This window comes from Spermophilus citellus (genome assembly GCF_964194105.1).
Source record: "Spermophilus citellus genome assembly, chromosome: 3".
In the NCBI taxonomy this organism is placed as follows: domain Eukaryota; kingdom Metazoa; phylum Chordata; class Mammalia; order Rodentia; family Sciuridae; genus Spermophilus; species Spermophilus citellus.
This window is the reverse complement of record NC_138184.1, coordinates 153,766,649-153,910,827: the sequence shown is the minus strand read 5'-3', so window position 1 is coordinate 153,910,827 and position 144,179 is coordinate 153,766,649. Positions and strand designations below refer to the sequence as shown.

The window sequence follows — 144,179 nt, the reverse complement described above, 5'->3', positions numbered from 1 at the left end:
AAACATCCTAAATGTCTACCCACTGATGTATAAATAAAGTAAGGGTGATATATGAATACAATGAAATATTATCTAGTCATAAAAAAGGAAAGAGTACTGATATGTGCTATGACATGAATGAGCCTTGACAATCGTATGTGAGGTGAAAGACGGCAGTTACAAAAGGCTACATGTTATCTCATATGTGTGATGGAACTGGGCTATGAAAAATCGGATTTTCTGACTTCTCTTATGCTCTTCCCATTACATCAGAGGTCAACAAATGTTAAATTACTATACCAAGAAAGAATCTGAATATCTTTGAAGCCAAATAACTTTAGAGCAATTGATTTCCTATGATTTTGAGAATCTGCAACTGGAATGAACCTTCTCTTAAGGTTATTAAAATGTCTTATTATGCTTCTGACACATCTCAAAGTATGATTTTGCCAAGATAGTACTTATATTTTGGCCCTGAGGATCATTTTTCATTCCTCTGAATTCTTTTGTTTGACATTCAGTTTATTACATGTGCTAATCTGATATGATGATTCATGACATCTACGTGTCTTAGGTAATAGAATCTAAAAAGAACTTCAGAAAGCATGTAGGTTTCAATATTTATCCAGTTTATCCCCTCAGAAAAAAAATAATGGTTTCGGATCTTAGAGTTTTGATAACCGTCTGCATGGAATGAATTAGCTTCTTTCATACATCTGTGTTTGAGGGTGCATAATTAATTTGATTATTGACTTCTGCAAATGTCATCATAGTAACATTTTTATTAGCAGCCAAAGAATTTTTTTCTATAAAGATACCACATGGAATTAGGTAGATGATATTACAAAGTATGAAAATATTTATAAGGAACACTCAAGTATACACTTATGTACTGAATATGAGAGTATTCATTGATAGAACCAAAAAAAAAAAAAAACGGAATTTTGGCAAAAAGTTTCAAAAAGCTTTCAAACTTTGACCCAGCATTTGCCCTGCCAGTAATGTGACAAACAAAAATCATGATAGCTATGCTCAAATATTTGCTTATTAAAAATTAACCAGAAGATTATTTATAATGTGACATTTTGAAAATGACTTAAATATTCAATAATGATGACTTAGACAAGTAAAATTAATTGTATCCAAGGTTTGTATTTGAAACTATTACTCATGATTTCTTCCATGAAAATAATAGGTTTCATAATAGTATAAATGACAGGATTGCAATATTATAAAATTTGTTCTGTATAAATGTATGCATACACTTATATAGGCAAATACATATATAAATTATATGTACTATATATATAATATACAAATTAAATCAAAGTGATAAGGCCAAAAGAATATATAACATTATTAAATCTAAAATATATATATATATATATATATATATATATATATTTAAAGCATATATTTGTGTGTGTGTGTGTGTGTGTGTGTGTGTGTGTGTGTGTAGGCTTTATCACTTGGACTTAATTTGCAAACATCATTTCTAGGCCTACTTTCCCCTATAATCCATCAAACTAATGAGCTCTGCAAATCTATGAACTTATCAGCCAAATGTCCTTCTTCAGAAACCACTGCTATCAGAATATGAGCTGCAAAGACGAATTGTAATGCTTTAGTGCAGTTATTTTATGGCCTATTAGCATTACTACTGAACTGTATAAAAATTCCCCCTCCATGTTTGGACTCTGAAAATGTGGATGCCATGACAGTGTTTATGCAAGGCTTTTTATGAGTGTTTCTTATGAACTATTATTTTGTTCATTAAATATATGAGTCCTTAGTTTAATCCTTATAAACTATAATTATTTTAAAACAAATTAGACAATGGGGAAAGTTTTATCTTCCTGATGTCCTCCTGATGTGGTGTTTTTGAAAGAGAGTCGGATGTTATCAAGGCTATTTTCCTAGTAACTCTGCTAACTTATTTGCTGCTAGGTTTTCAGGTTTTACAATCTTTTTACATCTGATAGAATTAGAGGACACAGCCAAACATTACTGGACATGACAGAAAATGGTCACTCTGAAAGTCTTACATCTCCTGTTTTGGTTTTGAGGAGTCTCCTATGCCACTGGGGATGCCTATTTCATATTGGTAGAGAGACAAAGGGAATTTGCCTTCTTGATATCTGCCATTTTAGCCCTCTGTATTCTTTCTTCTTTATAAACAACCTTTTTTTCAGGTATGATTGACATATATGTATAATATATGTAAAAAGTTATACATATTTAAGGCGATAATTTAGTCAGTTTTGATATAAGTGTATACCCATGAAGTCATCAACAAAATCTATGCCATAAATGTGTCTATTACCTCCCAAAGTACCCTCTGAACCCCTTTGTGATTTTGGGGAGGGATAGGTCAACACAAGATCCAACATCTTAGCACATTTGTAAGTATACAGTACATTATTGTTGACTATAGTTGCTATGCTTTGGTACAGCAATCCTAGGGTAGGATTTATCCATCTTGCCTAAATAAAACTTTGTAGCCTTTGACTAATACCTCCCTGTTTCCTCTCTCTCCAGACTCTGGTAACCACCATTCTATTCTCTGCTTCTATAAGCAGGACTGCTTTAGATTCCTTGTATAAGTGGCACCATATTTGTCCTTCTGTGTTTGCTTAGCTTATGTTCCATGCTCTTACACCATCGAAACAGCAACAGCAGTCAATGATTCACACATATATTGACTTGATGGCATTCATTCCACTACCAAGTAGCTATTCCTCTGCATTTTACCCTAAACTCACCTACCACTTCCCCTTCCCTGCCCTCCTGGCACTCCCAGGTCAATTCCTAGTAGGCAGTTTCACAGAAAGCTGTTTCAACATGTGTTTAAAATAATGTGCTGCATTGTGCATATAATAGGGACCCTGCCAGCAAATTATTAAACACAACTTTTTATTTAAAAAATATTGTCCTTTTTCAGGAAGAGAGGTGTATTGAGCAGGAAAAGGATTATGTTCTTTTTGAAGAATTTTGAGGTAGTGTTTGAAACAACTTTAAAATTCACATTAAGTATCCTGAGAGTCAGTGGCTATTTTATTCTAACAGAAAGATTCATGTTCCATCCAATGTCAGACATGACGTCTCACTCCAAACTTTTCATAGCAACCTTCACAGAGGATTAGCAGGATCTCTTCTAAGGATTGGCATAGGCTCTGGGGAATTACCCTGAGACTTTCCACTGTTGTCAAGGCAGCTAAACTACAGAGGATACGGGCTTCCTCTCCAACCTCAACAGTACAGACACTGCCTAAGAGTGAGAGCCGGAAGATTGGGCCCTTTGAACTGACATGAAAACTTGTAAGAAAAGCTTTGAGGAGGGAGAGCAGGGCGTCGCTTGTGTAAAGGTGACAGGCAGCGTAAAGGGTTGCAGGGACTCGGGTGCCACTGTGACAAAGTGGCTGGCAAAACAGCTTGGGATTCTTTCATGTCCCTTTTTGTGAGACAGACTAGTCAATTCTCCAAAGCCACCTGTTATCCAAGGAATGTCATCAGTACTGTGCCCAGCAAGAGGAAGGAGCTTGTGGAAATAAGGATGGCAGGAAAAGGAACATTCAATTTTTTTTTTGCTTTGCCGTGTTTCCTCTTGGAGATTGCTCCGGATCTAGTGGGTTATCATCACTACTTCCCAACATTTTCTTTTTTAATTTGCCAATGAATACAATAGGAATTCCTGAGGCACATTATTCTCATGGTAGCACAAGGTATCAAGCATGAGACATTCATAAAAACTATGCAATAAGCTTCAAATAAAGCTATGATATACTCTAAGAAGTACAATATCCTGTTGTCTAAATTTTCTGACTACACTGCCATAAAATTAGAAACCAATAACATGAAGGAGCCAGAAAAATAATTTCTGGTCTTAAAACAAATAAGCTTTCCTCTGTCTGACATGTTTATTTTTCACTATGATTTGTTCATATCCATCCATTAATTTTCGTGTCTCTGATATTTGAATAGTTTAGGTGAGAATATGTAAATATGTGTGAGAATAAAGTGTTTCAAAAATAGCTTCAACAAGTAGCTTTGAAAGTGAAGGTCTTTATTAATTATAATAATAGCTACAATTTATTTAATAAATTATGGTTTTACTTTATATGTGCTGTTTCTAATTCTATAAAAACAGTTTAGATGCAGAAAGACTGAGTAACTTGTTGGATGTCACACAGCTAGTAGAAGCAGAGCCAGGATTAGTTCTGTAAGACCATAAAGGTCACTCTCTTTCCATTTAGATGGTCCTGGTCATATGAGCTGAAGATTAATGTTATTTAGAAGTAGATTTGTATGTATGTATGATTTTAAATCATTTTAAGAACTTTTGTTTTCTTATATCTTTAGGATTAAACAATTCGTCCATTAAATTATTTTTATTGAATAAGGCTTATCCTATGTAACGGACCACAGAGAAAATAATGATAAAAATTAAAATCGATAACATTTGAGATTTCAAATTTTACAAGCAGATGTCTTCAAATATCAGAAATGAATCTCCTTAGCAGTCATTTTGAAAGTATGCTAAAATGCAAGTTTTCTTTAAAATTGGAAAATCTAAATGAAACAGCATTCGGCTACTGGTTATTCTTTAGCCGCCTACGGTACACTGCATGGTGGGTACTGAAGATAGTAAAAACATGAAAGGATAAAAGGGAAAAAGTCTTTTAAATGAAACCATCAAAGTAAATTGCTATTTTACCTTTTATTGATGATGTGCGATGTATGAGGTAGAGTACACTTTGTGCTCTTCAAGTCATCTCTAAATGAAAACCCGAGAGACTTTATCTGTCCTAATCAACACTTAGGATTATAGGCCAGAATAAGAGCCAAAATTATTTATCAAATAGCCATCTTTTTACGGAGAAGGAACAAATAACAAATTTCTTCATGTTGAACTTTATCAAACAAGGTAGCTTAAATGTAGAGTTCCAATGAAATAAAAGCCTACAGAGTTCTATTAGGAACATGAATTCAAATACACTTTCTGGTTATTTTAAGCATTCACTGTTTCAAAGAAAAAAGAAACTTCTTACTCAAAACTGTTATGTGTAAAGTAAAACAAATATTTTCTTCTTCAGTTCGAACATTGGCTTTTGGACATGATGAATTCTGTCTTAATTCATCCCTTCACCTCTGGCTTCCTTTGCTATTTGGGAGAAGGGGGTTGTGCTCCTACGGAATAGTACCCCTTTATGACTTTTGCCAAGGTGAAATTTATGACAAGCTCCATCACCATGACAATTGTAACTAATGTACTACCTCATGTAATCCTCATAACAACCAGGGAGGCAGGTCCTAGTACTCATTGGCCTTGCTTACTTGCAACTATCTTAGCATGGCTGAAACTGGCTTATCCCAAGGATCTTTCTGGGCAAATTGTCTTTGCCAGATCTTGCACACATTCTGGGTGTCTACCTGTCAGTTTTGATTGCTTATTAACTAACAGTTGCAAATTTAAAATGTTCTAAGAATAAAATTCACTTTACCTACTGCAAGCTAAATTAGGGGCTTAGGGTGGGTCCATTAAAGATAGTGTTTCAATCTTGATCATAAGCTGTCACTTCTGTTTCCATTCACAGGTCAAAGGTGACATCTATAAAACATCTGTCTTGAAAATAGGTATAGGCTTGAGGACAGGGAAGCCAGGAGCTTTTTACCAAAGAATGGCCTATTCCTCCTCAGTGTTACAGGTGCTGATATTGACAGTAACAAGTCAAGTTGGGATGGATGATCCAAGAAGGGGGCAGGAATAGTGTTGTTGTTTTTTTTTTTTTTCAAGGTCTTAGAGTACTATCATCATCTGTCCAGAGACTGGTGAACCTGATATCCTGAGAGCTCCATTTACCAAGACAAATGGGTAGAACAAGGGAGAGGGGTGAAATACTGATTATTACTAAGGAAATTTAGGAACCACTATGTCCTTCTTTGTCCCAGGGGCTATAATTATAATACCATATCTCATAATTATGATGAATTGAAATATAACCCATTGTGGAAGTTGATCTGAAAATGGTACCATACAAGCTAGCTTAGGTCTTTCTCAAAAATTCTATTTCTGTGCTAAGATTATCTGCTTTTTGTTTATTTCAACAGGATTTACATTTGTTTTTTGACACAATTTCATGACAGCTGCTTTAAAGTTCTTGTCAAAAATCCCAAAATCTAATATATATGGTTAGTGACACTAGTTGATTGTCTTTTCTCATTCAGATTGTGATTTTCCTGATTCTTGTTATGATAGATAATTTTTTGTTTATTAATAATACATATATATTTATTTATATATAAATAATATATTTTTTAAAATCACCTGTCATAAGAAGATATGTACATATAAATATATACATATATAAATATATATATATATATATATATATATATATATATAGAGAGAGAGAGAGAGAGAGAGAGAGAGAGAGAGAGTTATTATGTTATTATGAGAAGAAGCTGCTGAGGGACAAGGAAAAGTGGGCATATGCCATCTTGTTTCGGAACTGGAAGCCAGCCCAGATATTTAACCATCTCTTTGAGAGTTCTTGAGAACTCTGCCAAATGCACAAGGATATTCTCCAGAAAAGACCCAGATAAAGGAACATCCAGTGCCATCTTACAACAGAGGGAAAGACAAGTGGGAAGCAGGAGTCATTTATCAATGTTTGGAAGACAAGGGGAGCCCTGTATCAATGGAGATTTTAAAGTACTCAAATTTCCTGAAATATGGCTTCTGTGTCTCATTTTTCTTGGACTTTCTGTAAAGTTCTAACTTTATAAGAATCTGGGATTCTTGGATTTGGTCCAGGAGTCCTACTGTCGGGGAAGCAGGCAGAAACTCCACTGAGACCTCAGAAATCCTGGCAACGAGAAGCTCTGTGCTCCTTCTTTTTGAGGAATATTTTCACCTCTACAGGTTTTCTCCATTATTTACAAACACTTTACACTCAGATTACCTGTCTACCCACCACTCAAAAACTGGTTGATATTTCAGAATGGTCCAGTGATCTTTCCACTCATCCTGGTTTTTCTTCATTTTCTGACCCTACTCTTGAACTTGGCTCCATTGTGCTATTTTCATCTTAGCTTTCTCAGTATGTCCTGGCATCTCTCGTTGTAGTGAATGTGACTCCTGTTTTAGGTCCAACCTCAACCCTCTGTCAATACAGCCTTGGCCAGGCAAGAACCAAATTGATGATGCAAAGTCATAGCCCCCTGTACTATTTCTGGTTTCCTTTATAGCAAGTATATACTGCTGATATCTAGGATCTTATAGAAGGAGTGCACTGTGATCAATTGTTTTAAAAATGACACCCCTTCTACTTTTGTCCTTACCAATTCAGCCTTACCTTTCACTCCTAGAGAAGGGAGCTTCTCAAAGGCATGGATTCATAGTCTGATTCCACAGAGGGTAGAATGAATTCCTCTCTCATAATTCTTAGCTGCCAGACCTGTTGCAAAGCTTCTGCAGTAATTGCCTTAGAAGAAGACATTTACGTTGCTGCCATTCAGAAAAATCTCATGTTAATTTTTACATCTGTTAGTACTTGCATCAGAAATTGAAAAGACAATTTGCTGTTCTTTGTTGAACAAATAGCCTTTTCATTTACATTTACTAGATATAGGATACTTTGACCCTTTGATTGTTTATTCAATGAAGAATGTTGTCCATTATTATCTTCTATAAGTCATTATAAAGCACAGAAATGCAATGTTCAGTTACTATATTGCTAACATTTTCTAGTGGTGCATTTTTTTAGGTAGATTTTCTTCCAGTAATTATCATAAGGTTTGAAAACAGAAGATTTCAACAAAAAGTTATGGTCAACTTACTATACATCAGGCACTGGGCAAAGTACTACAAATACAAAGATTAAAAATATAGATAGACCTAGCTCTTAAAATCATTCTGTGTAATAAAAGAAACATTACATGTTCAGATGAACAAATAAAGTATAGCTTAAGTGAAGCATTATAAATATGAATAAGACCAGGTATCCTACGTAAGAATTGATTTTGAAAGGCAGTTGAATCAAGGAAGGTTCAGCTAAGCAGGTTACATTTGAATTTTGAACTGAAGATACATTGGAATCAATCACAGGAAAACAAAGAAGGCATTACAGGCCTGGAAAGGTCCATATGCCAAGTCACAGAGGTGCAGAACAATAATGAGTTGGGAATTAAAAGTAACTCTGGGTTGTTCAAGTACAAAGAATGGGTATGGTATGAGGTCATAGAGGGTTTTGCATCCCATAATTTTTATCCTCTAAGAAATAGGCAATATACAATAATTCAATAATTTTTTTTTTTTAAAAATTTAGTTGTAGATGGACAGCATGCCTTTATTTTATTTATTTATTTTTATGTGGTGCTGAGGATCTAACCCAGTGCCTCACACATGCTAGGCAATCACTCTACCACTAAGCTCCAGCCCAAGCCCTACATACAATAAATTTTAAGGTGGAAAGAAACATGTGCTCAGATTTACATTTTAGAAAAACCATTGTTTATTCCAAGCAATACTTAACATACTGATTTATTAAATAATAAATTTAAGTTTATAAACTCATATTTGATTGTATTACCCCTTCAAAGAGCAGAAGGGCTCTAATGTTATATAAATTTAAGCATAAAAATTAGGCATCTCATATCTTTCAGATGAGGCCTTATGTAAGAATAGCTGAGAGCTTCCCCCTGGCTCTTATGGAAAAAACTGTAAGGAGAGAAGATGTCATCTTAGTACAGGAAACTTTATTTACAACTTCTTTAGTAAGAAATACAGACAAATAAAAAAAATGACATCAATGATTATAGCGGCACAATTCACAATAGCTAGACTGTGGAACCAACCTAGATGCCCTTCAATAGATGAATGGATAAAAAAAATGTGGCACCTATACACAATGGAGTATTATGCAGCACTAAGAAATGACAAAATCATAGAATTTGCAGGGAAATGGATGGCATTAGAGCAGATTATGCTAAGTGAAGCTAGCCAAGCCCTAAAAAACAAATGCCAAATGTCTGCTTTGATATAAAGAGAACAACTAAGAACAGAACAGGAAGGAAGAGCATGTGGAAAAGACTACAGTAAACAAAGACGAATGGGGGGAGAGAAACGGAGAGAGAAGGGAAAGCATATGGAAATGGTAGGAGACCTTCAAGGATACATAAAATTATAAGAGGCTATGAGGGGCAAGGGGGAGGGAAAAAAAAGGGAGAGAATTGAACAACAGCAGGGGAGGTAGAGAGGGAAGATGGGAGGGGAGGGGAGGGGAGGGGGGATAGTAGGGGATAGGAAAGGTAGCAGAATACAACAGACACTAATATGGCATTATGTAAAAATGTGAATATGTAACAGATGTGATTCTGCAATCTATATTTGGGGTGAAAATGGGAGTTCAAAACACAATTTGAGTCTAATGTATGAAAGATGATATATCATGAGCTATGTAATGCTTTAAATAATCAATAAAAAAATTAAAAAAAAAACCCTTATATACCCTGAAAAAAAAAAAATGATTCCCAGAATGCTTTCAATCCCCCCCTCACCTCCAAGCCTTCTTGTAGAGTCACTGCCCTGTGAGCACAGAGCACACATGTCTTTACTGCTGACTTGTAGCTGTATATGCCTTCCTGACAACTCTCCAGGAGGACAGCTTCCACTCTTCACTTTCATATGAAAATTGATCTCAAAGCAATACTGAAAGGAAAAAAAAAAAAAAACCATGGAGACTATCCACTCACAACTGGTTTCTCCTCATGGATAATTGAAGTAATATGTTCAAGTTGCTTCATGAAGATGATTGTCATAAAAAGATCCACAGATGGTGGCTACAAGAGTAAAGGTGCACAGGACTCATGTTAGTCAACTTCTCTCTCTTCCCCACCTCACATCCTTCCCCACCTCACATCCTTCCCCTGCTGCAAAGGTCCAGAGAAGCAGGCAGGCTGCAAACAGGACTGGGGTTCGTTCTCTAGCTTGAAGTTACTGCTGATTTCACAGGCCATTACTATCACTGCAAAAACAGATGTATGCAGAAAAATAGAATTACTGTTGGCCTTTTAGGTACTTTATATAAAATGCCCTGAAGTAGGAGGGCCACAGAGTTTAGAGCATTTGAAAGAATAATTTGGCTTTTCAGTCTTTTACAATTCTGGTGGATATGATTTTCACAGATAAAATCTAAATCTTAACTGACATTTAGTCTTTTGGACATTTTTAATAAAAAAAAGTAGAGAAGTTACTCTACTGTGGCTTTTGCTGGTACTTTTTATAGTTGTGGTGTGGAAGGAAGTAGGCCCCAAGTTCCCTTGGCAACAAGTAGAGTAGAAGTGATACACAAAAATCTGAATCATCGGTGAATCATCTGAGGATCTCTGTTTTCAATCCTTGGAAATAATTTATCGATTTTTTTTTTTTTTTACTTGTGCAATGTTTGCTAACTTCGAGTGAGGATGTCAGAAAGTATAAGGTCTTTGGTCCCTTTGGTCAATCATTTAAGAAAACTTCCAAATGCTCCACTGGACCATAAAATTGGTATTTTAAAAATGTCTATGCTTTATGTATTAAGACACCACTCACATATAAGGAGGAACAAATTGGTGCACCAAGGTATCAGCAATGGGGAAGTCCCCTTTCTACAAAGAAATCTAATGTTTCCAGAAAGATGTTTCAGGAAGGACATTGCCGTGTTTGAACTAAAATTTTCTAAGTGTCAAAGTAAAGTATCTCTATAAATCTCAATGTTGGTCACAGCAAATTTTTGGACATCTAAAAAAACAACTGATAGGACTTCATACTATGAAGCATGCTTATACACACACACACACACACATACACACAAATATGCAGGTCAACCCTGTCTGAGGCTTATGGACAGAAGTTACTCAGTTTCTTTTAGTATTTTTCCACAGATTTGTCTCTCATAAAAACACTTTATCTCTGCAAATGTGGCTACCACCTTATTTTAAGGTTTACTGCTTTGTGTTTCTAACTCAGATTGTTCTTTGCCTCTGTATACACAGAGAGAAACAACTTCCCCTAAAAATACTTGCTTTCATGCATTCTGATCAAAACTCTTTAATGATTTTAAGGACTTCTCAAGGATCACAGCTTATTTTTAACTTATTTTATCTGGAGCATCACTTACAGTGCTTGGCCACAAACTATGTTCAGTACATGTTTGCTGAAAGTGGAAGTTTTATTTATGTGCTTCCCCCACCACTAGGTCTTTTACCTCTTTGACTACTTGGAGCAGAAGGCTTACTGAACAGGTCTTTGCCTCCCTGGCTTCTAGCATGGTATCTGATATGTTGTGCACATCCAATCAACATTCATTGAAATGGTGAATGAAACTTAAATCCTGGACTCCTGCATGCATGTTCAACCTCCCTGGTCCATGTGAAGTCACTTCCCACCATGACCTTCCTTTCTGTGAAGTGAGCCTGTATACCATTCAAGCTCCATGCAATCATTTATACCATTTCATTGCTATGAATTACCCACTACATAAGTTCTACCTCCTTCAAAGCCTAGCATAAGTTTCATTCTGTCCACAAATGGGCAGACTTCTTGACTTCTCCAGCCCTCACAGATTTCGATGTCCTTCATGTTCCTTGGGTCTATGGCCCTTTCTCAAATATCTCTCATGACTCATTCTTCTATTGTTTGCCTTCTTTTAAATTCCTGGTTAATTTTATATATTTACTTAGTGACATCTCCTGTATGTTCAGGCCACCAAACTCCTGCATCTCTAGCTCAGTTTCACAAGTCCTCAGGCTCCAAAATGTTAAAAAATTAGATCATATTCTCAAATTTTTAAGGCATTTTAATTGTATTATTTTTTGTTATGAGGAGTCTTTTATAGATATATGTCAACCTATTTGTGGATTAAATGATTTGTTGTCTCAGATTTACTTCAAAATAATGTGGAAGATGATGAAAGGAAGGGGAGATGTTCTTCTACCTGGTAGTGCACAAGTTTGAAGTTTTTCATAATACATGTTTTAAAATACCTTCATGGTTTTCCTCTATCATCACCTTCTTCCACTCACACCTGTCCCTCCTTTGCTTAAATGCATCATTGTTCCCACAGACCCAACTTTCTGGGACACTGTCTAGGAGGAAAGAGATTGACATGTGAAGATGAGTCAGTCCATCTGCTCAGGAGATAGTAACCAAGATGATCCTGGTGCCAGGCCAAGTAATTTTTTAAAAATTTTATTTGAAAGCAAAAAAAGAGATCACTTGTATTTTTAAAGGAAAACTAGAGAGCTGAGAGTTGCACCTTTACCCTACAACATTCCTAATTTCATGATTCTCTAAAAACAAGACAAGAGAAACCTGAAATCCCTGCTCATGTTCTGTTCTTTGTTTGAACCATTTTTCCCTCCTCTCTACTTCAGTTTCACTAGAGACTCTACTAGCCTTCCTCTTTTTATAGCATTCTAGTCTCTCTTAGGCAGAATGAAATGCTGCTTCATCAGTGTTCATTTAAGACTTTATGCCCACTTCCTTTTTTTTATCAGTGTGGAACATAGTTATTACTTTATGTGTGTCACAGCATAGAGCTACTATGCTTAGAGGATTCATTTAGATCATATTCCCACAAACCCTAAGCTCTGCTTTCAGGGACCATCTTCCTCTCCTTGATTCCCAAATTAGCATACTATGTTGAAGAAAAGTAGATGCTCCATGAAATTCTGAAAACTGAATCAGATAGAATGTAATTTCTTTTTACATATTGTTCCTTGTGTCTGCCACTGCCAATACTGTACTTTGGAAATCTTCTTTCCTGATCTCCTCCATCCAAAAGTGCTTCGTCTGCCTCTGAATGCAGAGGTCTTTGTCCTTCCAGAGCACACACCATGGTCTGCTTTGATTTTGGTGATGTGCATCCTATCTCCTTTGCTGTCCCAGACTTGTAAAGACAATGACCATATGGTTTTCCCTCTACACTCCACAGTTTCTGAGCACACTTGATAAATGCATTGAATTGAATACTCGAGTGTAAAAGACTTAAGAAGTCTTTTACAAAATTTAAAAAATTATGCATGACCAGCAATACTGAATATTTAATGTCCATGATTTGCATAAATAGATTTGTAAGCTCCATTATTTTTAGAGGGAATAAAGAGGCCTGAACAGGCCACCTTCATTCATATTGCAGGTGTTCATGTGTACTTTAAGGTTTCCAGAATTATACTTCAATCATTTAGTCAGCTAATCGCATAAAGCCACAATAATTGAAGATTTGAACCTCCAGTTTAGAGTTGAAGAAACAAGCTACATTTAAGGAACAATTTAAGAGACAGAGCTGAGAATATCCCAAGCCTTCTGAATCAAATACCATTGTCTTACCTTCTTGTAATACAGCTGCCCATGTGTAAATAGATAATGGACTTATCTAAGATTTACCCAATGCAGGTATTTTAGAGGGGTGTGATAACACCAGGGATTAGACCTCTCCTGAAGTCAGTGTTCAAATCCTGGCTCTTCCTAGCCACATGACCCTGGAAGTCTTAGTCTGTTTAGTGCTGTGATGACAGAGTACCACAGGCTAAGAAATTTATAATGAACAGTTCTGGAGGCTGAGAAGTCCAAAATCCAGGGTCCACTCTGGTAAAGGCCTTCTTGCTGCATCATTACATGTCAGAAGGCATCACATGGGTGAGAGAAAAACAAGAGAGAAGGCGGAGGTCACCCTCTCAACAAATTCATTCCCTCAGTAGTGACGTTAATCCATTCGTGAAGGAGCCCTCATGACTAATTGCAGAAAGCCCCCCACCCCTGACCTGGCAACATTGTTGAGATGTGGATTAAATTTCCAGCACATCTACTTTGGAGGACATATTCAAACCACATCAACAACCTTTCTGGAGAAGGAAAAAAATCATTTTGTGAACTGAAGCAGTGAAATTAATGAAGGAAGCATAGGTGGCCACTGTGTTCACTCTATGCCTAAGGTTCCTTAATTGTAAAATTAAGGAGAAAGTAATAACCTCTGTCTACAGGCTATACAAGGGTTAGATGAGCTGATGTACATAAAGCATTTAGAACAGTGCCTTGCACTCAGCGCTTTATGTAGTGGTTTGCTTTTATTACTTTTTATTTATCATTGTTTTAAAATAAAGCAAATGCAACACATTTTGTATATTCAGAAAGGAAGGACTATTCAGCAGTTTTTAGGGATCATTTTTTGAGACTAGTTCTAAGATCTTCATGGCATTAGTATCTAAAATATCTTTCCTATTCTCTACTATCTTTCCAAACATTCTTAGTTTGCAAAATCAGATTGGACATTATACAGAAATAGCTTTTCTCATAATATTTCTGTACTTCCAGTTCCATTCCAGTTGGAATTTAAATTACCTTGTATGCAGAAGTTTGTAATTATGTGAAAATGACAAAATCCAACCTTAATTTATTTTCAGGAAAATTAGTGTTGGTTGACATGTGGAAAGAAAACAAAGATTGACATTTACTTGATATCATTAGAATATGAACCAACCACCTCAATAACAGGGAAATATATTGGGAGCTACACTGATGTCTGGTAATAAGAGATAAAGCAACAAAGATGTAAAAGTGATATATAACTTAACGATTCAGTCTATAAAAATCTGCTGAGTACTTTGTGTACTTTATGTGCTAGAAAAGGCACACAATCCCTGGCCTCTAAACATGGGACACACAGATTAATATAAGGAGACAGAAAATAAACAAGTAAACAAATAATAATAGTGTGGACGAAATGTCCAGAGCAACATGACCTGCTAAATTGTGAGGGTAGAAAGGTGATTTACCCTCTACTTCTTCACTAGGGTATGGTTTGAGCAAAAACTTGCAAGACCACAAGAACCCAGCCACCCTAGAGAAGAGTATTTCCAGAAGAGTGGGTACAAAGGCCATGTGATCTAAGCAATTGTGGCCAAAGTGCTGATGAGAAAGAAGGTACCAGCAAAGGATTTAGCAAGCAGAGGGAGCAGAAAAGCTGAGGCTGGGGGCAAAATTAGAAGTCTCATTTATGCAAATCCTTGTAAGCCATGGCACAGAATTTGGCGAAACTGTATTATGAAAAACAGAGGAAAGAAACACCAACTGTAAAGAGGTAAATTATCAACAACTCACTTTTTGGTTTTGCTCACTTTTTGTTTCTCTCAGTAAAATTCCTGATTTGGTTCACATGAAGTTAAAATAGCTTAAATCAATGATCCAAGATATGTGTGGTTTTATGTGACATTCTTTCCTTTTAGGATAAAATTAACACTACTCATTATATTTTAAAAAATGGTTGGAAAATAAAAATAAAAGATTTAAAATAAAACATAATTCACCCACAACCAAAAACTTAACTGCAAATGTTACTAATTAATATGTTAATCTATTCCTGAAGCCAACTCTTTTTTTTTTTTAAGTTCTGTTTGTGGTTATCTAACCTTTGTGAACTGAAGTTAAATAAAAGAGGCAACAGATTCAGTTTACAAAAACAGAAGTAGCAAGGTCATACCAGTAGTCAAGTTAGATGAGTTCAGATGGAATTGAGCATGTTTTGGTTTAAAAGGTACAATTGATCAAAAGAAAAAAAAAGATAGTGGGCAGAACAATATGATCAGAGAAATGTTTTAGTTTCAAATATTGCTTAATCTTATCTCCATGGACAGCTGTATCAATAAGACATAAAGTCCTGTTTCACTTTGGAAGCAACAGCCTTGAGAGAGAGGTATCCTTGAAAAATTTACCTTGTTTTGTTGTGACAGTAGGTGACAGTGGTGGCGATAGAATTGGTGGTCATGTTTCAGGGCCTGACTGGGTCCCAGCTAAGCCCCAGTAGAGGACAAAACCATGGTACTCATACACATCAGTTAGATCCAGTGTTCCATAACTATCAACATTATATTTTCCTCCTCTCTGGTTCTCCCTCTCCAACTCTCAGACGCAGGAGCCTGCAGGTTTCATTATGCTTTGTGAGATAGTACAGAACCTGCAGACCTGAGAGCCACTTTCTGTTAGGCAGCATCAGACTCAAGCTCCAGGAACTAAGAAAATAACATCCTTCTTCACTGATACTAGGAATGAGCAAAGACGTTGACCATAAAGGCCCAGCCTCAGCCAAGTCTTTGAATAAGAGGACTCTATCCACATTCACTCAAATGAGAACATGCTAATTCAAAGAAACCTATTGGCAACCAGGGATGGGAAATTCAATATGGGGAAAATTAGGTCACCTTGACTGCTCTCTTGTTTTTCACTTTATTCAGTAATGTGACTTTTCCCTTTTTCAGTGCCTCGTGTCCAAGAACCAATTGTTATTTAATTAAAACTATCCTATTGCCTTTAATCCCAGAAGCTTGGGAGGTTAAGACAGGAGGATCATGAGTTCAAAGCCAGCCTCTGCAAAAGTGAGGGACTACACAATTCAGTGAGACCCTGTCTCTAAATTAAATACAAAATAGGGCTGGGGATGTGGCTCAGTGGCTGAGTGCCCCAGATTTCAATCCCTGGCATCCCCTCTTCCCCCATCTTACCCTATTGCTGGACTTGCACTGGGCCTCCAATATTAAACATGATGCTATAATGAACATGTTAGGTAGGGTGTTAATGTTTTTTCCAGTTGCTATTTTTATTTAAGATAATTCCCTAGGCATAGACCTAGTAAGATCAATCTTCTGGATATTTGTTAGGGTTCATGATTCACATTATCCAACTGTTCTCCCATTCACAGTGTTTAAGAATACCCTTCACTAAATTCAGCGTATTAACTATCTTTTAAAAATACTTGCTGGCATTAATTTTTATAAAGTTTAGGATATATGTCAGAGCTACTTTTTATTTTTCTTTCTATTTTTTATTATTTCTAAAGAAAAAAAATCAAAAATAGGATTCCTGGTAGAGTTATAAAGTACCCAAAATAAACAATCACAGTTTAAAAAATAAGAACATGTAGTTCTAAAAAAGAAAACAGATTGGTCCATGTGTTTATTTTCAGGTGCTGCTTCCTTAGGTCTTTCCAGTGACCATGGACTAATGCTGCTTTTGAATCCCACATGGTCAACTCTTAACTATTTTTGAGCAGGGAAATTCTTAGAGCTTATTTAGGCACCTAATATATTTAAAATAACATGAACTGTGGATTAACATTATGCATTTAAGCTATGAAGAAGAATATTTGGGTAAAGAGTTTGCTTTAGGCATGGCTTAAACACTTCAACTTGCAATATAAACTATGTTTCTTTCAATTAACTATTTTTAAATGAAATGATTTACTCTTTGGAATATTTTGGAAAGATTTCATGATACTGAAATATGGAATTAAAACTGCCTCCATTCTGTGAAATTTCAGCTGAATTGATAAAACAAATAAATAAATATACTTTTTTTAATAAACTAGCAAATAGATAAATTATCTATTTACTTTATTTTTTTAATTGATTATTTAAAGCATTACATAGCTCATGATATATCATCTTTCATACATTTGACTCAGATTGTGTTTTGAACTCCCATTTTCACCCCAAATACAGATTGCAGAATCACATCTGTTACATATTCACATTTTTACATAATGCCATATTAGTGACTGTTGTATTCTGCTACCTTTCCTATCCCCTACTATCCCCCCTCCCCTCCCCTCCCATCTTCCTTCTCTACCTCCCCTGCTGTTGTTCAATTCTCTCCCTTCCCCCCCCCCGCCCCTCATGACCTCTTATAATTTTATGTATCATTGAAGGTCTCCTACCATTTCCGTATGCTTTCCCTTCTCTCTCCGTTTCTCTCCCCCAATTCGTCTTTGTTTACTGTAGTCTTTTCCTCATGCTCTTCCTTCCTGTTCTGTTCTTAGTTGCTCTCTTTATATCAAAGCAGACATTTGGCATTTGTTTTTTAGGGCTTGGCTAGCTTCGCTTAGCATAATCTGCTCTAATGCCATCCATTTCCCATGCGGCATCTGTACACAATGGAGTATTATGCAGCACTAAGAAATGACAAAATAAATATACTTTTATCCCTCATAGCTGACAAATCAGTTGTTTTACTTCTAATACTATGTTATCCTTTTCATGTTGGTCATTTCCTTTGTAGAAATCACAAGACAGATTGAACCGCCTTTCCTCACAATGCTTATTTTCCTTATTACCCGTCTGCCTACCTGTAATTTATTGTATACATGCTCTTCATTTAAAATTCAAATATTACAAACAAGGTTAATGTAGTTTTAATAACAATCCTTCATTCCACTACCCCTTCATAGAGGCAATCATTGCCATCAAGTTACTGTGGATACTTCTAGACTATGCTATGCATTTGTAAAAATCCATAGTTAGAAAGAAAATGTTTAATGCTCTTTGTTCCTCCTCCTTTATAAGACTGGTATAGTATGCCTACCATGAAAACTGATTTCTGTTTTCCTTTCAAGGCCTCTTTCCTTTTAACTACTGCATATCTTATACCACAGGTCATGTATCTTCCCTCTCTACATGGATATTTTGTTAAAAACAAGGTGGTACCACAAACAAACTTGCACAGCCTTTTTTTTTTTTTTTTTTTTTTTTTTGGTCACATAGTTAATGACCTAGAAAGCTATTTATGATACATGAAGTGAAAAGACAGGTTATAACACAGGAAGCCTTAAAACATTTAACAAATAAAAATACAGATATGCTCAGAAGACTAGATACTGGTTACCAAAAATATACTGAAATATTAACAGAGATTCAGACAACATTATTTCTGAATGGTGGAATGAAAGGAAGTATTCATTTTCTTTGTGCTTTTCTGTAACTTCAAAATTTATCCATGTTGAATGAGCATTACTTCTGCATTATCCTAAAGACATATGTTTCAGTTCTAAATGAAAAATCAGACTAGAGTCACTTTCAGTTAAGTGTCCCAAGGGTCGGCGTCCAAGGTGCTCTGCTGGATTGTTCTACCTTCTGGATAGGAGGGTCTGGTGCGGACCCATCACAGGAGGTGAAGCCTCTTGAACAGGGTGACCCTGTGGAAGTCGAATTCCTGGGAAACACGGATGGCCCTTAATCAGAAATTCTGTCTTGGAGTTGAAGACAGAAGGCTTGGGTGGAGTCTTCCCATCTTAGAGCACTTCCAGCTCTCAGGAAGCACTTCCAGCTCTCTAGGACAAGATCCTAGTGTCAGAAAGTCGTGGCCTTCTCAGAGGAGAGTTTCGAATTCATTCAAGCCATGTTTATGGGAATCCCTATTTTGATGGGAAAATTTCAGTAGAAGCCGTCTTCATGGGAGCAGTCACCAAACATGTCCCCTGTGCAGGATGTGTCCTGAGGAGGGCATTCCCAGGGGCTGCACTGCTCTGCCATTGGCACAGCCAATGGAGTAACTTCCTTGACTCTATAAAAGGATCTACTAAAAACCATAATAAATACTACTAGTCTTAATGTACAATTAGAAGAAGGCCCATTTTTTTTTTTATTATTAGTTGTTCAAAAACATTACAACATAAGACACTAGTTTGGCAGTATGTAAAAAAGTGGATGTGTAACCGATGTGATTCTGCAATCTGTATACGGGGTAAAAATGAGAGTTCGTAATCCACTTGAATCAAACGTATGAAATATGATATGTCAAGAGAGCTTTTTTAATGAAAACAAGATAGCACTGTTACTATAAAAATAGCATTCTTATTATTATAAACATATTGAATTCATATAGAATACTTTTTCAAAAATAAATGAGATTATCAAATAGTTATTCCTTCTTTTATATAATAATACAGTGAAAGATCTTTCTTTTCCGCTGAAAGAATTCTGATGTTGCGCCATCTTTGCATTCACAAGATAAATTCCTACTTGGGAATGCTGTATTATTTTTATAGTGAATTTCTAGTTTTAGTGTGTTGTTTAATTTAAACATTTTATATTCATAGTCTGCCTACTTAAGACAGAAATTTCCTATTCAAGAAGGTTTGTTAATACTTGCTCATAAAATAATCTGAGTCTGGAAACTTTGATAGGGGCTAGTGGGAGGCAAGTCACTATTTCATTAGGGTATCAATATCTGTACTCTTAGTGGGGGGCAGTTTACTTAGGTTTCCTGTTCTTCTTTCAACAATGTTAGTAGGTTTTAAATTTTATGTAGCTATAGTCCTTTTTGCATCTATTTTTAAAAGTCTGTTTTTTCTTAATAATAATTTTCAAAGGTTGACTACTGTATATGACCTTTCAATGAATTAGCTCTCATTTTTCACATCATGAGTTATTTTGTTTTATTCATTATATTTATATATTTACCTTTCTTAATTTTTTTCTTAAATATATTTTTGGTTTCTTTTGGATTGTTGGATTAATAGTTTAGTTCTTTTATTTTGAATCTTTCTAATGAATGCATTTAAGATGATAATTTTTCCTCTGGGCACAGCTTTGGCTGCCTATCACAGGTTTTGATATTTAATGCTCTTATTTCAAATCAACTCTTAACATACTTTTTTCAGTCTTTGCTAATAATAATGTTCATTTTCTTCAGTAACCTAATAGGCTACAGCTTTATTATTCTTTTCATTCCCTGGATACTCAGGAGAGCTGGAATATTTATTCCCTGAAAATAAAAAAGCCAGGCAGCCTAGTGTGATCATACAATGTGACTAGTATTTCTTTCCTATGAACACTGATGCTTATGCTGGTACCTGGAGCAAATGTTATACATTTCACTGCCTCTGTTCTTCCAAAAAGATGTGACACTTGAGAAAAAAGAACAAGGGTTACTTGAAACAAATTGAATTCAAAGGGGTGGCACCAAGCAGGCTGCCATTATTAATACCTTATTTCTAGGCTCCAGAAAAAAATGCTGCTTTTAATTATTCTCAAGGTCCAGTAAAATCCATTTCACTTATTTTTTTTTTAAGATGAATGGGTTTCCTCCTGTAGACCTTGTCAAATATGAAGCCCTAACTTGGTAAGGAAGTCTATTGGACTGGAAATATAGGAAATATTTCTCAGTGTCTGGGAAAGGAAGAGTTGGTCAGATGGTGTGAAGTTCAATTGTGGGATTCATAATCATTGGCAGGTTATGCTGCTTCTAACAAAAACATTTGTGCATACTCATATCCTCTCTTTCACCACCTTAACTCAAAATTCTGCTATTGTTACTGTTTCACACAAAACCCAATCTAGAAGACATTTTACTTTTTTGATGATCATCTTTCAGCTCAAAGGTTATCAGAGCTAGAAATTTCATTTTCACAGTGCACAGACTTTCTGTTTCTCCTTTCCATACACCGTTCTAGAGATGATTGGCTATGAATCAAGTCATGTTAACACCATGACTTTTTCACCACTGAATTTTAAGAACTACCTGTCAGACTACTGCATAATATCACAAGCAAGTAAAATATATGAAATATATAAACTCATAGGCAGAACAGTATTCTTTCCCTATTGATATGTATATAACAAAACATTGCATAGAATACTTTCTACCTGCTTTGAAGTAGTTGGATTAATTCTTCCTTTCATTCTAAGATAAGTGGTATTTACATTTCAATGAAGATTTAACTAAATTTTGCAAGCTGCAGGAAGTTCAAAAGTTTGTGAAGGTTCAGAAACCTTTTACTTTATTTGGATTGGACACTCACTTTTTAACCTTAGCTGCTGCGAAGCTACACTGGTCTGGCTATTTCCTACTTAGAACTTACCAATCATTGTACCCTACATAAGAACTGGTAAAGTAAATGTGACACATGAGTTATTGATGTGACATTGTCTTTAATGAAAGAGAACATTTTTCAAATAATTCACCATGCCTCTAAAGAATTTTTTTTGCGTTCTGAGTAGTGGAGGTAGATTGTGACTCTGTTTATTGATTTTAATTAGATAACTGCTGGATTCTCTACTTAACCCTTGACCCTATGGTTTTGTGCTAGCTTATATAAATTAAGCATAAGTATCAGGCTTAATTTGTAACTATTAATGGTTGTTCTAAACAAAGGACTTTCATTTTAAGAGTAAATCCTAGATTAGAAGCAGTAGCCATCAGCTGGCAAATAATAAATCCCTGTCAATAAATATTAAAAGCTCTAAGTAAACAACTCTATGTGAGTTTTTATTTAAACAGAAACCCCTGTCTTTTATTTTTAATTAATGTTATGTGTTTGTTTGTTTTTTACCAAGTTTAAAGTGTTTTTTAAAAAATTTCCACTTCTGTAAAATATTTTGCTGCCTTAAGTTTTAGTCAAGACAATGACTGAATACCAAAATGAAAATATAATTTCTTCCACCAAAGTCAAAGAACATGATCTTTATCTTCAGGTGAATTTTTAGTGTGAAAGAAAATTATCTTAAGCACAGTCATATCCTCTATGGTTTAATAACCTTGTTTTGAAGAAAAAGGTCGCAGTGGCGTTGAAGGAAACTTGTAGGTGTGGATTAAAATTGCTGCCTTAATGTAAACACTTCCTCCTACTTTTCTGCTATCCATTTACTAATAGAGGTAGATTTTTTTTCTCTTTCAAAAAACCTTTGTACTAGTAAAGTAGATGAGGGGGGACCCAAGGGAGTGAATGAGGAATTATTAGAGAATAAAATTGACCAAATTATGTTGTTATATAAAGTGCATGTAATTACAAACCCCACTATTATGTATAATTATAATGCACCAATAAAAATTATTTTAAAACAGCAACAAAACCCCTTTATAATTAAACTAAAACTTCAGCCTATCTTCCCTTCTCCCACCTTGGTAGCTTTACAATAAATATATCAAAAACCCTACCATAGAAAATAACATGGGAAAAGTATTGTTTCTTTCTCTGTCATGATTGACATCAGATTTACATGAGGCCAAGTAAACCTAAAATTAATAGAATCAAGCAAAGTTATGTCCCTATATTTTTCTTTCTTTCTTTCTTTTTATTTTAATGTTTGGACATGAAATAAATAATGACTGAATTACCTGTACATGTTTTACAATCTAAATTTCCTCCATATTTCTGGAAATTTATCACCATCAGTCGTTAAATAGTAGCTAAAGTAATAGCATGTGTAATCGTACACACACTATTTCAAAACAAGTCTATAATCTAGGAAGATGGCGGCGGGAAGTGAGTAAGCCGCTCCGTGCTCCGCGCCGCCGCGTCTGAAAAGATGAGGTAAAGATCATTAAAGGACATCTGTTGACAAAGACCCAGCACCGTGTCAAGAAAGGGGCCTAGGTGGAGTGAATCCGCCACGACTCCAGCCAAGGTGGAGTGAGTCCATCATGACTTCAGCGCGAGCAGTAAGGCTGCAGCCCGAGCTGCCCGGCTCCCTCGGCCCCTTCTCCTTCTCCTCTCCGCCTTTCCGCTTTGCTTCTCCCCAGCTGTCTCTCCTCCCACGCTCAGTCCCTAAATCTAGATCTCAATTTCTTTCCCCCACCCCGCGTGTCCGGTACCCGGCTCGCGCGGCCCAAGGCGCTGCCTACCCTCCCCCAGCCCGCACCCCCTCCCCGGGGGTCCCGAAGGCCACAGCTGAGCCGCCACCGCGCCGCCGCCGCCGCCTCCCGTGAAGCACCATAGAGCAGACTCTTCACCACGCGAGTGAGCTGCCGAGTTAAATGAAACAGCTGATAAGACGCATGACAATTTAAAATCTAAGTGATCCAACATGGCGGCGGACGCGGAGAGATCAAGTCTCTAACCCCTTCAGCTGCGCGAGCATAGGGAGAAGTAAACTGTCAAAATACTGTTCGCTCAGGACCACTAGGCACTGTTGAGCTGAAGGGGATCCCGGGTGAACAGTCTGCATTCTAGTTCTGGTTCGCCTGCTTCTAGTGACTCAGCACTAATGATCCCACTGAAATAACTAGTCGGCCCACCTGAACTCACAGAGGTAAAAGACAACTGAGCACGATAGTCAGACCCAGGGTATCCCTCTGCTGACAACAGAGGTCCCTTGCACCAGCTACCAGGGGAGTTGCTACCTGAGGGCAAACAAATTTGCTGGGGGTCCTCAGCACCAAGCCCTACAAACTTAGGGTCTGAGGGAGGCAAACAGAAAGGGTGTGCCCAGGCATTCATGGAAACAGGGCTCCCAGGAGCAGCAGACCCGGTGTGTAGCCAGTATTGTGGCGAGCTTCACAGGTGAGTGGGGCCTGGCTTGAGGAACCACAAGAGAAGGCCCTAGGCACTCAGGATTGGAGACCCGCACAGTCTGGGAAGAAGAGCTGAGGAAGAGTGACTCGGTTCCCACCCATCAAGAAGAGAAGCCTGGCCCAGTTCCCACCTACTGGAAGAGAAGTTAATTGAGCTCTATGACTGCATTTAATATTATTATTATTTTTTTTAATGATTATTATTGGTATTTTTTTAAATTTTATTTTCACTTTTTGTTGTTGATGTTGTTGCTCTTCAACTTTCTTATTAATGGTTTCAATTTTTTTTATTTCTTTTTATTCTATTATTATTACTATTATTTTTTAAACTTTAATTTCCATTTGTTTATTATCATTATAATTTTTTTTGTTTTAAATTTTTATTTATTCGTTTTTTCTTTCTTTCTTTTCACTTTTTTCTTTTGTCCTTTCATTTCTTTTCAATCTTCTTATTCCCCCTTTCTTGAATTCTACCTGCCTACACTCACTCTCTTTAGTGACTTCTTCCCTTCCCTTCTAATACCTCTCCTCCCAAGCATCAAATAAATTTATAAGAGTAAACAGTAACTCAGCAGTCAAACAGAACAAGAAGTATCATGAGCATAAAAAAGCAAGGAAGAAAAGGAGTACAAACAATGAAGGACAGCCTAAATATTCAGGAGGACCTAGAGTCATCAGAAAAATGGCCATATAAAGAACTCAAGGAACACCTTAGACAGATGGAAAGGAACCTTAAAGATCACATTGAAAATGAATTACATAAACAGATAAAAGAAGAAGTTAAGCATCTTTATCAGGAGATGGAGATTATACAAAAAAATCAAACAATAATTCTAGAAATGAAGGAAACGATAAACCAAATTAAAAACTCAATTGAGAGTATCACTAACAGAGTGGAGCAAGTAGAAGCCAGAACGTCAGATAATGAAGACAAAATATATCATCTTGAAAAGAGTCTAGCCAATTCAGAAAGGCTGGTAAAAAATCACGAGAAAAACATCCAAGAGTTATGGGATAACATAAAAAAACCAAACTTACGAGTCATTGGGATAGAAGAAGGTACAGAGATTCAAACCAAGGGAATGAGTAACCTGCTGAATGAAATAATTACAGAAAACTTTCCAGAAATAAAAAAGGAAACAGATATACAAATTGAAGATGCATACAGGACACCGAGCACACAAAATCACAGTAGACCAATGCCAAGACACATTGTTATGAAGATATCCAATATACAGAACAAAGAGAAAATATTAAAAGCTACAAGAGAAAGGAGACAGATTACATTCAGGGGTAAACCGATAAGGTTAACAACGGATTTTTTATCACAGACACTGAAAGCAAGAAGGTCATGGAACAATGTATTTCAAACACTGAAAGACAATGGATGCCAACCAAGAATTCTGTATCCAGCAAAATTAAGCTTCAGATATGACAACGAAATAAAAATCTTTCATGATAAACAAAAGCTAAAAGAATTTGTAGCCAGAAAACCAGCATTGCAAAGCGTCTTGAGCAAAACTCTACACGAGGAAGAAATGAAAAACAATAACCAAAACCATCAGCGGGAAGTGCCTCGGTAAAGACAGAGGACAGGGGGAAAGCTAATCATGGAAAAACAAACTAAATTAGAAAAAAAAAAAAGAGATAAATAATCAAACATGGCAGGAAGTACAAACCATATATCAATAGTAACTTGAAACGTTAATGGCTTAAACTCTCCAATAAAGTGACATAGGCTGGTAACATGGATTAAAAAAACAAATCCAACAATATGCTGCCTCCAGGAGACACATCTGATTGGAAAAGACATACACAGGCTCAAGGTAAAAGGTTGGGAAAAAATATACCACGCACACGCTCCTCGTAAGCAAGCAGGGGTGGCCATTCTCATATCGAATAAAATCGACTTCAAGACTAAGTTAATCAAAAGGGATAAGGAAGGACATTATATACTGTTAAAAGGAACCATTGACCAACAAGACATAACAATTATCAATATTTATGCACCAAATAATGGCGCTGCAATGTTCATAAAACAAAGTCTCCTCAAGTTCAAGAATCAAATAGACCACAACACAATAATCATGGGTGACTTCAACACACCTCTCTCACCATTGGACAGATCCTCCAAACAAAAGTTGAATAAAGAAACTATTGTCCTCAATATCACAATCAATAACCTAGACTTAACTGACATATATAGAATATATCAACCATCATCAAGTGGATATGCTTTTTTCTCAGCAGCACATGGAACCTTCTCAAAAATAGATCATATATTATGCCATAGGGCAACCCTCAGTAAATATAAAGGGGTGGAGATAATACCATGCACTTTATCAGATCATAATGGAATGAAACTGGAAATCAATGATAAAAGAAGGAAGGAAAAATCCTGCATCACATGGACAATGAACAATACGTTACTGAATGATCAATGGGTTACAGAAGACATAAAGGAGGAAATCAAAAAATTCTTAGAGATAAATGAAAATACAGACACAACATATCGGAATCTATGGGACACAATGAAAGCAGTTTTAAGAGGGAAATTCATTGCCTGGAGGTCATTCCTCAAAAAAAGGAAAAACCAACAAATAAATGAGCTCACACTTCATCTCAAAGCCCTAGAAAAGGAAGAGCAAAACAACAGCAAATGTAGCAGAAGGCAAGAAATAATTAAAATCAGAGCAGAAATCAATGAAATTGAAAAAAAAGAAACTATTGAAAAAATTAACAAAACAAAAAGTTGGTTCTTTGAAAAAATAAATAAGATCGACAGACCCCTAGCCATGCTAACGAAGAGAAGAAGAGAGAGAACTCAAATTACTAACATACGGGATGAAAAAGGCAATATTACAACAGACGCTTCAGAAATACAGAAGACAATTAGAAATTATTTTGAAAACCTATATTCCAATAAAATAGAAGATAGTGAAGACATCGATAAATTCCTTAAGTCATATGATTTGCCCAGACTGAGTCAGGAGGATACTCACAACTTAAACAGACCAATATCAATAGATGAAATAGAAGAAGCAATCAAAAGACTTCCAACCAAGAAAAGCCCAGGACCGGATGGGTATACAGCGGAGTTTTACAAAACCTTTAAAGAAGAATTAATACCAATACTTTTCAAGTTATTTCAGGAAATAGAAAAAGAGGGAGCTCTGCCAAATTCATTCTATGACCAACATCACCCTGATTCCGAAACCAGACAAAGACACCTCAAAGAAAGAAAACGTTCTTTTAGTTTTATCTCTGATGAACCTAGATGCAAAAATCCTCAATAAAATTCTGGCGAATCGGATACAAAGGCACATCAAAAAAATTGTGCACCATGATCAAGTAGGATTCATCCCTGGGATGCAAGGATGGTTCAATATATGGAAATCAATAAATGTTATTCACCACATCAATAGACTTAAAGATAAGAACCATATGATCATCTCGATAGACGCAGAAAAAGCATTTGACAAAGTACAGCATCCCTTTATGTTCAAAACATTAGAAAAACTAGGGATAACAGGAACTTACCTCGACATTGTAAAAGCTATCTATGATAAGCCTCAGGCTAGCATCATTCTGAATGGAGAAAAATTGAAGGCATTCCCTCTAAAATCTGGAACAAGACAGGGATGCCCCCTATCACCACTTCTATTCAATATAGTTCTCGAAACACTGGCCAGAGCAATTAGACAGACGAAAGAAATTAAAGGCATAAAAATAGGAAAAGAAGAACTTAAATTATCACTATTTGCAGATGACATGATTCTATACTTAGAAGACCCAAAAGGGTCTACAAAAAAACTACTAGAACTAATAAATGAATTCAGCAAAGTGGCAGGATATAAAATCAACACACATAAATCAAAGGCATTTCTGTATATCAGCGACAAAACTTCTGAAACGGAAATGAGGAAAAACACTCCATTCACAATATCCTCAAAAAAAATAAAATACTTGGGAATCAACCTAACAAAAGAGGTGAAAGACCTATACAATGAAAACTACAGAATCCTAAAGAGAGAAATAGAAGAGGATCTTAGAAGATGGAAAAATATACCTTGTTCATGGATAGGCAGAACTAACATCATCAAAATGGCGATATTACCAAAAGTTCTCTATAGGTTTAATGCGATGCCAATTAAAATCCCAATGGCATTTCTTGTAGAAATAGATAAAGCAATCGTGAAATTCATATGGAAAAATAAAAGACCCAGAATAGCAAAAACAATTCTAAGCAGGAAGTGTGAATCAGGTGGTATAGCGATGCCAGATTTCAAACTATATTACAGAGCAATAGTAATAAAAACAGCATGATACTGGTAGCAGAACAGGCGGGTGGACCAATGGTACAGAATAGAGGACACAGAGACTAATCCACAAAGCTACAACTATCTTATATTTGATAAAGGAGCTAAAAACATGCAATGGAGGAAGGATAGCATCTTCAACAAATGGTGTTGGGAAAACTGGAAATCCATATGCAACAAAATGAAACTGAATCCCCTCCTCTGGCCATGCACAAAAGTGAACTCAAAGTGGATCAAGGAGCTAGATATCAAATCAGAGACTCTCCGTCTGATAGAAGAAAAAGTAGGCTCCGATCTACAGATTGTGGGGTCGGGCTCCAAATTCCTTTATAGGACACCCATAGCACAAGAGTTAATAACAAGAATCAACAAATGGGACTTTCTTAAACTGAAAAGTTTTTTCTCAGCAAGAGAAACAATAAGAGAGGTAAATAGGGAGCCTACATCCTGGGAACAAATTTTTACTCCTCACACTTCAGATAGAGCCCTAATATCCAGAGTATACAAAGAACTCAAAAAATTAGACAATAAGAAGACAAACAACCCAATCAACAAATGGGCCAAGGACATGAACAAACACTTCACAGAGGAGGACATACAATCAATCAACAAGTACATGAAAAAATGCTCACCATCTCTAGCAGTCAAGGAAATGCAAATCAAAACCATCCTAAGATACCACCTCACCCCAGTAAGATTGGCAGCCATGATGAAGTCAAACAACAATGAATGCTGGCGAGGATGTGGGGAAAAGGGTACTCTTGTACACTGCTGGTGGGACTGCAAACGGGTGCGGCCAATTTGGAAAGCAGTATGGAGATTCCTGGGAAAGCTGGGAATGGAACCACCATTTGACCCAGCTATTGCCCTTCTCGGACTATTTCCTGAAGACCTTAAAAGAGCACACTACAGGGATACTGCCACATCGATGTTCATAGCAGCACAATTCACAATTGCTAGACTGTGGAATCAACCCAGATGCCCTTCAATAGATGAATGGATAAAAAAAAATGTGGCATTTATACACCATGGAGTATTACGCAGCACTAAAAAATGACAAAATCACGGAATTTGCAGGGAAATGGATGGCACTAGAGCAGATTATGCTTAGTGAAGCTAGCCAATCCCTAAAAAACAAATACCAAATGTCTTCTTTGATATAATGAGAGCAACTAAGAACAGACCAGGGAGGAAGAGCAGGAAGAAAAGATTAACATTAAACAGAGTCATGAGGTGGGAGGGAAAGGGAGAAAAAAAGGGAAATCACATGGAAATGGAGGGAGCCCCTCATTGTTACAGAAAATTACATATAAGAGGTTATGAGGGGAATGGGATAACAAACATGGAGGGAAATGAATTACAGTAGATGGGGTAGAGAGAGAAGATGGGAGGGGAGGGGAGGGGGGATAGTAGAGGATAGGAAAGGTAGCAGAATACAACAGTCACTAATATGGCAGTATGTAAAAATGTGATGTGTAACCGATGTGATTCTGCAATCTGTATTTGGGGTAAAAATGAGAGTTCATAACCCATTTGATTCTAATGTATGAAATATGATTTGTCAAGAGCTTTGTAATGTTGTGAACATCCAATTAAAAAAAACAAGTCTATAAGGAATAGATGCTATAATTATGAGTTCTGTTTTGGAAATAGGCATGGAGAGCTTCAACTACCAAAGTCACACAAATGGTAAGTGGTGAAAACCAAGATTCATCCCAGGTATCTAACTTCAGAGACCACACACTCAAATGTGCTCCCTCTCACTCGTACTGTCTCCCTCTCCATACATGATGTATACCCACACATATATATTATATAGTACTTTATTTGACAATCATAATGATGTTCACAATAAGTACAAATGTGTGTTCTATATGGAGAAGAAAACTGAGACACAGAGAAGTTAATTAGCTTGCTCAAGTTTTGCCTGGTAGAGGAACTGGGAATCCAAGCATTTAGCTACAGACTGCTTTTAATCACTGATTCTCTCTCTGTTGAAAACCACTTGTAGCAAAAACATGCCATTTCTAGTAATAAAAATCTATCTAGTGAAGACATATTGTAGAAATAGAATATAGGGATTTTTTGGTTAATGTTCAAAAGTATCTTTATTTTTTATTTCTATTTCTAATTCTTTTCAATTGGCAATTTCCCAAAGCTGGCAAAACCTGTGAACATTTGTGCTGTGCAAATTCTAAATGGGTTTCAGATCATGATTAATGAGTTTGCTAGTCCTTACGTTTATATTTGGATTATTTATTCTAAAGAGGAATCAAATAAAAAGAGGAGATTATATTTAAGGACTAAGAATGGAATTAAAGTGGATGGCAACTTCAATTTGAGGAAGGAAAAAAACAAACAGAAACATGAATTCAAATACCCAGTCTGTCCACACCCAGGATCACATTCACACTGTGAAGTGCTAATTGATATAAATATGCCATTGATGACAACAAAGTAATTCCAAACATAGTCTCCATGACACTGTGTCTACAGGATCAGTAATGAATGAGTCATTGTCATTATGCAGTTGAGAGGACCAGAGAGTAGTTTTACCCAGTGTGACTACTTGATTTATGTCTGTTATCACCTTGGTTCTGTAAATTCCATGTTATCAGGGACCTGATCTGTTTAAAATCACTAGTGCATACAGGTAAAACAGGTACTAGGCTTATTTTCAATCACGAGTGTATGTTCAATGTTGGACACAGAGAAGGATGTCAATAAATATTAAATGAGTAAATAAAAAATATAGATATAATAATTATTGACATTTAAGTGCATGGAAGTCTAAATTCCACCCTTTGTACACCAGATTTAAAGCCCAAGACACCAAGTGTAAGTCTAGCTCACCAGCAGATGGGCCACTGTGGTACTATTATCCCTGTCTTGTGGAATGGCTGAGTCACGGCTAGAAAGGCAACTGTGACCAGAGCTGGGAGGACCTAGAGTCATTTGTCTGTTTATCCCCTGACTCAAAACAAAATGATCACTCCCTGTCAGCAGTTTTGACAGAGCAGATCACTCCTTCCTTGACACAATTTCTTGACTTGGCTTCCAGCACAGAACATTCTCGTGGGTTTTTTGCTATTGCACTGTTCACTCATGCAGTCTCCTTTGCTAAGAAAAGTCCTTCTTTTCTTCCCAACTGCTCATTTTTTCATGCTTTTAACAATGTTTTTATTTTATTTATTTATTTTTTAGGGGTTGATACCCAAAATTTGTTTTTTTTTTTCACTTTATTTGTACTTTTCTGGATACACATAACAATACAGCACATTTTGACATATTTATACAAACATGGAGTATATCTTATTTCAGCTAGGATCCCAGTCCTGTGGTTGTACATGATGTGGAGATCCACTGTGGTGTACTCATATATGTAATATAGGAAAGCTGTATACAGTTCATTCTATTGTCTTTCCTACTCTTATTTTCTGTCCCTTCCCTCATTCCCCTTTGTCAAATACATTGAACTTCTATTCTTCCCCTCCCCTCCCTTGATGTGTTAGCATCCACATGTCAGATAGAACATTTCACCCTTGAGTTTTTGAAGTTGGCTTATTTCACTTAGCATGATGGTCTCCAGATCTATCCATTTACTTGCAAATGTCATAAAGCCATTCTTTTTTTATGACTGAGTAATATTCTATTTTTTATACACACACACACACACACACACACACACACAAATATCACAATTTCTTTATCCATTAATTTGTCAAAGAGCATCTAGGTTGGTTCCATAGCTTAGCTATTGTGAATTGGGCTGCTATAAATATTGATGTGGCTGTATGCTGATTTTAACTCCCTTGAATATATACCAAGGAGTGGTATAACCGGGAAAAATGGTGGTTCCATTGCTAGTTTTTGGAAGAATCTCCATACTACTTTTCAGAACAGTTTCACCATTTGTAGTCTCACATAGCAATGTATGATTGTACCCTTTTCCCCACATCCTCACCAACATTTTAACAATGTCTTTAGAACAGCACACTATTTACATTTTTATGAAGCTTATCATATTTTTCTTTTACGCTATATGTGTTTGGTATTGCATTTAAGAAATCTTTGCCTAAGTCAGGATCACAAAGATTTTCTCCAATGTTGCCTTCAAGAAGTTTTTCAAATTAGCATTTATATTTATTGCCTACTTTGGGTTAATTTTTGTGTATGGTGAGAGAGATGAAATGAAGTTTCTATTTGTATATGGATATCCAATTATTTCAGCACTATTTTTGAACAAGATTATCTTTTCTCCACTACATTACCTTTGAAATGCCAACAAAAATCAATTGTCTAAAAGAATAAAAAGACAAATTGTCAACAGAGAGAAAATATTTGCTAGTCACATATGTGAAAAGTGACTTCCATACAAAATTTAAAAAGTAACACTCAAACTACAATAGTAAGGAAACAACCTAGTTAAAAAATTTATTTTAAAAACCTTACCAGTCACTTCATTAAAGAGGATATTTGGAAGGCAAAGAAGCACATGAAAAGGTGTTCAGCATCAATAGCCATTGGGAAAATACATATTAAATAAGGTAGTTCACTACTACACATGTAAAAATGCTAAAAAATAATTAATGACATCATCAAATGCTGGTGAGGATGTGGAACAGATCATACATTGCTGGTAGAAAAGCAAAGTGGTGCTTCCTCTCTGGAAAACCATTTGAAGTTTTCTTATCACATTAAGCATGCATTTTAGTAATTCTACTCATAGGTATTTACTCAATACTGAATTCATAGAAAACTGAAATCTTACAATCTCATAAAAACCTGGCATGTGAATATTTATAGCAGTTGTTTTTAATAATTGACCAAACTAGAGTCAGCCAAAACATCATTCATTGGGTGAATAAGATAAGCAATCCATGGTTTATGAATATAATGGAATACTACTTAGCAATACAAAGGAATGAATATGCAACAGCATGGTTCAATCTCAAAGGCATTAACCCTGTCCAAAAGTTATATGATTATATTTTTATGACATTCTCCAAAACACAAAATCATAAAACCCTGGGTTGCTGGGGAACAGGTCTGTGCTTGCCAGAGGAAAGGAAGGGAGAAGAGGGGGCCGGAGTGCATGACCATAAAGCGAAGGCAGGAGGAAGTTTTTGGGGTGGTGAAAATCTGTTATGATATTTATCGGGGTGGAGACCTGCCTGAGTGAGGGATCGGATTGGTCAAGATGTTCCAGACAGAGGAGAGAGTCAGGACAAGATCTGAGGACTCCTGGGGAGTTCACAGAACAGCAGGGAGACAAGGGCAGCCAAAGTAGAGTTCGGAAGGAAAACTGAGTCCAGGTTTGGTGGCTGTGGGCCAGGTCACACCAGCCTTCTAGTCCATTTGAAGAGTGAATGAGAAGTCAAACCAGTGGAAAGTCCTTAGCAGAAGAGAGACATGATCTAAATTTGTATTAAAAACACTTGTTTTGGAAGTCAGAGATCAGACCTTAGGGTGGCAGAGAGATAGGGTGTTATTAAAATTGACTGAATGATAACAGTGGTTTAATTCAGTGTGGAAAGAGAAGAATCAACAAATAATCAGATTATAAAATGCATTAATATAAAGAGTTACATTAAAGAAATATTTTTCATGTAATAAAAATATTAAAATGCTAATTTTTTGTTCCTTGATAGCTTAGTTGCCATTCCAAAAATGACATTCATTTTTTTCCATTTTGATTTTTTTATGAAATTATTGTGTTATTTGCATTATTAGGTTAAAGAGATAATCTATTTTAAATGGAAAGATGCAGCACATATTAAGATCTATGTAGAAAACCACGGCCATATTTTGGAAGTGATGTTTATCAGGAGAGAGATTTAGAAGAAAAGAGATTTGTGATTTTCCCCTTGTGTCTTACTACTGGAATTATTGGAGGATAAATAGTTCTTTAGAACAAGGAAGATAAACAAGATCCTCCTCATTGCCAAATCAGTAACTTCTCAAGTTCAAAAGGACTTTCAGCTATTGCCTAGAGCCATTTCCTCATTTCTGATGACAGCAAATGAGTGGTTCATTTTCTCTTTTACAGTGTTATGCCCTTTAGCTAATTCTGAATAAAACTGGTGCACTTGTTTGGTGAGAATTTTTTCAACATTCCATGCTGAACATATTCACTGTTCATAATCAGAGCAGATAAGTTCAAAGCCTATAGGCAGCTTCCAAAACACAAACGCAAAAATAAAATGAAAATATAATGATGTGAGATATTCATATTAGTCAGTCAAACATCTCTCTTGAATTGCTGCTTACAGCTCTGATTTTACCTTTCTAGTGACAACTCAGGGTAGATAATGAGACTTTCAGAACCAAGATACTGAACACAGAACTCATGCTTCACAGGGCAAAGGGCAACTCGTGGTTTAAGACTTTGACTCAAGGCCTTATCCCAAAATAACCCTGTGAGTTCATGTATTTGGTAATTAACTAGGTTTAACTATACCACAATGTATGCATGCTTCAAAACCCCATATCATATGTTAAAAAATCATCATACCTGGGCTGGGGATATAATTCAGTTGGTAGAGTACTTGCCTCACATGCACAAGGCCCCTGGGTTCAATCCCCAGCACCACAAAAAAAGAAAAAAAAATCATACCTGTTAATTTAAAGGAAAAAAACAAAAGCTTTCCAGGAAAAGAAAAAAAAACTACCTTAGAATTCAGTAGTTTGTTTCACAGATCAGCACATCTTCTACTGTGCTATTCAACTTCTTATAAACATCATCTGACATAGTAGTCACCATTTCTCCTGGTTGCTATTTGGTGCTAATTGTGGTAAGCAAAACAATTCCAAGAATAAAGCTCAGCTATTTAAAATTCAAGCAAAAAAAAAAAAAAAAAAAACAACAACAACAACAAAAAACCTTTTCCTGGGACCAGTTTGTTTCTAAAGGCTACTCATGTCTGGGTGTCAGCATTCTATCATGATTTCCGTTTCAGATAGACAAAACTCATGCGTAGACCATATTTATCAAATGATTTCTTATCATGGTCTCATTGAAATGCAAAATGGTTAGTGCTTGGAAAAACATATAAATCACTTATCCTAATCTGGAGCTTGCAGACAGAATGTCAAATGAAATTTTAAAGTCTTATTTTGTCTGCATGTGAAATTTAGAGTGCAGAAATAGGAGTCAATTAAGAATATTTTGGTTGGGGAATTATAAAAACAATGCATACTTATGGAAAAAAACTTTATATTTTCTCAGGTATGAATAACTTCTATTGAATTTGTCATCTTTATTTATAAGAAAGATAAGATAGAAAAGAAAATATAAGAAAAAAAGCCATTCAGGTTTGAAGAATTTGAGTGTGAGATAAGGTGCATATGGGAAATCTAAAAAGGATCAAGTGTCTGGTTGTGGTAGTTTAGGAGAAAAATCTAGGCTAAAGATGCAGGTTTGTGTTCAAAGCATACAAATGGGGCTTAGGTTGTGGCTCAGCGGAAGAGCTTTTGCCTAACATGTGCGAAGCCCTGGGTTGCATCCTCAGCGTCACATAAAAATAAATAGATAAAATAAAGGTACTGTGTCCAACTACAACTAAAAAATAAATATTTTTTTAAAAGCATATGAATGGTAGAAGAAGCTATTCAAGTGGAAAATTCCTGGGAATGACAACCCTGTGTAAACCAGTACACTTGCATTGGGATTGTATTTATTTATTTATTTATTTTCGGGGAAGGGGAGATTGTATTTTTTTACCACAAATGTCATATCACATGTATTGTTATCCAATGTTGATATAATACAGATAAGAAAGGGTTAATTTAATATTAGTTAATTATTATTCATAAAAACAGAGACAAAGGAAATAACTTCTCTGGAAATGCCTTTGCACATATGATTTTCTCTGCTCAGAATATTTCTCAAAATCTAGCCATCCTGCAAAGCTTAGCTCATTTGCCATTTTCTTAGGGAGACTTCCCTGTCACCAACAATAAAAATTTTCCTTTTTTGTGCCTCTGTTACAGCACGTGGATTCTACCTGGTTGTAAATGTCTATTCTCCCTGCTAACCTGAAGGTTCCTTCAGGTCAGGATCATGCTCTCTCTCATGCTCTTAGTATATGCTCAGTCAATGCAGTTATATAGAAATTCATTGATTTAAATTTATTAAAATTGATTTTTCTTGATTGCTGGCTTTGCTAAACATTGGTTCATTATATTTTTTTTCTTGAATGTTCCATTCATCTGGAAGAAACTAGACACTGAAACTTAAAATTGGACCTGGCAATTTCATGAAGTTATTATAGTTGGATAGATATTTCTTTGTCAGTATCTTTCCTTAAGACTTCTTAATTCTATACTCTGAGGTTAGTGGCTAATCAATTTTTTCTTAATTAAAAACAAAATAGTCAGGTGCAGTGGCACATTCCTATAATCCTAGCAGCTGGGGAGGCTGAGGCAGGAGGATCATGAGTTCAAAGCCAGCCTCAGCAAAAATGAGGCCCTAAGCAACTCAATGAGACCTTGTCTCTAAATAAAACACAAAATAGGGTTAGAGGTGTAGCTTAGTGGTCAAGTGCCCCTTGACTTCTTTTGTCTCCTTAATCTACTCATCATAAGTAAAGCAGTTCAATTTCTTAACACTATATTATATAGAACATTCACTGAGCAATATCCTTTTGATGATAGTCATTGTCCCTGAAAGATATAGATATAATCAATACAGAACAACTATACATACATGAAGTCATTTATGGACAAAGGCAGAATAATTTTCCAATGTTAAAATTATAAAAAAAAATTATTGGATCATTGCCATACTTTCTAAGTTGTCTCCATGCTTCACCTTCCCTAAGAACCATGACTGCAGCCTAACCTTCTCCTCACACAGAAGCAGGACATTTTAAATAGGACAGTTTAAAGCTATGTCCACTGCACAAGTTCTCTAGTAACTTCCCATCCCACAACAAAATCCTAAATCTTAACCATGGCCCGTCAGGGCTCCCCATGAACACCCTCACTGTATATCCCAACACTATCCACTGTCTTCATTTGCATACTCTTTCCACTATAATGGCCTTTTACTCTTCCTGGATTACCCTAATAAAATTCCACAAATTTTCCCTGGTCTGGAAAACTCTTTGGCTGTTCATGTTCCTCCCATTACCTTTCATTCAAAGCTCAGCTCAAATGCTTCCTTACAGAGTTCTTTCCTGATAGCCCTGCAAAAATTGTCATACCCAACTTCCAACATTCCAACATTCATTTTTTTAATCTTTTTAGTATTATGGCCACCAGATTAATTATATATGTGTTTACTGTGAGCATAGAATTTGTTCCTTTACTTTTGTCTCCTTGGCTTCTATAAAAGTCCCAGAGTTAAAACAAAAAGTAGTCAATAAATATTTCTTGAGTAAAAGAATAAATTGATATTAATGATTCTCAGAAATATGTAAGTCATAAGATCTCTCAGGACAATACCCTCTTTCTTTCTTTCTTTCTTCTTTCTTTCTTTTTTTTTTTTTTGCAATGAAATGGCTTATAAATGCAAATGGGAATGTGTTGACATGAATTTAACTCCTAGAAAGAACACATCAGATAATCATCAGTATCTTCATGTTCATGACTCAAGAATACATACTTTCAGTTTTCTTGGCTTCAGGACCATATTTCCAAGCAATTTTATAGTAGGGTGAAATAATGATTTGCTTATAAATAAAAATTTATATTTAAGTTTATTTGGCTCCACTGTTTAAATTCATCTAGGGCTAAAACCTTAACTTTTCTAAAAGTATTGTTCTTTTTTTAAATTTTTTTTTAAATTTACATATGACAGCAGAATGCATTACAATTCCTATTACACGTATAGAGCACAATTGTTCATATCTCTGGTTGTATACAAAGTATATTCATACCAATTCATGTCTTCATACATGTTCTTTGGATAATGATGTCCATATCATTCCACCATCATTTCTAACCCCATGCCCCCTCCCTTCCCTCTGCCCTATTTAGAGTTCATCTATTCTTCCCAGGCTCCCCCTCCCTACCCCACTATGAATCAGCCTCTTTATATTAGAGAGAACATTCGGCATTTGGTTTTTTGCGATTGGCTAACTTCACTTATCAATATCTTCTGGCAAGATCCAGACAGGAGATACAGGTGCCTTGTAGGTCAGTGGCACTGGAAATGGTGAGAAATGGCTGGATTCTGGACACGGTTTAATTGAGAGTCAAGGTCACATTGTTCATTAAGATTTTACTAGGTGAGATTCTGAATGTAGATTAAAGAAGGGTCTCTCTCTCTCTCTTTTTTTTTTTTTTTGGTGGGGATTCCATTGCCTCATATTTGTAGAGTAATTAGCATCACACATATTCTCTAGAGAGCTCATTTGCTATGATCAAACCTGGCTCTCAGAGAGGCCTAAGTGATAGGTTTTGCTTTGCAAGTCAAGATGAATCCCAGAGCTTCTAGCCTGCTATTCCCTTCATTGAAGTTCACATTTTTCCCAGTTTCTATCTGCATGTCATAGAGGAATTTTGACTTAAACTGTATAAAGCATTTTTATCCTTAAGAAAAAAAATCTGAATATTGACTAAACAGGTAGCTTAACAAAAAAATTGCTAACATTATTTTCAAAAGATTAGTGTAGTATTTTCAGCAATATCTTGAATTTTGTAATTCAAAACAAACACGCAATAAGTCATTTCTGTGGCAATGGCTTTTAGCAAGCACACTATATGGGGGAATGCTTACATTTTATTAGTGGTATTTCCTATTGCCTTACTTTTAAATGTGTGTTTAAAATTTAAACATTCTGAAAAGCATGCCTAAAGAGATCATTTAACAAATTATTTATAAGTGGCAAAATGTAAGTGTATTGCTAATCCTGACCAAAAAAAAATATTGGAAATAGATTAAGTTGATTATAACACAATTATCTATAAAATAATTTTCCCATGAATATATTGATCTATTTTCCATATGCCAAACCATCAAATAGAATAAGTCAATGTATGGTACCAAAAATTGAGATTGAGATGTGGATAAAGAGAAGGGAAATGGGACATCCTGCATAGTTAAGGAAAAGACAAAGGAAGGTCAGTGTCGTGGAGATTCTTATTAGGGAAACTGTACAAAGATAATCTTGGTCCCCAGGAAAAGATTAGAAAGCTTTAAAGAAGTGAATAGAAACCAATGGCATGTTATGAAGTTGCAGATTTACTCAACATTCTCCCTCATATTTGGAAACAAAATGGATCATCTTCATATTTTCATAATTGGACCATCTTCATGAAAAAATATAAAAAATGAAAATAAAGAAAAGCCTAAAATTTAAAGTATCCAAAATTTATCCAAAATCTAAAACTATAATTACATTAATTTCTGCTAAAATGAGTAATACCTAAAAGACCCTCCTCTCCATCCTTTTATTAAATGGGTTTTGATAGTTTGGGATTGTGTAGTTTATTTGATATCATATAGAGATATGGGAAGGGGTCACTGGCCTTTGTCATGAAGCAGTTCTCCTGGTCTGCTGCCTGTGCTATGTGGCAGTGGAAGGATACCTGGAGCATCTGCCTAGCATTCAGGTGTCTGCGGAGTAACCACAGGTTGGTAGATCTCGGGGTCTGGATGCTCTGGACTTAGTCAGAGCATAGTCATTGACTGCTGACCCAGCACCTCACAGCCATGCATTTACATAGTCTCTGAGCCATGACTTCTAAATTCATAGACCAATCCACTTATTTCTGCTTGTCCCCTCTGTACACTAAGGCCTTATAAGTTCTAGTTCTCTGACATATAAGAAGCAGATCATAGGAAGAATCCAGGCTTGTGTCTTCTCTCTGCCTGACATATTCTCTACCACCAAATTGATCTGCTACGTCAAGCCCAGATTGATATGAGAGCCTTGGGAACATCCTGTTCCATATCACACAACTTCCATTAGGATTTAGCCTAGAAAGGAGAGATCCAGATTTGTCTATTTCTGGCTTCCTTTCCCTGCCCCTCTTTTTCTTCCCATAACCTTTGCGGCCAAAAGGGCCATATTTTTTATTCTTCCTCTTCTTTTTTGACTTTCACACAAAACTTTGTGATCAAGTTTGCGACTCCAGCTTCTAGAATTTTTAAAGGAAGAAACTGAGGAACTAAGAAAATGTTCTCCAAGAGGTTTGGCTTTAAAGACTGTTCTCTGCATGCCCATTACCTTTGGGAATATCTTCCTTTTTCTTTGCCTTTCTGCTGAAACTCTCCTAATTTCCCCTAAATTCCCAAGTCTGACAATGAAACAATCATTCACAAGGAACGCAAAAAACAGAAGCTCATTACATATGCCTAGCCTACTAAAATTCTATTCTTTTGCTAAAATGCACATATATATTTATTTTATATATATGTATAATACTTCTATGCTCTATAAATTTTTATTAAGAAAAAAATGAAATTCGTTAAATTTCTGAATTTCCAATGCCCTTTCTTTTCATTAACTTTTCTATGTTTACATGTTCTTCCAGGTAACTAATGTAAATATAAATTCCTTAGTTTTCCAATGTTCTAAAAACATGTTTACTTATAATAAGTAGTTCATATTAATTTCTATATCTCAAAGATGAAAAAATAATTGAGTTTGTGAAACTTTTGAATCAAATGTACTAGCATTCACATTGCCTATGAGTTTCATTGTGTTTGTTTATTCTCCTTTTTATCATTTCAGTTCATTATGCTGACTTTAATCAAGATGCTGGAAGGTAAATACAAACCAAACCCTATCTCTTTGTAGAATGTGGCTTGGTGCTATCTGCAAAGATCTAAAGAATCTTATTTTTCTTATGTTATTGAATTATATTTACCTATTGAGTATTTAATTATAAGACAAGGCCTATGAATTATATTTGCATGTTTCAATTTTTTTCTGAACTCCTTTTAATAGACTTGGTTCTACTCTAGTTATTTTTAAACACTTGAAATCTGGATACATTTTTTTTTTTTTTTTGCAAAGGGAAACTCTCTAATTGGAGATACACACCAAAAGCTTCCGAGAAAGTAGACCAAAAATTCACTATGTGATTTCCTCATTTTAAGAAACAGTAGACACAGTTTTGACTAAAAGTACCAGTCATATCAGTGGGAAAGGATATTCGAACAAGAAGGTGTAGACACAAACTCATTTTAATTTTTGTCCATCTGCCTTTACTGATTTACCAGATTACCATGTATAGCAACTTGCCAGTCTGTGGTTACTCATTTCTAAGATTGTAAATGTCGAGAAATGCCCGACTATCACTTTGGACTCCAGAGTGTGATCATTTTGTGTGAATGTGGTTTCATACCTAAATGAGTCACTCTGCTGAAACCCTTCAGACTATCAGTCGAGTCTAGACATTTTAATCTTAGTAACTGATACCCAGCCTTGGCATAAGATTATGCATTAGAAAGATGGTGTAGGTGTAGGATGATTCTGTGCAAATACAAACATTATACACTTAAACCCACAAAATCTTGACTAGTCATTTCCTCTGCTAAACCTTTCCATTCCCCCATTTGTATTATCACTGTTTCAGCAACTGCTCATCTGTAAACCTCATATCTCTAGAATAATCTCTGCCTGTCCTATTGGTATTTCCAGCATGTACTGTGATGCCTGCTTTAATAGTTTCTATAAAAAAATCTGCTGAATGAACACTGACTTCAAGAGCCTCAGGGGAGAGCCATCTTATATGCATGTCCAATGCTTTTATCTAACAATTCTTTTCCTCAGTATTTTCTTCAGCTTCTAGGTATTTGTCATTCACTTGCACAATGTTCCCCGTGTTGGTCATTCAGCAGATATGATGATAGTTAGGAATGATCATATAAATGTTACTGTTGTCAGCTTTTTGTTTTATAGGAGAATCAAACTTAAATTCAAATTACTACTTAAATTTTGGGCAGTATCTTTGGGAACATCAATCAATTTAGAATGAATAAATTTGCTAATGATGGCCATAGCAATTAACATGGAAGTTTGGGAAACTGTATGTCAATTTTACCCCACATTACTCTTTGGGGCCTAAATCTTTAGAAGGTTTTAAGAGTTTGGAATCAACCTTGTAAATACATTGTGAATCCAATATACTACTCAAGAACTATTTTGATGAGCATGATAGAGAAGACATATCTAAATATTTTTCCTCTTTAGATTAAAAAAAAAGTACTAACATTTCATAGGATAAGAACAGAAAAATCATTTTGGAATAATGAAGGGTAGCATTTGGAAGGGTAGAAATAGGATGGAATGCTCCTATTTATCTATGGAGACGAGAAAAAGAATGCCCTCTGAGTTTTGAGTATTGAAAAAAAAAAAAAAACTCCCAGTGCTTTGTTGAGCCCAAATCAGGGCTACTTCTTCAGACATAACTGCCATATGTTTTAGAGCAGAGCCACTTGCATCAAATTCATGAACGTGGAATTGGTCCACCACACCCAAATCCTCATGGTATAAGCACTCCCCTTCAAAGCTACAGGGAGAAGACAGATCTTCATCCTAAAAAGCTGAGGTGACTATTTGGGAAACATTCCACTATGCATAATGCTGGGCAGAGGTCTACAGCCATCCAAGAGTAAATATTGCTGGTAACTTGGCCTACAACTTGCAGGGCCAATCTTACCCATCACAGCCTCCCCTTGATAGGCAGGGCACCATATAGAAACAAGCCAGCCTACTCTCTCAAACACACAAAAGTATCAGTAAACCGTGAACAATTAAGATACCTTATTTCTTCCTGAACTTCACTTAAAACTATTGTCAAACAAATAATCATGCTCTCATTTGTGGGAAAATTTTTTGTTAAATCCTCTATTTAACCTTTGTCAACTTTCATCTTGATCGATAACTTCAGAATCTATAGCTATTTTCCCCCTATGTCCAACTTTTTGTTATAGCATCTTTTTTCCTGACTTTTAGTATCTTATATTTAACCAAATGTATCAGGGAAAAAAACGTCCAAAGAGATCCGTACCCTAAACCCCGGAACCTGTGAATGCATCATGTTGTGTGGCTAAAGATAATGAAAGTTGTGGATAGAATTAAGGATGCTTATCATCTGGATTTAAGATAGGGAGATTATCTTGAATTACATGCATGGGTCCAATCTAATTACATTCCTTAAAAGCAGAGAATCCTCCTGGCTAAGAAAGAGAGATATGATGATAGAAGAAGGTCCAGAAAATGTAACTCAAGAAGGAGTTGACCCCCCTGCTATGGTTTAAATGTTCCTGTCCCTACAAAGTTCAAGTTGAAACTTAATCCCCATTGTGTTGGTATTGAGTAGAACCTTTGGGAAGTGATGAAATGATGAGGGAGGATCCCTTATAAAGAAGCTCCAGAATGAATGCCCTTTTAAAGAGGCTTCAGAAGCTTCATGGTCCTTCAATCTCTTCTGCCATGAGAAGACACAGTATCTGTCCTTTTTTGTCCCCTTTGTTCATGTGAGGATGTAGCAAGAAGATACCATCTTGGAAGCAGGAAGTGCAGGCTGTCACCAGACCATCAGTCTGCTGGCAACTTGATCTTGGACTACCTAATTTAGTGAACTGAGAGAAAAATTTTACCTAGTTTGTTGTATTTTGTTATAGTAACAGCATGGGACTAAGACATTATTGTTGGTGGTTTTAATGATGGGGGAAGGGAATCATGAACTGAAGAATATGAGACAGGAAAGGAAATGCATTTCCATTAGTGTCCCCAGAAGGAATGCATTCTGCTGGCACCTTAAGTTTAGTCCAGCAAAACTTATATTGGACTTCTAACCTGTAGACCTATAATGAATATCTTTTGCTTAAGCCATTAAGTATGTTGCAATTTCATACAGCAGCAATAGAAAACTAGTAAAAGAACTATCAAACTTCCCAAATGCTGAACAAAAAAGTAGGCAGATGTCTCTTTGAGATACAAAGACGAATGGGGGGAGAGAAACGGAGAGAGAAGGGAAAGCACATGGAAACCTTCAATGATACATAAAATTATAAGAGGTTATGAGGGGCAAGGAGGAGGGAAAAAAAGGGAGAGAATTGAACAACAGCAGGGGAGGTAGAGAGGGAAGATGGGAGGGGAGGGGAGGGGAGGGGGGATAGTAGGGGATAGGAAAGGTAGCAGAATACAACAGTCACTAATATGGCATTATGTAAAAATGTGAATATGTAACAGATGTGATTCTGCAATCTGTATTTGGGGTGAAAATGGGAGTTCAAAACACAATTTGAGTCAAATGTATGAAAGATGATATATCATGAGCTATGTAATGCTTTAAATAATCAATAAAAAAAGAGATACTGATTTTATATCCTTTCAATATATATTTAGAATTGGAATTGCTCGATCATATGGTGGATCTATACTTCCTGTTTTGAGGAGCCTCCACATTGTTTTCAAAGATGTTGTATTAGTTGTTTGTATATTTTGGATACTAATATCTTATTGTATACATGGATTGCAAATGTTTTCAGCTATTTCATAGGTTGTCTTTCGTTTGTTGTTGTTGTTTCCTTGGCTGTGCAGTTATTATTCTTACTGTGATATACTCCCAGATGGTTATTTTTGCTTTTGTTGCCTGCACTCTGGATATCATGTCTAGAAAATCATTATCAAGCTCAAGATCAAGGAAGCATTTCCCTATTACTTTTAGGAGTTTTATTATTTTGGTCTTACATTTCATCCTTTAATCCATTTTGAATTGATTTTCATGTAAGATAAGAATCCAATTTTTGCTCTTTTCCATGTGAATATTGTTTTTCTAACTTTATTGCAAATTACTTGACCATATATGTGACAACTTATTTCTTGGCTTTCTATTCTGCTCCATTGGTTTTGGTCTGCTTTTATGCCAGTACCATACTTTGGTTAATATAGCTTTGAAATATAATTTTAAAAAGGAAGAAGGATTCCTTTTGATAGGCTATTACTCAGCGTTGCTTTCGTTATTCAGGGTCTTTTGGGATTCTGCATGAATTTCAGAATTGTCGCTATTCAGGGTCTTTTGGGATTCTGCATGAATTTCAGAATTGTATTTTCTATTTTTGTAAAAAAACATTAGAATTTTGATATGGATTACATTAAGTTTGTAGACAGATTTGGGTAGTGTAAACAATTTTAACAATATTAATTCTTCCAATCCATGAACATGGAATATATTTCTATTTATTTGTGTCTTCTTCAAAATTTTTAGCAGTGTTTTAGTTTCCAATGTACGGATTTTTCACTTCATTGATTAAATTCACTCCTATATATTTTACTTTTTTAATACAACTGTAAATATTTTTCTTCTTTTTTGGATAGTCTATTGGTAGTGTATACAAATGCAATTCATTTCTATATGTTAATTTTGTATTCTGCAGTTCTACTGAATTCATTTATTAGTTTTATTTATTTTTGGTGGGGTCTCTAGTGTTTTCTGTATATAGGAGTATGTAATCTGAAAATAGAGACATTTCCTCTTTGGATGTCTTTTATTATAGCAGTGTTATTTACCCACAGGTGAACTGATCCATATTCTAAGACCTAAAACCACAGTTTGTACCAAGCCCTATATATACTATGTTTTTCCTGTATGTGTGTGTGTATATATATATATATATATATATATATATATATATATAAACTTGATAGAGTTTAATTTAAAAATTAGTCACAATAAGAGATTAACAACCACAACTAATAATAAAATGAAACAATTATAAAAATATACTATAATAAGGTTATATGAATCTAATGGGTAGGTAGCATATACAGTGTGATTACACTGGTCAAAGGGATGATTCATGTCCTAAGTGGGATAAAGTGGGACAATGAGCAGTTTCATCAGGATGAAATCTCTGGATTTCATCAGAGATTACCAGAGATTACAGCCTTCATGATGAAATCTGTCCTACTTTATCCCACTCGGGACATGAATCATCCCTTTAACCAGTGTAATCACATTGTATATGCTACCCATCCATTAGATACTTAGCGGAAATCTGTTATCTGATCAACTGTCATGGTATCTCAGTCAAGTGATCTTTACATAATAGTCTAGTGCTAAGTCACAAGGCTTAAATTGCTCACCACACTTCATTTAATCATGTAGTTATTGTATCATCTCACATAATCACAAGAAGGATAAGTGCAGTGCAATAAGGTATTTTGAGAGAAAACATTTGTATAACTTTTATTATAGTATATTTTTATAATTGTTCCATTTTATTATTGGTTATTGTTAATCTCTTAGTGTGGCTAATTTATAAATTAAATTCTATCAAGGTATATATTATGTAGGAAAAACACAGTATAAAGAGTTTTTTGATACAACCTGTTGTTTCAGGCATCTACTGGAGGTCTTGGAACATGAATACATTCCCCTGTTTGTAAGGGACACTGCTGTAATCCATAAATAATAACTCCTAAACTCTAATGGTTATGATGAACTTATCTAGCAAGTGGTACCTATTCTGCTTTCCAGACTTATTTTCCTGCTGTAATGTCCCTTGACCCCTAACTTTGCCACCAGTATACCTATTCTACCTATAAGTGTTCAAATATTTTTTATATCCATATAAAAAGCTTGATGTTTTACTTTTTAAAATTTAATTTAATTTAATTCTGTAATGTTTGAGATCAAATTCAGGGCCTTGCAGATGCCAGGAAAGCATTCTATCACATAGCTATATCCTTGATCCAAATTTGATATTTTTTTATGGGAGATTCAAATTTTAGTCCATCATCCACTATCTTTGACTTGTGACAAGTCATTTTCCCTCTTTCCCTTGATTTCATCCTCTTTAAAACAGGGAACTAAGATGCATGGCTTACTTTGCTTATTTTATAAGACAACTGTCAGGGTCAAATGAGAATAATGATGAGAGTACATTTTAAAATATAAATTAGCATCTGGACAGTAGGTATTATGAATATGACCATTCCTCTCCTCTGTTATATATTTAGCTACTAGAAATAATTTGCCTTGCCTTCATTTTGATGTCTCAGAAATCTCACAATAGTAGACCCTTAACAAATGTGTGCAGAATTGAATCAAAACATCCCAAAATTTAGGTTCCAATGATTAATTACTGAGTACGCACCATTAAAGGATTACATAATATAGGATTATAGAGGACAATAAAATTCTCACACCCTTCAAGTAAATCTGAAAGTAAGAATTCTACAGATGAGAAACTTCATATGCATCCTGTTTTCAAAATTTATTAGATCAAAGGAAATACTTTTTTTCTTTTTACTTTTCATGTTTCTGATTAATATAAAGTCCTAATTTGATGAGTTTTTTCTTTTTTAAAATTTTGTTTTATTTATTCTAATTTGTCATATATGATAGCAGAGTGCAATTCAATTCATATTACACAAATAGATCACAATTTTTCATATCTCTGTACACAAAGTAGAGTCACACTATTCATGTCTTCATGTACTTAGGGTAATGATGCCTGTCTCATTCCACTTGCCTCCTCCCTTGCCCTCCTTCCTCTTTGTCCTATCTAAAGTTCATCTATTCCTCCCAGGCATCCCCCATCCCCATTATGAATCAGCATTCTTATATCAGAGAAAACATTCATCATTTGTTTTTTTGGTTTTTTTTTTTTTGGATTGGCTAACTTCACTTAGTATTATATTCTCCAACTCCATCCATTTACCTGCTATGATTTATTCTCTTTTAATGCTGAATAGTATTCCATTGTGTATATATACCACATTTTCTTTATCCATTCATCAACTGAAGGACATCTAGGTTGGTTTCCCAGTTTATCTATTGTGAATTGTGCTTCTATAAACATTGATGTGGCTGTGTCCATATAGTATGCTGTTTTTAAGTCCTTTGGGTATAGACCGAGGAGAGGGATAACTGGGTCAAATGGTGGTTCCATTCTCAGTTTTCCAAGGAATATCCATACTGCTTTCCAGACTGGTTGTACCAATTTACAGTCCCACCAGCAATGTAAGAGTGTGCCCTTTGCCCCACATCCTCGCCAACACTTATTGTTGTTTGTATTCTTGATGATTGCCATTCTGACTGTAGTGAGATGAAATATTAGCATAGTTTTGATTTGCATTTCTCTAATTGCAAGAGATGTTGAACATTTTTTCATATATTTGTTGATTGATTATATGTCCTCTTTTGAGAAGTGTCTGTTCAGTTCCTTGGCCTATTTATTGATTAGGTTATTTGGGTTTTTTTGGTGTTAAGATTTTTGAATTCTTTATATATCCTAGAAATTAGTGCTCTGTGTGATAAAAATTTGCTCCCATTCTGTAGGTTCTTTATTTGCTTCACTGTTTCTTTACTGAGAAGAAGTTTTTGAATTTGAATCCATCCCATTTATTGATACTTGATTCTAATTCTTGCACCATAGGAGTCTTATTAAGGAAGTCAGGGCCTAATCTGACATGATGGATATTTGGGCCTACTTTTTCTTCTATTAGGTGCAGGGTCTCTGGTTTAATTCCTAGGTCCTTGATCCACTTTGAGTTTTGTGCACGGGGAAAGACAGGGGCTTAATTTCATTTTGTTGTATAGGGATTTCCAGTTTTCCCAGCACCATTTGTTGAAGAGGCTATCTTTTCTCCAATGTATGTTTTTGGAGCCTTTTGGAAATAAATCAATGTAATTCATCACATTAATAAACTTACAGATAAGAACATGTCAATAGATGTAAAAAAAATTCCATAAAATATAGCACCCCTTCATGTTCAAAACACTAGAAAAACAAGGGATATCTCAACATTGTAAAAGCTATCTATGCTAAGTCCCAGGCAAACATCATTCTAAAAGGAGAAAAATTGAAAGCATTCCCTCTAAAAACTGGAACAATACAGGGATACTCTCTTTCACTACTTCTATTTAACATAGTTCTTGAAATTCTAGCCAGAGCAATTACACAGACGAAAGAATTAAAGGGATAAGGATAGGAAGAGAAGAATTCAAATGAGCACTATTTGCTGATGATATGATTTTACACATAAAAGACAAAAAAATTTCACCAGAAAACTTCTAGAATTAGTACATGAATTCAGCAAAGTAGCAGGATATAAAATCAACACCCATAAATCAAAGGCATTTCTATATATCAGTGACAAATCCTCTGGAAGTGAAACAAGGAAAACTACCCCATTCACAATAGCTTCAAAAAAAAAACTTGGTAATCAACTTATCAAAGAAGTCAAAGACATGTATAATAAAAATTACAGAATGCTAAAGAAAGAAATTAAAGAAGACCTTAGATCTCCCTTGTTCTTGGATAGGCAGAATTACTATTGTCAAAATGACCATACTACCAAAAGCACTATATTTAATTCAATTCCAATCAAAATTCCAATGACATTTACAAATAAAATCATGAAATTCATCTGGAAAAATAAGAGATACAGAATAGCTAAAGCAATCCTTAGCAAGAAGAGTGAAGCAGGTGGCATTACTATACCAGACCTTAAACTATACTACAATATATAACAATAATATATTGGCAATAATAACAAAAACAGTGTGGTATTGGCACCAAAATAGATTGGTAGACCAATGATACAGAATAGAGGAAACAAAGACAAATCCACATAAATACAGTTATATTAGACAAAGGAAATAATATTATTGTAAGTTTTATTATTACTTTTATAATATTGTTACTGATAATAATCCTATTTACAAGAATCCTAATGAGATCTTAATGAGATAGAAATTTTGGGATACACAAAGAGCACTAAGTCTCTGAAGGAAAAAATATTTCCAGTAACAAACAACTCATGATCCAGACAAAGGCGGCTAAAAAAAGTAAGGGTACACTAAAAAGCCCATAAATTACTTTGTAACTTTCTGGTTCTTTATAAGTTTTTTGGAATATAGCAAAACAGGAACAAGACAATTAGAAAGAGACTATTAACCTTGTGAATCTTGAGGCTAACATTTGATTGAATTATGACACTTTTTCCCAGCCATCTGATTGACCACCCAATTGCCACAGGCAGTGATATAAGCTGAAACTTTCATACCAGACCAAATCCTCTAGCAGAGAAACATGGTTTCAATCAATATTTACCAGCTGTGAGATTCCCAGTCCTTCAGTTTACATATTCAACCTAATAATGTACCCTAATTTAGTGAAAACTTGACCTTAGGCCATGGCTGCACATCTTACTCTTGAGATTGCCCACACACTGACAGTGTAGATTTTCTCCTTCCTAAAACAGCATTTCTTTGTTAGACTGACTCGTCCTTAAATTCTTTTCTGTGATGGAGTCAAGAACCTGGAAGTTTCAAATAGAGGTCTCCTTTGTTTCTGGAAATCTTGAACCCCCATACAATGGACACTAGGAGCTACGTGATATATAAAAAGTCAAGGACTGCTATGTAGATAGTTTCGTAACTTTAGCATTCATAAGATCTATATGGAGTTTTAACGTTCATAGGATTCATGAGGAGGTTTTCAAGGTGCATTTTTCAGACTGAAGGGTAGAATCTGAAGGGAAATAGAGGAAAAAAGACAGACATTTCCTTTGCGTTCTTAATTGCACCACTGCATTCTGTGTCATAGTTACCTTTCCTTTCTTCATGGGCAATGATGTTAGAAGGGAAGAATCAGAGAATACAGAGGTTTGAGGACTAAAAGTTTCCATTTAGGCCATCAACTCCAAACTCCTTATTTTACAAATGAAGAGATTGAGGCTTAAAGATGATACAAGAATGGCTCAGTGGTTTAAAATATGAAATTGGCAGATTAACATTTTGCTAAAGGATTTGACAGTTATTTCCAAATATCTGTTCCCCTAGAAAAGCAGATACCACTGCTTCTGTTACTTAAAGTGCTGTCTTTTTTTCCTAGGGAGTTTCTCCAGTATGACAGGAAGTGATTTTTCCTAGTGCTATGAATAATCACCTCTATGCTTTGTCAGGCAGGCACTGCAGCTACAACACATGGAACAATACCCTAGTGCCCCAGCAGGGTTAATGAGCGCCCCAAGGCTACTAATTTATCATAAGGGAGTAGTTTAGAATTCAGGAAGATTAGATTCTTCTTTATTATATCTCCGCCTTTTAAATTTTGTTAACCTAATGCCCTTAACATTTCCCACTATTATGCTTCTTTCCTTCTCCTTAAACCCATAGTCCTTACAGGAGCCATTTTATCACCTTCCTTAACCTCAAACCACTGCTTCATCACCTTCTGCCCATGTCAGAATTCCGCATAGCAGGGACTTTCCTTCTAGACAAATTCAAATATTTTCTTAATCTCCCTTTTGAATTCTATTGTCCTAGGAAACAATTTTAATTATTGTCCCGTTTCAATCCTTTGACTTCTATAGTTCTGAACATAAACTTTGTGATCATCCCTGTAATTACGGTTCCATCCACCTGTCCCTTTTCTGTGGGTGTTCCTAAACCTTAATCAGCTTCTTGCTCTTCTCTTAGCAAACTTAACTATTTTGATGCCTTTAATCATCTTGTCAATGTTAATGACCCCCCAAATCTTGATCTTTAATCCTGATGTCTCATGAACTTTCTAATCTTGTAATTCCAGCTGTTCTTTTAAATCTCTTGCCAAGTGCTAATTGATAAGTAAAAACAAATTTGTCATCGCGCTAACTAAATCATACTCATTCCCAAGACACCATTAAAAAAAAACTATAAATTTTTGTATATGTCAAACATGTAGTAAATTTTGCTCTTACTTTTAAAATATAATTGAAGAATTAGAACATTTTATGCTTTTTCTGGGTTTTCTTAGTGAAAGCCTTTTTTTCTAGCCTGTTTGCCATCACCTGAGTCTATCCCTCCATCTGTCCCTCCATCCATCCTCCATCATTTCATTCTTCCAGACAAATTTTATAAATGAGCTGTATTAAAAAAAAAAACCTCAGTGTCAATTTTCACTTGGTTAAATATACCAAGTGGTTTTGAGTATATTGAGCTCTTCTAACTGGTTGAATCACTAGTCCTCCCCTGTTTTACCCTCACTTCACTCTAACAAATCCAACATAGTGCTCCCAAGGTTGTGCTCTGTTAATAAAGGGTGAGAGTATGGGATCAGTTTATCCTAAACCAGCTGCACTGAACCCTTTCTTTGTTCTTATTTGGGTTGGGAGCAACTCCCTAAAAAATAAAGAAGGTGGAGAAAAATGGCCCACCACAGTGACAGTTTATTTAAGAATGTCCTGATGCCAGGGTCGTCCTCACTCTTAAGAAGCATTAACTCATAATCTCCAGTTGTCATTTCTAGATTCTGGCCAAAGAGTTACACAGCTTCTTGTCAACAGAGAACACTTGAGTGCCCTACTTAGAGAAGCCAGCTCCATGCCAAATACATGTATCATTCTGTGGGCTTTATAACTGCAGCCTCTTTGAAAAGCCAAGTGTGGATAATCATGTCAAAGAATAGGAATCTGTGTTGTAATCCTTAAGGAATGTTAGCAATCTATTATTTTTCTCCTTAATTTTTAAATCCTGTTGCTTCATAAATTTACTGATTCTTTGACTCACAGATTCATTCATTTGGCAAATATTGTTGAGCTACTACTATTGGACGCCAAACACTTAGTTTGGTTCTGAGAATAAAATGTTAAATATGCTAGACCCAGACTCTGCCAGAAACAGAAATTACAAAGAAATTTGGGGAGCATCAAAATGAGAGAAGTATAGAGTACTGCACAGGCATGTGGCCTTGCTATTATGAGCTCTCTTCTGCTACCTGTTGGCAATGAGATCTGCTTCTTGCTCTTCTTAACTTTTAAGGTTGCTTAACTTTTCAAAGGCCCATTTCCTCAGATATAAATTCTGGTCAATATCAAGATCTGATTCAAATATTTATTATGTGAACTAAAATTTTACCAAGTGTTTAGTACAGCATTTGATACACAGTAAATGTCATTAAATGTCAATTGCTATAGTAACACAACTAATTTTATGCTACAAACCATTTTATTATATTGATTTTCACTTCTTAAAATTCTTTTTGCCTATTTCTTAGGAGGTATATTTTTCACTTCTGATTCAGTCTAATGAGACAGATATTAAACAAATCATCACAGGAAGAAGTACAGGATCACAAATGGTCTCAGCATCTTCATAAATACATTTAAAGAAAAAAATGTTATTTATCACAGCAAAAAACAATAAGGTTTAAGTTATAAAATTGAAACAAACTAGTCCCAATATCAGGGAAATGTTATGCTTCCTTCCAGAGCTCCAAATCCTAAAATAAGAAAAGAACAAAGATTAATATTAAAATTTAGAATCTGTTTCTAATAGCCCTCTCCCTTGTTCTGTGAAGTAGCTGGCAAAATCTACTATTAATTACAGTTTTGTGATAGGCTACATTATATGCATAGCAATTTAAATCAGTCACATCTTTCAGAATGCAAGTTATGCTAGATACTCAGTTAGCATTAGGAATATTCTTCTATTTTCAGTCTAACCACATAAATCACAATATGGTGTTTCTGTGCTTTGTCAATGAAGGAGAGCAGGCACAGTAATAAATACACTTATGATTTACTTCATTTATTTCTAGGTCTTAGTGCAGAGTGATTAAGGATGTGAACTCTGGAATCTATCTTAGATGTGAGACTTGTGGCTACTTACTTATACTCTCAGAACCCAGGTTCTTCATTACTACAGTAGGGTTAGTAACAATATCTACCTCAAACAGTTAAAGAGATTGTGGCACACGCTGGAACCCAGACTCTAAGTTTAAACAAAGAAAAATGAACTATTTAAGGCTATTTGGCCTTCTAATTTGCCTACAACTGGGGGTTTCACTGCAGGCAGACCTTTCTTTGAGTCTTGGGGACCAATGAAGAACTCTTTATGACAAATAAAGGATCACGATAAGTCATACCTAAATTTTAATATTCTTGTTTTCTCCCTTATTCTTTCTGTGTGAGCTCTATATAATATCTAAATGTCTTGCTTATCTTGTAAACCTTGCAACTTAATATGAAGTTTGGCAAACAACAAAATTGTTGAATTGAATATTCATTAAGGCAGAAGAGATTTTTTTAATTTTAATTTTTTGTCCTTACAAAAACAGTACCTATTGCAAATTTACAGATTGATTTAAAGAGAATTGGAAATTTCCAGTCTTATCTGTCACACAGATGGATTTTAATTTATGTGATATGTTATTTATGGTTGGCATTTATTCACTCTAACTACTCTAACATCACTTATGCACCCTTTACAAATAGCACTAGGATATGACATAGCCAGTTTCACCACGGACATAGTTATTGCCAATTGTTGTAATGTTGATATGGAAAAAGCAACTACTGTATTTAGCAACTGTTCCAGTAAAGCATTCCCCAGCTGTCTGGGAGACACAATCCATAGTCTTAAATAGATGTATCTGTCATCAGTTTTATTAGCTTCAAGCTATATGTGTCATCTGTTGGTTTTGGATGTGGAAACTGGTGTGGGCAAATGTTCTTCTCAAAATGTATATTTTAAAACACATGCAATTACTTGTGTATTAATATCATTCCACAAATTCAGAATCCACAAATAATTTGTTTTAATTATATAGTTCATTTATTATATTTTCATTTCATATTTCAGAGTCTACTCATGATAGTTAGAATTGTAGAAGAGGTCTTTTTGCCCCACATCCTTCCTTAGTTGCCTCTGAGGGTATGCTTCCTGGAGATTTTCAGTGGAAATATGGAAAGCCTTAAACTACTGGGGAATCTGTATTTCTGTCAAAATGAGAGATTAAAGTATATGCAATCAATTTATTTTATTCAAAGCACTATAAACACAGATATGCTAACTTGAAATATATATAGAAAACAAAGTGGAAGAAGAGGAGAAAAGTCTTATTAAAATGATTTGACACAGGAAATGTAAGAAGGCACTAAGCTATGAGCTCCTAGTTCACAAGAGCAATGACTCCCAGTTTAGTACTCCTTAGGGAAGAATAAGGAAAAGCAGTCAGGACCTGGGCAAGTCTTAGCTCTCAGTTAATCAAAGCAGCTCTGCATAAACCTGTTTTTTATTTTGGGAGAATATTCAAGCTTTAGAGAGACCACAATCTCTAGGTCTTTCTTATTACTGTTTTGTAATATGATAAATGATTGATCTAATTTGAAGACTCAGAGTTTCAATGTTAAAACAATATTTTTCCCCTAGCTTAGAGTACTGAGAGTAATTTTAAAACTATAGAATAAAAAAAAATGTTTAGAAACTGCAGAGGCATACACAGTGACACCTACCTATTTCCATAGTCGTCTCTAATTGTCTCAAGTCCAGGGCACAACACTGAAGTATGATCCTGTAAAATAATTACACATGGAGGTGCATTGATATGATATAGGTGTGTCATTTCTAGTGCTCAACATGTAGTTTATAGATTTAGAAGAGTAATTAGAATGAAGTTTTATTTTATGTTAGTTTTATTATTTGAAGATTTATTTCATTGATGTTTTTATTGATCTTTGAAAAGACAATATATGCGATAAAATCTACAAAATGGATGGTAAAAGGTCTCTGTCTCCACTGTGTCCTTTAGTTTTTCTTAACACAGTCACTATTAACTAGCTACTCATGTACCTTCCAGAGCTATGAAAGGAAACATTGGATATATTTCTACTTATGGGGTAAGAAGCATGCATGTATAAACAGTAAATGAGTGTTGGGTGAGTGATTTCAACAAGTATTTTAGTAGCTCAAAAGGACTAGAGAAGTTTTAGCTAGTTTGCTTAGGGAAGCCTGTGTAGGGAGATCATATCTGAACAAATTTTGCAGTATATTGAAAGTTTTTGGACTTATAGGGAGTATAGAAATTTAAAATTTTCCCTCCAATTTTCAGATTTTATAGAAAATTGAGACATCAGACACAGATATGTGTCAGTTATATGCCTGATAAAACAATTAGAGAAAATAGTTTTTACTTTTACAGTAAAACAGTTTACAAATTCTCTCCCCCTCAACTCCCTTTCCCAGCTTTGTTTTAGGACAGCCTCAGGAGCTATAAGTTGAGTCTACAGAGCAGATTGTCCCAGAAAGGACATCTTTTTTGAATCTAGGGCACAGAAACAAGGATAAAGGGGTAGGATTACCTATTATTTAATCTGGTTGAGAACACAGATCGATAGACGTTATATATTGTCATGTAACTCATTTTCTATCTTTCATTAAGAATAAGAAAGAGGACAACATGGCGGCCAGCGAGGAAACAGCACTGTCAGTGCCTCCGCTGTAACGGGATCAGAAAGAATACACCCACAGGCGTCCTACTGAGAAACCTCTAGCAAAATTCAGCTGAAAGGAGACCTGCCTGGAACTAGTAAGTTTAATTGGAGGTGGCAGCGTGTCCCAGACGCCTGAATCTCGGCAACGCAGAGCTGGGACACAGTCCCGCCGGCTGCCGCCAAATGGCTGCAGCCCACACGTTGCGGTAAACAGAGGAGCGGGCGCTGTCTGCCTGGTCCCACGCCGGCGGCTCTGGGAACCGGCCCCAGCCGCTGGTTGCAGTGACCTTGGGGGCGGGCGCTACCTGCCTGGACGCATGCCGGTGGCTCGGTGAACCGGCCTTGGCCGCTGGTTGCAGCGACCTTGGGAGCGGGCGCTTCCTGCCTGGACCCAAGCCGGCGGCTCTGGGAAACGGCCCGGCCGCTGGTTGCAGCGACCTAGGGGGCGGGCGCTACCTGCCTGGTCCCACGCCGCAGCTCCGTGAACCGGCCCCGCTGCTGGTTGCAGTGACCTTGGGAGCGAGCGCTACCTGCCCGGACCCACGCCGGCGGCACGGTGAACCAGCCCCGGCCGCGGGTTGCAGCGACCTTGGGGGCGGGCGCTACCTGCCTGAACCCACGCCGGCGGCTCAGTGAACCGGCCCCGGCCGCTGGTTGTAGCGACCTTGGGAGTGGGCGCTACCTGCCTGGACCCACGCCGGCGGCTCTGGGAACCGGCCCCTGCCGCTGCCCATACGTTGCAGTGATCGTGGGAGCGGGTGCGGCCTGCCTGGACCCACGCTGGCGGCTCTGTGAACCTCCGCCAACAGCTGCTCACACGTTGCAGCCAGCTTAGGAGCGGGCGCTGCCTGCCTGGGCCCCCGCCCATTGGGCTCTGTGAGTGGTCGTCAGCTGCCACCAAACGCCCGCTGCCCACACGTTGCAGCGACAGTGGGGACGGGCGCTGCCTGCCTGGGCCCGAGCCCGTCCAGCTCTGTAAATTGACACCAGCCGCAGACAGGCGGCCGCTGCCCACATGCTGCAGTGAGTGGGGGAGAGGGCACTGCCTACCCGGCTCCAGCAGGCCCAGATCTGTGAACCCCCTCTGGCGGTGCAGGGCTCCAGACGACCACATCCAAACTGCCAGCCCAGCGCCACAAACGACCCCCGCCGGGCTCGGCAACAGGCCCCGCCCACAGGGCGAACAGCAGGAGTGGAGACCCGCCCAGTCTGGGAGGAAGATCTGCTGCACAGAGATTGAATCCAGACCACTGAGAGGAGGAACTTGGCCCGGTGGCCACAGCGCCATCTACTGGAAGAACAGTTAATCGCACTCTAGGACTGCATTTATAAATATTTTTTTTTCTTGTTATTTTTTTTTAATTTAATTTAATTTAATTTAATTTTATTTTTTTTATTAATTTTTTTTATTATTATTATTTTTTTTATTGTTGCTGTCTTTTTAAAGGATATTTTTAATCCAATTTATCTTATCTTATTTTATTCCATTTTTAAACTTCATCTCTCATTTCTATTATTATTATTATTTGTCCTTAAATTCTCTTTAATTCTCTATCCTTTTCTCTCTTTCCTTCTTTTCCTCTGTCTTTACATTTCTTTTCAATTTTCTTATTCCCCATTCCTTGAATTCTACCTGCTTACTCTCATTCTCTTTAGTGACCACCTCCCTTCCCTTCTAATACCTTTCATCCCAAGCATCAAATAAATTTATAGGAGTAAACAATAGCTCAACAGTCAAACAGAACAAGAAGCAACATGAGCAGCTTCAAAAGGCAAGGAAGAAAAGGAGTACAAACAATGCAGGATAGCCTAAATATTCAGGAGGACCTAGAGTCACCAGAAAAATGGTCATACAAAGAGCTCAAGGAACACCTTAGACAGATGGAACGGAACCTTAAAGAGGATATGAGACAGCAAATTCAAGCAGCGAAAGAACACATTGAGAATGTATTACATAAACAGATAAAAGAAGAAGTTAAGCATCTGTATCAGGAGATAGAGATTATAAAAAAGAATCAAACGATAATCTTAGAAGTGAAGGAAACTATAAACCAAATTAAAAACTCAAATGAGAGTATCACTAATAGAATGGAGCAAGTAGAAGCCAGAACTTCAGATAATGAAGACAAAATATATCATCTTGAAAAGAGTCTAGCCAACATCGATAGGTCGGTTAAAAACCACGAGAGAAACATCCAAGAGATATGGGACAACATAAAAAAACCAAATTTAAGAGTGATCGGGATAGAGGAAGGGATAGAGAGTCAAACCAAGGGAATGAGTAACCTGCTAAAAGAAATAATTACAGAAAACTTTCCAGAAATAAAAAAGGAAACAGATATACAAATTGAAGATGCATACAGGACACCGAGCACACAAAATCACAGTAGACCAACGCCAAGACACATTGTTATGAAGATATCAAATATACAGAACAAAGAGAAAATATTAAAAGCTGCAAGAGAAAAGAGACAGATTACATTCAGGGGTAAACAAATAAGATTAACAACGGATTTTTCATCACAGACGCTGAAAGCGAGAAGATCCTGGAACAACATATTTCAAACACTGAAAGACAATGGATGCCAACCAAGAATTCTGTATCCAGCAAAATTAAGCTTCAGGTACGACAACGAAATAAAAATCTTTCATGATAAACAAAAGCTAAAAGAATTTGTAGCCAGAAAACCAGCATTGCAAAGCATCTTGAACAAAACACTACACGAGGAAGAAGTGAATAACAATAACCAAAGCCAACAATGGGAAGTACCTCAATAAGGACAGATGGTGGGGGGAAAGCTAACCATGGAGAAACAAACTAAACTATAAAAAAAAAAAAGAGATAAATAATCAAACATGGCTGGAAGTACAAAATATACATCAATAGTAACTCTAAATGTTAATGGTTTAAACTCTCCAATAAAGCGACATAGGCTGGTAACATGGATTAAAAAAACAAATCCAACAATATGCTGCCTCCAGGAGACACATCTGACTGGAAAAGACGTACACAGGCTGAAGGTGAAAGGTTGGGAAAAAATGTATCACGCACACGGTCCTCGTAAGCAAGCAGGAGTGGCCATCCTCATATCGAATAAAATCGACTTCAAGACTAAGTTAATCAAAAGGGATAAAGAAGGACAGTATATACTGTTAAAAGGAACCATTCACCAACAAGACATAACAATTATCAATATTTATGCACCAAATAATGGTGCTGCGACGTTCATAAAACAAATTCTCCTCAAGTTCAAGAATCAAATAGACCACAACACAATAATTATGGGTGACTTCAACACACCTCTCTCACCATTGGACAGATCCTCCAAACAAAAGTTGAATAAAGAAACTATAGAACTCAATATCACAATTAATAACCTAGACTTAACTGACATATATAGAATATATCAACCATCTTCTAGTGTATATACGTTTTTCTCAGCAGCACATGGATCCTTCTCAAAAATAGACCATATATTATGCCATAGGGCAACCCTTAGTAAATATAAAGGGGTGGAGATAATACCATGCACTTTATCCGACCATAGTGGAATGAAACTGGTAATTAATGATAAAAGAAGGAAGGGAAAATCCTATATCACATGGAAAATGAACAATATGTTACTTAATGATCAATGGGTTACAGAAGACATAAAGGAGGAAATCAAAAAATTCTTAGAGATAAATGAAAACACAGATACAACATATCGAAATCTATGGGACACAATGAAAGCAGTTTTAAGAGGGAAATTCATCTCCTGGAGGTCATTCCTCAGAAAAAAGAAAAACCAACAAATAAATGAACTCACACTTCATCTCAAAGCCCTAGAAAAGGAAGAACAAAACAACAACAAATGCAGCAAAAGGCAAGAAATAATTAAAATCAGAGCAGAAATCAATGAAATTGAAACAAAAGAAACTATTGAAAAAATTAACAAAACTAAAAGTTGGTTCTTCGAAAAAATAAATAAGATTGATAGACCCTTAGCCATGCTAACGAAGAGAAGAAGAGAGAGAACTCAAATCACTAACATACGGGATGAAAAAGGCAATATCACAACAGATGCTACAGAAATACAGAAGATAATTAGAAATTATTTTGAAAACCTATATTCCTATAAAATTGAGGATAGTGAGGACATCGAGAAATTCCTTAAGTCATATGATTTGCCCAGACTGAGTCAGGAGGATACTCACAACTTAAACAGACCAATATCAATAGATGAAATAGAAGAAGCAATCAAAAGACTTCCAACCAAGAAAAGCCCAGGACCGGATGGGTATACAGCGGAGTTTTACAAAACCTTTAAAGAAGAATTAATACCAATACTTTTCAAGTTATTTCAGGAAATAGAAAAAGAGGGAGCTCTGCCAAATTCATTCCATGACCAACATCACCCTGATTCCGAAACCAGACAAAGACACCTCAAAGAAAGAAAACTACAGACCAATATCTCTGATGAACCTAGATGCAAAAATCCTCAATAAAATAATGGCAAATCGGATACAAAGACACATTAAAAAAATTGTGCACCATGATCAAGTAGGATTCATCCCTGGGATGCAAGGATGGTTCAATATACGGAAATCAATAAATGTTATCCACCATATAAATAGACTTAAAGATAAGAACCATATGATCATCTCAATAGATGCAGAAAAAGCATTTGACAAAGTACAGCATCCCTTTATGTTCAAAACATTAGAAAAAATAGGGATAACGGGAACTTACCTCAACATTGTAAAAGCTATCTATGCTAAGCCTCAGGCTAGCATCATTCTGAATGGAGAAAAATTGAAGGCATTCCCTCTAAAATCTGGAACAAGACAAGGATGCCCGCTCTCACCACTTCTGTTCAACATAGTTCTAGAAACACTGGCCAGAGCAATTAGACAGACGAAAGAAATTAAAGGCATAAAAATTGGAAAAGAAGAACTTAAATTATCACTATTTGCAGATGACATGATTCTATACCTAGAAGACCCAAAAGGGTCTACAAAAAAACTACTAGAACTAATAAATGAATTCAGCAAAGTGGCAGGATATAAAATCAACACACATAAATCAAAGGCATTTCTGTATATCAGCGACAAAACTTCTGAAACGGAAATGAGGAAAAACACCCCATTCACAATATCCTCAAAAAAAATAAAATACTTGGGAATCAACCTAACAAAAGAGGTGAAAGACCTATACAATGAAAACTACAGAACCCTAAAGAAAGAAATAGAAGAGGATCTTAGAAGATGGAAAAATATACCCTGTTCATGGATAGGCAGAACTAACATCATCAAAATGGCGATATTACCAAAAGTTCTCTATAGGTTTAATGCAATGCCAATCAAAATCCCAATGGCACTTCTTGTAGAAATAGATAAAGCAATCATGAAATTCATATGGAAAAATAAAAGACCCAGAAGAGCAAAATCAATACTAAGCAGGAAGAGTGAATCAGGCGGTATTGCAATACCAGACTTCAAACTATATTACAGAGCAATAGTAACAAAAACAGCATGGTACTGGTACCAAAACCGGCGGGTGGACCAATGGTACAGAATAGAGGACACAGAGACTAACCCACAAAGTTACAACTACCTTATATTTGATAAAGGGGCTAAAAGCAAGCAATGGAGGAAGGATAGCATCTTCAACAAATGGTGTTGGGAAAACTGGAAATTCATATGCAACAAAATGAAACTAAACCCTCTCCTCTCACCATGTACAAAAGTTAACTCAAAATGGATCAAAGACCTTGATATCAAAACAGAGACTCTGCGTCTGATAGAAGAAAAAGTTGGCTCCGATCTACATATTGTAGGGTCAGGCCCCAAATTCCTTAATAGGACACCCATAGCACAAGAGTTAATAACAAGAATCAACAATTGGGACTTACTTAAACTAAAAAGTTTTTTCTCAGCAAGAGAAACAATAAGAGAGGTAAATAGGGAGCCTACATCCTGGGAACAAATTTTTACTCCTCACACTTCAGATAGAGCCCTAATATCCAGAGTATACAAAGAACTCAAAAAATTAGACAACAAGATAACAAATAACCCAATCAACAAATGGGCCAAGGACCTGAACAGACACTTCTCAGAGGAGGACATACAATCAATCAATAAGTACATGAAAAAATGCTCACCATCGCTAGCAGTCAGAGAAATGCAAATCAAAACCACCCTAAGATACCATCTCACTCCAGTAAGATTGGCAGCCATTATGAAGTCAAACAACAACAAATGCTGGAGAGGATGTGGGGAAAAGGGTACTCTTGTACATTGCTGGTGGGACTGCAAATTGGTTCGGCCACTTTGGAAAGCAGTATGGAGATTCCTGGGAAAGCTGGGAATGGAACCACCATTTGACCCTGCTATTGCCCTTCTCGGACTATTCCCTGAAGACCTAAAAGGAGCGTACTACAGGGATACTGCCACATCAATGTTCATAGCAGCACAATTCACAATAGCTAGACTGTGGAAACAACCCAGATGCCCTTCAATGGATGAATGGATTAAAAAAATGTGGCATCTATATACCATGGAGTATTACGCAGCACTAAAAAATGACAAAATCATGGAATTCGCAGGGAAATGGATGGCACTAGAGCAGATTATGCTTAGTGAAGCTAGCCAATCCCTAAAAAACAAATACAAAATGACTTCTTTGATATAATGAGAGCAATTAAGATTAGAGAAGGGAGGAAGAGCAGGAAGAAAAGACTAGCAATAAACAGAGACATGAAGGGGGAGGGAAAGGGAAAGAAAATGGGAATTACATGGAAATGGAGGGAGAGCCGCATTGTTATACAAAAATACATATAAGAGGCTGTGAGGGGAATGGGAAAATAAATAAGGAGAGAAATAAATTACAGTGGATGGGGTAGATAGAGAGGATGGGAGGGGAGGGGAGGGGAGGGGGGATAGTATAGGATAGGAAAGGTAGCAGAATACAACAGTTACTAATATGGCATTTTGTAAAAATGGGGATATGTAACTGATATGATTTTGAAATCTGCGTTGGGGGTAAAAATGGGAGCTCATAACTCACTCAAAGCTTATGTAAGAAATATGCTATGTCAAGAGCTTTGTAATGTTTTGAACAACCAATAAAAAAAAAAAAAAGAATAAGAAAGAGGTGAGGCCAGGTGTGTTCCTAAGACGGTGTTCCTTCTTTGTGGAAACATGAGATGAGCAGAAAGGAAATTCCTTAATCCTTCCTTACAAAAAAATGCAGGTAGTGTCCCTGTAGCATGCTCTTTTTAGGTCTTTAGGGAATAGACCAAGAAGGGGAATAGCTGGGTCAAATGGTGGTTTCATTCCCAGCTTTCCAAGAAATCTCCATACTGCTTTCCAAATTGGCCGCACCAATTTGCAGTCCCACCAACAATGAACAAGTGTACCCTTTTCCCCACATCCTCGCCAGCACTTGTTGTTGGTTGACTTCCTAATGGCTGCCAATCTTACTGGAGTGAGATGGTATCTTAGGGTGGTTTTGATTTGCATTTCTCTGACTGCTAGCAATGGTGAGCATTTTTTCATGTACTTGTTGATTGATTGTATGTCCTCCTTTGAGAAGTGTCTGTTCAGGTCCTTGGCCCATTTGTTGATTGGGTTATTTGTTTTCTTATTGTCTAATTTTTTGAGTTCTTTGTATACTCTGGATATTAGGGCTCTATCTGAAGTGTGAGGAGTAAAGATTTGTTCCCAGGATGTAGGCTCCCTATTTACCTCTCTTATTGTTTCTTTTGCTGAGAAAAAACTTTTTAGTTTGAGTAAGTCCCATTTGTTGATTCTAGTTATTAACTCTTGTGCTATGGGTGTCCTATTGAGGAATTTGGAGCTTAGCAGCACAATTCACAATAGCAAGACTGTGGAACCAACCTAGATGCCCTTCAATAGATGAATGGATAAAAAATGTGGCATTTATACACAATGGAGTATTACTCTGCATTAAAAAATGACAAAATCATAGAATTTGGAGGGAAATGGATGGCATTAGAGCAGATTATGCTAAGTGAAGCCAGCCAATCCCTAAAAAACAAATGCCAAATGTCTTCTTTGATATAAGGAGAGTAACTAAGAACAGAGTAGGGACGAAGAGCATGAGAAGAAGATTAACATTAAACAGGGATGAGAGGTAGGAGGGAAAGTGAGAGAGAAGGGAAATTGCATGGAAATGGAAGGAGACCCTCAGGGTTATACAAAATTTCATACAAGAGGAAGTGAGGGGAAAGGGAAAAATAATACAAGGGGGAGAAATGAATTACAGTAGAGGGGGTAGAGAGAGTGAAGAGGGGAGGGGAGGGAAGGAGAGGGGAGGAGGGATAGTAGAGGATAGGAAAGGCAGCAGAATACAACAGACACTAGTATGGCAATATGTAAATCAATGGAAGTGTAACTGATGTGATTCTGCAATCTGTATACGGGGTAAAAATGGGAGTTCATAACCCACTTGAATCAAAGTGTGAAATATGATATGTCAAGAACTATGTAATGTTTTGAAAAACCAACAATAAAAAAATAAAAAAAATTAAAAAAATGCAGGTAATCTGCAGAAATTATTTAACAACAGACAGAAGTTCTTCTGGGTCAAAAGCAAAACGAGTAAGACATGATGATTACCTAACTAGTAATAGTACTATCCAACAGTAGAAAAAAATGAATATAGATAAGTTATAAGGTCAAATCAAGGGCATAGAGATACAAATTTGCTAAATTGGAGAGAGAGACAGCCAACACAGAGATGGGAGAGAGTGGTTGGTAAACACTTAACAGGTCAGGAGTGAGAAGAGGGGAAGCTGTAGTTTATACTGTCTGCTGGTTTCTGTGATATAAATATACCCACTATGCCCTATAGTGGGTATATTATAAATATACACACTATACCTATTAGCTATCAACATGACATACCTGAACACAGAGCTGAGAAGAGATGTGCACAGTTGATCTCATGAACAGATCCAAGCCAGTTCCAGCACACCCAGGGAGGAGGAAATAATGAAGTGTGAAGACTTGAGTGCTTTGGGAATGTTAGTGGTGTTTTTTTTGGCAGTAGAGTGGGTGTTTTAGTCAGCTTTTTCACTGGTGTGGCTCAAAGATCTGACAAGAACAATCAGAGGAGGAAAAGTTTATTTGGGGGCTCATAGTTTCAGAGGTCTCAGTCCATAGAAGGCTGACTCCATTCCTCTGGGGTATGAGGTGAGGCAGAACATCACTGTAGAAGAGTGTGGTGAAGCAAGGTGACTCGGGACATTGCAACATGAAACAGGGACCTACCTCCTCCAGCCATACCCTACCTGCTTTCAGTTACCACTCATTTAATCCCTATCAGGAATTAATTCAATGATTGTGTTAAGGTTCTCATAACCTAATCATTTCACACCTAAACCTTTTTGCATTGTCTCACACATGAGCTTCTGGGGGACACCTTATATCCAAACCATAACAGGTGGGACTGGTGCACCTCCATATAGGTCAGTGTTTCCAAAATACATCACGTTGAGACCTGAATGTTATAGGAAGGCCACTTGGTAGCTATACTGGGTAATAACAGCCTCAATTCAGCCAGAACAGTTTCATTTTTTAATCTGTTACCCTCTGCCTAAAAAAGTACCTAAAGCCACAGACTGGTTTTTGGTTTTTTTCCTTGTTTATTATTGCATTTTAAGCACTATCCTAGAAAGTAGTGATCACTGTGTAATTTTTTTAAAAATTGCTTATAATACTAAAAAAAAAAGAAAGAAAGAAAAGGGAAAAATATCCCCTGAAAAGAGGATATAATTATTTGACATATAGAGATTATTTATTCCTAGGAGTCTGAGAAAACTATGAAGCCACACATTTTCTGGTTATTCAAAGTTGGAAACAAAATACTGACCTGTTGTAAATGCAAACTAAAGCCACTCTAAATACCTGTCTGGATGACCAGTTGGCTTCTTTACTGCATCTGTTATGCAAAATACAATTTGCTATCAGCAACAGATAGAACATTGCTAATCCAAACACTTGAAATCCTAAATGCTCTAAAGTCTGAAACTTTTTGAGTGGTGACATGGTGCCACAAAAGGAAAATTTCACACCTGATTTGTGATGGGTTGCAGTCAAAATATAAGGGCATAATGTACAGTTTACTTAGCCTCCCCAGGAGAGAAACAAACAAACAACAACAACAACAACAACAAACCTCTCAGTCCCCTCAGCTGCTGAAAACTTTAATGTCCACAATTATTAAAAATGTCATATAAAATTACATTCATTAAAAAACTTCTTCACAGCAAAGGAAACAATCAAGAACATGGAGAGAGAGAGCCTACAGAATGGGAGGAAGTCTTTGCCACCTGCACTTCAGATAGAGCATTAATCTCCAGGATATATGAAGAACTCAAAAAATTAACAGCAAAATAAAAACAAATAACCCAATCAATAAATGGACAAAGGAACTGAACAGGTGCTTCACAGAAGAAGAAATATGAATGGTTAACAAATATATGAAAAAATGTTCAATATCTCTAGTATTTGAAGAAATGTAAATTAAAACTACACTGAGATTTTATCTCACTCCAGTCAGAATGACAATTATCAAGAATACAAGTAACAGTAAATGTTGGCAAGGATGTGGGGGAAAATGTTCACTCATACATTGCTGATGGGACTGCAAATTGGTGTGATTAATTTGGACAGCAGTATAGAGATTCCTTGGAATGGAATTACCATTTGACCCATTATCCATTTCCTTAGTATATACCCAAAGGACTTAAAATTAACATATTATAGTGATGCTTCCACATCAATATTTATAGCAGATCAACTAACAATAACTAAACTATGAAACCAATGTAGGTGCCCTTCAACAGATGAATGGATAAAGAAAATGTATACATACATAATACAATACTACTCAGCCATAAAGAATAATAAAATTATAGCATTTCCTGGTAAATGGATGGAACTGGAGATTATCATGCTAAGTGAAATAAGTCAATCCCCCAAAACCAAAGGCTGAATATTCTCCTTGATAGGTGAATACTAACACATGAAGTTCATTGTATTAGACAAAGGGGAATAAAGGGAAGGGAGGGTTATGGGAATGGGAAAGACAGTAGAATGTATCAGACATAACTTTCCTATGTTCGTGTATGAATACATGACCAGTATAAATCATGTACAACCACAAGAATGGGATCCTAATTAGAATAAGCTATATTCCATGTATGTATAATATGTCAAAATATACTCTACTGGCATTTTTATCTAAAAAGAACAAATAAAGAATAAAACTAAAAATTTAAAAAAGATTACCTTCATTATATGTATATTAGCCGTTCCTATGTAACACTTAAAAGAATTTCTTGTTTAGACTTGGAATCCCATCCCTAAGATATCTCATTATGTATATGCAAATATTACAAAATCTGAAAAAAATCTGAAATTCAAAACACTTTTGATCTCAAACATTTTGGATAAGGGCTGCACAATCTAGAAATGCTAATGGCTCCAAGTGTCTATCTCTGGCTTAACTCTCTCTCTTCTTAGCCTTTAGAATCATTTTCCAATTACCCATTGGATATCTTTTATGTTCAGCAGGGATTTATGCTTAATAAATCCAACACCAAGTTCATCCTGCCCTGTCCTGAAACACATACATTTCTGAATTCCCTGTCTCATGAATGGAATCATTTTCTGCCCAACCATGAAGAAGATAACACCAAGATAAACATGTGAATTATCCTAGAAGATGTCTCCCTCCCATAACTGCTGAGTATCAAATACTACCTATTTATCCACACAATACTTGTCAAATAACTCCTATTTTCTCTTTCCTTATTTGTTTGTCTTTAATTCAGGCTTTCAAGTTTGTATTGTAGTAATATTCCTATTGTTTATATACATTTTTGCTATTTATTTCCAGGATTTTATGAGTTATTTTACCAAATATAGTTTGTATAACATCATAGTCATTGATAACTACTCAAGGTAAACACATGGACCTCAAAAATCCTATAAGGTATCTTGTCAGAATTTCACCTTATTGCCATAGTTTGTATGGCTCTTTATGCTCTGTTCCCAGCCTAGTATTTCAATTTTCATCTGAAAATGCTTCTTCCAGCATAAGTAAAGATGTTTAAAAAAAAAACAACATGAGTCTGCCCCTTCTCAACTACAAGCTCAAGGCAGACATTGCAAATTACCCACGAACTTTTCACATGGAATAAGGATATAGCTTCAGAATTCTCATCAATCAGTCACAGCTTTCAAGCAGCTACCTCATGGGAATTTGTTCATGAAATTCAGCATACTGTGCGTGGCAGACCATTTATACTTTATCTCACTTTTTACACCATAACTATACTTACAATTTCAGGAACACACTGAGTGTGTTTATGCCATCCTGCCTTTGAACATGTTGTTCCCATTACCTGAATTCTTTTCTCCTTTTCTCCTTTCCTTTCCTGCTATTCAGGTAAATTGATATTTTATCTTTCAATATTTTTTTCTCATGTCTCACTTTTTCTTTGACATTTCCATGACTTTATCTCGTACCTCTTCCACCCCAAGGAAACTAAACTCTTTCTCCTCTGTGCATTGTAATTGTTTACATACTAACTACTTAACTAGACTATAAGGGAAATTTTGCTCAAAGAAAAAGTTTCAAAATGAACTCTATTTTCCTAGCACTTAATGTACTCCTTAGGGCACAGAAGTTCATAACAAATGATTCTAAAATTATTAAAATACAAAAAAGCATACTTAAAAACCTGCCACTAGCATATCCCTCTACTCCCAATTCAGCTCCTCAGACCAATTAGTTTTAGATTTGTTAAAGAGGAGAACAAAAGCCAGTTCCAACTTCAGTCCCTATGATGACTTTACCACCAGTTTAAAAAAAGATAAATAGTTCAGTACGTCCTACAATGAGTTAAAAACTGGTTAATTACCAAAGCTTTCAAGCCCCAAAAGATGAGTGGAATCCAATCTGTCAATAAGACTGTCCTTGCTCAATAACAATAGGAACTAGTTAGAAATATAACCCTAAATCCCTTTATTCTTTCTTTTCATGTCTTTAAAAGAAAAGGTAACATGATATGGAAAACATTTTTAAATAAGAAAAAAAAATGAATCCTGGGAAGGTTTTTCTATATATATATATATTATATGTATGTATAATGCTATGTCAACATAGAATTTTCTCATAAACTTGAGAATTATAAAACATCATTCTGAGTATTTTATATAATTACTATTTTAATAGTGATGAGAAACATACATTTGAAAAACAATATGGGTACAATATGCTTTCTCTAATGTCTCATCTCAGAATGTGACTAGTGTGCTTGGAGGAAATCCATGTAATGTTAGACCACAAAGTTGTCAACACAGCAAGAGGATTTTCCTCACCCAATTTAAGGTTGCCAGATAATGGGTTTAAACTTGGCTATGCGGACAAATGAAGAGCTCTATCCATATTCAGAATGATTATTGTCTTTGATTTCCTGTCCTACATCACTGACAACAATATTCTTAGATATTAACCAGTAACACATCCTATGTTTACATATATTACAATATGGACTGTCCCTATTTCTATTCTCCTTCTAAGACTCATACATTTTATTCTATATTATTCCCTCATTTCTTAAACCAGAAGTTGTGTTCATGAACCCCTAGAACTACATGTAAAATATTCTATATATGTGCACATTTCCTTGGGAAATGATGCAGTTTTATTAATTTTTTTAAAGATTTTATGTTAAAAAAACATGAGAAACTGCTCCAATAAAAGTTGTCTTCCTCTCGGTATTCCCTCCTGAGTAATGTTCTTTTTTTTAATCTGCTCTGTATGTACAACCTCTACAACTCTGAGAGTTTAATTTCCCATTTACATTTGAATGATATCCTGACACAGAGCCAACAGCTGTCATACACAAACTCACTCTTGGGTTCCAGGTCTATATTTCCAAATGTTACTGAACTGACTCCTTAAGTACATAATGAAATCCCCAAATATTGATTGAAGGCCCTCACTGCATTTGACACTCGAGAGACAAGGCAGTCTCTGCCTGCAAAGACATTTTTATGTAACTATGATTTCTGGGCACATAACATATGCTAGGAATTGTGCTAAAGATTTTACCTGCATTATGTCATTCTTACAACATCTGTGAGTTTTACAGATGAGGAAGCTAAGTTTCAGGGAGATTATATAACCTTATTACCTACTTACTCAGTCAGAAGGACTGAATTTGAATTGATTTTGTCTGTCTCTAGGGTCTGAGAGGTTTCACTGCCTCTCTCACAATAGCAATTCACAGTTGGAAGCAGCTCATTGCAATGATATACACACTACGGTAAACACAGGATCCTGTCCTACTTGGAAACCCTCAATGATATCTTTAGTCCTACTTATAATTAGGCCTCAACATACCTCTCAGTCCCCAGTTGCCAGCACATTCCCCATCTCATTTTAGCATCTAGTTATACAATACAAAGGAAAATTGTTCTATGGAGGAAATGGTTAAGGTGATATTTTCTAGTTTGCTTGCTTGGCATAAGAATTAATTTGTACAGAAATGAAATTTCAGAAAAGACATAACAAAATTCAGGAAAACAGCTGGAATAAGTATGAGAAAACTAGTGACAATATGTTTGAAATAAAAGATGACAACAATTAATATTGGAGGGTGCCAGTGCACCTCAATGGAAGAAAAAAAAGTGATCTTTTCAATGGAAGTTTTGGGAAAACTGGATAGCTGTACACAAAAAAATAAAATTAGACCCTTACCTCACAAAATTTACAAAAATTAACACAAGGTAGATAAAATATCTAAATGTAAAAACTAGAACTATACAGCCCTTGGAAGAAAATATACTGATCTCAGATTTGACATGCTTTCTAAGATATTATAATAAAAGTATAAGCAACAAAAGATAAACTAGATAATTTGGCTTTTGTTAAAATTTAAAACTTCTGTGCTTCAAAAGATACTATCCAGAAAGTGAAAAGATAAACTACAGAATGGAAGGAAACATTTCAAATGATATATTTAAAAGTATAGGGGCTGGGGTTGTGACTTAGTGATATGGTGCTTGTCTAGCATATATGAGGCACTGGGTTCAATCCTCAGCACCGCATAGAAATAAATTAGTTAATTAACAAATAAATAAAGATATTTTTTAGAAAGTCTAGTACCCCAAATATATTGAAGATTCCTACTACTGAATAATAAAATAACTCTACTTAAACATGGGCAAAGGATTTGAAAAAGCTCTTCTCCAAAGAAGATGTAAGAATGGGCAATAAATATGAATAGATGCTTAGGTCATTAGTCATTAGGGAGATGAAATTCAAAATCCTAATAAAATATCACTTCATACTCATTAAAATGACTTCAATACAAAAGAAAAACAATGATGAAATCTTGGCAAGGATGTAGATAAATCAAAACCCTCATATATCATTGATGGGAATGTAAAATGGAGCAGCTACTTGGAAAACAGTTTGACAGTTCCTCAAAAAGTTAGATATAGAGTTGTCATATAACCCAGCAACTTCACTCCTAGATATATATTTATGAAAATGAAAACAAAAATCCATAAAACTTGAAGATTAAGACTCATAACAGCATTATCATAATAGCTCAAAGAAGAAATGACTCAATTATCCATTAACTGATTTAATAGACAATATGTAAACTATCAACACAATGAAATATTATTCAGTCATATAACAAAAGAATGAAGTCCTGATATGTGCTATGACATGGTTGAACTTTGAAAACATTATCATAAGTAAAAGAAGCTAATCACAAAAGTCAAATATTGTATGATTCCACTTATATGCAATTTCCTACACAGGCAAATCCATGGGAGCAAAAAGTAGATTCGGCAGTTTCCAAGAAATGGCAGAGGGGGAATGTGGACTGATTGATAATTTCTATGGCATTTCTTTTGGACATGATGAAAGTATTATGGAATTAAATAATATCAATTATTTTATAACTTTGTGAATATACTGAAAACCACTGAATTGTCTCTTTTAAAATGGCAAATTTTTGTGGCACAGGAATTTTATTTACACTTTTTAAAAAATACCTGTTTCATAGGGTTAATGTAACACAAGCTGAGATGCAGAGAACCTATTTGATAAACACCAATCCTCAAATATTTAAAGGACCAAGTATAAAAGATGGCTTTTATTTAGTTTTGAAAATTTTAAATAATTAATTTTATTAGTTAATAGTATATGGAAAGTGGCTGAAAATGTAATAAAACTTTTTCTGAATACTTCTTATAGGGCTAATGACACAAAAGAAAGATATTGGACCACATTAGTCACATTTTTCTGACTAGGACAATTGCTGCTAATGTTATTACACCAAGCTGATTATATTCATTTTAAGCATCACTACCATAACACACCTAGAGATGGACACAGCACCCTATCCAACAGTTGAGTAAACTAATTACTAAATTTCTGTTATGACTATGTTGGTTGCTATGCCACATAACAGATATTTAAAAAATACAATGCAAGCACAATAATAATGTCAGTGTTTTGTATCATCATTAGTGGAGCCACTACCTGAAGCAAAAAAAAAAAAAAGTTTAGTGTTATTAGAATTAAATTATGGCAGCTTATGACCTTTTCACAAATGCAATAAGTACTAGTGAGCTTTTAAATTTAAATGTAGTACAGCACACTGTTAAAGTCACCTTATGTCAGAAGAAGTGTAGGCAACTGCATTCCTGAAAAATGTACATGTTGCCCTAAAGGTTTAATGTGCCCTTGTCCAAAAGAGAATACAATATTAATATCATTCTGATGACAAGTTGATTCATTGCAAACAAAGGTAACTTAGGTGCAATAGTTTTAGGAGATCCTGTTCCCTATGTTATACATTTCTAAGGAATAAATCTTTCTCAAGAATATCAGTTCAAAGGATATTTAATAAGTTCATCAAAGTATAATGATGAAGAAGAAAAACCAGTGTTATACAGTTTATTGGGGGGGCATATTCTGTAAATGCCAAAATCATAGAAGACTATTAACACACAATGATCCACAAAGTTTTAGTTGTATAAAAAATGAGAAATAAAATATAAGCACATCCAATCTCCTGAAACAATCTGTCTCATTCACATTTCCAGGTTTAAATTTGGTTCTCTTATGTTGGGCAGTCACAATACAAGGAAAAGAAACAAAAAGAAAGAAGGAATGAAGGAAGAGAGGGAAGAAGAGAGAAAAAACAATAAAAGAGGAAAAAAAGAACAGAAGAAATAAAACAAAAACCATATGATGAAAAACTAAAGGAAACAGACTGAGGCGGTGTATTAAAAAACAGTATTAGCAAATGTAAAGTAGTTCACAGGTGACTTTTCCTTCCCAATCCAATAGCTAATGTCTGTTTTGGCAGGTTTCCAGTATATAACCAAGCTGGATAGAAAGGTCTGTATTCTCTCCAAGACTGAGATGCAGCTAGATATATAGTATACAACTTCTTTATTCTCCTTTATTCTTTAGACACTACTCTAAAAGTACTTTTACAATAATGAGTATAATAGACATTTGAAGGGAGTTTTTTTTTTTTTTAATTTTTGTGGAACTAAAAATCCCTAAAATGTAAGAAATAAGATTGAGAGGGTCCCATAGGCATTTGCCACCCACATTCCCTACTCCAACTATGGCACACAAGTTGGCCCATCCTCCTGGTTCTCTGTTTGTTTGGGGGCAAGACTCATCATTTCTTCCTTTATAAAATTTCCTTGTGATTCGGGGAAGCTGCTGTGTCAAGGATGTGATCTTCCCTTTTGTCCTCCATAGCAGGGCCTAGCTTTCTTTCTTTGGGAGTTGGTGGGACTCTCTCTGATGCAGTTCCAGATTGCCTGCAGGATCCAACTGTCACCACACTCCTGCTGGGCTCTTTGCTCTATCCTATCCTGTTTCCCTCTTTCCAAAAGCACTACCTCAACCAAGCTTTTAGGAATCTGTCCTAAAACACCAAGAAAATAATGTTCCTGTCACAGACACTTTAGAAATTGTAATTGTTTCTGGAAAATATGTTTTTAAAATGTATTCATTTCAGCATGTTCTTTTGGTTTGAAGTAGCTTTGTTGGCTTCTAAGATATGAGCTAAAATCAGATGAAATCTGAATCAGAACTAAATATACCAGCAGAAAAATTTAAGTAGTTAAATAATGTTTTCTTGTACCTTTAAACATGTTGATCAAGACTTGCTTTCACTGCCTTTAGAACTTTCCCTAATTTCCTCTCACCTTCTCAAGCCTTGTTGGCTGGGGAAATGCCTACCCTTCAGGGATTAGTTTTCACTTCTGGACCCCTGAAGTTAGCTAGGACATCCTTCTTAGGGGCTTACAGAGTACCTCCTACTTACATCATGCTGGACTGTCACACTTCCTGGTGATCCTGAGCTCCCCTCATCCCACCCTTTGCAAAAAAAAAAAAAAAAAAAAAAAAAAAAAGTTTTAGTTGGATAAAAAATAAAATTTACCAGGTTTAAAAAAAAAACTGGTATAAAAATATTTTCTGAAAGCTAGGCAAAGACTAGATCTTTTTTCTATGCTATCTTCATTTTCAGCATAGTGCCTACACACTGTAGGTACTGAAATATTTGTTGAATGAATGCTTCCTTTATGTCTATAAAGTGAATATTATACTGTATACTTAATGTAATATTCTGGTTTGAGTCTATAAACAAAATTACATAGATCAAAGAAATAAAATGTCTTCCCATTTTGAATTATAAGTTATATAACTTGCTATTGACACCTGCAAAAGAGACACTATTGTTGAGAAAACTTGGGAGTGACCATAGCACAAGATAAAATAACATGAATGTAATTTTTAGGACATTTAACATCAAGAATAAAATATTCAGGCTATGTTTGGAGTAAGTATATAAACTCAAAGCAACACATATTGATTAAGAACTTCATATTTCACCAGCACATTTTTCAATTACATGTGAAACATGGATTATTAATGAAAAAAGTCATAAACGATATAAGATAAAATCTAAGTTAATGTGAAAAATATATGGCACATGCAAGTATTTTTTGAGATGGATCTTATAGGATGTGTGCAATTTGAGTAAATGGAGCATAAGTTTTCTCATTAAACATGAGAAAGAGTGAAGTATGGATTTGACATATGTAGTAAATCATAAGAAAATTGGTCTCATTTAAGTGGAGGATATGGGTTAGGGGATGGAGAAGATAAAAATTAGACAAATAAAGTTAGGAAGAAAGGACAGACTGTTGAGATAAAAGTGGCATGTTTACTGAGAACAAAGTTTCCGAACAGTGATTCTGCTAGTATTTAAAATGAGATGGGGGGCTGGGGATGTGGCTCAAGCGGTAGCGCGCTCGCCTGGCATGCGTGCGGCCCGGGTTCGATCCTCAGCACCACATACCAACAAAGATGTTGTGTCCGCCGAGAACTAAAAAAAATAAATATTAAAAATTCTCTCTCTCTCTCTCTCTCTCTCTCTCTCTCTCTCTCTCTCTCTCCTCTCTCACTCTCTCTTTAAAAAAAAAATAAAAAATAAAATGAGATGGGGAAATTGGAGGTAAATCTGAAAGTTAGGAGCTATTTCATTAAAGTTAGAATTTGTCAGTAATAACAGATGAAATCATGAAATAGAGTTATATGATGGAATTTTGTACATATGGAAGTAAATAAGCTTTCATATACAGAGCACTAGAAGATTCAATGTGGTTTATTAATATACACACATATATATGTACACACACACACATATATATATACACACACACACATACACACACGTATACATGTACAATGATATTAGAAAGTAATGAGTAATCCAAGTAATTTTCTTACTTTCTAAATTCACCTACTGAGAATTAGAGATTCAAGTGAATTTAAGTAAATTGAAGTCCTGAGATATCAAAAGTTAGAAAGTTAGATATTTAATTATATACATAAATCACCAGAGAGTCTCCTGGGGGAGGGGGAAAGGATGGACCCTTTTAGGAGAGGCAGAATAAAAGAGTCCTTTCACATCTAAAGTGCATAGAAGAAGCCACAGGAAGAATGGAAACAGGAGTCAGGAGCCAGGTCAAAATGGAAAAGCAAGTCAAAAATAATTGATTGGAAGAGTTTTGGTGTCTTAGTGGTGACTGGGCACATGGACTGTTGTAAAAGTAAAATGTCTATTGGTTCCATTGACACAACAACAAATACTTAGAAAAAGAAAGTGATAGAAGGAAAAGGAGGTTAATTTATTTCTTTATAAAGTATGAAGTAGAACACAGAACAAAACTTCTCAATCTGTTGAAAACCTTGAAGTATGTCAATTCACTTCCATTTAAAGAATTAGCCATGGTGCTTCTAATTATAACCATCCCAAAAAAGTAAACAATAAGAGTAAAATATAAAGTCGAACTGGAAACTATCCATTTTAGTGATAAGAAGTATATCCTAATGAATACAAACTCATGAATATCCATCTTTCAAAAGAGCAAGCAAAATTAAATATAGTTATTTGCTCTTCTCAAAGCCCTTGTAAGGTAAGACAGAAATTTGCTTATGTGTGTCAACTAGGGTTCAGTAGGAAACAGAATAAGCTCCAGGTATTTTAAGTAGACAGAGATTTACTACAGGGAATTAAAAGCTTATAAAATAATTAGAAAGGCTATAGATAGAGGCTCTAGTCTGGGCATCCAGGAATGTTTCCACAACCCTGTAGAATTTATTAGGGAAACTATTATTTCTGCTTCCATCAGAAGGGTGAAAAATCCAGAAGTCACTATGGTATTTACTGGAAAACACAGGGAGTCATCACTGCTGTCACCCCAAGATCTTCTCAAACCCCTGCAACTAGCACTTCCATGATGGAACATATCACAAAAGCACTTATCATGCTTCTACAATCTCAGCAGAAAACAATGGAAACAGCAGGAGATGACAGCCACTTGACTTTTGCCTTTGAATCTTAACAAATGTTTCTAATTGGCTGAGCCTAATTTGCATTTGGTAGTTTAATGACATGGAAATCTGGGAAATGTTTTCCAGCCTCTGCAGCACAGAAATACACACTGTAAAAATGTGAGAATGGTTACCAATTGGCCTTATCCATCACAGGAAGATTCAAAGATTTTGAAAATTTCTTATTCAAGGTCACAGAACTTGCAAGTGCTAGAGCAACAATCCGGGATTCAAAGATGTTGGCCACTTGCCCAGTGCTCTTTCCACTACATCAGTCTACAGCACTGATTACTCTCTGAAGACATTTGCCAAAGGAGACATATTTTCAAATCTTGTGCTAATTATATTTTTCACTGAAGCATTAATTCAGGCATCTGTGAATATTGTTACCTTTTAGTCTCATGTCAAACCTACTTCTTCTTCCAAACTCAGACTTAATCTTATTTTACAGTACTTACAGTTAAACCAACACTGCTAGGGTTTAATACCTTTGAGTATTTTTCTCAGCTGGATTGCTGCTTAATCCATTTAATGTCAGCACAACACAAACCTTCTTATTAAAATGGGGGAAAGGACATTATTAGAGGCTGCATTAGTGGCTTTCCTTCTCCTGGGTAAAGCTACCAATATGGCAATATTTGTAACCTTTTCTTTATCTTAATTTATCTTTTCTGCTAAGCATATACAGAAAAAAATATTTAAATGTAAAGATTTGAGATGTCAAATCATCTTGAATTTTAATCATACATAAAAGAAAACCAGAATGGAGGCTCTTTCAAGCAAATCTTCCTAGATATTTAGTTTCATGCTGAAATAAAAAACACAGCATATGCAAAGAAAATACTTGAATAAAATGGAAAATTTAACACATCAGTAATATCTGATTCACGCTCAATTACATAATAATTTCCATTTCAAATGTGATTTCAAATAACTTTGGGGAAATCTTTTACATGTACATTTAATGATCAAATATAAACATTCCTAAGCTATACCTTAAAATAAAAATGTAAATTATTGTATAGTTTTCTTTTTAGACTTCAGTAACAGTTCTAGGTTAAAAATTCAAGAGGTGATTAAATTCATATAAAGGAATAAAAGAAGGGCAGATACAACCACTACAAGTAGTTATGAAAGATTCATTTGCTCTTTTTAAAAAACGAAATAATGAAAGTTGTTGGCAGAAGATAGTAGTTTTGTATTAAGAGTATATAGAAAAGATTACACAATAAACAATATATTGTTCTTAAAGATCAAATGATGAAGATCAAATTACCTAAGTCTTGTATAGTTTAGGTTATATCAATATCATAGATAGTTCTCTCTACATATTTTAGATAGAGAATTTTAAGTTTATAACATTTGGATACATTTTTAAGTCAAAAGGAACTTTTTCTATTCTGCATATAAATAGTGAAGATTGTGATCATCCCAGAGAGAAGTTTAGGGGAATTGCAAGAAAAAACAATTCAGCCTGAGGAAAATCTGAACATTCCTGTTTCAGGAGCTCACCTTTTTTTATTTTTTTATTTTATTTTTTTTTTTACTTATAGGTGGACACAGTATCTTTATTTTATTTTTATGTGGTGCTGAAGATCGAATCCAGTGCCTCACATATGATAGATGGGTGCTGTACCTCTGACCTACACACCCAGCCCAGGAGCTCACCTTTTTTATAAGGAACTAGTGTTTTCACTCCTAAAAGATATTATATACATTATACATGTGTGCATTTGTGTGTTAATATGCACACATATAAATGTGGAAATGTGTTAAAGAGATCACAAGAGATAAGAAGTTTTCCTATTTTTTTATGTAGGTAATACAATCATAAGTTCAATTTAACTTTTAAATTTGAATTAGAAAATAAATAAATAAATAAATAAATATTACAATAGCATAACATTAATTTTTTTCTTTGAAAAATTTTCACAGTCAAGTCTACTCTATTATTTGGTAAATGGTCTGGATAGTATCATTTTACAAATAGGTCAGTATTCTGTCAAAACTGATCAGAAACCATAAGCTGTAAATTCATAGAAGCTAAAGAAAACTTGATGATGATGATTTTTATATATGTGTATATACATGATTTTACCTATATGTGTATATATTTATACACACACACACACACACACACACACACATCTTTCTACATGCTTTATAAATTTGCTTTAAGATGGTCTGTTATAATTAAGTGTCAAAAACATTACTTTTATTATGCTTTAAGTAGATGAAGTTTAATTTGGGATTCTTTATATTATAAAATATTTACTTTTTCAGATACTGTACTAGTTCTTATCAATTGTAATAAGAACTAATTAAAATTTATAACATTTGACATTCCTTCTGTACTTTTTTTTCTTATTCAGTATACACTAAGAATAAATTTAGAAAATATGGAAAAATCAAATATTAAAGTTCTGTAGTGATAATATATTTGCCACTTATTTCTTTTCCTGAGCACAATTAATATAGAAATTAGCAATGCAGAATTTGGGCATTACTTGCTTAAAAAGTCATTGTGGGGCTGGGATTGTGGCTCAACAGTAGAGCGATCATCTCACATGTGTGGGGGTTCCTGGGTTCGATCCTCAACACCACATAAATAAAATAAAGGTATTGTGTCCACCTACAACTAAAATAATTTTTTTTATAAAACAAGCCATTGCTATTACTTATAACAAAATTATCCCTTATTATTTTAGTCACTAAACTATATAGTGTCCCAATAATATTTAAACAAATTGCTAGAGACTTGACCCTTAAAATGTAATGACATCAAGAGCTTTAAATAATATAATATTTTACTTTTAGTACTGATATATTTTTCTCCTCTTTGGGAGTTTGTTAAAAGGTGAGGAAAGAGCTATTAATTTTCATCTATTCAGTACCGTTTCATGCACTGCTGAAAAAAATGCCTTCCTTAGATAGATGGATAATGACGATACTTAGTAATAAAGACTGAAAGCTTCTGTGACTGAAAACCACAACCTCCTTTATTATTGTTTAATACCTTGAATATGAACAAACTGACTTTTTAATCTGCTGTATCTAAGTCTGTTTCCTTTATTAATTTTTCATGTAGGGCATGTTTATAGATACTTCAGGAAATTCTTTCAATGTCAACATTTCATGCCCTAAAATAGACAAATTCTATAATTGAAACAAAATGGTTTGGGGGATTGTGTTATCCTATACTGACTTCCATTTTCTCATCATTTTGTTAATGTAGTTTTTGCTGAAGTTAACATTTGTTTCTGCTCTTCGAGAGTAACTCAAAAGAGTCAAAGTTTGCATTTTATTTCTTTTGTATATTTTATATATACAGTCAAAGCACTTAAGGGTTTGGATTGGTATCTTGGCTTTTTTTTCTGGTGCTTTGCTTTAAAATGTCATATACAAAGTTCGGCATAAATATGAGCATTAACAACGTGTATTTAAATAATTAAATACACATGGAAATGGTAGGAGACCTTCAATGATACACAAAATTATAAGAGGTTATGAGGGGCAAGGGGGAGGGAAAAAGAGGGAGAGAATTGAACAACAGCAGGGGAGGTAGAGAGGGAAGATGGGAGGGGAGGGGAGGGGAGGGGGGATAGTAGGGGATAGGAAAGGTAGCAGAATACAACAGTCACTAATATGGCATTATGTAAAAATGTGAATATGTAACAGATGTGATTCTGCAATCTGTATTTGGGGTGAAAATGGGAGTTCAAAACACAATTTGAGTCAAATGTATGAAAGATGATATATCATGAGCTATGTAATGCTTTAAATAATCAATAAAAAAAAGAAAAAAAATAATTAAATAATAAAGAAAATTATATACAAATAGCTAAAAAATGAAATATTTAAAAAACTGGTTTCTGGAGTTTAGACAGGAATTATAAAATAGTCTACTTATTTCTTCAGATACTACTGTACTGCAAAATAATTATTTTATTTACATGACTTTTCCTTGAAACATATTTGCTTTATGTGATTCTTTTAAAAATTATTATTATTATTACTGCAGTCATTGCTGTGCTGGGAATTGAACCCAGGGTCTCATACAGACTAGGCAAGAACTCTGCCACTAAACTCCATCTGCTACCCTATGAGACTTGGATAACCAGAATGGATTTAACCAGAAGCAGTGACTAAAAGAATGTAAAAGAGTTGTCCAAGAACTTGGAATAAATTGAATACTTTTAATCCATCTCCATTAGAACTCCTTACTTCTGTAAAAGCAGATGGGAATTCTATCTATGATCAGGCAGGAAAGTCACTCAACTAACTAAAGTCTTAAGTTTTACAAGGGAAATTCTTACAGCTTGCTTTAGGAGGGAAGGGTGGAGAACATGTTGTTTTACAGGACACTCCACCCTCAACTACATCCCCTTGATTAAATATGTAACCAGATCTCCTTTATCATTATCAATTTACCAATCAGGTAATGGCAGATTTTTCTGATGCTTGGTAAACAGTTGGACTGAGGAGGTTCTAAGGATATTACTTATACTACCTGTTTTGCAAAACTCTAAAGTGAAAATATTGAACTTGTAGTACAAGTTAACATTTTTTTTCCCAAAAGGTTAAAAAATATTATTTTAGTATATAAATCTGATAAATCCTGACTATTTAGGTATTATAAAGTCACAGAAAAGGTCAATGATGATTATATACAAAGATATTGGATAAGGGAGAAATTTCCCATGTATAAGAATAAGTAAAAAAAATTGTAAGTTATTAGAAACTATTGGTATTTTATTATTTGTAACTGACTGTATAATACAGGAAAATAATCAGCACATGCCAGGCAAATTCTTGAAATGTACAACTAGACATATATTATTCATCCCACAAATCCTACAAAATGGAAAGTGTGGCTTCTAACTTTGTTCTCAGTTTGGGTAAGTACAGAAACTTCATTTGTGTATTCTTTTATTTATCTTCGATCTCTTTTCTGCATTTCCTGAGAATAAGGATCTTCTCCAAAATAACCATGATACCACTATCAGCTTAAGAATCCTAATTCCCAGGCTACAACCCAGACAAATCAAATCATGACATATATAGAGCCTGGGCAACTCAATTTTATAAAGCTTCTATGGGATTACAGTATGCAACACAGGAGGAGAACTACTGTCTACAGATTGATTAAATTTAAGTTAAACATTTTTCAAGAAAGAACACATTGTTGGGCAGTTTTAATATGCATACAAATGCACTAGTCCTTTAAAGTTTAGCAAATTTAAAATATAGATTTGAGATCAGCCTTTCATAGTAGTTTACATTTATTTAAAATTTGAAGAAATCAAATTAATATATTTGCTCTTTTAAAAATAATTGCATTTGATCTTCATTTAGCTTACTTTAAAATGCAGAAAATATTGTTATATCTACCAAAATACATTTCCTTATAGTTAAATGACTTTAATATAAATTATATTTATATATCTTAACAAAATGCTAATAAATCAGATATGAATCTTAGCATATGAACAAAGTTTTCTTTATAAACTTTCCCATAATCAAAAATCACATTTATTAGAAAAAGAGTTCCAGAAAGTAAAAATCAAAATTTAAACTTAATGCATATTGATATTTAAGAAAATATTCCCTAAGTAAATGAAAATATTTTTGACTATTTCTATATTTTATTGCACATCCCTGTCACAGTTAAGACTAAAATCAGTCTAAAACATCTTTACAAAATTCTTCAACATCTGTTACTTACTTACTTGTGGCTTCTGATGATGATATTATTGTAGAATATCTAAGCAAGACTGCATTAAGATTTAAAACTAGCCCTTAGATATATTTGTCTATGTTAGAGTCATCAGTGCTAGAGACAAAACAACTGATAAGTAAAGTGGTTGTTTTTAAGGAATAGAAGTCAGAAGATCTGGATTATAGGCTTTATCTCCCTGGGCCCGAAGTTTCTCACCTGCTAAATGAGGGAATTAGCTATTTCAAGGTTGCAAAACTGTCTTGGTTTGTGGGATTCTTAATGTCTCAGTAATTTTTTAATGGATACAGGCTTAAAAAATTACCTAATGGTTTCATTTACTACATAGATAGGTGCAAACTCATGTATGTCCATCCTAACAATATAGTAGTTATTTTAAACAATAATACACACATATTTAATTTTATTTCATTCTTAATGTGATATACACCTACACTGGACTCCGTACAAGTTTTCAAATCTTCAAATCAGATTTGAAACCAGCATTTCATTTCCTCTTTCATAGTAATTTCTCCTGGTACTTGTACTTCCTCACAACTTACAGAAACCCGGCTTCATGAAGATCTAAAGGAATGCATGGGCTATGATTTTTAAAATATTTGACAGCATGTGGTGGTACACGCCTGTAACCCCAGTGCTTCAGGAGGCTAAGACAGGAGGACTCCAAGTTCAATACCAGCTTCAGTGATTTAGCAAGGCCCTAAGTAACTTAGTGAGCCTCTGTCTCAAAATAAAAAGAAAAATTAAGTAAATGTAAACTACTATGAGGGGAATGTGGCTCAGTGGTAAAGTGCCCCTGGGTTAAATCTCCCAGTACCAATAAATAAATAAACAAACAAACAAACAAACAAACACTTGATATAATTATAATGTGTGATCTAAGACATGAGCATGTGATCTAGAGCATGAGTTACAAAAGAATTCTGAGACCCAGCGGTAAGGAGCTGTAGGACTGAAGAGGACAAAAAAGTGATACATTTTCTGTCTTCTTCCAATAACCTTCCTTTCCCACTTCATCTACAAAATGCCTACCCCTGCTTTAGGTCTCAGCTCAAGCTTCTTCAGAGAACTTCCCCTATTTCAAATCTACCTATTAAGTATGCTCAGATAATTCATCTTGCAGCAGTTAGTACAATTGCAATTATACACTTATTTATGTAGCTATTCTCATCTCTCTTATTACAATGTGAGTTCTAAAACAACAAGAACATGTCTGATATCACCATGTATCACACAATGTCTGGTATATTACAGGTGCTAAAATATTTTGCTCATCGAAATGAATGAATGCATATATTGTGACAGAAAAGGTTTAGCAGTTGTTTTCCTTTATTCTAGACTTATAAGTATACTTATAAGCTGATACAAGTCCTAAAACATTTAGAAACCTATAGACATATAGCTGCATCTGAAACTTCAGAAGTTAAACTCATTTCACTAATTAAAAGAATGGCATTCTCTGGTTAAGGCAGTCAAGTGTGCATGAACCCTTATCAGCAAAATGTTAAAAGGAAACAATTATATTGCTACTAAAAATTGATCAGGGAAAACTTAGCAGATTTTTATGCCACAAACCATATTTTGAGAACCACGTTCTGGTAATTAGACATAAAAAGCAATAGTTTCTAGAAAGTATCAGTTTGTATTTTTTCTTTAAATATCTTTACACTAAAAACTGGCTTTATTAACATGCTAAGCACAATGTTAAAGGGAAGTTCATGGGGTCACTACTCAAATGAAGTGAATTCTGGAAATTTGACATTTTATTTTAATCCTGGCTGTCCAAAGATCTATTACTTAACTGAGGCTATGTCATAGAAGATTGCATAATATTACTTCTGGATAATGAAAACAGTTTTAAAGTCAAACAGAAAATAAGAGCATGAAAGCAGGTAAAGATAAGATAGATATTGACTGAATCGAATGCTAACAACTCTGAAAAGGGTAGACATTAAAAAACTGAATGAAGATCAATTCTTCGAATATAGTACATTGAATACACCATTTTTCTAATGAGGAGCTATAAGCTACAGAATCAATAAATTATGTTTTGATGTGCATTTTTACTATGCTGGGAAGAAATTATTCTTTTACACTTTATAAAGTTCAGATAGAATGGCTCTGTATACTTATACAGAGATAAAGAAATGGAAAAGAAGGTAAGATAGTTTTGACTCTGTGCTCCTGGAATTGCTAATCCACTAATCCATAAATAGTAAATTCCTGCTACATGCACTGTCTTTTGGGGGATTTTTTTTTTTTTTGCCTTAAACTGAAAGCTGGCTCTCCAGGAGGATATTATTCCCTACAAGCCTTCCCAGAAGGTATGTAATTATTTTCCTTTATGACACAGCTCAGATATAGGGTTGATGTTCACCTTCCTGTTGCCCCTTCCCAGATTATTTTTACTTTATGCTCTTCTAAAATTAAAACAAAAACTATAAACTACAATATATACACTTCCTTTGTAGCTCATGCTAAAATATTCTCCCATCACATCTTCATCTTTCTAATCTAAATTTTACTGGTCTAGTATATCTCACTCATTATCTTTTCTTCCAGTGGCTGTAGAGGATGGTTCCTCGAACTTTATACACAGTTGATTCACCTGGAAGTACTTGTTAGATTCAGATTTTGACTTACGAAGGACACACAGATTCTGCACTTCCTATAATTCCCCATGAGAAGTTGTGGACCACTTTTAATAGAAAGCATTTAGGAAGCTATATCTACTATTATCTAATCTGTTATAGTCCTAATCTCCCATTTACATTTTGATACTCATTCCCTCCTGCTTTTATTATCAATAATCTCTATTATTCCTTCACTGCTCCTTGTCCTTCTTACATAGTAAATCTCTCCATCTCTCTCACCTGCTAAAGTATCACCCCCTGAAAACCTGGAACAAAACAAAACACCACCACCACCAATAACAACAACATCATGTTGCCCAAGCTTGTTTCCAAACTCAGGATTCTTCTGCCTCCTCTTCTCATGTGATTGGGATTATAGGTGTATGCCAGCATGCCTGGCTTCAAAACAAAACAAAACAAAAAAACCCCTCAATTCCTGTCTCGTGTTTTTCCTATTCACCACTAACCACCAACCTTTTAAAAAGAACCATTTGAGGGGTTGAGGTTGTGGTTCAGCAGCAGAGCACTCACCTAGCACATGCAGGGCACTGGGTTCAATCCTCAGCACTACAAAGAAATAAAATAAATGTATTGTGTCCAAGTACCTCTAAAGCAAAATATTTTTAAAAAATTTAAAAAAGAAGAACCATTTGACAAGACCTATTGGTGCCTGCCTGAAATCCCATCTATACTGGAGGCTGAGGCAAGAGGATAGTATATTCAAGGCTGGCCTGGGCAACCTACTTAGATTAGCTTAAAATAAAAAGGGCTCGGTTCTACTCATTCTTTTCTAGTATACATTCCTGACATTTTAATGAACATACATGACACCTCCATATTCTCTTGCCTAAGTGCAGTAACTTCTGAATTTATGTCTCCAGCTTATACCTCTTCTTTGAGCTGGTCTACTCAACATCTTCTCTTAGATGTCTCAAAGATACCTCAAACATGAGGCTTGAAGGTTAATTAATAATTTTTAACTCCACCAGATGCACAAGTCCAGAAAACTATGAATTGCATTCTTGACATATCCTTTTTCTTCACTGCCATGTATCCTCTTATCTGACATCTCCCAGGTATCTACCAAATCTTTTATATTTTCTTTATCTTCATCATCATTGCCACTCTAGTTTTGGCATTTTCATTTCTTGGCTGGGATACTGCAGTGATTTCTTAAGAAGCCACCATCCATTTCACTTTACTTTTCCATCTTTAATCTGCTCCACAGCGTACAGATATAGTGATTTTTCTGAAATGCAATTTGATTATTTCCTCTCCCCTCTGCTCATCCTAAACTTCTTTTAGTCCTTCATACTTGCCAGGTTCCTTCCCACCAAAGGGTCATTACTTACACAGAATGCTCTTCTCCTAGGTAATCCTATTCAGACATCAACTCAATTATTTTATTGGGAAAACCTTTCTTTGCCTCAATGACTAGGTAAAATTTATCCACTAGAACATAATACAGAATCATGTACTTCCCCATTACATTTATGACATTCCATATGTTCTTAATTCCTGAGGGCATTTGTTTGCTACTAATTTTCCAGTACTAGCATGATTCCTGGCACATAGTAGGTATTCTCACAATATCTTTTGAATGCATTAATGTATGGAAGGGAATGATATTGTAATAAGCTAAGGAATCCTGAATGAATTGGCATTTAATCAGGGTACTATTTTTCTGTTATTATTGAGGACAGGTGGAGGGAATTGAATTGTGGATAATGCAACCAACAAAATTCAATAGTATTTTCTAGATCCACATACAATGTAGAGGAATTTAAGATGATTCCTAGGTGGAGTGAAGAATGAACATGGAGATCTTCGGGGTCAATGAGTTCAATTTGTTGCACTGAATTTTAGGTGACAAATTCACAGAGTAGACCGACTTGAAGATATTTTAAAATGTAGGAATAAGTATGGTGTGAGAAATTATCTAGGAATCTTCATCTTAAATTGGTGCCCTCTGGTCTCTGTGAGCAAACATTTTCCTGTCTCTATTCACCATTGTGGTTAACATGAAGTGTCAGAACTCTTGGATCCATCCTGGATTGTTTTCTCTCATCTCCTCTTCCCTTACACTTTTCTAAAATGTTCAATGTTTTCTTCACTTATCTTTAACCACTGCTATTTCCTTGCACTTTCACCTGGACTATTTCATCAACTTCTTAACTACTCTCTTTGCAAGCATTCTTGCTCTCCAGTAATCCAGTTTGCAAATTCCTTTGAGAGTGACTTTCCAAGACCCCGTAATGTCACTTTCCTGATTAATATCTTTACAACACTTCCATTACCCATAGAATAAAATCAGAACTTTTCATCAAGGCTTTATCATTTTTTTCTAGAATTTCTGAATATTATCTCCAGTTTTTCTCTTCAACTCTGTATCAGACTCTTATTCCAGCTCCTCTTCTCCAATCATACAAGACTACTTAATATCACCCAAATATCCTAAATGCTCTCATGCTTTCTTCCTAATAATAATAATAATAATAGCCAAGAAGATTCCTCCTATTCTTCAAGTCTCAACTCAAATGTGTCTTTTGGAAGCATTCCCCACTAGAACACTTACAGTTCCACTGGTTATCGGTAGCTCACTGAAAATCTTAGCCAAGTTAGCTGACTAGCCGACTCAGTATCAAATAAGTGGAATTAAGCTCACACTTGGCATATCTTGATATAATCAAAGATATATACCTAAAAAATTTTAAGCATAATTCGTTGACACCTCTTTCTCAGGTGGAAAATAGGTCTACAGGAAAAAAACAAAAAACAAATAAACAAACAAACAAAAAACCCTCCTTTGGACCTCAAGAAGATGGCTACTGGAGGGCGTCGTTACGTCCTACGTCATCACGTGCTGGGATGAGGGTGTGACCCTAAGGGAGACGGTGGTGGGGCGGGACCCAGCAGGTGGGCGGGGCTACCAGGGATCAGGGCAGGGCGGGGCGAGGCCGGTGTGGGGTCGGGGACGCTTCTGCTATTCAGCCGGTGCGCGCGACTGCTGGAGGCTGCGTCAGGGGAGTCCACTCGACGCTTAGTCCCGAGAGCGTGCCCTGGACCGCCAGCTTAGTCCAGAATCAGGCGTGTAGCCGAACGGAAGCAAGTGGCAGCAAGGACTGGTGGCCGGTGCCTGAGCTCCGCGGGCGGGAAGCACCCAGGATCGGGGAAGCCCCGGGAGCTGCGCTGCGGCGCCTCCCTCACCCTAGGGGCAGCAGTGACGGTCACGGGGCGCGGCGCCACCGCGCGCGACCCAGGCCAGGATTCTAAACAGACGCCCAGGCTCCTCCTTCGATCGGGCCACCTCACCTTCGGGCAGCACCGCCTCGCCTCCGCGGGTGTAGACGACACCTGCGCCTCCTCGCTACGGGTCTCCGCCCCTCGCCCTTCCCCCCACAACCCCCCCTTCCTCGACTGCCAGGCCCGGGCAGCTCACCTGGACCAGCGCAGGCTGCGGGAGCTAGGCGCGAGGGGTGCGGCGCCCTAGTCACTGTCCCAGGAGGACGCAGGTGGAGCGAGCGCGGTTTCGTGGAACGTGCGGGCGGTCGCCGCCTTCCCGGTTGCCAGAGTCGGGGGGACCGGGCTGTTTGTGTCGGTAAGGAGCTGCAACCGGCTGGGCACCATGAACAGCAGCAGCGCCAACATCACCTATGCCAGTCGCAAACGGCGGAAGCCGGTGCAGAAAACGTGAGTGTCCGAAGCGCGTCCTCAGCACGGGGGCTGGGCGCTCAGGCTCACCAGTGCGGGAGGCGGCCCTACCCCGCCCCCAAATCCCCGCGATCCGGGGGGATTAGGTCCATTCTCCACACAGCCCGCCCAATGGAGAGTTGAAGGCCAGAGGAGAAACCCAGGACTTGGATTCTCTTATTTCCAGTTTTTGCATTTAAAATAATTGCACCCCGGGTTACCAGAGCAAATGCGCCCTCTGACATTTGCAACTCTGTAATCTCTTATTTGGTACTAATTTGTTGACAGCTCTGACCTGCTTTGTGGTGTTCCTGGATTAGTTAGCCTAAAACTGTCTTGAAATCCCTCTCCACTCTAAATATCCTCATGGGTTAGGTTAGAGGACAGTCTTAATTCTGATTCTTGGTAGAAAGCTTTGTAGGGTGAGATGTTTTAAAGAGCCAAACACGTGCTGTCTTGAAGGAAGATGCAGAGTGCTGTTAAAGGCATTTTTTTTCCTCCACAGCAGTTGGTTTAATGTTGTGCCACGTTATTTAATTATTAGGCAGTAATTTTGTAGTGACAATATCGTTAAAAAGAGTTACAGGGATGGGAGCAGGTAGGAGTGTGCAGTGAGATTGTATTCTTAGCTATCTTTAGAAGCAGCTTTCTTATCACTTTTGGGTTGGTTTTAGGGTCTGTAAAGTAAAAGATTTAGAACAGTTTTTATTGAGAGAGAAGTTTTCATTCTTAATATCTACCTGTAATTCCCTTTTCCCCTACTTCAAAGTTTTGTCAATTGTAATAGTGTAACTACACTGGAATTTCTTCCTTTTTTTTTTTTTTTTTTTTTTTTGGTGGTGTTGGGGGTGTTTGTTTTGGTGGAATGTTTGTATGAGATGACAAATAAATACATCAAAAAATGTTTTCAGGAAAAAAATCAGCGCTTCAAACAGATTTCCTTTTGTGAGTCTTATTGATGTATTATTGTCTTTTGAGTTTCATCAGCATTTTTCAAATTTTCGTGAACAATTTTAAAAACACTTAAACTTTTAGTCAGAAGAAATCAGAAGTGTACTTTTCACTTAAAACTTAACTGTCCCTATATGAGAACCCAGAAAAATAGCAGCTTCATAGTTATACAGTATTTAAAGTTAGTTACCTAAAATTTCATTTTTCTGGAACTTTAATTTCCTTTAAAAATTTCAGTTCTCATGGGTCTTCAGATCTTTGACTTAATAGTTTTGCATTAACAGAGGATTTCCCTCTGTAGATAGACTGGTTATAATATAGAAAGAGGTTTTATAATACAGTGTATCTGACAGCAGTATTGTCTAGTCAGCAATTTTCTGTCTTGACAATTCTGAGACATTGATTTATAATATTTTTATTTTGTAGAAAGGTTTTGTAAAGTAAAGCATTTTTTCTAATTTGATTTTGTTCTTGATGGTTAAAACTGAGAGGCATTCTCTAATGCCTATTCCATGTATTTATTAATATAATGATACACTTAGCATAATTTATAATAGGCTTTTATGTGTTTGGTAAGAAAATTTGAAGCCCTGAATGGTTTTAAAGACATTAAGTTTCAGTCAGTAGGTTATAAAAGGACATAGATTGCTTTATAAACAAAATCAAGTACCTTAATTTTATATTCATTATAAAGTTTTAACATTTGGGGTTTTCTAGTTAATATTTTATAAAAGATTTTCCCTTTTAATATACTACATTTTCCTTTTGAATGAGATGTTCTTTTATTATATTATTTTCATATTTTAATGTACTTCCTTAGACTTTTTAATGCATTTTATTTTATTTTATTTGTTCTAATTAGTTATACATAGCAGTAGAATGCATTTTGATACTTCCTTAGACTTTAATATCCTTGCGTTTAATACTTTCTTCTACTATAAGTATTCTCATTCATCCACACTTTATTATAGATATTAATAGTTATTATAAATGTTTATCAAACATTTACCAATCACCATGCATTGCTTCTAATCATATAGATGTTTTAAGTGTCACCAGTTTCTTCTATAAGAAAAGTCTAGTGCTGACAGTTAGATGAGCAAGTGAAAGTGTTGAAGTTATTTTTACCTGAATAAAAATAAAAATGCAGTTAATCAAAGTTTGCTCAAAGAATGAGACCATTAAACTTTCTAGTAAATTTAATATGAATTTTTAAATTAAACTACTATTTTGTAGCTAATGAGGCCTAAAACATGATAACCTTGGGAAAAAGACATATTGACTTGGAAAATGCTATGCTATTCTGATTTACTTTACTTGGACTCTTTAAATTATAGCCATTTTATTCTATGGCATTTATTATAGAACTGTTTAAAAGGGTGGTCATTTGCTTATACAATTCCATAAAATTTTGGAATAAAGTAGGTGACATAATTGTAACCTGAAGCTCTTTTAGTCATTTGAATTTATTGAGCAAAATAAACTCCCTCTAGTGGTAGGTGTCACATTGAAAATTATCTTTATTAGTAGGAAATACATTTTAAATGTGTTAAATTTAATTTCACTGAAGTGTCTTGTACAAAGTAGACTCTGAATAGATGTTCCCCTTCTTTTTCGAGCAATGAATGTTAGGAATTTATAGAATCTGTAACAACCTTGCATACAATCCCATGTTTCTACCTTCAAGAAGAAAATCTCAAAGACAATATTAGGAGTAGAATCCACTAACTCTTCTTCGAATATTGTTCCATGCTTAGTAAACCTTCTAAAAGAGAGAACAGACATTTTTATTTACATCCTGTTCTTTTATTCTCTTTGGAGACGAAAGAGTTTCTGTGTATTTGTCTATTTTGTCTCATGAAGAGAGTTGAAAAGCCCACTGTAGGATTAAATAGAATCTGTTTTTCTTTCAGCGACAATAAATTTGAATATATTTTTGAAGTTTTACTAATACAGAAAAAAATTAATGGCATTTCAATTTACCATATTTCTAGGAAGTTAGTACTGAATGTTTACAAAGAATAGCTGTGGAGTTGATGACAGCCACACTGAAAGATGATTCCAGCAGTAGTAGGGATTAAGCCAGAAAGAGTAAGGTGAGGTGTCAGGACTGGAAGTATTCTGAGCATTGGAGGGTCCTCTGTTAAAATGCACACTGATGAAATCTTTGACTTCATTAACATACTAATAAGATTGATATAAAAGCATTGTCTTTCTTGCTATTCTTGCTAACTTGCAGTTCCATCTCCTTAAACATCACGAACCTCATTTATATAATACATTTATGTATGTATTATTATTTTCAATATATTATCCTCATTAAATGTTTCATATAGATGTAGTGTGATGCCATTTTCTAACAAGCATTTGAAATATAAAGGTGGGTCTTTTCAATTATATAACTATTTCTCCATCATTTCTCTCAAATAGCTTTATTCAGAAAGTTTATATGTTGTGGCTATCAATACTCTTACACTTTGGACTATGAACTGAAGTGAGTAAAAATGTTTATAGGTAACGTTAAATGACAAAAAGAGGAAAGAAAGTTTAATGTACAAATTGAAAGCACTGGATCTGAAGTAAAAATTGAGATCGGATTTCCTGACTTATAGATCTAGTCAAGTTTTATGACTAAAACATGACAGTCTACTCCTACACTGCCACTATCACAATTAAAACTAATAGAACAATGAGCATTTTATAAATTGTGAAGACTGTTAAAGATACAGATGAGACAGGAACATAAGTCCTTTTCTTTAAATAATTATAGCTTACATTATAACAGAACAATCAATTCTCCTATGAAACAGTGAGAGGCAGTAGATGATTGTGTTCTCAGTTTCAGATGCGACTGAAATGTGTCACTTCATTGAGAATAAACTTACGTAGCACATGCTTATTCCTGAATTTAATTAAAACAATTACATAGAAATAAAACCAGGCAAATCTTTTATTTACGTATTTATTTATTTTGATACTGGGGATTGAGTTCAGGGGGCCCTTTAACACTAAACTACATGCCATCCCAGCCCTTTTTAAAATTTTGAGACAGGGTTTCTTAGGGCCTTGCAAAGTTGCTGAGGCTGGCATTGAATTTGTGATTCTCCTGCCTCAGCTTCCTGAGTCTCTGGGACTACAGGAGGTTGCCAAAGCACCTGGCAAAACCATGCAAATCTTTAACAATAGTTCGTTTGTACTTCCACACTTCTTTTTGCATAGTGGTTTAATATAACAATCAACTGTTTATTAGCATTTACTCTGACACAAAACAATGTTTTACATATACCACCTTATTTTATTTTTATAGTAGTACTAAGGAAACAATATTAAGTTTTATGGATAGATACCAAAGTTTAGGTACAGAATTAGTTGGATAGTACATAAAAAACCTGAGTTTGGATGATGGATCCCCAGGTCTTTTGGTTCTAAAGCTTATGTTCTTAACCAGCTTCACAGTACTGTCTAGTGAAAAAGTTCAGTGATGCATATGGTACACCCATATCCTAAGGATTTCCTTTTGTCCACTGTTTCTCCTCAGATAGCATTGTGGCTGAAGTAAATTATTTCCCATTTCCCATCATGATTTATACTTGCTCATCCCATGCTTGCATTCATGTCCTTTCCTCTTGGAATCTCTTTTTCCTATCTTGCTAATTTGTTACCCACCTCCTTCGTTTAAAACATTGTTTTTTAATGGCTACATAGCCATGTATTCCATAATTTTCACTGTTTTCATTTTGGGGGAAGTTCTGTTTCTCCAATCTCAATATTTTAACTAGTATTTTAGAGAATATCCTTGTGATATGTAAATTCTTATATTAGTTATTAGTTATTTCCTTAGGAAAAATTCCTATAAGGGGAATTTGGGGGTAGAACCTTTAGGATTGAACCAAATATTACACTCAAAGAGGTAGTGTCAAATTAGTTCCAAAAAGATTGCTAATTATATTTACATTGGCAGTCTGTGGACATGATTATATACTTTCATTTTTGCTTTAAAAATATTGTCAATTTCATAAGCAAATAAAGGTTGAGAAGGTAATTGCACTTATATGTTGGGATTGCACTTGTGTGTGATAATAGGAATATTTAGGTTTCCATATATTCTACTTGAGGTGTCCTTTACATATCAGTGTGTTTTATCTCATTTTTGTTTTTCAATTGGTCCTCCTTTTTATTGAAATATTGTTTTAAAATGTATTCATATTATTTATAATATACATGCAAATTTAAATTTAGCAATTTAGGCTTTATCCTTTGATGTCTTATTGTGGTAGTTAAGGATTTTAGCACTCTTTCAGCTCTCCTTAACCTTTTTCATCTGTCTCCATCCTGGCAATTTTGAATTACATTCACTTTCAATATTTCATTATTTTCAATTATATAAATATTATTTACTGCTGAAATAAGTATTATGCTTATTATCATATGCTATGATTACATTCTTCTTCTAGTTGTGTACTACTGTTGATTTCTTTTCTACCTGTTTTCCGTCTTTTTATTTATTTGCATCTAGGTTTAGCTGTTTCTTAGGTTTATTGGAGATAGTTTGTATTTCTCTTTGTTTTCCTTATTTTGGTGTGATTTTTCTGAAAGAGCAAGATAGTTGTAGAAGTTATGTTTTCTACTATCATGAAACCAGAAATGTCTTGCTTGAATTTAACACTCGATTTAGATGTCCACATCTTCATCTAAGCATCTGGTACATCACTTTTATAGCATATAAATTTTTGAGCAATATATTATGCTTGATTTGTCTTGGTATAGTATATATTTCCTCCTAGAAGGAAAAGTAAGCCTTTTAAAGAGAGAATCTTCTTTCATCTTTGTAGCTGTCAGAGCTAGTGTATGTAGTACCATGCACATAGTAGGTATTTGAGATTCACTAATTTAACAAGTTTCCATCACTTGAAATTTTTCTGGCCATGTTTCAGTGATTCTAGTATGAAAGATCCAGATTTATGTAGGATCAAGGGGTATTGATTTTTTTTTTAAAAAAAGTGAACATGCATAGAAAAATTAAGAGAACATTCATAATGATTTTTTAAAATATTATGGGAAGATTAGCAATTCCTAGGGCATATTTCATTTTCTTGGTTCTTATTTTTAATGTGTTGTGCTAGAAATTATGCTTTTTATATCTCATGGGGAAAGCAAAGAACCCGTCATAACTAGAAAGCGGCAATAGGATAGTGGCAGAATTAAGACATATTCAAAGTGACTTCCAACCAGAAATCTCAGAAATTTTTGTGATTTATTTTTTCTTCATATAGGGAAGAAAACACCCAGCAGCATCCACCATATAAATGAAATTTGACTGTAATACTATAATAAGCACATAATTTATAAGCACTTGAGCTTTTTATTCAGAGATGAGTACATACACACTGGAGCTAAGAGGAGAAAGTAAAGAATAACTGTGGGTTGAGGTTGGGCTTTGTTGGGTGTAGTTTGTTTGGTAGAGGGATGTATTGAGGAATATTTCACATTTTCTAGCTGGTGGATGGAAAGTAGGACCATCATAGATGCTGAGAAGAGTGGGCCCAAGTTCTAGAAAGCATGAAGGAGTACATATAGGACACGGACTGACAATAAAAATATTTGCAGTTATTGGCAGGTAGATTGAAGCAGTGGTAGTAGATTAAACTGCCCAGAGAAAAGAAGTGACAGAGAAGCTCCTCAGTACTGAGAGCTAATTTCTAGTTAGAAAACATCACTTTAAGTTTATAGGATCACTGAAACTATATCTTTGCATTGTCATTTTGATGCTTTATAATAAATATATAAAAAAACTTCAACTAATTTTGTTATTAAACTGGATTGTCAATTTTGAGGGTTTTGCTTCAAACACTGGGCACAAATGATGGCTAACATTTAGTTTGGGAGGTTATGAAGACTTTAAGATAAGATTCAGACTGTTATTGGACATACTGTGGGGCCTGTTACCACCAGTAGTTACTGTGTGCAGGGCTTTTAAAACAGAAGCATGACATGCAGTCAGCTAGGGCCTTGATTTCACAACAGTTTTGTTTTACAAGTTGGGACAGAATTTTTGAGGTTAAGGTTTAAAAAAATAATAAATTGCTTCTTTGCCTCATCAACATCTTACATTGTCTCTCTTATTTCAGATTTCTGATCTCCAGATCTCCCAATGATGTTTATTTATATTTAAAATGTAACCTATTATTTAAACATTAGTTGCCATTGTATTATGGTATAGGTTTAAGGACATTATAAAAATAAAAACATTAGTATTACCTATGATAACTATAGTTGGTTATTTACATTTATTCTGTGCAGCTTTTATTTGTGTAAGCATGTATGAAATATTTCCACAAAATGATTCTGAATATTTCTTACAAATAAGGGCCAAATGTAGTACTTTAACAATCTGTTTAAAAGCTTGAAATCTAGTGGAAACACAGCAGATTTGAAGTGCTGAGTACTTCTCTACCCTGATCTTACTTAATTCTTCTGTGTATTTTACTTTCTTCTGTGGCTTCCAGATTTCCTGGTTCTTCTCTAGTCTGTCTTATATTCCTCCTGGATGATAAGAAGTGATAAGGCAGATATTGCTGCCTGTACATCTTCCTCAGGCCTATACCTAAACGCAAGTATCACTCAAGTCACTTTTCTTCTTTTTTTAATGTATCTCCCATTGGGAAACATAGTTATTTTTCTAAGCTCCAAAGCCCAGAGTCATTTGATACCTCTCCTCGCTCAGTGCTTTCCTCTCCTTTACTTCCCTTACCAACTAGGCTTAGTTCAGTGCCCATTTGAGTCTGGGTTAAACCTCTCTTCAAGCCACTCCTTTCTTACCATCCATACCATCACTGCCTCTGGGCAGACTCTGATCCTTTCTTTTCTCAACACCTCTGGCTGGCAAACATAAATAGAGAAATCTACCCTGTATAAATAGAGAAATCTACTACTATGCTGGGCCCTGGGGCTACAAAAAATGACGATGCTTCCGCTGTAATGTGAGCAACAGATGAGTATATGGAGCGAAGTTGCTCAATACTTGACTTTTGGAAATTAGATTCTCATGCTAAATATTTCATAAGGTATACAGCAGTACATCAGAGATGTGGGCAGTTTTGCATTGTGTAAAGAAACAGCCTCAGAATCTAGTGCAGGGTTGACTACCACAAAGAGCCAGCACTCAACGGGCAGCAGTACCACATGGAGACTGCTTTAGAGCTGCTGTTGTTTCCCCTGTGTCATATAACTTGTCTTGCTGCAGTGTTTGTGTTACTCTCTTCTCCCCAGTGTTTTGTAATCATCACTGGAAAGTTACCAAGAGTTCAGGACTAGACTGTGTACACATTTTCAATTTATGTGAAGTTATTTGTAAAGAGTATTCCTTAATGTAATGGCTCTGTAAAACATTTGTTCAAGATACAGAAGCCATTTGGGAGTAGCTAATCCACTATAAAGCAGGTCAGGGAAGACTTTTTTTAAAAAAAAATCTTTATTTATTTTTATGTGGTGCTGAGGATCGAACCCAGTGCCCCACACATACGAGGTGGGTGCTCTACCACTGAGCTACAGCCCCAGCCCAGGGATAACTTTTTATAAAAGTCTTGAACAAGGACTCAAAGTGGGTAAGACAAAACAGAGGTTGCCTGAATGTACCAAAGTGAATGTTGATAACTCTAAGAAATTTCTTAGTTCTGGGATGTAATGGATAAGGAAGTCTGATGGAGGAAATGAAGCCAGAGGGTAGACAAAGGCTAGAAAGATTGTGAAGGGTTTTGTGAAGAGAGTAAGGACAGTTCAGAGCTACCGAAAGGTTTTAATCGGAGGAATAACGTAAGCAGATGTATGTTTTGGAAAGAAATTCCTGGTGATGAAATCCTAACTTTAGCAATCCCCTACCCTGCTTTCCATATTCTCTATCATCAAAGACAGATGGACAAAACAGGGCTGATTGTGCAGACCCCAACTCAAAGCTTAGGATGACTGTCAGACATCAAAATCCAGGTTTCTACCTGCCTGGACTTTGAGGAAACCTGGTGTCTTCTCCATTTCGAAAATGTTTTCATCAGATGTCCACGTGCTCCTCCTTCATTTCATACATACCCCTGCTGAAACGTCCCATCTGGGAGACTTTCCCTGCCTGTCAAAACCATCACCTCCATCTCTCCTTAACTCCTTATCCTTATTTTTCTTAGCAGTCACCACCTGGAAAAACTATGTTTGTTCGTCTGTTTCCCTGTCCTCCAGCTGAAATGTACGCTCCATGAGGACAGGAGTTTTCTGTTTTGTTCACTACTAAGTGTTCTGCACCTGGTACATGGTAGATGTTCAAGGACTGTTGAAAGAAAATGGCCGCAACAGTTTTCCCCTTCTCACTTTCATTCTGTGCTTCACATTGCAGATAGAGACTTCCCACAGTTCCATCCCCCAGTTATACCTCCTTATGAAATCCTTTTCATTTTTCAAGATTCCGCCCTCATGCTACCTTTTTCTATAAAATCTTTTTCTTAAGGCACTTGTTCCTTCTACATAGCTTCCATCACATTTTTTGAATATGTAGAAGAGTGTTTTCCTGGGCTATCTAGGATATTATAAGTGGGAATAAGTATTTTTTAACTAGTTATTAAACAGTAGAGAACTATACAATGCTGTAGACAAGAATTGTAAGTAAAGGTTGAAATTCAGTTGATTAATTAAAGAAATACACTAAATAGATGTGATTTGGATTTGATTACAAAATGATTTGATTCGATACAGCATGATTATAGGAAAATAGTCTAGAGAAAGTATTGACTTTTATCTATATACTACTTTGCCAACTTGATACCAATTTGATATTTTAAAAATAGAAATAACATGAACTAATATAGAGAAAAACAGAAATAAGGTGCTGAAGATATTACTTGCTAGGGTTGAGTAATTAACATGTTAAAATTCCATATTTACTTTTTCATCGTCTTTCTATGTAAAATATTTATTTTCCATGTATATCATTTTAAATATGAATTATCTAAAATGTTTTGATTGAATCAGATTAATAGCACTCTACCCAGGTTATTTTACACTTTTTAACATAATATAATTCCATTTGGCTTGTAAAAATGTCTTTAAGAATTCTTTGGAAAGGTGTAAAGAGATAGAGTCTAAAAATCACTTTGGTTTTCTGTTGTCTTCTCTATATTTCACTGTGGGTATCAGATGATCTCTAGATTAAGTTGAAGTGAGGTTTCATTGAACTTTCTAATTCAGAGTACAAACTATGAAAGCTTAATTATTATTAAGTGGAGTTATTGCCTAGTAATGAAAGCAAAAGTTTCCAGTAATCACAGTTAACCTCTATTAATTTTAATTAAACAAATATAAATGACTGTGGTTGAATTTATTATTGTTTTAATATTTGAGAACCACATTGAATGGCTACAGGAACATCTCTAGATACCAAGAGGGCTTGGGAAATCATTACTATTGGAATGATTATGAAATGTATAAATAGAGGAAGCTGGGAATGGTGAAGATAAACTTTTTAAATAGGGTTTTTCTATTCATTTATAACATAAATGATGCTAAGATACTTATGGAAGATAGCAAAGGAAGTATGATTTTTACATAATTTATTATACATTTATTTTCTTTCCTCTAACAATGGCTGTGTTTGGGTGAGGGAAAAAATATCCTAGTAGACTTGTCAGTTGGGAATTACAACACTTCATATGTATGAAGTTTAGTAAGTAAGTGTATTCATACAATATATTTAACATTTTTCCTATGATGAGTTCATAAGCTTTTTAATAAAATATTATGAAGAATCTTACTCTTTCCCTTGTTTTTCTTAATTAAGATATGAAAGGAAGATTTGGGCAAGATTTATGTAAACTTGAAGTAGATTTTTAAAGTTTGTTTTATTAGAGAAATATTTGAGAGATGTTATAATGCAATAGAATTTTTTGGTTTATATTTTTTAAAGGATTTTTATGGTATTTTGTTTGTTTTTCAGAGTAAAGCCAATCCCGGCTGAAGGAATCAAGTCAAATCCTTCCAAGCGACATAGAGACCGACTTAATACAGAATTGGACCGTTTGGCTAGCCTGCTGCCTTTTCCCCAAGATGTTATTAATAAGCTGGACAAACTTTCAGTTCTGAGGCTTAGTGTCAGTTACCTGAGAGCCAAGAGCTTCTTTGATGGTATGACAGCAGGGTTTAATTTTTCTGTAACAACATAAAATACTTATATTAAATATGGATATTTCTATGTTGATAACTGTAAAAAGTAGCCATCTGTGAAAGAAAGTTTTGTTTACTACTATATAGAAAAACTTAGGTGACAAACCCAAATTTAATTATTTCTGAAATCAGTTTTCCAGTTTCATTCATTAAACAGGTACAGCCACTTGAATGATGTATGCTGTCAGTCTTTGAAATTCATGTATCTAGAAGTTATGCTCTGATTATATGTTCAAGTTCTCTATCTTCCAGTTTAATTTTTAAAGTTACTCTCTCTTTTTTAGAAGGCAAAGATATATTATTGCTGGATTTTTTGTATGTTATTTCATTTATCCTTTCAAAATTATATATGTATTTCTACTCCTTTAGGTGTTTACTGCAAGAAAATATAATTATTTTTTTTAATCTTCATTGGAAAGAGCTCTTCAGCATAGGAATTAATAGAATTGGATTTCATTCTCCATTTTGCCACTGACAAACTATTTGACTTTAACCAAAACAGGTAGCATCCCTGTATCTCAGTTTACTCAACCATGAAAGTTAGGGTTTGGAGATAAGGGCCTACGTGATATTTGTGTCTTTTTAATAATTTAGTATTTTGTCATCATAGAGTGTTTTATATGGAAGTTTTTGTTGAAAATAGTGTTTCAATGTGAAGCAGTTATTTTCAATGTGATTTTTTTAATGTCTTGAATATATATATATATATATATATATATATATATATATATATATTAAATTGTCTATTTTTAAAAATTTTTTAATTTTTTAATTTTTTATTTTATTTTCTCTTTTTTAGATATATATGACAGGGAATGTGTTTTGGCATATTATACATACATGGAGTATTACTTATTCTAATTAGGATCCTATTCTTGTGGTTGTACATGATGTGGTCATAACCTTGGTCATATATTCAAATACAGGGCTAGGAAAGTTATATCTGATTAATTCTACTATTCTTCCTATTCTCTCCTTACCCCTTCCCTTCATTCTCTTGTGTCTAATCCAGTGGACTTTCTCCTATAAAATAATTCCTTAATTTCTTTTATCTGTTTATAAATTTAAAATAGATTTTTTTTCAAGGAAATTATCTTTTTAAAATGTTATTTTACAAACTATAGTAAATGAATTAATGGGAAATTCCAAGTGGCCTGTACCTATGCTTCTCAAATTTCTGTGTACTTACAGTCACCCAGGGACCATGTGCAGGTGCAGATCCTTATTCTCTGTGGCCAGAGATTCTGCATTTCTAATAGGCTCCCAGATGATTTGAGAGTGCTGGTCTAGGTCACTAGGCAATATCTAGACAACACATTTACAAATACTTGAATTTGTTATTTGTGTTTAGAATATTGTAAAACAGTTTCCCTTTAGATTCGTATTTCTGTGATTTGATGTGTTTAATCTGAGCATCTTTTTGCTTGCTTGTTTGCTTGCTTGTTTTTTCTTTTGGACAAAAGCTGTATAGTATAACACTTGTGGTCTGGGATATTAATATATGCCAATTTACAAGTAGTGATTTCAGGAAAGATTATGTATTCAAAAGTTTCATAGTAGACACTATGGTTTTCTCAGATTTAAATGAAAAGTCTTAGAATTTTCAGTTTCATCTTATCGAACCCTTCATCTTGAACGTTACTTACGCAGTATTCAGTAGTGTGTCCATGAGTGTGTGTTTTAGTTATCTAGTCTTTTTGTGATACATCTGAAACTAGAACTCAGGTCTCTGGATTCCTTCTATTGTTTTTCCTGATCATTTCTCAGTTGTTTCTTTTTCTGGGAACCCTTATATAGCAAAGCTCTGAGGACTTTTCCCCTAGATCTCTGGTTCGAAAGAGTAGTACCCGTACAGGCAGTATCAGCATCATCTGGGAACTTGTTAGAAATGCTAATTCTCCTCACACACACATACCCATGGAATCATACATTGCTTGTGGGGCCAGATGCATATTGAATTTTGGGAGTCACTGCTATAGATCGTAACCTTGCAGCCAGGCCCAGCTTCATGGAATTCTGTCCTGATGTTTAGCATTTATTAATATGCTGAGCCTACTGCTTCATTCTGTAGTGGGGAATTCCATGCTATATAAGACATCATCTGTCATTAGAGAGTTTTAATGTTTGAGTAATGAGTAATCATACAATCTTGTTAGAAAGGGACTTCAGGTTTTTTGTTTTGTTTTTTACTATCAGTAGATATTTTGCTAAGAAAATATATGTATTGCAAATTTAAGTATTTCAACTAGGATGGAAGGCTTTAGTCCTTAGACTCTGGTAAATATTTACTGACGTGAATCATTTTTCTTTACCTTTATAATAAGGAATCAGACTACATATATGGAAAAGAGGAAAAAAAAACTAGCAAGTTTTTTCCTATTTCGAAGTAGAGGACCAGAACTGAAGCTGCTTGGAGTAACCAGCATGCCATTTAAATACTAACATAATTACTGCCCTCAAGGCAGATGTGTGTATGTGAACATGTAGATATACACACATGTACATTTAAAGCATGTTATATGTGTACGTGTGTAAAGACACACACACACACACACACGCGCGCGCGCACACACACACACACACACACACACACACGAATAGCCAGGTGTCCTGTTATTTAATGCCTCAGAGGAGATTCCAGAATTTATCTTTAAAAGAATGTTACAGCATTTGTTAAAAAGTATTTTCTCAGCTCTCAATGAGGTTTTTTTTTTTTTTAAATTTTCATTCAGTGTATTTGACAGTAGGATCTCATTACCTATTCATTTAATTCCTTTATTCATTATATTATCTTTTAATTTTAGATCTTTAATAATAATAGTTCCAAACTTCACTGTGCATTAAAAATTACCTGGAAAGCTTATTAAAGTGCACATCCTAGGGTAGATGTCTTATATGCTGATTCAGTAGGTTTTATGTAAAACTCAGGAATCAGTATTTTAATGAGCATGTTACAGAGTCTTTGACAGTGTCTTAGTTTGGCCTTGATTATCCATTATTTTTTAGTTTTAAATAATTATTTGCTTTCCTTGTAGAAGGAAAAATTTAAACATACAAAATTTTAGGAAGAATCTAAATGTATTTCTTTGGATTTTAATGATGTGCACACATCTGATTTAGTATCTTAGGTTGTTCAATCCAGGAATGTAGAGTGAGATGGAAAACAAGGGGAAAAATATTGATTAAAATCAAAAGAGATCCCAAAGTCTTCTCCAGATCACTAATGGTCAGGGAAGACAGCACAACATTTTAGAGCACAAAGAGAATAACATTTTGAAGGTCACCCTTACAAACTGAATAAATACTAAATACAAACTAGGAGACTTGGGCATGCTGACATTGCTTGGGATTTTGTGCCCAGTTGGATCTACTCTCCCACTGTTAGGGAAACAGTATATCGAAGTGAAGGAAATTCAAAATGAATAACAGGATGCAAACAGGGGGTGTGTAAATTCCTGCGGAAAGAACAATATAAACGAGTAATCATACAATCTTGTTAGAAAGGAAACTCAAGTTTTACTACAACAATAGATATTTTTCCAAGAAAATACATCTATTTATTGCACGTTTAAATAATCCAACTTGGATGGATCTTCTTAATCTCTGAAGCCATGACTGTATTGCTGTTACTGTCTAAAAAGCAACACTTAAGATTTGAGTATAACATTAATGTTTATGTACTTTTAATTAATTGAAAAATTCTAAAATATAACTTTTAAGTACTTGAACTGGACTTAGTCATTTATCATTATGGCAAAGTTCAAAGTAGTTTGATAACTATTTGTATGTTAAGCTCAATTATCACATTATCTCTGAGGTAGAAAGTATTTTAAAAGTTTAAATAAGACTATGATCAGTAGAGGTTTATTTACAGAGACTGTGATTTTGGTGGCTTCAACCTATCCTTTGAAATTGTTGATGTCAATGGAAAGAATTGTTTCCTATTATATTGTGTCTCTTAACAGTTGTCAAACAGTAGACCAGTAGACATTGGGCTTATTGACCTGTCTAATGAGTATGGCAATGTTTTATTCTTAGAGGAATTTTGGTATATATTAATTTTTTAAAAGTTAGGTTTTCTTATTACCTTTTTAAATGCTTATTATCATGTAGGTATTATGTTCCAATTGTTCTGCGTTTTTAATAGCAACCCCCCAAATTAAATTTTGGAAAACAAAGTAAACACTTGGAAATTCCTATCTTTTCTTTTTAAAAACAAATATCTAATGAGGTTTAAAAAAAGGCAGAAAAATGTTTATTTCTACAATAGTAGAGGTTACCTGTCATGCAGCATTTATTAATTCAGTAAAATATTCATAGTAAAAATTAAAATGTAATCATTAACTATGAAATCTTTTACATCCTCCATTATACCTGAGTCATGGGCTATTTTTATGACATCCTTGTAATTCATATGTATAAATTTACTTTGTAAAAAGGAACTTACAAACAAGAAGGTGATTTCCTGTCTAGGTTACCTTTAAGTCTGACAGAACTGAGTTTGAGGATCTGATTGTATAATTCTAAAGTCCTACGTTTGTAATTGTCATAAGAAATAGTTTTCTGCTTAAGAACTATGTATTGCAGAAGAACATCTGAGTCTTGATTTATTATGCATGCTTAAAATAATCACCATTTTATAGTGTAGTTATTAATATGCTAGAATATTTTAAATTAATGAAATCTTAAAATGCAAAAGGAAGGGAAGATACAGTTAACTTATTAGAGGTGATGATTTAACATTTATTAGGTATGATATTAGATGTAATTATCTTTTTTTCGTTTTGGTACTGGGGATTGAACTCAGGGGCATTTAATCACTGAGCCACATCCCCAGCCCTATTTGTATTTTATTTAGAGACAGGATCTCACTGAGATGCTTAGTGCCTCTCCATTGCTAAGGCTGGCTTTGAACTTGCCCTCTCCTGTCTCACCCTCCTAAGCCACTGGGATTACAGGCATGCACCACTGTGCCTGGCCTAACATTTTTTTTTTTTTTTAACCTCATTGTCTATCATGGATCTTCGTGAAATTTATTTTAAATTAAAGCCCACAAATTCTCTTTTCTTTGTCATTCTTTTTCAGATTCTTTGTTTATTCCCAGTTCATTAGGTTTTGACAAAAGAGCAATTGTGTTTATTCATCTTCAGCTTGTGCATTTATGTGAATTTCAGTCCTGTATTGTTTTAAACTACAACAGTATTCTTGAAAAACTGTGTGTGTGTGTGTGTATGTGTGTGTGTGTCTGTGTACCAAGAAGCTTGAATAATCAGTAAAAATGAATTAAATAATAAATTGCTCTCAAGGATTGATGTTTCATTAAGTCTAATGGATTTATATATCTGCTTTTTCATTCATGGAAATTCTGTATTTCACATGCTTTGCTGTAATTTTTAAGTTATACAGTAGTCATCTGCAGTAGTATGCTAAGTAATTTGCAGAAGTCAGTGTCACAACAAACGTGGTTTCTTAATTCTAGGGATGTCCAAAGTAGGTTTGTTTGAATAACAGTTTGACATATTTGAAATTATTAAATGTTTGTTGAGTTTCATTTACCAATAGCATTATCGTTCTGAGATAGTGATTTGACCATATATGCCCATTCTAAGACATGACAGTCTAAGATTCATGATAACTTCCATAAGTAAAGTTTATAAATCTAGAAGTTGTTTAAGATTTTAATTTATGGACTTTAACATAATCCAAAACATGAATGAATAAAAAGAATAGTAACACATTCTTATTGAGTGAGCACATTCAAATATTGGCTCTTATATTTAACATTCTGACCTCTTTGGATCAGGAACTTAATCTCTTTTTTCTTCAAATATCCCAATTTACATTATATAGTTCATTATATTCTATGAATGAGTATAGTGTTTCATGATATAATTTCATACAGGACATTTTCATTCCTGATTAAAAGTGACAAATCCCTGTCTGAGATTCAGACTGAACTTAAATGGGTTGTATTTGTGTGTTGTACATTTTTTTCTTTTCTTTTAAATTTATTTATTGATATGTTCCCTTTGATTGTTAATTCATGTTATATGTCTCTGAGGTCCTTGATTGGCCATGAAGAGGTTGAGTTAGTCATAAATTTTTGCCTTTACATTTTTCATTTTTTTTAGGCAGCACCATTGACATGTAAAGCCAGCCAACTTTAAGCAGTTTTTATTTTTCTTAAATTTTCAAATACAGACATTTAACCTTTTGACTTTTTGTGAGGCATTGTGAACTGTTTAATATTTTAGAAATTGTATTCACATATAACATTAAATTAATCATTTTAAAGTTCAAAAGCAAACGGGTACATTACACTAGTCACTTTTTGTTAATAGTATTTATGCATTATTTTTAAATTCTGCCTTACAGCCTTCGATTTTCTGATCAATTTATTTTAGTTAATAGCTCAGACTCATTTGTTTGTTCAGAGCTGGAGATTTAGATTTTGGAGTTATTGTAAAATAGTTTTATTAATATTTTAACCATGAAAGTAAGTAGATTATTCTAAGTGAAGATCATGTAGAGGAAGAGGGAAAATGTCAAAGCTAAGATGTTCTAAGCATGGGCAGAGGTGGAGAAGGCAAATTTGGGAGTAAGAAACTGTGCTAAGGTGAGTTCATTTAAGATGCTGTCATTTGGTGTGTCAAGTTCTTAAGTTACAGGGCCAAAGAGAAAAATTGTACCTGAAAATGTAACCAAAATGAAATGAAAGTCATGCTGAAGAGTAAATACAAGAGGGGGTATTTTCTGGTCCTTGGTTGTCATAAAATCATTCTGTTGTCCTCATCGAGAGGGTGAAAGGCAAGCAGTCAAATTGGATTGGTTGACTTAATGAACCTAAAATTGTCCATACTGACTTCTTCCTGTTCATTGTTTTTTATTCCCGTCCTGAAATTTTCCCACGTGATGTGGGGCCACCTTTTATTGTCCGTTTCACAGAATATCCTGTTGTCAGTTGGATTCTTAATCATGTCTGGTGACAAGTGCCTGCTTTCTGTGTTCTGAGGCAGCATCCCATCTCTTGCCTCAGGAGGTCAGAGGGAAAGAGTGTCTTTTAGTGAGAGCACTGGTGGGTAGGAGATGCCAGTGTCCAGCTCACTGATTTTGTGGGTTCCAGTAAGATCTTTAACCTCACTGTTCCACACTCTTCATCCTTTCAGCATGGATGATGATAATTCTTGCCTGCTGTTTTAGGTTTGTAGTGGACTAGTCCTGGACATACTAGATCTGTGAAGTAAATTTTATAATTAAAATTGTTATTGTCACATAATGTGCTATTGTGTTATTGCCCTGCTTCAGTCTTAAGTTATATACTTTGGTTCTGTCTTTGTAAAATTGTTTTTAGAGTTATTATTTCCCAATAGTAATATTAATAAGTTTTTTCTTTAAATGTTAATTTTAATTTAGGAAATATGGAGATGTTGCATCCAGAATATTTCTAAATTATTTCCTAAGTTCTTATGTTCTAAGTCATTGTTCTCATAAAGAGTGGCACCTGGTCATCTGCATCACCTGGGAGTTGTTATCCATACGAATGTGGGGATCCATCCTGAACTTACTTAATCAGAAATTATAGGGGGCAGGGACCCAGCAACATATTTTAGTAAGCTTTTCAGGTAATTCTGATGCCTTGCAAAGTTTAAGAATCACTGTTCTAAATGATTAGTTATATTATGTTAGTTAAAGTGCAGTTTGAATTCTGCTTTTCTATATGTGAAAAGTTAAATACAACTCATTCCCATACTGAAAAGCTAAATTAACTAATCTTATTGGTTCCATTAATGCAGAGGCATAACAAGTTACAGAGGAATTGTATATAACTGAATATGAAACTGGAGGAATATTAAAGTAACATTATTGAAAGTCAGTTTTCACTTGAGAGTTGTAATAGGCCTTTTTTTTTTACATACATGACAATAGTGGAATGCATTCCGCTCATTATTACCCATTTATAGCACAAGTTTTCATAACTCTGTATATAAAGTATGTTCATGCCAAATTATGCCATTATACATGTACTCTTTTTTTTGCCTTACAATTCTTAATACACATATATACCACAATTTTTCATATCTCTGTTTGTATAGGTACTTTTTCAGAATGAAAATAGTGGTTATTTTTTAGATTTGCTAAAAAGACAACAGTAATTAACCTTTTCTCTTGTATAAAAGTTTATGTGGTAGTTTGAATTTTATAATTAGTCATTGCTTTGCCCTCTTTTATTCTTCTATCAACGTGGGAATGGAATTTAATTTTCCCTGTCAAAGTAATAATAGAAATGACAAATATTATTGTAAAATGAATTGAATTTGTAGCAGTGAATAGGGACTTAAAGGACATATGCTTTTCCTTGCCAAAATTTATCATGGAATCTTTCTGTTTAAATGCAAACTATAATAACAAAATACAAATATATCTACCACAAACCAATATTTCTTCCTCATGAATTTTCTTTTTTGAACAATTCAAAGCATATTTTTTTTAAGAGAAAGTATTTGGCTTATCAGGAGATGGACATCTGAACCTAGATGTATAAGGAAGGAAAGTAGTATATTAAGAAACATGGAAATGACTAAATGCATGTGGAGAAAAGGGTACACTTGTACATTGCTGGTGGGACTGCAAATTGGTGCGGCCAATTTGGAAAGCAGTTTGGAGATTCCTGGGAAAGATGGGAATGGAACCACCATTTGACCCTGCTATTGCCCTTCTTGGACTATTCCCTGAAGACCTTAAAAGAGCATGCTACAGGGATACTGCCACATCGATGTTCATAGCAGCACAATTCACAATTGCTAGACTGTGGAACCAACCCAGATGCCCCTCAGTAGATGAATGGATAAAAAAAAATGTGGCATCTATACACAATGGAGTACTATGCAGCAATTAAAAATGACAAAATCATAGAATTTGCAGGGAAATGGACGGCACTAGAGCAGATTATGCTTAGTGAAGCTAGCCAATCCCTAAAAAACAAATGTCAAATGTCTTCTTTGATATAATGAGAGCAAATATGAACAGAGCAGGGAGGAAGAGTAGGAAGAAAAGAGTAACATTAATCAGTGACATGAGATGGGAGGGAAAGGGAGAGATGAGGAAAATTGCATGGAAATGAAGGGAGACCCTCATTGCTATACAAAACTACATATAAGAGGTTGGGAGGGGAATGGGAAAATAAACAAGGTGAGAAATGAATTACAGTAGATGGGGTAGAGAGAGAAGAAGGGAGGGGAGGGGAGGGGGGATAGTAGGGGGTAGGAAAGGTAGCAGAATACAACAATTACTAATAGGGCATTATGTAAAATTGTGGATGTGTAACCGACATGATTCTGCAAACTGCATTTGGGGTAAAATTGGGGGTTCATAACCCACTTCAATCTAATGTATGAAGTATGATATGTCAAGAGCTATGTAAAGTTGTGAACAACCAATAAAAAAAAAAGAAAAAAAAAAGAAACATGGAAATGACTAAATGCATGTAGGACTAAGACTTTAATCATTTGGAACATGATGTATTTGTTAATGCTATAATATATTTATATTCTAAATTCCATCATCAATTAGATTTAATTCCTATTTGTATTTTGTAATTCCTTTGGAGACCTCTCAATGAGGAAATAGTTGAAATTTCTTGGCATTTCATTGTATCTGTATTCCTTTCGCTTGGGAAGGTTGCACATATCTCACTAATGGGGAACATTTTAATAAATGTCTGTGACAGTACAACAGATGCTTCCCAAGTAGTAGAATTAGCTAATGACTTGATTTCTGATGTTATATTCTATTTATGTGAACTGTCATACATTTAATTTCAGTGGTGTACTGTTTAAATTGTGTTATATATCCTATTAGGCATATGATTTATATAATGGTTTGCAGTTTTGAATGAAGTACTTTCAAATTTGTATCTCAAATCAGTCATCATAGCAGTCCTATGAGATGAGAAAGTACTCAGTTAAATCGTGACCCCACTGATGTGCAATTTATTATAAGTTTTCCATGATGGTTTCAGAGTATGTAAACTCAGTTTAGAGTTCATTATCTCTCTCTGGCAGGAAGTTGAAAAACCACCACACACACAGGGGTCAGGCTACCTGGGATTTTGTCCAGGCTCTACCACTTAAAACTCTGTTTAAGAATCTGGAGAAGATCTTAAATTTCCCTAAGTCTCGATTTCCTAACATATTCCAATAAAACAATGCCAGCATCATAAGGCATTAATAATTAAATAAAACATAAGTACTGGGCGTAGAGTATGTGCTTGGTGTCATTTATTGCTATTAAGTAATAAATTTAAAGTCACTCTGATGGTCAGAAATAGTGCTGTCACCATCTTACTCTTCCGTTGCTTTACAATCCAGGCAACCAATACATACATGAAAGTGACTAGTATTAATTAATATAGCTTTTGATGATTTAAGAAGGGAGAGTAGTAGGTATGAGCTCAAGAACATGAGGGGAAAGTTTATGGAAGGGTAAAAATTGCATAATCTGGTGGAGCAGCCAGCGCAGTTTCCTAAAATGTCACAGTAGTGTTTTTTAGATGGAACTGTCAAGGGAGGGCACCCTTCCTGAATTCATCTTTACACATATTTACTTAAAGCCTTTACTGATGACTAACAGGAACAGCAGAAATACTTATTTGTGTGTTTTTTGATATAACCTGTCAATGATGATTCCCAAATGCATTTATATACACTTGTGGTCACTTTTCTTTTTTCTTTTTTTTTAATAATTCTTATTTATTTTATTATTGATTTTATTTTTTAAATACATGACAGCACAGTGCATTACAATTCTTGTTACACATATAGAGCAAAATTTTTCGTATCTCTGAATATGAAGTTGTTGACACCAATTCATGTCTTCATACATGTACTTTGGATAATGATTTCTATCACATTCTACCATCATTACTAACCCCCTGCACCCTCCTTTCCCCTCCCACCCCTCTGCCCTATCTAGAGTTCCTCTATGCTAGGAGCCACAAGCAAATAATATGATGCATGGCACCTTTGGTTGTAAAGTGACGCCAGCTAGCCACTGAGATGATATGATTATGTTAAGATTTACATTCATATGGAAATTGGACTCCTGCTGTTCACCTTGGCCTGCTACTGGACTCATGTTACAGGACTCCTGGAGAGTTCCCACTGGTTGGGGAAGGATAGTAGGAGGGAATTCCGGGGGAGGTGGGGGGGGGGCCTGTTCCGGTAGACGCGTGCGTGGGTGGACCGGTTTTTGGCTTGCCGGCGCATAGGGAGTATTAGCGGCTTTTTCAAAAATAAAGTTTTGTTCCTGCTTGAGTGGCTTGTGATTCTGTGCCCAGCCAGACTGAGGCACGTCTATTTCTTGTGGTCATTTTTCCTACTTAAGCTGTGTATGTGTGTGTGTGTGTGTGTGTGTGTGTGTGTATTGCCCTTTCAGTATTTAGAATTATAAGAATTAGTATATTGTTATATTAATTAAATAGTACTGTAGTAAATATTACCCTTTCAACATTTAGAATTTTAAGAATTATTTAGAGAAAATTTGATCCTATTATTTTTTTCACCCGTAAGTTCTCATAACACTTTACTTAAATCCCATTCTAGCACTTAATATTTTTAGCATTCTTTTCTAGTTCTTCATTTCCTTAGCTTATATGTCCTTCTTAAAGGATCTCACATCTAATTCCATTAACAAATACCTTAGTACAAGCCCCAAAACAAATTGTAAGTTACTCTGAGGTAAATAGTCTCTTTAATTTCTTATTCAGGTTCTCAGTGGTCAAGAAGTCATCTCCCAATGTTTATCTGTTGTTGTCTCCTATCAGTAACTCTACTTGGAACTGACATCAATTCCATTGGTTAAAAATTATTTTAAGGGCTGGGGATGTGGCTCAAGCGGTAGCACGCTCGTCTGGCATGCATGCGGCCCGGGTTCGATCCTCAGCACCACATACAAACAAAGATGTTGTGTCCGCCGATAACTAGAAAATAAATATTAAAAAAATCTCTCTCTCGCTAAAAAAAAAAAAAAAAAAGAAAGTTTTTTTAAAAAATTATTTTAAGATATTCCTATTGATCTAGCTATTTAAATTTGGCAATTATCATCTGTCCATTTTAAGGCTGATTTTGTATGTGAAGGTTTGGGTGGGTTTTGTTATTTTCTCTTTAACAATATGTCCTATTTGGTGTGACTTTAAATCATGCCCCATACTAGAGCATCTGGAAAAGGAACTGAGTTTAGTTAATGGGCATTGTAAAGTTTTAGTACATTCAAGCAAATTTGGCCATTATAAAGCAAGAAACAACAATAACGATGTAACTTACAGAACAGAAAGGGGAGAAAAGCCATTCTCTCTGCTACCTTTCAGGGAGAAAAGTTTAAGTATTTCCTTTGGTCTTGATTGATTGTTAGATTAGTTTAGTTCAACCAATTTTTTGGCCTAAGGAAATCTGTTCTCTGGCCTTTTCAAAATTGTTACATTCAGAGGCCAAGCTCTGGTCTCTTCTTTCAGTGAGATGTCTTTCAACTTCAGCAAAGGCAAGAACTTGGCCTAAGATTCTCGTATGACACATGCATTGATTTATCAGAAAATACACTGCAAATATGAAAATACTTTGTGTGATGATTTGCTGAAACTGAGAGAAAAACCTTGTTATTAGTAAATCGAGCTTTTCACTGAGCTAGACTCTTTTGGCATATAAAGATCTAATGAAATAAGGAGTCTTCAGAGAACTGCCAAGGTGGTTTTGTTTAATGGTTTCTTTTATTTAAATGTCACAGTTTACAAAAGAGTCAGAAAAATGGAAAGATAAAAATTTGAAGTACTTAAAAGATTATGCTTTATAATAAGATGACGGTTAAGCATCAGGAAATACTAATAATTAAAGCTACAATTTACTGAACTGTTGATCAACTATATATCAAGAACCTCACATATTATTATTTCTCCTCCCCAAAACCCTATAGGATGGACTTTTTAAAAAATGACCACTTGTTTTAGGAAACATCCTCAAAGAGCTTACACACTTAGTAAATAGCAGAGCTAAGATATGTGCTCATCAGATACCAATAGTCATGTGCTTTTAAATGAGATCTTACTTGAAAATGTTTGGTAGAATGGTAGTTATAATTATTATCTCTGTTCAGCTGTGTTGCTTCCCAAACAAATGTCCCCTACACACACACACACACACACACACACACACACACACACAGAGCAAGAGAGCATTATAACATGCTGCCTTCCCTATGCCATCAGTCTTCCCTTCATATGTGATTGTTCCATGAGTTGATTTATGAATATAACATGAAGCTAATAACAATGTTAATAGTTTTTACCCGAAACTAGACTAGTGGATTCAAAACTTTACTTAGAGATACATCTCCTAATAAGAGATGGTTGATTCTTTATCCTCACTGCCACTACTTCTCTGATATTTAGATGTTAAAATCATTTTTATAGGTTACAGTCTGAGGAAATTTAGTCTCATAAATAGAAATGAATAGGAATGGACCAAGGGCAGGAAGAGAGTACTTACGGCAGCATCATGCAGTTCTTTGGAACTTCTAAGTTGTATGGTAAAAATCATAGAATAAGTTTGTGAAAAACTATTTTTAAACAGTCTGTCAACTTGCTGACAATTTGATTAGCTCCTTCAGTTTTGTTAAGCATAGAATTGGAAATCATGCATTGTGAAAAGGTTTATTTACATCATGATTGTGTCTGTAGACACCAGTATTTCAAATTGTCTCTTTGGTGTTCAGAAGTTTTCTGTTACAGCTTTTAATAGTGATTATTTTAAAATCTACCTACTATGTCATTTTTTTTTTTCCTACAGTTGCATTAAAATCCTCTCCCACTGACAGAAATGGAAGCCAGGATAGCAGTAGAGGAAAATTCAGAGAAGGCCTGAACTTGCAAGAAGGAGAATTCTTATTACAGGTAAATACAGTATCTTAAAATAAAAGCAATTGAAAATGCAAGATTAATCAATTAATCTTTATTGATTCCTAGCTCATGTAGTACTTGGCTGGTGCTCTCTGCTACTTTCATCTGAATTGCAACAGTAGTGTGAATGTGACCAAATGGAATCATGTGAAGTAGATTAATTAGAGGTCACCCTCTAATCACCCTCTGTTAGGTTTCTACAAATAGGAAGAACTCTAGCTTATTTTAAAGATTTTCACTTAAGACATTGGATTTATAAGCACTTTTTTCAGGAATGTGGCTCAATTAAAATAGTTAACTATATTTACTTAAAATTTAAAAATTATTCTTAACACAAATTTTATATTTTTAAATATATTATCTTATAATTTACATTTAGTTTTAGCAAATGTATGTGGCTTCTTAATATGTTACATAGATTTTTATCAACAACTGCAAGCCTTCTTTCTATGCTTTAGATCTGGGAGAGTTTCTGATAGATCTGTCTGTAAAACTATTTTAAATAGATCTTTTTAAATGTAGTTTCTTTTTCTTAGAACTGAGAGTATGCTAGATTCTCATTTAGCATTCTCAGATATTTATTTCGTTGAAGATAGAATGGAGCTATGTGTCATGTCTAATTGCCACCATTACATGATAATTTATACTTCCATATAGTGAACCGAATGGAAGAACTCAATTTACTATTGTAACAAAAAGCTGCCAAAAGTTTTGGTAATTCTATAAATTCATTCATTGAATGCTGCAGTATAGCCTAATAATGGGTAATGTTTTTATTACTATTCTGTAATTGTGCTCAAATTGCTGATAGCAAAAATTAACTCTGCTTCCATTATGTTAAGTAAATTGAAAATATTCAAACATAATTCCTCTCTCAACACCCAGCTGAGAATCTTTGTGTTTACATTAGCTAAAATATATACTCTTTATTCAGGTCACAGGGAAACCTTCCAATAATTGCCACTTAATGTGATATAACACATTTACGGTTATATAGTAAGGTGATAATGAAGTTCTTTATTTCAAGTGAAAATATGGACTAATTAATACAACAGTTGTTAAATTGGTTTAAATTATGATTCAAACTGTATGATATATCTTATACCAATGAAACATAATAAATAAGAATAATATTAATGCAAAGCTAGAAATTATGTGTTTGTTACCTAAAATAGGAAAGCTTCCATCGTTAAAATAAGCCCACCCATTACAGATTGTGTTTGGTACCATTTTTCAACTGCTGGTCAGTAGGAAGCATCACACACTGTGATTTGATTAGGGCCATGCTTGTCTGTTCTGTGAAGAAAATGAATGAAAACATTGAAGACATGAGAAAATAGCATATTTCATATATATAATTATCATAAAGCCATCTGCTTCTTATTTTCAACCTGTAGTTATGAGCTAGTAATCACTAAAATGTGAAGGAGAGTACCAGAGGTGCAGTATACCACGTGGCCTGAAATTTTGGATTAGAAATCTTTTCCTTTGTTTTTAATAAAGACAAATAAAGAAAAATTTAAATATTTTACTTTCTAGATTAGCTTAAATTGCTACTATTTTGTATGGAACAAAATGAAATAATAAAATAACCTTTTTTTTAATTATGTTCCTTTGCTTTTTCATTCTGTTTGTGTGTCTACCCATTTTACAGTATGGATCTGAGATGTCAGAAATTCTACCCTGTGGACTTATAGTGTCCCTGAAGTTTTCCAGTCCTTCACTGTTAAGGGGGAGACAAATAATAGCAACAACTAATCAACATTAAACCAAATAGTTCTTCCTATGATGTCTACAATGTTAATTATACAATAAACATAAATGATCTGATCAGTTATTGCCTATAATAAAAACAGTAAGTTTGCAAAAGGGTTTACAATTTTGAATGGTGCATAGGGAGAGAGCAGAAATGATATAGGATGTGATGATTATGAGGGAGGAAAGAAGATGGAAGTGAAAAATTAAAAGAAGAGTGAAAGAGAGGACAATAGAGATTGGGTGTTAGCAGAAGAAAAGAGAACCAAGGGAAATAGGTAAGAGAAAAAATATATAAAAAGTAATAATTTTTTAAAATTTAAAACAAAAATAAAAGAATACAAAAAAAAACACCTAAAATATACTAATCAAACATTCTAGTCCTCAAAAAACTGATCTATGAAACATAACTGGCTTCAAAAATGCTAGAAATGAGAACACAAATATGAGGCTGTGTAAATGTCTGTGTACCATTAAGGTTACAATTAAACAGAGAAAAAAAAGGGAAAAAAGAAAAATAATTCTTGATGAAAAGTTAAAGAATTCTTTCTGTTGGAGTTCAAGAGATTCTCAGCTGCTGCTTAGCAGTTTTAGGTGGGGTCATCTGGAGCATGATGCTTCACCCTCCAGATTACTGGAGTAGGAGAGATTATCCTGTAGGTGGAATTCCTAGAGGCAGGGTTTAGGCTTAGGTGGGCTCCAGGCTCTTCAATTAATGCCAGCTGATCTGGAGATTTTAAATCAGCTCACCTCCAGGGTGCAGTAATTGCTAGTTCACACTGGAAGTCTGTAACCCAGGGATTTCTCCTGGGTTCTATTCATTTGGTGGAGGAGCCATTTCCTAGTCCCCTGTGACATATGCAGCCCCCACATTTCCTGGTCTTGGGTTCAGTCTCCAAACTCATTCTCTCCCACTTGCAGCCTTCCAAATCCCCAACCAGAGGTGTGTCTCTCAGCTGGTCCTGCAAGCACCTAAGTTGGAGGGGGAGGGGTATAGTTGGATGGGTTTCCACAATCAATTTTCTCCTGTGTAAACCTCTCTCCGTGTTTGATTTTCTCCTGGTCACTTAATCATACTCTTTGGTGTTCAGTGTGTGTTTATTGGGCCTGTATTTTAGGCCAAACTCGGTTTTGCCAGGAATCAGCTCCTTCAGCTACCATCCCCTGCATCATGGCTGCAAAATGGGTCCTTCCTTTGTCCCTCACTGGCTGCCTGGAGAGATGGTGGCTTCTTTCCTGCACAAGGATATTGTGCAGCGCACCTTTCAGTTTAGTTGGGCAGAATCCTTGATTTCTAAATGTACCCAGACACGCCTCAGGCCTCCTAAAAATGTGGGTTACTTTAATTCCCTTATGGCTCCACTTTGCTCAGAGAAGGGCAGCTCTGGCTGGTACTTCTGGCCCAGCAGCAGCAGTGGCTGTGCAGCTGGTGCTGGTGCTGGTGCTTTCTTCCCTATTTTATTATATTCAATCTCCTAAGTCCCTGATCCGCTTTGAATGTCCAGTTTTAAATTCCAGTAATATCCTCACTTTTTTTTTTTTAATTTTCCATTCACCCACGTTGCTGAGAAGTAGTTGCCTATCTGCTTTCTTTGTTTCACTCCACAGAACAGCCAGGAAAGCAACTTCCTCTATTCTCCCATCTTGAAAAAAATCCCAAAGTCTGCATCTTTACTTGCTGTTTTCCTCTAAAAAAAAGTAGTGTGATGGATAATAGTGAGTGATTTCTGTACACTTTGTGTTTTTTAAAAAAGGTATGACATATTTAAATTTCAGAAAAGCTAAAATATGAAGAAAAATAGGAAACCAATTAAAGTTTCTGGGGCTTAGCTTTAAATTGAGCTCTTTTTTCTCTGCCAAATCAGAAGTATAAATTTCTTTTACCAAGGTATGTGGTATGTCTATGTTTGTGAGATATAATTTTAATCATTTTGAAGAGATTTTTCAGAGATAAAATAATAGCCTTTCTCTGACAGTATTTATAACAATTTAAATTTCCATTACTAATTTTACAACATTTTTCCCTTGTAGGCTCTGAATGGATTTGTGCTGGTTGTCACTACAGATGCTTTGGTCTTTTATGCTTCTTCTACTATACAAGATTACCTGGGCTTTCAGCAAGTAAGTATATTTTTGTTATTTAAACTACTTTTTAAAGAAATGAACTTTCTGCTTATATTTTGCAGTTCAGGGACAGAGTTAACCATTTGTATACATAAAATATCAATTAAAATATATAGATGGTATAAAAATAAAATGCTATATTTGCAGCCAATATTTTTAATACTAATAATTTATAGCACTGTGATATCTTGAAATTTTGTATGACTAGTGGATATTGTGTTTCTTGTTTCACTAATCAGTAATCTCATATAACAAACTTTAAGGCAAGTAGAGTTTATTGGAGCAAAAAAGAAAATATTTGCCATCAAATAACATGGTTCGCAGAGGACATATGACAACTGTGAAATTAGTGAGGTGCTGTGAAAAGGTACATGTAAAATGTCATGGTTTGTACCTTTAATTATGATTTATGTGGATTATGGAAAATACTCTAAAGGAAATGGATTGAAGCCAAACTAAAAAATGTGTAGTGATCAGATGGCTGTACAAGGGAACCCAGATGAATTAGAAGCACTGTAAGCAGTAATCTGGAAGTCACTGGAGGAAGTCGACATTTGGCTCATTTAACAGCATTGAAAGGAAGGGTGAATAAATGGAGTTGTAAAGTATTTTGCATATTTAATGGACAAGAACATCTGATATGATTTGAGAACAAATTGTAAGTATATTCAAATGCTTGCTGTTCTTATGTATCTAGACCTTACATGTGCACAAGAATCACCTAAAGAAGTTGATAAAATCTTTGTGCTCCATTCCCAGATATTCTAATTCAGTTTGCATTTCTAATATTCTCACAGACTGCTGGACTGAATAACATTGTCTATATAATGTTCTTATACAGACTGTGGTTTTTTCTATATTATCAACACAATGGACTAAAGATTTTTATTTAAAGGAATGTGTGTGCTTTAATTTGTAATTTAGGTGATAAATCTGGCAATTGCCTAATGGATGGCATAGAGACAATTTAATGCTAGTAGATTAAGTTCCTAGAGAGATTTAAATTTAAATGACTAAAGCAATAGAATCTGGCTACTGTCAAAACCTAAATTTTAGTTTTCTGTGATTTTAAAAGAAATATATTAATGTTCATAAAAAAGTTTGTTTAAAACTTAATGAATTACATAATCGTATTAACCGTGATTTGACATCATGATTTATATCAATTGAGAAACTCTTAACTTGTGTTCCATTTTAACTTCTCAGGCATTCACATTGCCTGGATTTAAGAAAACTTCAGTACCTGAGACACATGTGGTAGATTAAGCCACCATTTTTTCAAAAATATTTTTTAGTTGTCAATGGATCTTTATCATTTATTTATATGCAGTGGCTGAGGATCTAACCCAGGACCTCACACATGCCAGGCAAGCACTCTACCACTGAGCCACGACTCCAGCCCCTTAAGCCACCATTTTTAAAGTTGCTACTTGTGTAGCAGAATACAACAGTCACTAATATGGCATTATGTAAAAATGTGAATATGTAACAGATGTGATTCTGCAATCTGTATTTGGGGTGAAAATGGGAGTTCAAAACCCAATTTGAGTCAAATGTATGAAAGATGATATATCATGAGCTATGTAATGTTTTAAATAATCAATTAAAAAAAATAAAGTTGCTACTTGTGACCCATTAATGGATAATAATGCAGTTTATATAGCAGATCACTATCCAACCTTTTTTTTAGAATGAAATGGAATAATAATATAGAGCACACAATATCATCACACACAAAATTGTTTCATGAAAGTTTTTTGTGTGATCCTGTATCTGATGGCAGATATGTATCATACCATGAGTTACACTAAAAAACAAACAAACAAACAAAAAACTAGGAAAACTAATTTAAAGGAAGGAGCTCAGCACTGATGTAAATGCAGAGAGGCAAGAGGAATGAGGGACGTGATATGGTAAAGACATGATCCCTTTACACAAATGGAGTCTGCTTGTGTCAAAAACTTAATATAAAGAAAACTTTTAGGAACAGTGGAGGAAATACAAAATGAATACTATTAAGAGTAAAGAAGTCAAAGAGACCTGGGTGTTAATGAAAGTATTCATGGAAGAAGTCAGATGTAAAAGATCAATAAGTAGATAAAGAACAAAAGCAGATCTTAATATTGTACATTTAAGGAATGGGGAGGTGATCTATTTGAAAAAAAGCGTTCATGGTGGAAAGTGATGGCAGGTAGCATTGAGTTTATCAGTTACATGCTAGTCTCTCTTTCCAGCTTTTCCTATTTTGGATGACAGGGAGCTTTGGCAATCATTTTATTTACATTCATCACCACTAAATAGGTTTTGAAATTACTTCTGTAGGCCATATAATTTCCTAGTCAGTGCTGTTGATTAATTTCTTTGTCCTTTTTCTTCAGTCTGATGTAATACATCAGAGCGTGTATGAACTTATCCATACTGAAGACCGAGCTGAATTTCAACGTCAGCTGCACTGGGCATTGAACACTTCTCAGCATACAGATGCTGGACAAGGACTTGATGGTAAGAATATTTACCAAAGGATGGTGTTGGTGGTTTTGAATGTTTCTGTGACAGGAGGCTGGGAACCTTTAGGGTAAAGAACTCCATGCTAAAGGTAGCAAACAGTAAAAGAGGTGAAGCTGTAGATACAGGCAAGAGCCAGGTCACAGACTGGGGCTTTACGGAATATTTGACAGATGAGAGCCATTGAGGAGTTTCATATAAGAGAGCAATATATTTTATAAAAACATTTTAATAAAAATAACTGGAAACATCATGAAAGATCAGAAGAAAGCACAAAGTTGTAGATGGAGTATGTGTAAATTGTTCTGATTAAAATGCACCAAACAAAAAGTAAACTAGCATAAGCAAATATAGAAAGGCCTTTTATTTATTTATTTATTCTTTAATTATTTATACATATTTGAATTGTTTCCAGTTTGCACATAATGCTGCTGTAAACATTCTTTTACATGGTAAACATAGATAGGCATTTCCATTGGGTATATGTCTAATCATTTTTTTTATTTGTTGATTTTAGATAATACATGGCAGTAAGATGCATTTTCAAAAATTATCCCTACATGGAATGCAATCCAATACAATTTTGATTCTATGCTTGTGGTTGTACATGATGTGGAATCACACTGGTCAATTATTCATATATGAGCTTAGGAAAGTTATGTCCTATTCATTCTACTGTCTATTCTATTCACATACCCTTTCCCTTCCCTTCATTTCCCTTTGTCTAATACAGTGAACTTCTGCAGTTCCCCTCCCTCCCTTCCTTGTTATGGGTTAGCATCCACATATCAGAACATTCAGCATCTGGATTTTTGAAACTTGCTTATTTCACTTAGCATGATAGTCTCCAGCTTCATATATTTACATGCAAATGCCATATTCCATTCTTCTTTATGGTTGAGTAATATTCCACTGTGTATATATGCCACGTTTTCTTTATCCATTCATCTGTTGAAGGGCAACTAGGTTGGTTCCATAGCTTAGCTATTGTGAATTGAATTACTATAAACATTTATGTGGTTGCATCACTGTAGTATGCTAACTTTAAGTCCTTTGGGTATATGCCCAGGAGTGGGATAATGGGTCAAATGGTGGTTCCATTCCAAGTTTTCTAAGGAATCTCCATACTGTTACACCAATTTGCAGCCTCACCAGCCATGTGTGAGTGTACCCTTTTCTCCACATCCTCACCAACATTACTTGTTATTTATATTCTTGATAATTGCCATTCTGACTAGAGTGAGATGGAATCTTAGTGTTGTTTTAATTTTCATTTCTCTATTTGCTAGTGCCGTTGAACTTTTTTTTTCAAATTTGTTGACCGTTTGTACTTCTTCTGTGAAGTATCTGCTCAGTTCCTTTGCCCATTTATTGATTGCATTTTTTTGGTGTTAATTTTTTTGAGTTTTTTATATATCTTGGAAATTCATGCTCTATCTGAGGTGCAGGTGCCAAAGATTTTCTCCCATTCTGTAGGCTCTCTTCATGTTCTTGATTATTTCCTTTGCTGTGAAGAAGCTTTTTAGTTTGATACTGTCCAATTTATTGATTGATGATTTTACTTCTTGTGCTTAGAAGTCTTATTGAGGAAGTCCATTCTTGAGCCGACATGATAGAGTTGAACCTTTACCTTTTTCTTCTAGTAAGCACAGGGTCTCTGGTCTAATGCCAAGGTCCTTGATCACTTTGAGTTGAGTTTTGTGGAGGATGAGATATAGGGGTTCAGTTTGAATCTACTACATATGGATTTCTAGTTTTCCCAGCACCACTTGTTGAAGAGGCTATCTTTTCTCCAATGTATGTTTAGAAAAGCCTTTCTTGATGCAAGCAGTTTTTTCAGAAATCTGTCAAAGTGTTAAGAAAACAAAAAAGACATTAAAATTTGGAAATTGTTAACAGTGATAGCTCAATAAAAAATGTAAACAAAAATTAAGTTCTATGTTTTAAAATAAGTTTTTGGTTTTTTGAATCTATAAGGTTAACTGCCTAGAAAGACCACACTGCATATAATAAAAGATTAAATTGGAGCAGACTGCCAGGTAGACACCCTGAGAGTGGAGTGCTGCACCTATAGAAAATCTGCAAGGGGTTTCTTAAGGGGAGACCATCTTCTAGTGGAAACAACTGCTGCCACTTCTTCAAAGGGCAGGGTTAACATTCTTAGTTGGGCTATAAGGGTCTGTCACCAGCTAGCTGGGCTGGCAACTAAAAAAACACACAAACACAGAAATACCTTTTGTGGGGTCAGGGACGGTTCTGAGGACTCAGATGTCAGCTCCCATGTTGGAAGGCAAGGGAAGCAAGGGAGGCAAGAGAGAGCACATCTGAAACCCCCTTATTTATTGGGGAAAAGTCATTCATAGAATATTCCACCCAAATAAGGGAAGGGATTGGGTTTCAAAGGGTGGAGTCTTGCTTGGTGATATCTTGTGGTCAGCAGGTTGATTGACATCTTGGAAAGCCACACCCATCTCAGGTGCTGAGTGGGATCACAGGCAGAGCAACAGAAAAAGGCACACATGTTTCACACACCCCCAAAAGTGCATAGTGCCAGACCAGTCCCCTCATAGGCTCAAGTGCACGTAGCTCACACACATAGCCCATAGATGGCTCACGATGAGGGTCAGATGATTTGGGGAAGGGTAGGTTTCTAAAGTTAGGTTTGGGTTAACTAGAAAGAGGAGGAAGGCACTCTCCTAATAGAATCATTTCTGAAAATGATTTTTTAAATTCAGAATACAAACTCAGTTTACATGTTAACATGAATTATAACTGTTCAAACATTTGATTTTACAACAAAATGGAAAATAAAATTTGTGTTGCTTTTATTTCTACAGAAACTCATGGCCTCACACAGCCAGGAGTCTATTATAGCCCAGAGCAGCTTCCTCCAGAAAACTCTTCCTTTATGGAGAGGTGCTTCATATGCCGGCTAAGGTGTCTGTTGGATAATTCATCTGGTTTTCTGGTATGGTACAAAATCTTAGACTGACTCTTTCTATGAAGGCATAAAAAATACAAAAGAAAAGTTCATTGAAGCCCTTCTTTGGTCATAATTGAATTCAGTCTGAAAAGTTTACTCAATAATTTAAGAAAAGTAATTTTTTAACATCATTATTTCAGAGTTTGACTATTTTCCGTGACTCAGAAATCCTGTTTTTAATAAAACAATTATTAATAATTAATAATAAAAATTCAATGAAATAACATGAAACCTTGTATTTTGGCTATTTTAGGGCTTTTTAGTTTTGACATAGAGAATTAAATAGCCTTTCTTTAATCAGAAAATGCTTACCATCTTGGGGTTTAATGCTTGCTACACAAGAATATTGTGTCCTTTTCTACATACCTGAAAAATGATTGTATGTTGATGATTGCAGACTCATGTCTGACATGGGATGATGTTTCACTGTGTAGTCTGAACACCTGTGTGGAATAACAGTAGGAAACAGCTTAGGCAGAATACTCAAGAGTGGAGGTGGTCTATTCCTTAACTGTATCCTTTAACAGTTCACTCTACAAATACAGGAAAGGAGAATATAAAACAAATTGCATCTTTTGTGAATTCTTGAGAATTTAAATCAGATAATCAAATCTTAAATTAACCATTACTAAACAATGATTTGTGTGTGTTTATGAGTGTATATCTGAAGATAGTTTTCCTTACTCTGTGTTAGAGTTGTGCTTTGATTTAGGTTTCCTATTACTGATGCTCATGATTAATTATTATTTATTTTTTTTTAAGAGAGAGTAAGGGGGGGGGAGAGAGAGAGAGAGAGAGAGAATTTTTTTTTTAATATTTATTTTTTAGTTCTCGGCGGACACAACATCTTTGTTGGTATGTGGTGCTGAGGATAGAACCCAGGCCACACGCATGCCAGGCGAGCGCACTACTGCTTGAGCCACACCTCCAGCCCTTATTATTTATTTTTGAGGTGGAATGTCTGTGTGCAAAAGACATTCTGCCTTGAGCTGCTATCAAATTGATGTCAGAATCATCCACTGGGGTGACATTGTTTTAATCAACTAACTGATCTTTTCTTAATTGTCTTTATTTCTTGTTTTTAAAAATTATTCTTTAATAGCACTCTCCATTCTTCATGTGATTTCATGATTCATTTTAGTGTTTTAACAAAATTGTGTTTTCTCTCCATGAGGAAGATTACAGTGAGCTATGAAACATAGCTTATGTGTGTTTGAGAACTGATCTTTTCTTGATGACCTTATTACTGTTTTTTCCATTGAGAAAACATATAGCAAGTGCATGATATGCAAGGAGCTGTGGTAGGTGAAAATGATAGGGCGATTGCAAGCCTAGAAAATGATACAGATATTTTTCTCAGGACCATTAGAAGCATGGGGTGGTTTTTAGAATATTTCTCACTCAACCTTTTGGGATAGTTTTAGTTGGCTTTCTGTGGAGAGAACAGTGAAAGTAAGTAGTAGTTCTCAGCCTCAGGAACTTTTATGCAATTTCAAGAACCCTAATAACTGCCAGGCTGGAAACTGAAATTTCAACCATTTTATACTGTAGGTTTTAATGAACTATTTTTGGTTTTTTAAGGCAATGAATTTCCAAGGAAGGTTAAAATATCTTCATGGACAGAACAAGAAAGGGAAAGACGGGTCAATACTTCCTCCTCAGTTGGCTTTGTTTGCAATAGCTACTCCACTTCAACCGCCATCCATACTTGAAATTCGAACCAAAAATTTCATCTTTAGAACCAAACACAAACTAGACTTTACACCTACTGGTTGTGATGCCAAGTGAGTAAAACAACTTTTCTACTTTTATTTCATCAAATGTATGTTTTGTTTCAATGTAGGTTATAATATTATTTGTTTATTGTATTAGCCATTATTATTACAGTTTTTTGTGTGTATCCTATTAAAGTAAGGTACTTTACTTGCAGGGTTCATTCTTCTGATGACATTTGTCATTTCTTTTACAATTTTTAGCTCTAGAAGCTTAGTAGTTTTCTAAAAATTATGTAGTAGAATGATATTAGGCATTCAGATATCATGTCAACACTGTCAGTGCTTTTCTCCTCTAGTATGCAAATGCAGAGAGGTAATTTGACAAATCTTGTCCCCCCAAAGTGAAGTGTTAGCACTTCCAGTGTTAGCATTCTAGATTTTTACTGAAGACTTTATTTTACCTTTACAGTCTGATCTATTAGATTCACTTTTAACTGTACTAGTTTTCATTGTTTATCCAGAAGAAAACAGTCTAAAACCTAAATTTATGACTGTGAGCAAGAGAGCAAATTTAGATAGATGTGGTTAATTTTTTATACCTACTAAAGTGAAATTCTAAATGTCAAGTAAAGAATATTCTAGAAAAGAGCATATAACCAATTTATCCTGATTACTTATATTAAATTTTAACTCATTCTTACTCTACATTTTTTTTTTTAAAACAGAGGACAGATTGTTTTAGGCTATACTGAAGCAGAGCTGTGTTCAAGAGGATCAGGATATCAGTTTATTCATGCTGCTGATATGCTTTATTGTGCCGAATTACATATTAGGAGTAAGTTGTAATTCCTTACCAATAAACCTGAAAAAAATATATCATAGTGCATATTTAAACTATTACATTAGGGACCATATTTAAGGAAACTATTTGAATAAACTACTGCTTAATATTATTTTGATTAATGAGAGTTACACTTTTTGTGTATTAACTCCTGTACAGCTGCTGTACAGGAATACTGTTTAATTACTACAAAAACAGACATATTTGGCCCATGAAGTTTTGCTCAGGAATTTTTAAATGGCATTAATAATTCATAATCTATGTTAATATAGATTCAAATTTAAAAATTGTCAAGTATTGAGCCATTGGAAAACATTCCTTATTTAAAATGAAATTATTTTTTTCATCTTTTTTCCCTAACAAGCTGCTCTCTAGACTTGCATGTGGTACTGAAGTCTTTCAACTGGTACTTACCCTTCCCTTCAACATTTCAAATGTTTAGTCTGGAGCAAGAGCAAAACGGTCTAAAGAACTGTTTCTAAGCCTTTAAAATTTGTCAAGATATGTATCAGAATTAGTGATAAATGAAATATATCCAGAAAGACGTCAGAGAGGCCTTGTTTCAGAAATTATCTTTAATGTATTGGTTTGGAGTTTGATAACTTGATTTTTAAATCTTATTTAAGTGATTAAGACTGGAGAAAGTGGCATGACAGTTTTCAGGCTTCTTACAAAACACAATGGATGGACATGGGTCCAGTCCAACGCACGCTTAGTTTATAAAAATGGAAGACCAGATTATATCATCTCAACCCAGAGACCTCTAACGTAAGTACAAAGACTTAGAAATCTCCTAATTTTATTTTTTGACAATAACTTGGTTTATAAGTTCTCTTAAATGAAAACTTAAAATAATTCTAAGACAAATGAGTCTGGAAATCATCATTGAAAAGCTAAAATAATATGTAGAGAAAAAAGAGGGCACAGGTGAGAAACATTGAGAAGACAGGATCAATACACTTTATTGAACAGCTGAACAAGGAACACTGTAGAAAAAACAAACTACTGAGTTTTCCTGGGCTTATGAAGGAAAGGTGAAACCTCGTGCCCTCTGTAAATACAATGCTTGCTTTAGAATATATTCTTTAAACAGTGATTTGAAAGTTTTTATGTAATCTATAAATGAGTCCCTTGTTAAATATTTACATTGCAGATGTTTCTCCCACTCTGTAGACTTGCTTTCTGTATATGCTTGAGGTAATGATCAAGATGATTTGTTCTTTTATGTATATCAAATTGATAAGTAACATTTATTGAAAAGACTGTTATTAACAGGTTGACTTTTCCCTACTACACTGCATATTGATCAGAGAATTTTATTTGTGTTCTATTTCTAAAATTCCTTGGTCTAGTTCCATTGGTCTAGTTTTCTATTTGTGTCATGATATTGCCCTAATTATTCTAACTTTATTATAAGTTTTGATACCTGCTTATTTAGCTTTTATTATTATTTTTCAAAATTGCCTTTGCTCTTCTTTACCCTTTCTATTTCCATATACATTTTGGAAATCAGTTGTCAAGTCCCACCAAAAAATCAGTTGGAACTTTGGGATGATATTGAAACTATAGATCATTTTGGGTAAAATTAATATCTTTATAATATAGTCTTCCATCCCATGAACATGATGAATGTATAAATGTATTTATGTACTTATATAAATACATGAGTATGTATATACCTATACAAATTAATATTTGCCTCTCAGTTAATATTGCTAGAAGACCCTCCTTTTCCAGGATTCAACTTTTGGTTGTTGATTTGGCCTATTATACATTTGTTTTCCATTTCATTATGTCTACTCATTATTATTTTTTTCTTATTTTTATTGTTAAATTGAAAATATTTTTGCTAATTTTCACTTTTTTATTCATGGGTTATTTAAAAATATAGTATTATTGTAGTATTTGGCATTAGGGGACTTTTCTAGCTGTTGTTCTATAATTGACTTTTAGCTTAATTCAATGTAGTCAGAACATTCTCTGAGTGGATTTCAGTCCTTTGAAATATGTTATGGCTTTATTCTCTGTTCTCTAGAATATGGTCCATGTTGCTGAAATATTCCATGTGCTCTTGTAAACAACCCATGGTCCACTGTTTAGGAGTATGATGCTCTTTATGTTTCAGTGATCTAGTTTGTTCATCTTGCCTTTTGGTACATTTGTTAATATTTTGTGTGTGTGTTCTATCAATTATTAAGAGATTAGTTGTTTTCATTTCCTTATTACTAATGAGCAGGGCATCTCTTCATATTTTTCTAGGACTTTTTTTTTTATGAATTGCCAGTTTTTGCCAGTTTTTCTTCTGAATTGTTTGCCTCTCAGATACACTGAAGCTCTCTATGCTAAATATGATATTTTGTATTTATATGTTAAATTATAAATACATGTATATGTTAAAATATTTCTCTGACTATATAACTTGATTTATGAATTGTTTTGCAAAAATATGAAAAGTTTTGGTTTTCATATTGCCAGTTGTACCAGTCTTTTTCTTTAGTGCTTCTTTGTTTTGTTTTATTTAGACATGCCTGTCCTCAGATTCTAAATTGTTCCAGTTTGTTTTTACATTTTTTAATACAAAAGTTTATTTTTTTCTGCAGGATATCAGGTTAGGCATGTCACATGAGCATGGAATTAACTACTACACTAAGTTTTTTGGGGAAATCTAAATTATTTAAATATATTTGTCCAAGAAACAACATTGTAGCATCAGTCATGAGAATAATTTAGATCAAAATAATAAAGTCCATGTTACCTCCTGTTAAACTCAGTTATAGTATACTTTACTTGCTATTAATCTTTTCTGATATCTTCATTAAAATGTTTATGATAAAACTCTTCCTAATATATGCAGACTTTCTTATATACAATTTTAGAGAAGAAGAAGGAAGGGAGCACTTACGAAAACGAAATATGACGCTGCCTTTTATGTTTACTACTGGAGAAGCTGTGTTGTACGAGATTACCAACCCTGTTCCTCCCATAATGGATGCCTTGCCAATAAGGAATAAAACCAGCACTAGTGGAAAAGACTGTGCTACCACATCAACTCCAAATAAGGATTCTCTGCATCCCAGTTCCATCCTGTATGCCATGATGCAACAAGATGAATCTATTTATCACTATCCTGCTTCAAGTACTGTACCTTTTGAAAGAAATTTTTTTAATGAACCTGTGAGTGAATGCAGTAATTCGCAAGGCAATATCATTACAGTGGGAAATGATAATATCCTAAAACATGAGCAAATTGGACATTCTCAGGAAATGAACCCAACAGTTTCTGGAGTTCACACAGGGCTCTTTCCAGATAATAAAAATAATGAATTATACAGTATTATGAAAAACCTAGGCATTGATTTTGAAGATATCAAATGCATGCAGAATGAGGAATTTTTCAGAACTGACTCTTCTGGTGAGGTTGACTTTACAGACATTGACATAACAGATGAAATCCTAACATATGTCCAAGATTCTTTAAATAAGCCTACCTTCCTGAGTTCTGGTTACCAACAACAACAGTCTGTGGCTCTGAACCCAAGTTGTATGGTACAGGAACACCTACAGTTAGAACAGCAGCAGCATCTACAGCACCACCAAAAGCAAGTAGTAGCAGAGCCACAACAACAACTGTGTCAGAAAATGAAGCATATGCAAGTTAATGGCATGTTTGCAAATTGGAACTCTAACCAGCCTGTGCCTTGCAGTTATCCTCAGCAAGACCTACAACAATACAATGTCTTTTCAGACTTACATGGGGCCAGTCAAGAGTTCTCCTACAAATCTGACATAGACACTATGCCTTATACACAGAACTTTGTTCCCTGTAATCAGCCTGTGTTACCACAGCATTCCAAGTGTACACAGTTGGACTTTCCTGTAGGAAATTTTGAGCCGTCCCTATACCCTTCTACTTCTAATTTGGAAGATTTTGTCACTTGTTTACAAGTTCCTGAAAACCAAAAGCATGGAATGAATCTGCAGTCAACCATAACAACTCCTCAGACATGTTATGCTGGGGCCATGTCAATGTATCAGTGCCAGCCAGATCCTCAGCACACCCATGTGGATCAGATGCAATACAATCCAACAATTCCAGGCCCACAGGCATTTTTAAACAAGGTAAGGGTTTTATAGAGCCAAATAAACCCTTTCCATGATTCTCCCTACCTTATAAATAAATAGATGTAAGTTAACATTTTTTACATCAATTCCTGATTTTAATCTATTATCTGCTATGTTTTTGGAGATAGAATTTCTAATTATATCTGTGATATAATTTTATCTTGTTGTCCCTGCCCACATTCTTGAAAAAGTAAACCAGTTGGCTTTTTGTCATGTGAATCAAGTTTGATTCATAGTTCAGATATGTCATTAGAACCCTTCTAGCAGCAAATACACTTTAAATTAAAAAATGGTTATTTTAAAAAAAATTAATTAATATTGATGATAACATCTACTATCTGACTATCCATGAATATGTTTCCATTAATGCCTTTCTGTTACAAAATATTTTGTTCATGGGGCCTGGGGTGGTAGAGCACTTGCCTAGCATTATGTGAGGTCCTGGGTTCGATCCTTAGCACCACATAAAAATAAATATATAAAATAAAAATATTATGTCCATTTACAACATGTGTGTGTATAAAATATTTAGTTCATTTAAAACTATATCTAAGTTAGTTTTGAAGAATATCTTGACTACAGTTAAGTTCACTGACCTCTCTTCACTGCATATTTTGAGTATAACAGTTTATAAATGTGACTTGAATCTTTATCTCTAATTGTTTTATCTGGCTTTTTTCATACATTCAGTTTAATTATATATGAACTTTTTAATAGAAAATGATAGTAAAGATTTTTTTAGTTCTTATTCTGACCTCCTTTAATTATATTAAATTTTAATATTCAAGATAAAATAAAATGTGGTTTATATACAAATGGCATATTTTTCAGCTATAAAAAGGATGAAATTTTGTCATTTGTGTCAACATGAATGAAACTGGAAGACATTATGCTAAGTGAAAAAAGCCAGACATAGGACGACATATACCACATGATTGCAGTCACATAGGGAAACTGAAAGTATTGATTTCATAGAAGTAGAGAGTGGAGTAGAGGTTACCAGAGGCCGGGACAGGAGGCTAGGTTATTATGTACAAATGGACAGATTAGAGGAATAAGTTCTGGTGTTCTGTAGCACAGTAGGGTGACTTAATTAACAATAATTTATTCTAAACTTCAAAATAGCTAGAAAAGGACTTCAAATGTTTTCATCATAAATAAATGATATTTTTTAAGGTACTGGATATCCTCATTGCCCTTATTTGATCATTATGCATTATATGAATGTATTAAAATGTAACCCCCCAAAAATATGAAACTTATAAATATGAGTTTATAAAACTGTAGAGAACTATGTAGTTTGATGTCCTTCATTCCTTTCTTTTTTCTCTTTGAATTTGTAATAGCAGTTCTAGGCATGGAACTAGTTTTAGTGTAAAAAGACGAAGAAAAAGCATTTCTGTTTGATAGGTGACTTAATCTGTAATTGGGACAATGCTTTTAGTGGTATTTACTAATTAAAAACATATTACAAATCAGAAATAATGGTTAAGCAAATCATACACGTGATGTATTATTTTTAGAATATTGAAAAAGCTTTTGAAAATCAGAATTTGACAACACCCCGTGCAGCATCCACAAAGGATCTTGAGTAGTGGAGATGGGAGATGGAGGAAAACACAGAGACATTTTTAAGCAAAGCTAAGATCATCCTTCTGATGGAGGAATAGTGATCCAGAAGTATATATGGTCTCATAATCAGAAGTTAAGCTATAGGGGCATTTTAACATTGTAAATTGCTCATGGCTTGTGAGTTATCAAGAGGCTTCTTTGTGCACTAAGAAGTTACAGAGCAAGAAACATTTTTGCAGCTATCCTGTTACATACAGTGTTTGGAACATCCTGCTATTGTCCTGCTGCACCTAGGAAACCTATTGTACTGGAATGTCTGATAACTGTTAAGCATCAGAGCAGAGTCTCCTGGCTGTTATCCTTGCCTTTTGGCAAGCAATGTTTCCCAAGCTCGGCTTTTGCCAATACCGCAGGATCAGCCAATTATCAGGGACCTGTCCACTCTCCACAAGAACTATTTTTGGAAAAATCCTAGGTCACCTGCAATCCTGAATATAATAAATTAATTGATCATATAGTCTACTGAGATGAAGTCTGGTCAATGCAAACCTACTGTGACAGAGAATATTTAATGTGATTCATGACTGTTAATCTTTGACCCAGCAATTCCTGTCTAACCCAAAGGCAATCCTAAGTGAGACAGTTGTATCACTCATCTGTACCACCTTCAAAATTTCTTGTCAAATTAATGGGAAAACCAAAAGGTTATGAATATAACTAATATATGCAATATATTCTCTGCATGTCTTCACTGAATGGAAGATTTAAAATTCAGCAGTAGTAAAGGAATTTGAAGTTTAACAATATGCAGGACTGTTTTTTTAATACATATTAATGTGTTATTAAATGGCTTAAGACATTTGGAAGATCTTGCCTAATTAGTTGCAATACTGTTTTTGTTTTCAGTTTCAGAATGGAGGTGTTTTAAATGAGACATATCCAGCTGAATTAAACAATTTAAGTAATGCTCAGACCACCACTCATCTGCAGCCACTTCATCATCCATTAGAAGCCAGACCTTTCCCTGACTTGCCACCTGGTGGATTCCTATAATGCCAAGTCCAATTTTCACCTGAATTTTTGGATCAGATTAATTTGTGAAGGATCATAGAACAACAAAACTGTAAATGTTGGGCATCAGCAAGTTCACATGGAGGCACTGATGCATGTTGTTCGCACTGATATTCCAAACCAAATTTTAATCTTTGTTTTTACAAAAGGAGTTTTAAAAACATATCAATGTGGTAGATTATCATCATTACAATAGAAAGTGTGGTGCCACAGAGTAGTGAGATGCCATCTACGTTTCATATCACCTGAGCACTGCAGAAGACACAAAACTTATTCAGGGGAACTTTGATATTCTCAAATTAGAAAACTTTATGTAAATTATTTGTCAGAATAAAAATGAAACACTTTCAGTTTGAACTCTGGGTTCTCATTAGTAGACTAAGTACAAAGTTACAAGACTAACCTATTTCCCTATATTTTTAGCCTCTGCTTTTTTATCTCAGATGTTAAAATAAATGGTTTGGTGCTTTACAAATAGATAATCTCAATGCTCTCCTCCTACACTGTTAATCTAAGTGCCTCACATTTTTTCCTACCTATAACACTGTAGGATGTATATTTTATATAAATGTTCCTTTCCTTTTTTAAACTAATAACATTCTTTTGGCACATAAATATTATTTGTTTCCTAAATCAAATCATTTTAAGTAATTCAGGCATGTTTTACTGCACTACTCACCCTCTATTTTCAGGTAAAGGGTAAATAATGTTTGAAAAGATAATTATTTATTATGTAATCTAGTTGTTTCTAGACTAAATATTGCTATGTGCCTTATGTTGAAAAATTTTGAAAGTAAAATGTCTTTTCAAATTATTTCTTAATTATTATATAAATATTAAGACTGTAGCACTTATATTTCAACAGTGTTTTCCAAAAAGATAATCACAGTTTATACCTTTACTAAAGTCTCCACAATGATAGTTAATGTCTCAGTGTGAAAAAAATTGCTGTTAAATGTAACCATGTTTATTGAATCGCAATGAAGAGAAGAGCTTTACGTCTAGCTTTTTAATTAAATTAAGCAAAGCACTCATTTCAATGTGTATAAATGTCTTTAAAAACTATCTTAGATCTGTAATCCTTTATGATATATTGACTTTATAAATTTCACTTTTAGAACAGTGGAAACGATTTGTTTTTCCTCATATTTGAGGAATGTTAAGATTGAAGATAGCAATGTTTGGTGTAAAGTATTGTAAAGAGTGAAATGAATGGTGCATTGTGTAGATATGATGAACAAAATTATTTGTAAAATACTTTTCATATAATACCTTATATATGCACATAAATAATTTGTTTGGGCTTTACATATTTTATCAGTGTATCTTCTTACATTAAATAATGAATTTAATTTTTAAGTTGATATTAAGAAAAAGCCACACAGTTTGTTTACCTTTAAACATTAGGTTGTTTTTATGCTATCATGGCCTGTATTCCATAAAGCAAATTTAATCACCCTACCAATTTTACTGTCCTCAAATGATTTAAAGGAAAAAATGCTACTATCTGCCATTCTTCTTTTGCTTTGTTTTTATATAACTCCTGAAGGTTGTAAAAACATTGTGCATACATTATTTTAAAATCCGATGGAATCTCAAACTTCAATGTAGTATTAGAATACATTATTTTTCATTTCTTTTCTCTTTTTTTAGTAAATTAATGTATATAAATAAGGCTTCAAACAAAATCTCTTCAATTCTAAACTTTTTAAGTCACGATTTTGAATTTATAGGATTAATTTAAATGTTAAAAAATATGTCTAAACATTTCATAATTTGTTTCAGCCAGAGGTATCACTAAGGATTTAGACCAGTGTTCTAGATTAATATTCTATTTTTATGTTTAAACTTCTCATTGAAGTCTTCTTATAAACTATTTTTTGTTAGTCTCTTTCACATGTATGGGATAAATTGTTTAGTTGAAAAAAATAGGCTTTTAAAATTGTGAATATGATGATAATCAACTATACACTTATAAAATTTAAAGTTTTTAAAGCAGTATTGTATATTTTTAACTATATAAAATAACTAAAATTTAAGAATAATAAAAATCACATTAAACCAAATATACCTTTGTCTGTATTGCTAAGTGCCAAAGAAAGAAAGAATGCTAACTGCTGTATTGAGATGATGTACCCATCTAGGGATGTGACTGTTGAATTTGAGCTTTCCTATACTGGGTTGTTCTTATGGTACCTGAAGATTTATAAGTGTTCCAATGTATTATGAAGCTTTTCAATCATTATATGTACAAACTAGCATTTTTCACTATTAATCAATTTTGGGTGAACATTTTCATGGCTTTTCTCTATCCTTCAAACTATTACTGCTTACATAAGCCATGCATAGATTTTTGTTTAGAGTATGATTTATAACTATCCTTCCTATCAAAGTTGTGTATAATAATATATATGATAATAAAACAGTCACCAAGTATGAATAATGTTTTTATGTAAATTCTTCTTTCTGGTTCTCATAAAGGAAATGATTACAGACAGTGTAGTATTGTGTTATAACTACATTAAGGTAGCCTACAATATTTAAGGATGTGTTAAGTCAGTAATTCATAAATTTCTTATCCAATCCTGCCCCTAGATATTTTGATCTTTACTTAAATATAAAAAAACAAACTTTCAATAACTTCATAAGTTAAAATGCCTGTGAAATGGACATCATTTTAAAAAATCATTGTATTGCCATTGTTATAAATGTAGTGGCATTAGGATCTAAGACTAAAATCCAAAACCCCATTTTAATAAATAAGAATTTAAGAATACTTCTAAAAACTTTGAAATAACCCTTTTTAAGTACATTTTATGCTTGCTTTAGAAAAAATATTGCCCAAACCTAGGGCTTTATTGTTAATGAATATAAATGACACAGAAACCTTGACCTTAAGTTCATAACTGCTAAACAGTCTCCAAGAATTCTGAAATTGGAATTCATTGAAGAATAATTCCTGAGATAAGCAAAGTTTTCATTCCAGTAACAATTAGTTTTACTTTAGTTTTATGTGTGTCCCTTCAGGTATTTCTCTCAAAAACCAGATCATAAGTTAACATCACACTTATTGGAGAACATTTTAGAAAGACTAACACTGTCTTTTAAGAATTACCTAAAATATTCAGGGTTTTCAGGCATTTGGTGGCTTTTTGTTTTATTTTGTTTTGTTTCTGTGATACTAGAAATTGGACCCAAGGCCATATGCATGCAAAACCATTTGTTTTTAACTATTTGGTCTGAAGGGGGAAAAAAAGTAAAAAAAAAAAAAAAAAAAATTCCAGAAACAGGCACTGCATAACAGTGTTTCAGTCAACAACAGATTTCATTTATTATACATGTGTAGTGGGCTATACCATCTAAATAAGTATACTTAGTGGTATTCACACAACAAAATCATCTCACATCTCATTTCTCACAGTGGATCCCTGATTTTGAGCAATGCAACACCATAATCTGTTTCTGATCTCTGCTTGCCCTCAACCCAGTGGCTTCCCTCAACCATGAACAACTCCAGCTTGGCCCCAGCTCACCAAGTCCGCCAAACACTGACCCAGTAGTGTTGGCCACCCACAGGACTGGGTGATACTTCTCTAATACTCTGCAGATGTCCGTGCTTCCAGTTTGGGTAATAACATGGAGAGGTTCATCTAAAATCTGTATGTACGTTCATCTCCAAACTCCTTCATCTCTTTGGCTCTCCCTTCCTTTCTCATTCTCATGCAAATAGCTTCTTCATACTTCTTCCTAGTCTGTATGTACAGGTCTCCCTCTTCCTGGGGAAAATACACTTGGGACTCCATCCCTTTTCTTGACTAAATTACCTTATGACTCCTTTCTGAGAAACAGTTTTGGTCACCCTAAATCTGATTTTGTGGGGTTTTTTTTAATTTTCTTTTTTTTACCATAGACTGATTTTCTATGGCCCTGCAACCAAATTTCACTTTAAAGAACATTTTTCTTTAGGTTTCATGATACTATTTGTCCTTCAAACTCCTAACATTCCTTCCCTGCCCCTCTGTTAGTCTCTCTTCCCTCTTCCCATCTGGCAAGAGGCTTAGTTTTGACTATTCATGATCTTTCTATGCATACTTATCTATTCTGCAGCTACTGTCTCTAAGAGGAACACCCTCAAATGTTATCTTACCTGTAAAAGGAGGTGATAAGCTGTCTCACCTCTGGCATTTGTGGAGCATCCTTTTCCTTGCAGAGTATTTAACAAGGCTGATCACATGGACTGGAGTGAGACTATGAGAGGCAAACCCTGGCTCCAACACATGCAAGAAATGAATCAGTAGAAAAGTTTCTTAAATTCCCTGAACCTGAGTTTCCTTTTTTACAAAAGGAGAATAATAGTTAATACCTATTTCACTAGATTGTTGGAGGATTCAACAAATTTATGTAAAAATACTTGGCTCTCAGTGGCCAAAACTATATTAATTTGAGCAACAAAACATCATGATAGTATCAGATTACAATCTAAAAAATAAAATGTTCATCAATACATCCTTATTTAAGTAAATGCCTGGAAAAAAATAGGAAAGAAAAAAAATCATTCCTTTGGAAAAATCCCCAATAATATCTTTAGCTACTCTACCCTCCAAAATGTGGACCTTGGTTCCACCAACTTCTTGAAGTTAACTTAGACTCAGTTACTTGCTTCCAAAACATAAGTGTACAGATGAGGAAAAAATAAAAACTTTACATTGTTGAAATCTAACACTATTTTAACCAAGTGATCAAGTTTAAAAAAAAAAAAAAACAATCTAAGCATAAAAAAACATCAGACAAAGCCAAATTTAGGGACCTTCCACAAAATTCCTGAGAGCATCCTGTAAAATGTTAAGGTCATGAAAAAGATAAAGAGAGGCCAAGAAATTGTCAAAGATCAGAGGAGACTAAAGAGGCATACCCTGGGTGGCATCTGGCAATAGGAAACGAACACTAGTGAGAACTTCAGAAGTCTAAGTGAAGTTATTGCACTTGGTCAGTTTTCTAGTTTTCACCAAGTCCATGGTTACATTACACACCAACAATAGAGGAACTGAGGGAGGTGGGTAAAGGAATTCTTTTCATACCCTTCCAACTTTTCTGACAATTTAAAATTGTTTCACAATCGTTTAAGAATTTTCATGTAAAAATGTTTTTAATCGCCACATAGCAAGTACCCAATAAGCATCTGCCTTTGATATTTTCCTATGGTATTGCAAAAGCCTCTTCTCATTTGTAGGTATACCCATACCCCACTAGTCCTTCTCATTCTGCTGACAGTTGAGTTGATAAATAGGTGGTTTCCAATTCCTAAAATGTTCCTTTCCACTTTGCTCTCCAGATATCATCTTTATCAATGACCCTTCTAGCTGGATTCTCAGATCTCCTAGCATCAGCTATAATAACCTATTTTCCATCCAGCTAAGTACAGCCAACCTCATACTTCTGCTGTTTGTAATTGCCTAACCTCTGTCATCTCAAAATTTCCTTTTCTAATCATTTTCCCAAACATTTCCCAATCTTGTTCAACTCTTTAGCCTCTGTGACCTACAGACCCTTAAATTTACATTGCCCTTTTTTAGTCCAGCCTGGGCCTTGGTATCAGGACTTGAGCAATATTTTCACTTGTATCCTGGATTTGTTCATTTTCTTATTGATAACAGTCACTTCAGCCCACAGGCCTGGCCAAAACACTTTGTTTTCCCGATGAGCAGTCTTACTAGACAAAAGTCACAATACTAAAGTAATTGACCTCACCAGATTCCTACCATGTCTGTGACAGAGATTGCCTACAGCCATAGCATCTCACCCTCCTTTAGCACAAAAGCCCTGACATTTTGCTGGTTACATCGGAGGTGGGGGGAGACATTTGCCATCCTTCTTTGTAGATAGATGTACCTTACATACCCAAATATATGAAAGTATAAATTTTGTCAAATATTTCCAGAAAGGCTGCTCAAAGAAACCTGCTGACACCAGAAAGAGCTTTTTCTGCTTTTTGTCTTTCTAGCCAGTGCTTGTGGATGTGATAATAGAGATCCAACAGCCACCTTGAGCTAGGTAACAGAAGCCATCAACTATGATGACCAAACAAAAAGAGGAAGATCCAGAGTCCCTTCTGACAGAACTACCAGGCAAACCCTGATCCATAGAAATAAATGGATTCCGTACCCCACCACCTGTCCCACCATGGCCCTGTCTTCTCACTCTACAATGGCATTATCTCCAACTTGAGTGAAGAGTCTGACATAATCTCCAGTTCTCTACTTTTTTTGCCTTTCACATTTCTTTCTACCAGCTCTCCCCTCAGGTTTTCCTTACCCTCGTCTTCCCACATCTTTAGTCATTGATTACATTGGTTTCTTCAGCGTATGAGCATAACAATCCTCTTCTAAAAAAGAAAATAAATAAAATCACCACTGTTTTTTCCTTACATTTTTTAAAAGAATTGTTATACATCTGACCGAGCAGCTGGCTAAAACTTGCTTTCTTTGCTTCCTTGCCAACCTCCATTTTTCAAACCTTCAGTTTGGATTTAACTATGCCAATTTCACATGTGCAAATGGTTTATTAAATTAAGAAATCATTCCTTAATACATTCTTACCTGGGCTTCTGTAACACTATACTCTTAATTATTTTCCTGCTTACTCTTGGACCTCTTTGTCCTTCTACAATCCTTAAAAATCACAAGCATATCTTAATTATTAGACGAGGGAGGCCTGTTCCAAACCACATTGTGCTTTGAGTGACCCTACACTCACTTGGCCCGAGTTTAAGCAGGCCCCATGAGCCTTCCTGGATTATTGAGTTTAAACTTAAAAGTCCACCCTTAGCATAGCCACACCTGGATACTTTGACTAAGCCAGCCCACCACTTCATGTCACTGTCTCCTACAATTCCAGACACACACACACACACACACACACACACACACACACAGAGAGAGAGAAAGAGAGAGAGAGAGAGAGAGAGAGAGAGAGAGAGAGAGAGAGAGAGGAGACCAAATTCCTCATGCCCAGGACCATTGATAGATTTCCTTCTATCAGACTGACATGTTGAGGAATGCTGCGGATCATGGCTGCCACCCACCTTGCCCTTTTACCACTTAAGGCATAAAGCAAGAAGAGGCTGGGAGCATTCATCCTTCCTCATGGAAATCTGAGTAATAGAAAAAGACTCCTGTCCAAAACTTCACTATCATCACCATCATCACCATCACCATCATCACCATCATCATTCTTACTCTAAAGGAAAGAAAACAACAACAAAACAAAAAAAAAAACTTCTATTAAGGGCTGTTTACATTGTTTGTTTTTTTCAATGACTTCTAAGTAAAAACTAGAAAAATCTATAACTAGGTCACTTAGAAAAATGCTGGTCTTTTCTGAAAAAGTACTGTATCATTTATTTAACTTAATTCTTCACATTGTTAGGAATCACAAAAATTCAGCTTTGTTCTTGCACGTAGCAGCTTCCCTTGCTGTTATTTCAGGAAAAAGCATTTGTGCTTCTGCATTACTGCTCCTCCTATTTCTTCCCTCTTGAAGCACCACAAAATCTTTTAAGGTAGGATATGTATTATCCATATAAAAATGCAGTCAGTAAATGTAGTGAAGTAGAGAAAATATTGGAAGAGAAATAAACTATTCATGAATATCTTTAGGTAAACTATTGGCCAATAGAACTTAGCAGGCTGTATAGGAGGTAATTGGCTCAGCGTAGAAGTAGTGTCTAAGGTACAAAGACTATAGTTTATGAATAATGGGTGGGATCCTGTCTGTCTCTCCAGATAATATGACATGTTCCCATGCTCATTCCCTGTTTTCCTCTTTCTTTCTGTATATAGATATACATATATATGCATATATATGTTAATTTTTTAAATTTTGTGGTACTGTGTGGTACTGGGGGTTAAACCCTGGGGCTCTCTATCAGTAAGTTTCACATCCAGTCCTTTTTATTTTTTTATTTTAAAATGGGATTTCAGTAAGTTGCAGAGGCTAGCATTGAGATCTTCCTGCCTCAGCTCCCAAGTAGAAGGGATTAGAGATGTGTGACACCAGCATGTTCATTCCCTTTTACCCTGCTTACTTAAAATTATTTGCAACACCTATGGGTTTGTTTTTCTTTTGGCCTCTCTCATATGCCCAATTATAGTTGTCTTAGATCTATTGTTTCCTGTACATATTATCTCTTTTCTTTGTCAAACCAAAGTAAACCAAGGGGACCAGAATGGAAAGATTGGAGGGAGTTTACTGTGCTGATGCATTTAAAATAGCCCCTGAACACCCCCGCAAATAAATAAATGAGACTGGGGCGGGGACTGTTAAGTACTTTCTTTTGTGGGTGGGGTCAAATTGAAACTTGAATCACTATTGCAAACTCACACAAGCTGATGAGAAAACTCAAGTTATATCTTAGAGATGAGGAAACTGAGACCATAAAGGCAAAGGGACCTCCAGTCACTCGGGTCTTGGTAGAAACAGATCTAAGCTTATTTCTACTAACTAAGACTAGATCTTTGGGCAGCCACTGTGTAAAGGCTTTGCTCTGACAGCTGTTCTGCCTGTTGCTTGATTCAGGTTATTTCCTTTATTTCCTATATTTCCATGAGGTAAATATAACATTCCAGTTTTACAGATATGTAAGCTAGATTTTTAAAATTCAATCAAAATGACAAAGATGATTATAGTAATAAAACAACGGCCTGTCACATACATTCATACTCTAATGCCCAGAACCTCTGAATATGTTAATTTAGATGTTAGTAAATTAAGGACCTTAAGATGGAAAGTTGCTATTGTTTGGATCTTAAATACCCACCAAAGTCTACAGCACTATTGGGAAGTGGTGGAACCTATAGGAGGTGGGGCCTAGTGGAAGGAAGTTAGGTCATGGGGGTGTGCCCCTTAAGGTGGATAAGGGAACCCTGGCCCTTTCCTGTTTTTCTCTTTACTTCCTGGCTGCCATGAGGTGAACAGAACTCTTCCACTCTGCCCCCATGCATGATGTTCCACAGAGAAGACTAGCAACTGTGGAATGAAACCAAGAGCCAAAATAAACCTTCTCCTTTATTAAGTTTATTGCCTCAGGTATTTTGTGAAAGTAAAGGAAAGCTAACACAGAAGTTAAGTGGTTCATCTGGGTGGACCCAATGTAATCACAGTGGTCCTTATAAGAGGCAGGTGGGAGGGTTAGAGAAAGGGGTGTGATGACAGACCCAGAGAAGAGAGAGAGGGTAGGAGAAAAAGAAAGCTATGATGCTGGTGTTGAAGATGGAGGACCACACAACAAGGAAATCAGGCAGCCCCTAGAAGCCAGCGAAAACAAGGAAATCGACTCTCCTTTAGTGCCTCCAGAAGGAACACATCCCTGCGACACCTTGACTTTCGGACTTGTGACTTCCAGCGCTGTTAAGGTAATACCTTTGTATTGTTTTAAGCCACCAAGTTTGTGGTAATTTATTACAGCAACAATAGGAAATTACTCAATGATGATAGATTTTTAAGAACACAAGAGATGCATTTGGAAAGAAAGCATCTACTCCATTAAGATAATAACTAAAGAAAAATGGAAGTTGTTCTTTGCTTCTACTCGACTATGACAGTTTTGCTATCATGCTGCAAAGATCCAGGAAGATTTGGCAGTACTTCCCGTCTCTCCTCTTTGCCCTGAGATGTCTCTGGACCTGAAACAGAGCCCCCATTCTATGAGATTGACAGTGGTGTCTGATGCACCCCAGCCTTGCTTTAGCATTGCAAAGAAATGTGGAAAATCACATTACCATCTTGCCTTGTCCAGATATTTATCTCATGTGAGCAACCAGGAAATGTGTTGCTCACAGCCTCACATGTGTTTCTGAAGAAGGGCCCTGATAATGTCTCTGGTTCTTGTAAAAAAAAAAAAACCTAAAACATTGGTCCATCCAAGAAGAAAAATACTCTATTACAGTGGATTAGACAATATACAAGCAGTGTCATTTATCCATCTTAAAATGTTTTTTTTTTTCTGAACAAAGCTGTTTTTGGTATGCTTTATATGTGTCCCAGGTCTTTATGTATGAAAAAATATATATATTAAATTTTTACCTATATCAGGATAATAACACCCAGTAGGATTAAGAAAAGACTATGAAATGAGCATAAGTGACCCAAACTATCAGAATGCTTTTTATATGAACACAGTACAGCATATATTTGTCATTCTTTATTTGCACAGCAACTTCAGATCTATTATTGGAATTGGTTTTATCACTACACTATAAGGTGAGTTTTTATTGAAAAGGAAGAAACCAAGATTGTTCAACATTACACAAATATTAACTGGTGGTATCAAAGATTAGATTAGACTCAAGATATCTGATTTCCAAATCCAACTATTTTGATCCACTTATCCACAGGGATATGTTCTAGGACTTCCAGTGGATGCCTAAAATCACAAGAGATATATACATTTTATATATATATATATATATAAATGTTTTTAATGTGTATTATATATATGCATATACACACACACATACACACACACACACCTGTGGAGATATATATATACAGCTCCAACCATATATATATAATATATATATTATATATATATATATATATATATATCATGTCTAGTTTTTTTGTAAGTCACCATTTATATTTATTTTGCACAATAGTGCATCATACTAATATTATTACTTTATTATTTACACAAAGAAATTCATTACGGTTACTAGGGGAAATATAACTTGGAATTTTTTTACTTACATATTTAGAAAGCTTGCCTTTTTTGAAAATTTTTTTTATTAGTTGCTCAAAACATTACAA

General features: G+C 35.0%; 2 protein-coding genes and 1 long non-coding RNA gene across 3 annotated transcripts; 1 reads left to right on the top strand and 2 right to left on the bottom strand.

Moving 5' to 3' along the window:
* Positions 1-53,107: 53,107 nt before the first annotated feature.
* LOC308643703 lies at positions 53,108-65,663 on the bottom strand. Its single transcript, XR_014020780.1, has 3 exons — positions 65,478-65,663; positions 55,590-55,648; positions 53,108-53,575 (listed from the first exon to the last, which is right to left on the bottom strand). It is a non-coding gene; the product is annotated as an uncharacterized lncRNA (long non-coding RNA).
* LOC308645524 (uncharacterized protein) lies at positions 56,536-57,904 on the bottom strand. The gene is made up of 2 exons (XM_081287723.1): positions 57,156-57,904; positions 56,536-57,005 (listed from the first exon to the last, which is right to left on the bottom strand). The coding sequence occupies exons 1-2, from the start codon at positions 57,853-57,855 to the stop codon at positions 56,869-56,871; spliced, it is 837 nt and encodes a 278-aa protein (XP_081143849.1). The 5' UTR covers positions 57,856-57,904; the 3' UTR covers positions 56,536-56,868.
* Positions 65,664-88,848: 23,185 nt separating the features above from the next.
* AHR (aryl hydrocarbon receptor) lies at positions 88,849-135,813 on the top strand. The gene is made up of 11 exons (XM_081284438.1): positions 88,849-89,592; positions 100,517-100,704; positions 114,579-114,682; positions 118,475-118,564; positions 120,946-121,069; positions 123,910-124,040; positions 125,637-125,839; positions 126,496-126,605; positions 127,238-127,379; positions 129,488-130,730; positions 133,212-135,813. Exons 1-11 carry the CDS (start codon positions 89,528-89,530, stop codon positions 133,356-133,358), a joined length of 2,547 nt encoding a protein of 848 aa, XP_081140564.1. The 5' UTR covers positions 88,849-89,527; the 3' UTR covers positions 133,359-135,813.
* The last annotated feature ends 8,366 nt before the right edge of the window (positions 135,814-144,179 follow it).

Coding starts and splice junctions, on each gene's coding strand:
- AHR (XM_081284438.1), top strand. CDS start 89,528: ATGAACAGCAGCAGCGCCAACATCACCTATGCCAGTCGCAAACGGCGG. Junction 125,840..126,495: donor CCTACTGGTTGTGATGCCAA/GTGAGTAAAACA, acceptor TTTTTAAAACAG/AGGACAGATTGTTTTAGGCT. Junction 127,380..129,487: donor TCAACCCAGAGACCTCTAAC/GTAAGTACAAAG, acceptor ATACAATTTTAG/AGAAGAAGAAGGAAGGGAGC.
- LOC308645524 (XM_081287723.1), bottom strand. CDS start 57,855: ATGGCGCTGTGGCCACCGGGCCAAGTTCCTCCTCTCAGTGGTCTGGAT. Junction 57,006..57,155: donor AGGTAGCGCCCGCCCCCAAG/GTCGCTGCAACC, acceptor CCCGCCCCCTAG/GTCGCTGCAACCAGCGGCCG.